The 144179-nt window shown below is 37.2% G+C and overlaps 1 protein-coding gene across 1 annotated transcript; it reads left to right on the top strand.

Moving 5' to 3' along the window:
* Positions 1-24995: 24995 nt before the first annotated feature.
* Positions 24996-130255, top strand: FRK (fyn related Src family tyrosine kinase). The gene is made up of 8 exons (XM_036247755.1): positions 24996-25342; positions 89685-89806; positions 115518-115681; positions 117633-117801; positions 122098-122256; positions 128182-128363; positions 129494-129659; positions 130044-130255. Exons 1-8 carry the CDS (start codon positions 24996-24998, stop codon positions 130253-130255), a joined length of 1521 nt encoding a protein of 506 aa, XP_036103648.1.
* Positions 130256-144179: the final 13924 nt, after the last annotated feature.

The raw sequence follows: 144179 nt of genomic DNA, 5'->3' as shown, positions 1-144179 counted from the left end.
ATGTGTGGCATAAGACTGACAGCCATTTCAGACTGAGTGTCCTGTAGCATCAGGACTTCAGTAGAATCATCACTAATGAAGGGCCTGATTCTGAATAATGCATATTCAGAAACGTTATACAAATCAAATTACCCCATGACGATCAAATTTATAAAATATATTCTAGTTAATCAAATTCATAGAAGAATGTCAAATTATTAATTCTTTTTTGGTACGTGCCCCTAGCGGGAACCAAACCCAGGACTCTCTGGTCCACAGGCCGACGCTCCAACCACTGAGCCAAACTGGCCAGGGCTCAAATTCTTAATTCTTAATAACAGATATACTTGGCAAGCTAGTAAGAAATATTCAGGAATCTAAAACAGAGAAAATTGCTTAGTGAATCCAGAACCTGAAAAAGGTAATTGGGTGTTACTAAGCAGATGATCTCTCCACTCTAATATGTCATAGAATGTGATCCTTTCTCATTCTGACCAAAATTCTCTCATAATAACTGGTAACTAAAATCAGAGCACAACAGAGACACAATGTGCATGTTTTTTGTCCACTCTTCTCTTTCAGTATTTCTTATCATTCATATATACACAAAATACTTCTATACAACATAATAAACTTCCTCATGCCAAATGCATTACATTTCCCAGAGACCATTTCAAAGGGATATTTCCTTTTTTCAGGGAGAGCTCTAACTTTTGCTAAGATTTAAGAAGTGCTGTAATCTTTCCAGGAAGTTTATATTCTCCTAGATCCTATTCCTCCCAACCCCCCGTTACACTTTGTAAAAGATGTCCACATTACCAATCAATATTTTATCTCAGAAATGACCTTTGTTGTTTAGCAGCCCTTAAAATCTGTGAGAACTAAAATAACAAAGGTTATTTCTTGCTTGGGTTACAGGTACCTGTCTGGTCAGTGAGGCTCTGCTGCATGTTTTGCTCAGCCAGAGAAGCAGGCTAATAGATCACCCCTCATCTGGAGCACTGTGGCCATGGTAGGGGAAAGAAATACATTTAATTGCACTCTCCTCTTAAAGGTTTTTTAGCTGGATGTGATACACATCAATTCTAATATTTCATTAGCCAAAGCAAATCATATGGCCACGCTTATCTTCAAAGGGACAGAGAAATACAATTCTGCAGTGTGCTTAGAAGAGGAAAACTGGAAGTGTCCTTGAACAGCAATAATAAATACCATAGTAAGTCATTTTGATTAATATTTTCATTTATGAAGATTGATTTTCTGACCCCGTTTTCAAATTCAGGAATCAATAAATCAACAAATATTTATGTAAGTGTCCATTTTTACAATGTACTTTTCTAAGCAGTGTATGATACAAAGATGAAGTATAAACCTAAAGACTTATGTTTAATAGAGCACAATGGTCCTTCTATAGCATTGGGTACTTCTGCGTCTTAGCTTTTAGAAAATAGTGTTAATTATTTCTGTAACTATTTGTGTAATTCTGTCTCCTCCAGTTTTTTATAAATTGTATGTAAGATACAGGCTATATCTCTCTTTTCATATCTATATTCTCAAGATCAAGCACCATACCTGATACTTAGTAGGTGATGTTCAATGATTATGTGTTTAATAAATTTTAAAAGAAGAAAATGTTGTGGATGTCAGAGATGGAGACATTACTTCCAAACAAATGTATACCTTATTTAGAGCTGTACCTCCCTTTGCACTGACAGTATTTATCTGGTCACACTTTGGTTTGCAATAATGTCCTTACACAGGAGAGACTATGCTTGTTTTATTTAATTTTATATCTCCAAGCCCCAGCCCAGTGCCTAATGCATGGCAGGAGCTCAATAAATATTTGTTGGCTCAGTGAAGCAGAAGAGGTAAGCCCCAAGAACTCTTGAAATAAATAACTCTTAATAGATAGGCCACTGTTTTATAGCAGTCACTAGAGTATGCTTCCTTCAACTGATCCATTAATAACATGATTTAATCTTCTAATGTATGAATATTAAAAGTGCTTCTGATAGAGTAGCAGATGAGTGTTTTGTAATTGGACGAAGTTCTTGTTGCATCTGACACTAACTGGGCAATGGAGCTTTAACAGATGACCTCCAGGGGCTGGAGACAGACCTTCTGCTGGACACCAAAGTAGAGAATGATTAAGAAGGAGGTTTGTCACATTCTACACATTTGGGCCTAGGTTTGCAGAAATTTGTACCACAATTTATTTGTACTTTTTAAAGTTCGATATGCTGAAATGTCTATTAACTGAGGAAATGTAAAAATGTGCACAGTCCACCACATTGGAATGATTACTCCTTTCTGAAGATGATGCTAGCACCCAGATTATAAACTGTTTATGCTAAAGTGAAACAAATACATATATATCATTCTGTATATATGGGACAAGGTGTGACTCGTGGTTTTACTTCAACTGAGGAAAAGCAAGCCACCTTCTAATAGGCTTTTATTATATTGAACATATTTACTTTGGTAATCTTTCAAAGAACATTGAGTCCTTGAGACTTGGTTATATTTCCAAAATGATGACTCCATCTTTCAAGGCCCAGGACACCAATTACACAAATTACAAGTCTGTAAATTGCTGTGCTATACACAATTGTACATATTATATGCTTTATCAAGAGATTTTCTATATAAACATTGCTAAAAACCATTATTATGAGCTTAGTTATTAAAGGCCATCGACTTGAAAAAATATTTAGCCATCATAAAGATTCTTTTATATTTTTGAAAGTTTATTAAAATAACTAGTCTAAAAGTTAATCAAAACATTTCTTTAACCTTGACTTTAAATAGAGGAAATTTATGAGGATAATGGGATTTGATTCTCTTTTAAATCAAGAAACAAAAGAAAAGAAATGCTTGAAAACATGAGAACAGTTAAACAGTAACCATCAATGTGAAATGTAGAAACCTGAATGTGGTTACTTAGAGATAGTACAACATCAAAATAAAGAATGTTAAGTATACTACTTATTTATAAAGAAACAAAAAGAGGCATAGCTGGAAAGGAAATTCTTGATGCTCTGCCCAATTACTTGGCAAGGACAATGGAAAAGTCTAAATCTGGGAGGTTTAGTATAAGAATTTTTCTTTGTTTCTATATAAAATCATGTATGTATAAGTAAGAACCAGTACATTTTTTTTTGTTATTGCTAATGACTAAAATTTTTACAGTTTGACTAACAGAAATAAACCTATTACATATCTATTTTAATTGGATATTGCTGATTGGACACATGACACTACTCCCCCCCCCCCCACACACACACTCCAGGTTAAAAGTTTGTTAATATTATTTGAATTTTGAAAATACTAAGAAATGCTAAATGTGCTAAAAAATACTTTGGCTTTTATTGTACCATAAATGCAGCATTATACAAAAATAAAGCCTGTGGTTTGGGTTATATAATCTGTGGACATCATACTTAGAAAGACACAAAGTAAACTGAGAATTAGAAGTCCAGAGTCCTACCCCGAGTTGAACACAACCTGGTTCTGGGTAGGATCACATCAAAATGATCCTTGCCATATTCTTTTCTTCTTCTACTCCTTGAATCCTCTTCCCTCAACCATGCCAACCAAAGATTGTATAGAATCCTCTTTTGACTGAACTTTTGGAAGAGGAGCAGCTGTGTGGTGAGGAGGAAGGACCTTCCTGGGCAAGAATGCTGGGTATTCTTGATTCTATTAATAATAGCTCTGTGACCTGAAGCTAGTCACTTCACAGTTCTGGGCTGTTTCTTTTATTCTAAAATTGGAGCAGATAGTCTTTAAAATATCTTTCAGGATAAAACATCGAAGAGATTCGATAATATCACTTTCCTAGGTAAGTGATTGTGAGCGGAGGATCTGCTGATGTCGCACTCAGAGAGCAAGCTGTGATTTGAGTCAGTAAACTCTCACTACACAAGCTGTGGTCTTTGGATCAGCAGCCTGGGCATCATCTGTGACCTTATCAGAAATACTCACTCCCATGTCTCACCTCAGAGCTTCTGTATCAGAATCTACATTTTGACATGATCCCCAGATGGTTCACATGAACATTAAAGGTTTAGAAGCAATTGGGCTACATCAAATTTGTGAATGTTGATGCCAACCCAGCTATGCTTTCTTTATGTCTCAGCTGAGAGGGACTGAGGTGGCCCAAAGCTCCATCCAGCAAGTTTCCCTTGACCATCTGCAGGTCTCTCAGCCTGAATCCATTTTTGTTTCATGTGAGCAACTCAGCAGAGCCTGCTTTGTACCCAGATAAGACCTCCTGAAAATAGCAAATTAGGTTGGCCTTTAGTTCTTAAAAACATACCAGCTTATCTGGGTCTTTACACTTGCTTTCCCTCTATAGGAGACACATTCTTTCACTGTTTTTTTCACTTGGGTAACTTATATGGTTTCTTCAAGACTCAGTGTAGATGTCACTTCATTTCTTCTAACTACTTTCTTTTCCCACATGCCTATCTGGGATAGATTTCTCCTTCCATATGTTCCAAAATATCTCACCAACAGAGAAGTTGTGGCACACATAAATGCATGCACACACACCTATAATTTACTTTTAATGAGGCTTTCAATCCACCTGGTTCATATAGACCTTTTCTTAGATTTCTCAGAGGCCCTCCCATTTTGAAAGCAATTGCAAGGAGACTCCTCCACTTCATCCATGGGGCTAAAGCACACCCACTGCTTTGGTGCCAACAGGATTTTCAGAAAAGGGAAACCTGCATTAAGTCTGTGATGCCAGGGTTTGTAACCCTCTTAAAAGGCAGAAACACACTTTTATTTATTTATTTATTTTTTATTATTATTATTTTTTTATCCTCACCCGAGGACATTCTTCCATTTTTTGTACAGATAGAGTGGGAGGGAGAGAGAGGAAGAGAGAGAGAGAGGGAAACATCGACGTGAAAGGGACACATCGAGTGGCTGCCACCCGCACGACCAACCAGGGCCGGGGACAAACTGCAACTGAGGTACATGCCCTTAGCGGGAACCGAACCCGGGTCTCTCCGGACCGCAGGCGGACGCTCTAACCGCTGAGCCAAACCGGCCAGGGCAGAAACACACTTTTAAAAGTGCTTCCCAGGCTCTGGCTGGTTTTTCTCAGTGGTTAGAGCATCGTCCCGTGGACCAATGAGTCCCAAGTTTGATTCTGGCCAAGGGCATGCACTTCAGTTGCGGCTTATTCCCAGTCCTAGTTGGGGTCGTGAGAGAGGAAACCACTCGATGTGTCCCTCTCACGTTGATGTTTATCTCTCTCTCCCTCCCACTCAATCTGAAGATAAATAGAAAAATATCCTTGGGTGAGGATTAATAATAATAATAATAATAATAATAAAGTTAAAGTGTTTCCCAGGCATTAGAGCCCCTTCTCCTTGCCCCGACATGGGGTGATCAGCCCCTGGAGGGTAGTAACTGACCAACCACATACTGTAGTCAATATGGTAACTTGCAATCAGATGAACCTATTGCAATCATCCATTCACTTTGGCATTCTAACGGATATGAACAAAAGCATTCCAGTGTTCCATAAAATTATTTTTATCCTCTAAATTTTTGTAATGCATTTTGGTATTTTGGAATCTTTTGACACCAAATCCTAAAACAAACTATAAGACTGAAACATACTTTAATTGATCTACTGGAGGTGAGGCAGATATAATCTATTTTACTTCACACAAACTTGTAAGTTGGTATTTTCAATTTATAAAAATGTAAAGAAATATGCAAATGAAGAAATAAGGAGAGATGGGGAGAAGGGTACACTGGGGAGGCTGAGGACTAAGAAATGACAGATGGGACAGTAGTTATGGAAAGAAATCCTGGGGGAAAGTAGAGATGTTTAAAATGGATTTTAAAGGATGTTTTCTTGGTCACAGTGCAGTGTAACCATCTCCTTCACATGCTCATGGAACCACAGTTTTAGCTACATATGTGGCAATACTTTTGGAGTTGGATGTATGGTGTACATTCTGCTTTTGTTTGGAGATGGAAAGTGAACTTCGAATATAATAATTTCCTATAACTGTTTTCAGTGGTACAAGGAGAGGGCAGGGGTACCACAGGATGGCCCACTTACATATCTTTCAATAAAAACGAGTATTTATTGGACATACCATGTCCTAGACAGTGAGCTAAAGATTTTAATGCATTTTCTCATTTAATTCTCATAACAACTTTATAAGGTATGTGTAACTGTCAAGGAACTGTGAGCATTTAATAGATAAAGAAACTGAAACTAAGCAGTGAATAATTTATCCAAGACCACAGAGCCAAGGAATGCCAAATGAATGAGAATTCTCACCCACAGGCCATTCCGTCTCCCTGTGACAGTGCACAGCAGACTTGCAACCAAGAGACACCAATTAATAGGCAATGCTATTTGTGTTCACCTCTTTAGCTACTTGTGATTCTATCTAATTTTACTGTTATCTAATATACATTTAAAAAAATCTTTTTCATGGCAATATTGAGTAAAAATTAATCTTTTGAAAGAAGTTAAGCCCCAACAGGGGCATAGCTCTGCTAATCTTACTTTGCACTTGGAGTTCGGAATTAGTCAAGAAACTTACAAGAGTAACAGTAAGAAGCTTTAATATTAAATAATACTTTAATAATATATATGTTGATGCTCAGACTACCACAAATCTTTTTTATCTCAAGCTTATCAAAATATCAGAAGAGAGGGCTTAAGGAAAAAGAAAACAAACAGACTTCTACTGCTTCAGTTTTTTATCATTTTGGGGAATTGTGATCATCTTTAGCAGACTAGAGAGTCTCCTCAGGATTACTAAAATAATTTTGCTGGTAGATAGATGAGAACCTTGATTAGTGACGTATCTGTTTAACAGTCAAGGACAAACCATGTGAATGTAACATGGATACCTATCTCCATTCTAGAAAAGGTTATCAGCTGCTTCTAGGAGACTGTATATAGGAGTCTGTTCAGTCTTTTTGGAAACAACTTCTTCACTTAATCACCTTTGATAATATCTTTAGAATATTTTTTAAGAGTTTTTTTCCCCCCATAGATTCCACAATGGCAATGGAGTGAATGAAAGCTACATATACCATGTCCCAGGACCAAACTTGAATTACAATTAAAATAAAGACAAATCATTGGGGAAAAGCAACAGAAAAGCAGCTGGAGAGGACTCATATACCAGGGACAGGAAAAGGACACTAAATCGAGCCTAGTAGAAACTGCAGAGGCAGGAGAGGGTGGGCTGGGAGTCCGTGGACAGTAGTTGTTTTAGTTGTCAGCAGTTCCCTTGGGGTGAACATCCAAAGTTGGCTCCACAGTGCAGAGGGCCAGGACAGAACACTAAATTAGCTACAGCCACTCACCTTGGGCTCTAGCAGAGGGAAGGCAGACTGGATTGGAACTGTATGGAGACTTGGGAGCTTGGAGAGCTGTGAGGGCATTGGGAGTTTTTTGCTAAATCACTCCTCACAGTATAGTAGTCATTTTACTCATAGAGCCCCTTCCCAGAGCCCGGAGAGAAGCAACAGTCCCTCCTTCAGCCAGGCCAGAAAATGCAAATTGAGGCTTATTAACAGTCAGCAAGCATCTGCCCCACCCTCTGGAAATCCTCTTACCCTGAACACCTGAGGGCTTTTTTCATTCAATTGAAGGCTACAACACAAGGCTCATCAAGTAACTGAGACTAATGATATCCAGGCAAAAAGCTAGAGGATAACTGAACTTTTCCTGGGCTTGCAAATGTACCCAGGAAAGTAAGACTTGACAGTGGTGTTTAACGTGGGTCCTCCATACTCATCCAAACTCAGTAGAGGGAGCCACAATCAGCAGAACACCAACACCCACAGAGAAAATTTGGCAGGTTCAAAAACCCACTGAGGCAGCCAAAATGGTGAAACAAAAAATCAAATCCCAAATGAAAGAACAGAGAGCTCTACTGAAAAAGAGATGAATAAAATGCAGGTAAGCAAGCTATCAGAGATAGAGTTCAGACTGATGATAATGAGGAATCTCAATAGCATGAGTAAAGATATAGAAACATTGAAAAGCAACCAATTGGAAATGAAGAATGACATAGCAAAAAATAAAGAACACCTTGGAAGGAATAACTAGCAGAGTAGAGGAAGCCAAGGACTAGATCAGTGAGTTAGAAGACAGGATAGAAAAAAAATCACCAAATCAGAAAACCGAAAAGAAAAAACAGTTAAAAACACAGCAAGACAGCCTAAGAGAACTGTGGGACAATTCGAAACATACCAACCTCCAAATCACAGGAGTTCCAGAAGAAGAAAATGAACATGAGTTAGAGAATATATTTGAAGAAATGGTAAAAGAAAACTTTCCTAACTTGGTGAAGGGAAAAAGCATTCAAGTTCAAGAAGCACAGCAAATCCCAAGTAAGAAGAACCCAAACAACCACACACCAAAACGCATAATAATTAAAATGCCAAAAATTAAAGACAATGAGAGAATCCTAAAGGCAGCAAGAGATAAGCAACAGGTTACATACATACAAAGGAACCCCCATAAGGCTCTCAGCTGACTTCTCAACAGAAACACTACAGGCCAGAAGGAAATGGCATGAAGTAATCAAGGTAATAAAAAACAAGGATCTGAATCCAAGACTACTCTATCCAGCAAGGCTATCATTCAAAATAGAAGGTGAAATAAAGAGCTTCCCAGACAAAAACAAGGCTAAGGAAATATATAGCACCAAACCAGCACTGCAAGAAATGTTAAATGGACTGCTTTAGTTAGTAGAATAAGAAGAAAAATATAACCACAATAAACAAAAATGGCAATAAATAAGTACATATCAATAATAACCTTAAATTTAAATGGATTGAATGCTCTGATCAAAAAACACAGAGTAGCTGACTGGATAAGAAAACATGACTCATATGTATGTTGTTTACAAGAGACCCACCTCACCACAAAAGATTCATCTAGGTTGAAAGTGAAGGGATGGAAAAAAATCTTCCAAGCAAATGGTAAGGAAGAAAGAGCTGGGGTAGCAATACTCATATCTGATAAAATAGACTTCAAAATGAAGGCCATAACTAGAGACAAAGAAGGCCATTACATAATATTGAAAGGATCTATGCAACAAGAAAATATAACCTTGGTAAACATATATACACCCAAAATAGAAGCATCAAAATATATTTTAAAACTTCTGGAGGACTTCAAAGGAGAAGTTGACAGCAATACAATCATAACAGGGGACTTTAACACCCCACTTACATCACTGGATAGATCCTCTAGACAAAAAATTTACAAGGAAGCAGACTAAATGATCCACAAGATCAAATGGATTTAATGGATATCTACAGAGAATTACACCCTAAAATAATAGAATTCTCATTTTTCTCAAGTGCACATGGTACATTCTCAAAGATAGACAACATGTCAGGACAGACTAAATCTCTACAAGTTCAAGAAGACTGAAATCATATCAAGCATCTTCTCAGATCACAATAGCATAAAACTAGAACTCAATTATAACAAAATCATTCAAACACGTGAAGGCGAAATAGCATGTTATTAAATAATAAATGGGTTACAAAGAAGATCAAAGAAGAAATTAAAACCATCCTGGAAACAAATGAAAATGAACACACAACAACACAAAATCTATGGGACACAGCAAAAGCAGTCCTGAGAGGAAAGTTTATAGCACTACAGGCCTACCTCAAGAAATAAGAAAAATGTCTAATTTTGACTATCTAACCTCACAACTTAAAGAACTAGAATGTAAACAAAAAGAAAAACCCAGAGAAAGTAGAAGGAAAGAAATAGTAGAGATCAGAGCATAAATAAACGACATAGATACTAAAAAAAATTCAAAAGATCAATGAAACAAAGAGCTGGTTCTTTGAAAAGATAAACTAATTGATCGACCCTTAGCTAGTCTCACCAAAAAACAAAGAGGAAAGACCCAAATAAACAAAATCAGAAATGAAAAAGGAGAAGTAACAACTGACACCACAGAATACAAAGGATCGTTAACAAATACTATGAACGATTATATGCCAATAAATTGAACAATCTAGGCAAAATGGAAAAATCTCTAATACACATAGTCTCCAAAAATTAAACCAGGATAAGATAGAAAACTTGGACAGACAAATGACCACTAAGGAAATTGAAGGTGTAATCAAGACTCTCCGAGCAAACAAAAGCCCAGGCCAGACAGCTTCATGGGGGAGTTTTACCGAACATTCAAAGAAGAACTAACACCCAATCTCCTCAAACTATTTCAAAAAATTTAAGAAAAAGGAAGACTTCCAAACTTGTTTTATGAGGCCAGCATAATTCTAATTCCAAAACCAGATACAAATATTACAAAGAAGGAAAATTACAAACCAATATCTCTGATGAACATAGATGCTAAAATCTTTAATAAAATATTAGCAAATTTGATCCAGCAATACACCAAAAAAATTATTCACCATGACCAAGTGGATTCATCCCAGGGATGCAAGGTAAGTACAATATTTGCAAATCAATAAATGTGATACATCATGTAAATAAAATAAAAGATAAAAACCATATGATCATATTAATAGATGCTGAAAAACATTCAACAAAATCCAGCACCCATTTCTGATAAAAGTGTTCAGCAATGTGTAATTAGAGGGATTATATCTCGACATAATAAAGGCCATATATGAAAAACCTACAGCCAACATCATACTCAATGGGCAAAAACTAAAAGCATTTTCCTGAGGAACAGGAACAACACAGGGATGCCCACTTTCACCACTCTTATTTAACATAGTACTGGAAGTCTTAGCCACAGCAATCAGACAGGAAGAAAAAATAAAAGGGATCCAAAATGGAAAGGAGGAAGTGAAACTGTCATTATTTGCAGATGACATAATGCTATACATAGAAAACCCCAAAGACGCCATAAAAAATTTACTAGACTTAATAAATGAATTTGGAAAAGTAGCAGGATGCAAATTAATGTCAAGAAATCGACGGCATTCTTATACACCAATGATGAACTCACAGAAAGAGAAACTAAAAAAACAATCCCATTTACCATCACAGCAAAAAAAATTAAGATACCTAGGAATAAACTTAACCAAAGTAATAAAGGACCTATTCACAGAAAACTACAGGTCATTGAAAAAAAGAAATAGAGGAAGATATAAAAAAGGGGAAGCACATATCTTGTTCATTGATTGGAAGAATTAACATCATTAAAATGTCCGTACTACCCAAAGCAATCTATAGATTCAGTACAATCCCCATCAAAACACCAACAACATATTCACAGAACTAGAAAAAATACTTCTAAAGTTCATATAGAACCAAAAAAGACCCTCCATAGCCACAGCAATCCTGAAAAAGAAGACCAAAGTTGGAAGGATCACATTAACTGATTTCAGTTTATACTCCAAAGCCACTGTAATCAAAACAGCCTGGTACTGGCACAAGAACAAGCAGATAGATCAATGGAACAGAACAGAGAACCCAGAAATTGACCCAAGACATCATGCTCAATTAATATGTGACAAACGTGGCAAGATCATGCAATGGTTAAAGACAGCCTCTTTAATAAGTGATGTTGGAAAAATTGGACAGCTACATGCAAAAAATGAAACTAGACCATCAACTTACACCATACACAAGAATAAACTCAAAATGGATAAATGACTTAAATATGACTCATGAATCCATAAAAATCCTAGAAGAAAATGTAGGCAACAAAATTTCAGACATCATATGCAGCAGAATTTTCACTGATAAAACACCTAAGACAAGAAGAAACAAAGGAAAAAATTAATATATGGGACTACATCAAACTAAAAAGCTTCTACACAGCAAAAGAAACAATCATCAAAATGGAAAGGCAACCCTCTGTATGGGAGAGCATAAACACCAATGATACATCAAATAAGGGGTTAATTTCCAAAATATGTAGAGTACTCATACAACTCAACTAAAGGAAGACAAACAACCCAATTAAAAAATGGGCAAGGGATCTAAATAGACACCTCTACAAACAGGACATACAAATGGTCAAGAGACATATGAAAAAATGCTCAATGTCACTAATCATCAGAGAGATGTAAATTAAAACATCTATGAGGTATCATCACCTCATACCTGCCAGAATGGTTGCCATCAACAAATCATCAAACAACAAATGCTGGTGAGGGTGTGGAGAAAAGGGGACTCCAGTACACTGCTGGTGGGAATGCAGACTGGTGTAGCCACTATGGAAAACACTATTGTGTTACCGCAAAAAATTAAAAATTGAACTGCCATTTGACCCAGTGATCCCACTTCTAGGAATATATCCTAAGAAGTCTTAGAAACACCAATCAACAAGAATATATGTACCCGTATGTTCACATCAGCACTATTTACAACTACTAAGATCTGGAAGCAGCCCAAGTGTCCATCAGTAGATGAGTGGATAAAAAAAGGAGTACTATGCAGCTGTAAGAAAGAAAGATCTCTTATCCTTTGAAACAACATGGAGGGACCTGGAGAGCATTATGCTAAGTGAAATAAGCCAATCAGAGAAAGACAAATACTACATGATCTCATTTATTTGTGGAATATAATAAACAAAATAAGCTGATGAACAAAACAGACCCAGAGACATAGAAAGGAGTACGGTTCAGAGTGACAAACCTCAGAAAACGGGGGTGGGGAAGAGGGATGAAATAATCCAAAGAATTTATAGGCACATATGCATAACTAATGGACATAGACAACAATGCTGGGGGAGGGAAGGTGGGATTGGGAGGAGGGCATCAAGGGTGGAAAAAGAAGAAACATCTGTAACAAAAATAAATTAATAAAAATTGCAAAAAAAATTAAAAAATAATAAAGGAAAAGACTCCCCCTCCCCTCAAACTGAATTGATTTACTTGTAAGCAAGGGAACTCATATCAGTAAAGAAATTCACATATCAGTAAAGAAGTTCACTAAGGGGAGAAGTGTGAGAAATGGAGTTATCTGCTTATGCTCTTCAAGTATTGAAAAAGGGGTTCTGCAGAAAGTAATCTCACAGGGTGATCTGATCATAAATTCCTAACTGGGCAGGTCATGGTGGGCAGTCATGCCCCAGGACAGTAACTTCTTAAAAGGCTTATCTCTACCTTAAGCAAGCCCTGTCCATTGCTTCTGTGTACCTAGGCTAACACACCTTTGAACTTCCTTTTCTCAAACCCCTTCTTCTGAAGAGAGATCAAGGAGAAAATCTTGTGAACTATTCTGTAATTTGATTCCTTCCTTGCTTTCTTCCACCTTCATGTAATATTTCTTATGTTCCCTCCTTAATTCCAAATGCATAAAAGAAGCTGCAAACTGCCATTCTGGGGAGCATTTGAGATCTTGCTTCCTGGCAACTGTTGTCAGTTTGGCTCAAATAAAATCTTGTAAAAATTCTTTACAGGTATGAGTGTTCTTAAATCAAAATACTCTTTGGATAGGACAATGAGCAGAGTGTTCAGTGCTGGCTGATTTTTGAAGTTGCCCATTGTCGTTGGTCAGGAATGCTGTTACGGAGGGTAAGGATCTAGCATGTCTGGGCTCCTCCAAGTCCATGTCATTTAATAGTTTTAGCTGGTTATAAGCAGTTGTGGTGAAACACAGCATCTACCTTTGACATAAGTACTATTGTAAGTGAACATTTTCATGTTTGTAATAACAATTCTATATGAAAAAAGAAATTGATGTTAATTTGGCATTTTTTTCTTTTCTTTTTGTGTTCATGTCGGCTTCTTCTTCTTTTTTTTTTCCCATGTTGGCTTTTAATAATCATAGTTTTCTCTTTATTTTCAAGTCTCAGTCAGAAATCTGGTCTTTGTCTAGTCTGAAAATTATACTCTCTGGTTGATAAAATTGGGATAAATTCAGAGTTAAATTGTGACCATCTGCTTTAAATATTAAGGCTATTCTGCCATCATCATCATCATCATCTTCCTCTCTATATAACTTAAGCTCTCCATAATATATTTCATATTATTTATTTTATTTTATTTTAACAGATTCTTATCATTTCTCCTAGTGTCAGGATAGTGTTTTTACCACTTGAGATGACTCAATGAAGAACTGATAAAGGATAAAATAAAGGTAAAGGATCCTAAGGTATAAGACTATATTAGAGCCAAAGGAAGAATCTAAATCTTGTTGAGAAGATCCTGTTTACAAATAAAGTCAGGTTCTGAGGTTTTGAGGTGGTAAGATTTCAGCATATCTTTTTGAAGGGACACAGGTCAAACTTTAACACATGATAAGAGAGAAGATGCGTTCAGCAGTTTTGTTAGTTTAGACAGGGTGCTTAGGTGTAACCTCTTTAAGGATGTATTACCTAGGCTCAGCACAGAAAGATCCATCTGCAAGGTGTCTGAACAAGAGCATTCTTGCCTGGGAGAATGGTGAGTAAAAAGTCGCTGGTCAGATAAAAGCCTTTGCTGTTGCCTTAGTGACCAGAACTGTGGCCACTGTGGCTAGACCAGAGAAGTAAAGGAAAAAAAAAAAAAGTGAGATGAAGAGGAAGGGGAAAGCTGGAGACAAGCTAGGCAGGGAGTTTAGATTTCAAGTGAATGGGAAGCTGTTGAAAAACAGATCTGATGTATAGTTTTAAAGATTACTTTGTCTGCCATTTGGAGAATAGATTGTGGTGGAGTAAGAGTGAAAGCAAAGTAGATCTCCTACACATAGGATGGCATTCCAGATTCTCCTTGCGATACAAAGAAATATGAGTCAGAAATCTTCAAGGAGAGAGCAATATGCTTGGGGAAAACAACACAGCTACACACAAATATTAAATTGTGTAAGATATTACAAACTATGTTTTAGATTAATAACATTTGTTTTCTGTCAACATTTAATATTTGTTTTCTGTAAAAAGGTTAGAATGAATTGGGTGAGACATATATGAGACAAATGACCGAAATGGGTGTAGGGCATTGTAGGGACATGAATAAAGAAGTCGTTAATTCTATTGAATAAAATGGTTAAGAAAGAATTAATAAAAAGGGAGACACTTTTTCTGACTCTTCAAAGATAAACAGGTACCTACATTTATCTATCAAATAAGTTAGAGGCTGGTAAGTGTAGGAAAAATAGGAGGAATTGGGGAAAATGATATACCAGGCAAAAGGGAAGGCTTAAACAAAGGTCAACATGGTCAGGAAGCAAGACACATTTGGGGACTTTAAGACTTAGGTGGGTTCAGAAAAAGAGTTTTGGAGGAAGGCTAGATGCGGTGGAGATTTTGATTTTCATTTTGTATCGTTTCCTGGGATGTCTCTTCTCAACATGTGGGGCATCTGCTATGTGAGTCGGGGAGGCAGAGTTCCATTGTCCACTATGATAGCTCTCTGAACCTTATCAGCTGGAGTCTGGGTGAGACCCTCTGAAGGGGACAGTGTCATTTAGTATCCATTGGTGGTGCTGCTGGTGGTGGAGCCAGTGGCAGTGCCCAGTGTCCCTTGATGATGTTAGTTCCTCACTAACATGTCTTTGTGGCAAGATTCTGAGCAAATTCTGCCCATCCATCTTGCCTTTTTTCCTGCTGGCTTTTCAGGCTTTGCTCTTTAGTTTTCCTGTTGATTCTGAGAACCTCTGGAATTATTTCAGTGTATGTATTTTTCAGCATAAGTGAGCCCAAATTGGTTTCTTAGTTTGCCCAAGAACTCTGACTGGTATATAGCAGAACAGACTGGAGTTAGGCAGGAGTGAGATGATGGAAGGCCTCGCATGCCATCATAAATATGGCCTTTATCTTCAAGGTAATGAGTAGCCTTCAAGAGTCAATTTTTTTTTAATTAAGCTTTTAATTTTGGAATAATTATAGATTTGTATTTGATAGAAATAACACAGAGACATCTTGTGGACCTTATACCCTGTTTCCCTAATGATGACATCTTCCAAAACTATAGTACTATAGTACAACACAAATATTGATATAGATACATCCAAAGTACATTTCCATCATTCCTCACATTGTCCTTTTACAGTCACACCTACTTCCTTCTTACTTCCACCCCCTCATTCACCTTTGGCAGCCACTAATGGAGTCTCCATTTCTATAATTTAGTCATTTCAAGATGTTTTATATTGTTATATGAATGGAATTATACAATAAGTAACCTTTTGGGATCAGTTTTTTTTTTAATCAACATAATTTCCTGGAGATTATTCAGATTCTTGTGTATATTAATAGTTTGTTCATTTAATTGCTAAATAATATTCTGTAGTAATGTATGTTTAACCATTCATCCATTGACGGACATCTGGGTTCTTTCTAGTTTGGAGCAATTATGAATAAAGCTGCTATAAACATTTATATACAAGTTTCTATATGACCATAAGTTTGCATTCCTCAGGGATAATTGACCAATAGTACAATTGTGGCTGTGTGTGATAATCATGTTTTTTATAAAAAAATTGCCAAACTGCTATCCAGAGTAATTGTACCATTTTGCATCCCCACCAGCAATGTATGAGTGATCTAGTTCTCTATATCCTTACCATCCTCATTCGGTATTGTGCTGGTTTTTATTTCAGCCATTGTGATAGATGTCTCATTATGTTTTGATTTGCCTTTCCTTATGGTTAGTGACATTAAACATCTTTTCATGTGCTTATTTTTCAATTGTATTATCTTCTTCAGTAAAATGTCTGTTCATATCTTTTGCCCATTTCAAATTGTTTGTTTTATTACTGTAGATTTTGGAGAGTTCTTTGTAAATTCTAGATATTAGTTCTTTGTGAGATATGTGATTGGCAAATAGTTTATATTATCTCCCAGTCTATATAGCTTGTATTTTCATCCTCTTAACGAGATCCTTTGCAGAATAAAAATTTTAATTTTGATGAAGTCCAATTTATCAAATTTCTTTTTATGAATAGTGCTTTGTGTGTTAGGTCTAAGAACTCTTAGTCAAACCTGAGATCCTGAGAGTTTCTCTTAGATATTTTTCTAAAAGTTTTATAGTTTACACTTACATTTAAGTCCATGATCCATTTTGAGCTAATTTTTGTTTAAGGAATCTTGACTTAATCAAGATTCTAGTATTATTATTATTATTATTATCATCATCATCATCATTATTGTCTGTGGATGTCCAATTGCTCCAGCACTGTTTGTTGACAAAGTTGTCTTTCCTCAATTGAGTTGCTTTTCCATCTTTGTCCATAATCAGTTGGGCCAATTTGTGTGGGTCTATTTCTGGGTTGTCTATTCTGCTCCATTGATCTATGTGTCTATTCCTGTGATGATACCACACAGCCTTGATTACTATAGCTATGATTTGCTGATATATCTATTTATTATTTTATTAAAACATTTTTTTTCAAATGAGCAGTTTTATACTCTAGTAAGAACACTCTACCTACAGAGGAGAGGATTGTTGGGGGAGCATAGGACTGTTGAGTTTGGAGATTATCAAAGAGTTAGAAAGAGTCAAAGATGTCCTGAGTTAAGACAGGATCAGTGGGATAAAGAGCAAGCAGATAAAGAGAAAAGATACTAAATAGTTTGAATTCAGATAATTTGTTCCTGATCAGCTATAAGGAAAAAAGAGGAGATTAGGATGCTTCTTAAGGACCTTATTTGACATGATTTTGACTGAGGCAGAGAATACATAAAAATGAAAGGTTTAAAGAAAATCATAAAATTTGTATCTGTGAATTGAAATTGCGGTACCTGTAGGACATTCTATATAGGCGATGACTGTGTAGGTTGGGATCTCAGCAGATCAGTCTGGGGACAGGTGGAGGTTTGAGAGTTATCAACAGTTGAAGCCATAGACCAGAGGGCATGGAGACTAGGTAATGTGTGTAGAGGAAGAAAAGAACTCGGCCAGGGTTTCAGCCAAAATTCCTAGTTAACATCAACTCTGAGAGATAGAAAGAGGAAGACCAGTCTGCAATATATTGAGAAGGATTGTCAGCTAAAGAAGAAATGAAAAGGACAGACTTGCAGAAGGCTGAGAAAAACTGTCCTTGTCTCAGGCAGTGGAGAGTGATTGAGTGGAGTGAGGATGAAAGAGGAATAATTTGATTTGGCAAATGGCAAGGTGTTGGTGACATAAGGTGGACCACCTTCAGTGGTGTGGCATAAGACAAGGCCAAACTGAAGACTATGAGTGAAAAAAGAAGAGAAAAATAAGAAGGAGAAAACTATTATTTCACTGAAAAATGTGTCTGAAGAAAGGAGAGAGACAGGGTGGTACCTACAGTGGGATAAACTTATTTAATAATTTTTTTCTTTTTTTAAAAAATTTTCTTTTTAATGCCCGAGAGACTTGAGCTTGACTATAGGCTTTGAGGAAGACATTGAGAAAGGCAAGGGAAGAGTTAACTGATAGAATTACACACAACAGGGAATAATATCAAGAACACAGATATGAGATTTAACCACCTTTTCTATCATTGAAAACATATCCTTAAGATTAGTCTTGAACATGGAAAAAAAAATATTAGTCTTAGGTACATATAATAAAAAGTCAAAATAATTATACCTTACATAGAAAGAAGATAATGTGTCTCCCATATTGTAAACAAATCTGAAGGTATACCTGGAACACAGTTTCTTTTTATTTGTGTTCTTTATATATATATATTTTTTATACTCACCCAAGGACATTTCTCCATTTTTTGTTCAGATAGAGTGGGAAGGAGAGAGAGAGAGAGAAACATCGATGTGAAAGGGACACATTGAATGGCTGCCACTAGCACAACCAACCAGGGCCGGGGACAAACTGCAACCGAGGTACATGCCCTTAGCGGGAACCGAACTTGGGTCTCTCTGGACCACAGGCCGATGTTCTAACCGTGGAACCAAACCAGCTAGGACATTTTTTTATATTTTTAAGGTCACCTTATGATTAGAGATATCTGCTGGAGGTCCAGCCATCTCAACTGAGTTCCAGGCAAAAGGAAAGAGAAAAGAGAGATGGGAAAGAGTAGAACTCCCAGCCGAGTCTGCCTCCTTTAAGGCACTTTCCTGAAATACCACTCAGGGACTTCTGCTTATCTTTTATTGGCCATTAGCTATAAGGAGGGCTAAGAAATGTAGTCTCTATCTTTCTGCTTCTATAAAAGTAAGATTCTGTTACTAAGGAAGAAGAAACTAGACACTGGGTAGGTAGACAAGTAGAAACTTTTGTCCCAGGAGGAAAGATTTGCAAATGTAGATACATTTTCTGATATAAGAAAATTCAGAAAAGGAAATTCAATTGATTAATGTCAAATAGATTTGGAATTTTTGTGAATTTATATAACAAGGTCATTATCAGTATAAGGGCCTATCTGCAGAGATCCTGAGAAAAATGGCAGAGGATTTGGAATAGTGCTATGAGAAAATGAGCAGAAGGCAGATGGCTAGACTAGCATGTAAAAAAAATTGGGAGCAGTGCTAAGAGCTTAGCAGGAGTTGCAGATCATTGATTTGTCCTGGTATAAAATTGAATAACTACTGTGAAATTGTTCTGATATATTTTTCAGTAAATCAGATGTAGAAGCGTCTTTAAATTCAGTGTGTGTGTGTGGTGGGGGGAGGGGGGAGCAGCTGTTGGGTGTGGGAGTTGCAGGAACTAGAAAAATTCAAAAAAGAAAAAAATTATTATTTTGGCAGAAATGGACAAAGGAAGTCTAAAAGAGGTGTGTAGTTTTTATTCAGACCTCGAAACACAGGCAGGAGTCTGTTGGGAGGGGAAGGAATATCAACCAAAAGAATGGCAAAGGAGACAGGATCAGATGTGGAAATAGACAATAAACCAATTTGGCTGAGTGAAAGGGCTAGTGGAAGGCAGGAATGGAAAAAGAGGATGTTGAAAGGTTACTTCTGATAAAGATCAGATAAAGTACACATTCTTTGGCCTTACATTCCAAGCCATATCTACCAGGGAATGAGGATCTGTTAAAGGTTATTGTGCAGAATGATTTAAGAAGATTAAAATGATAGCAGTTTGCTATGAGGATGGTAAGCAGGAAAACTGGTTTAGGAGGCTGGCAAAGGAATTCAATATTAAAAAAAAAAACAAAAGAGAGGAAAGAAGGGGACTGAGAGGCAATAGACAGAAGTCACTCCTTTAGTGCTTTCAGCAGTTTTCACACTGTAGAACTTTTGCCCTCAATTGTGAATTCTTGCATGTGTTTATCTTATCCCAATGACTTTCTTTCTCCTCCCCCTACTCTCTGCCCCAAATAGTTACTGAGTGTTACTTATGTACTGAATATTCATTCTTCCCTAAAAATGCTTAGTAGGAAATGTTGATGTAAGAATGTCCAAACCTGTAGGGAATTTTTGTAAATTTGTTTGAGTCAAATTGATGACATATGGCAGGAAGAAAGATATCAAATGCTCCGAAGAATGGCAGTTCGGCAGTTCGAAGTTTCTTTTTATTTATTTTTTTTCCTTATTGGTTTTAGAGAGAGAGGAAGGGAGAAGGAGAGATGGAAACTGATGAGAGAGAACATCGATTGGCCGCCTCCTGCATGCCCCCCACTGGGCATTGGGCCCACAACCTGGACATGTGCCCTGACCAGAAATTGAACCCACAACCTCTTGGTGCATGGGTCAGTGCTAAACCACTGAGCCACAATGGCGGGGCCAAAGTTTTTTTTATGCATTTGGATTTGAGGGATTACATGAGGGTGGGAGACAGCATGGTGGGGATTGGATTGCAGGTGTCAACTGATGGTTGGTGCCAATTCAATGCCAACAGGAATCCCCAATTTGGGGTGTGGTGAAGAAGGAAACTTTATTCAGTGCAAAACAGATCAATTGTAAGATATAGCATGGCTGTGGGGCAGCTCTGGGGCCAGGCTGCCCTGGGGTCAGGCCCCTTTCTGGCTATTCAGCTCTACTGTGCTAGGTCCATGGTCTGCTCTGTTGTGGTCTGTTTTACCCTGAGCTGGCCTGCTCCATTCTGCTCTGGCAAGACATCTTTGGTGTTTCAACTCTAGCGGGGGGAAACAATCTTCAGAAATCTTTAGTTTTCACTGGAAAGTACACTCCCAAAGCCAGAGTGGAGCTGGCTTATATGGATAGGAGTCTCCACTCCTGGTCCCTGATTGGTCCAATCTCATGCAAATAAGGACTCCATATCCTCACAGTTTGGTCCAAAAGGCACTGTCCTGATTGCTTAGAATAGAGCTGTTCTGATTGGCTGGAGCTGTACAACTCTGATTGGATAGGGAGAGCCTCAGTCCTGTTGGTTGAAATAGGATTCCAGGAACCCCTTTATAAGAGCTGGCTCAGATGGAAGAAACACAGTGCAGGCAGGCAGTTCAGCACAGAGGCAGGTAGTCCAATGCCAGCTTCTCCATGAAGTGCAGTTTGTGTGAGAGGTCCCTTGTGCAAAAATGGTTGCTAGATTCTGTTTTAAAAAATTTGAGCCCAGTGAACCACTAGGAGACCTTCTTAATAGGTGTCTTACTTTCTCAGGGTTCACACAGAACAGCTAACAGATTATGTGCTCTCTTCAGGGTGGTTATGCCTTCAAGGGGTCTGGAAAAAAAGATTACTCTGGCATTTCAAAGATGTGTTAACCTAGATGCACAAGAACAATGGGCAGGGCTTGCTTAAGGTACAGATAAACCTTTTACCAAAAAAATTATACACCTGGAGCTAGACTACCCACCATGACATACCCAGTTAGGAATTTATAATCGGATCACTCTGTGAGGTTACTTTCTACCACTGAACTTGCCAGTCTTGCTACAGAGCTCCTTTTTCATCCCTAGAAATTTTATTTTCCTGGGAAAGTCAAACAAGCAAGAAAACCAAGTGGAATTCAATAGGCAAACAAGTAAAAGTGTGTGTCAGGCTTTAGGGGTGTACAGAGGCTTTAGGGGTGCACAGAGTACAGTGCCTCTAATCTATTATGGCAGAGAAGGTACCACTTGAACCCAGCCTGGGAAAATCACAAGGAAGTCACCTGGGAATAAGGTAGGATGAAACAAAGGTGCAGAGAAAGGAGGGCCTCTGGTCTCAGGAATGGCTGGTTATTTGGTGAACCTGCAACACAGGGCGTGGGTGCAGGAGTAAGGGTTGTGAGGTGAGAGACATTAGCAGGGCCTTGTGTGTCCAGCTAAAGAGTTTCGGTTTTATTCCAAAATTGTTGGAAGTCTCTGAAGAATTTTACTTGGAAGAATAACATTAGCTTTTTTAAAAGAGTCATCATAATTGAAGAGTTACAATCTGAGGCTCCGGAGTCAGACTGAGATCATGGTGTTACTCATGGTTCAGCCACTTGGTGGCTGCATGATCTTGGACAAGTTACTTAACTTCTCTAAGCCCCAATTTCTTCTTTAAGATTTTTTTTCAAAAATGCTACTTTTTTTTTTTTTTATAGGTGCTGTTGCTTTTACATTTTGAGAATTACATGATGTATCATTTGTAACATTCTTAGCCCGGCAAATAGAAAGCCCTCTAAAACTGATAGCTACTCTTTCTGGTATACATATGACCTCCAGCCCTATTGCTATTATAAAAACATAGTGTTGTACAAGATGTGTCAGACATATTAGGATAAACTAGGGGAAGGGAAACTAGTTAGGAGGCTTCTGAGATAATCTAGGGAATAATAACAATGATAATTTTTTTTTTTTGCCCAGTACCCAGCTGTCATCTACAAGAAATAAAAAAAAAAAAGTGGAATAAATAAAAAGAAAGACTGAGCAAAAAGTGATGATTGGTGAGCTCAGAGAAACTAAGGAAAGAATAAAAGATGACTGCAAAGCTTCAAGCTTGGGTGACTGCAGAATTCTGGTACTGTTGACACAGGGAACCCTTTTCTTGTCCCATCCCTTGACTTAGCTTTCTCAGGCCATTGCTCACTTGACACCTTTGGCTGGCTGGCCGCCTTTTCAATTTCTTTCAGTAGCTCAGTGACTGTGCTGTGCAGGTCGGCCACTTCTTTTCCAGAATGCCTTGTCATACTCATCATGGAGGCATATTTGAATTTACAACCTTCAAGTTTTTAAGTCTCAGTTCCACTTATAGATTGGTTTTGACTGCATCTCTTTAATTGCTTCCAAATATTAGTTCATTTTCAGATCATGTAGATATCTCTGGAAAAGCTTTAGCGTCTATGCCTCTGTTCAGGGGCATTGATTGAATCCTACACTTTTACAATTAATATTATGTTTAGAACAAAATATTTGTCTGGCTTCTCAATATTATATACTTTCTATATTCTGTTTCATATATGAAATCGTATTTTAGGTGCCATATGAGAAACAGACCAACAAACCAAACTGGCTCAGCTTTTGGCTTTGCTACTCCTGCCAAAATGGTACTTTTCTGACTCTCGGGACAGTGGGAGAAACCTGGGAGTGTGACATGAGGTCTTGCTGTAACCAAATAATCTGTCTGCCATAAATGCTTGATTTTAGTACAAGGTAATGGCAGAGGTCATGGTTCTCTGGTTTTCTTTCTTTCCTTTTTTTTTTCCCCTTCTGTTCAGTTTTTCTGATTACTAAAAATGCCTTGCTGTTTGACAAAGAACAGTAATTTTGGGATTGTAATGGGGGCCAGGTTAGTCACATTCAAGGCTCCGCCAAAGGTTAGAGAGATTGTTTTTAAGAGAGAAACTTTTAAATAAATGTCTTATACACCAACAAGTGGCACATCATAAGCAAGTTTGCAGTGCTCTCTACCAATGAAATGGCAGTGTGTTGATCCATCCAACCTCATTGCCTGGGTGGGAATCCTTGGGGTCCTGCACACACATGTGAACCAGCTCCAGAGTAGGGAAGTAGAGCAAAACGCGCTGCCTCTGGGGATCGGGTTCTGCTCTCAGCCCCAGTCGGTCGAGCTCCTGCTAACCAAGTTAGTGGGAACAAGTATCCACCTGGAGGTCAGTTAACAGAAAGAGCCTCCACAGCAGCACACACACAGCACAGCTAGTCTTTCTCTCTCCTGGTCACCTAGTTTGTGTGTGTATGTCAGAAATAGTGCCCGAGAGAGGGGAAATGAAATGTCTCCATGGGAAAAAGCAGTTTCTGTTCTCAGCATGTTAGTCATCTGCTTTCATACTTTTCCAGACTGTAAATAGACTTTGAAGCTATTAGAACATGTTCATAGTGATGATACAAAGGTAGGAACTCAGTGGCTCTTTCCCAATTGCCCCTTGTCCAGCAACAAATATCTAAATGCTTTAATTTGCCTTTTTATTTCCCCTAGTGCTGGCAAAACAATCCTACTCATCTTTGGGGGTGGGCAGGGCAGGGGGAAATCTCTGCTCTTGATTTCTGTGCTAGAAACAGAGCAAGACAAAAAGCTCCCTGGGCTAGCCTGTTTGTCCAGAAGTGGGGATTTGGGCAGCTGCTTTAAAAGAATTTCACTCCCTGATGAGGGCGCTGGTCTCTCTTGGGTGTGGGAGAAAGGAGAGGTAAAGAGGACTGGAATTCTCATTTAGATCTCAGACAAAAAGAAACCAGGAAGTAAGGGGAAATTATTAGCTTGTTCATAGCTCAGGATGTTAAAGGCAATAGCGTTGGCTGGTTTGTTATTCATTAGCAAAAAGGAAAGAGCACTGGGAGTCAGGCTGGTCAAACTACAGAGACAGACCTGAAGTAAGCAGAGAGCTCCTGGCAAAGACAAGACGGATGTGGAGATCTTACCTGGAGTTAACACCTTTCTCTTGTTAAATTTTTCTTGGGACAATAGGCAAGGTGACCTTTTCCTGCTCTTAGACATTTGTCTAAATAAAGCCCTCTTAAATTGATTTTTGTTGTGGGATTCCTAAGCAGACAAGAAGAAAAGGTATCTTGCCACTGAGCAGCTGCCCGGCGTCCACTCGGTTTGTTCTGGGACAGCAGCTGCAGCCACAGAAAACAAGCTGGTGAGTCCCTCCAAGAAGCCAGCCAGGTCTGCCCGACTGCTGCAAAACAGAACTCTGCACACTCTCCAAAGCCTGGTGAATTGGTGCGGATTTCCAAGCTGCCTGGTGGAGGAAGAGAAAGTGACTCTGCAGAGTCAAAGGGGAGAGGAGAGGGTGGAGAGGAGCCCCTCTCCCCTCCTCTCCACCAGAGCAGCATGGGCAACATCTGCCTGAGGCTCTGGGAATACTTGAAGCCCTGTCTCCCCTGTGTTGTCCAGGAGGCAGGCAAACAGGTGGACAATGAGAACACAGGGGGCTCCTGCTCCTCTGGTACCCCCTGGCATCAGGGCCACTACTTTGTGGCCCTGTTTGATTACCAGGCTCGGACTGCAGAGGACCTGAGCTTCCACGCAGGCGACAAGCTCCAAGTCCTGGACAATTCCCACGAGGGCTGGTGGTTTGCCAGGCACTTGGGGAAAAGGGGAGTCGGCCCCGGCCAGCAGCTGGAGGGCTATATTCCTTCTAACTACGTGGCTGAGGACAGAAGCCTACAGGCAGAGCCGTGAGTAGTACAAACCCACAGTTTTTCTCAACTCTCTGAGGGTGGGTAATGAGTTTTTTCCCTACCTATCTGCAATTCTCTTTTTTCCAAAGAGCTGCCTAGAAACTATGAGGAAGTACTGGCAAGAACCTTCTAATTGAGCTCCCTGCCCCCATCCCACTCCCAGCTAAATGAGAGTAAACTGGGCAGAGTATTGTTGTTGAAATGACTTCTATTTCAGTATATACACCACAGGCTCTTGGCACATCTTCATCAACATCAGCTAATAGTGCACTTAATACTCTACCTTTTCTTTGGCTGTAAAATAAAGCATGCTTCAATTTAACAACAGCACTGCATTTCTTTAGCAGGTATATCACAGATCTTCCTTAAGCTATACTTTCAAATCTACAGTACTTCTCTCTCTTGTTCTCTCAACATTTAAAGCATCAATTCCAGTGCTAACTTTAATTGTAATCCCTTTTCATTCTGAAAGGCACAGACAAGTCTAACTAACATAGAAAGTAACATTTAGAAGATGCTAATTTTTCATGACTAGACATTTTTCTTTGAGAACTGGATATGAAGTTATGCTACCCAACTTATGATATCTTTCGGTATTTATTATGATTAAAAACTTTCCAGCTACACATATTCAGCAAATTTTAACAAGAAAATAATGACAATACTTCCCTAAAGGAGGAGATAAAATACTTTATTCTGATATTTGAATAAATATTGTTAATTATAGTGGACCCAAAGAGGAAAATTTCATGTATTTATTGACTTATCCATCCATCCATCCATTTAATTTTTCTGGGCACAGTCGTGGTATGTTGAGTTGGGGAAGGGGAAGTTACGGGAGTGGTGGTTGGATATAAAGTAGATAGAACATAGTCTTGACAATGGAAACTTAGGGTGTGATAGGTTAAGAAGCATAAGGGGTCTGTTATTGGTTCTAACCTCATTTCTGCCAGGTTCCAGTGAAACCCAAGACTCCAATGTCTCTCAGGACTCATTTTATAGAATGGATTCTTAGTGGAGGAATCATTGGGGATTCACTCATTTTTCTCATGTTTTTCTTCTTCTTATTCGAACTGCAGTACCCCTCATCAGCCCAAGGAAGAAAATGGTAGGGAGGAGCCATGGAGTGTTGTTGCTGCTTTCCAGACACAAATCCAAATATGAAAGGGTATTTTGTGATTTTTGAAATTCTTTGCAACACTAAAAATCTATAAATGTTGACAAGGGTTTTATTTTAGGCCTAAAGAGAGCTGAATTAAAATGTAGACTTTTGCCCAAGCTGGTGTGGCTTAGTTGTTTAGAGTTTTGTCCCATTCACTAAGAGGTGGTGGGTTTGATTCCCAGTCTGGCTTATACCCAGGTTTCAGGTTTGATCACTTTTGGAGCATGTGTAAGAGGCAACTGATCAATGTTTCTCTCTCTCTCTCCCCCCCTCCCTTTCTCAGAAATCAATAAAAAAAGAGATTTTGATGAGTAGAACTGATCAGTTCTCAAGTGAGAAAATAACATGCATTAATGTTTATTTTCTATGATAATCTATGGAAAATATTATTTATTGAGTGCTTACTTGTGTGCACTTGTATTTTCACTACTATGATTTCCATGTAAGGTATGGTATTATGTATGTTTTATTCTAGTGTAACATAGGTGTACCATTAGAATAAACACTATAATATTAACGCACTAGCCTTGAACCTGTAATCTACTACTTTTAAATATATTCAAGTCATTTAACTGTTTAGGGTCTCCATTTCCTTTATCTGTAAGGTCTCTGGAGTTGCCTAGACCTCTAGATTCCCTAATGTTTCAGATGCAGTGGTTCAGCTACATTTATACTTGATACTTGAAAAAAGCATGTACCAGACAAGCAATTCAAAAATGATTATGTTCTGAGGCTCAAGCACAGTGTCTTTACTTATTTAGATTCTCCTTAATAAACAGAAAGAAATAATAATAAAAAAAAATACCAACTACAACCTGGTTATTTTTGGTTTCTTAGGGACTATCTGTAGCTAAGAATACTTTTTCCCATTGCACATAACTCCTGACCCTTCCTCTTGGAATTAGTTCTCAGCAGTGTTCCCATGTGTCATTATTGTCCTGGATCTCTATAGCAGGCTTCCCTGGGGATCTTCACATCCACTGGAATAAAAACGCTATGCCCATGAGACACTGCTGCTGTGCTTGCTGTTCAGAATGGGCCACTTGTTTTCTTCCAAGTGCACACTATGGTATTCGCCTGTGAACCCAGGTTACTAGTGGGGGTTCTTGCCACCAAATGGCTAAACTGCTTCATTACTTTTAGTGCAGTAGCTGTAGCCATTTCAAGTAGAAGTGATTTGATCTTAACAGTCTTCTGAGTGAGGGTGCCCAAGTGGCCCACACAGTGCCTTAATACCCGGAAACGATACAAAAATGACTTCCTTTAATATCTTTCTTCACTGAGTTGTTCAAACTTTTTCTTCATTTTTTTTTTCTTATGGATACTGTGAAAGTTAATGTGGTTTATTTTACAATGAGCTCAGTATATATATATCATTAGGTAAAGATTATTGATTATATTCACATGTGTGAGATGAGAGGCAATGGGAAAACAATGAAAGTTAAGTCATCTAATTCCTAATTAGACTAGTTCAGTGCAGTGCATATTAGTATTCATGTGTTTATGTCTTTATTCTTGACTTGCATTAATAAGAACACAGTGCAAATACTTCTGCAGTTACTAATGCCAGGACAAACAGTTGAAGATGTTAGTGTTTGGTGTGTTTGTTTTTAATACTAGGAAAGAGATGCTAAACAATGAACTAGACTATTGTTAAAAGATAAACTTATTTTGTAATTATTTTTATTCCATGTATAAATGCTTTACTTTAAAATAATATAACTTGTATTACGCAATACAGGGTGGGGAAAAGTAGGTTTACAATTGTGAGTACATGAAACACAGTTTATTCTTGTACTATTATTTATTAATTATTATATTACTTTCCATACAAACATCTATAAACCTACTTTTGCCCCACCCTGTCTAATAAACATACTCTATGCCTTCTTTTTCCAGGCTCTATTCCCCAGGACCAGAAAGGTTATTATTTATTTTCCTATCTTGTTGAGAAATAATTGATATACATCACTGCATAAATTTAAAGCATATCGCTTGATGGTTTGATTTACATATATTGCAAAATGACTAGAATAGGTTTAGTTATCATCCAACTTCTCATATAGATACAATAAAAAGAAAATAAAGGAAAAAGAAAACAAAATTCTCCTTGTGATGGGAAGTCATAGTATCTACTCTCTTAATAAACCTCCCTGGGTATCATAAAGCAGTGTGAGCTTTGGTCACCCTGTTGTACATTACTTTCCCAATACTTATCTTATAACTGGAAGTTTGTACATTTCAGCCACATTCCTCAGTCTCTGGTAACCACAAAGCTGATTTCTTTTTTCATGAGTTTGGGGTTTTTTGTTTGTTTTGTTTTAGATTCCACTCCACATATAAAAGCACATACAGTGTGTGCTTTTTCTGTCTGACTTACTTCACTTAGCATAATGCCCTCAAGGTTCATTCCTGTTGTCATAAAGGGTAAGATTTCCTCTTTTTTTTGTGGTTGAATAATATTCAGTTGTATATATGTATCACAATTTCTTTATCCAATCATCCATTGATGAACACTTAGGTTGTTTCCATGTCTTGGCTGTTATAAATAATGCTGCTATGAACATGGGATACATATATCTTTTTGAGTTAGTATTTTTATTTCCTTTGGGTAATTTCCAGAAGTGGAATTGCTGGATCATGTGGTACTTCTATTTTTAATTTTTGAGGATCCTCTCTACTGTTTTCTATAGTAGCTGTATCAACATATAATCCTACCAACAGTGCAAAGGATGCCCTTTTCTCCACATCCGTGACAGTATTTGTTATTTCTTCTCTTTTTGTTGATGGCCATTTTAACAGGCGTCAGGTGATATCTCATTGTGGTTTTTGCATTTCCCGAATGGCAAGTGATGCTGAGCATCTTTACATGTACCTATTGGCCTCTTGTATATCTTCTTTTGGTTCTTGGCCCACTTTTTAATTGCATTTTTAATTTTTAAAAAATTGTTATTGAGTTGTATAAGTTCTTTATATAGTTTGGATATTAACCCCTTATCAGATATATAGTTTGAAAATAATTTTCTCATTCCACAGGTTGTCTTTTCACTTTGTTGATGGTTTTTCTTGCTGTGCAGAAACTTTTTAGTTTGATGTAGTCCTATTTGCTTATATTTCATTTTGTTGTTTGTCCTTTAAGTGTCATATCCAAAAAATCATTACGAAGACCCATGTCAAAGAGCTTTATGTCTATATTTTTTTTCTAGGAGTTTCATGTCTTACATTTAAGTCTTTAATCTATTGTTAGTTAATTTTTGTGACTGGTGTAAGATATGGGTCCAGTTTCATTCTTTTACATGTGAATATCCAATTATCCCAAAGCCATTTATTGAAAAGATAGCCTTTTCTCTATTGAGTATTCTTGGCTTCTTGTCATGTATTAGTATACTATATTGTCTTGGGTTTATTTTTGGGCTCTCAATTCTGTTCCACTGCTCTATGTTTTTCTATTTTTACCCCAGTACCATACTGTTTTGATTATTACAGCTTTATAGTATACTTTGAAATCAGGAAATGTGATGCCTTCTGCTTTGTTCTTCAGTCTCAGGATATTTTTTGTCTATTCAGGTTTTTTTGTGGTTCCATATACACTTAACGAGTGTTTTCCCACTTTTGTAAAAATGTCATTGGACACAGGATAACTTTCCATTTATTTGTGTCTTTTTTATTTCATTCATCAATGTCTTGTAAGTCCAAAGTAGAAATCTTTTACCATTTTAGTGAAATTTATAAATTTATTCCAAGGTATTTTATTGTTTTTGATGGCATTTTCTTTTCTTTTTTTTCTTTTTAAACTTACCTTTATTGTTGAATATATTACAGATGTCCCCCCTTTTTTTCCCATTGACCCCCTCTTGCCTTCCCCACACTGTTGTCTGTGTCCATTGGTTATGCACATATACATATAGGTTTTTTGGTTTATCTCTTCCCACTCTCCCTTCCCTCTTCCCTTTGAGGTTTATCAATCAAACAACAATTTGTACTTCTTAATTTCTTCACCTTTTTCACTCATCCCCCAAGCCCCCTCCCATCTAGCAATCAACAAAAAGTTCTCTGTATCTATAAGTCTGTTTCTGTTCTGCTTGTTCATTTTGTTTGTAGATTCAGTTGTTGATAGATATTTATTTATTGCCATTTTATTGTTCATATTTTTGTTTTTCTTCTTCCTCAAGAAGACCCATCAACATTTCATATAATACTGGTTTGGTGGTGATGAACTCCTTTAGCTTTTTCCTGTCTAGGAAACTCTTTTTATGTCCACCAATTCTAAATGATAGCTTTGCCAGATAGAGTAATCTTGGCTGTAGGTTGTTGCTTTTCATCACTTTGAATATCTCTTGCCATTCCTTTCAGGCTTGCAAAGTTTCTTTTGAGAAATCAGCTGACAGTCTTATGGGAGCTCTCTTGTAGGTATCTAACTGCTTTTGTCTTACTGCTTTTAAGATTCACTCTTTGTCTTTAAACTTTTGCATTTCAATGATGATGTGTCTTGGTGTAGACCTCTTTGAGTTCATCTTTTTGGGACTCTCTGTGCTTCCTGGACTTGTATGTCTGTTTCCTTCACCAAGTTAGGGAAGTTTTCTGTCATTGTTGTTTCAAATAAGTTTTGTTTGTTTTTTTTTATCCTCACCCGAGGACACTTTTTACTTTTTACTCAAATGGAGTAGGAGGAAGAGAGAGAGAGAGAAACATCGACGTGAAAGGGACACATCTAGTGGCTGCCTCCCGCACAACCCAACCAGGGCTGGGGACAAATTGCAACTGTGGTACATTCCCTTAGCGGGAACCGAACCCAGGTCTCTCTGGACTGTAGGCTGATGCTCTAACCTCCGAGCCAAACCGGCCAGGGCTCAAATAGGTTTTCAATTTCTTGTTCTCTCTCTTCTCCTGGCACCCCCATGAAGCGAATGTTGGTATGCTTGAAGTTGTCCCAGAGGCTCCTTACACTATCCTCATTTTTTTGGATTCTTTTTTTTTTTTTTTTTTTGCTGTTCTGATTGGGTGTTTTTTGCTTCCTAATATTCCAAACTGATGGTTTGCTTCTTGGCTTCACCTACTCTATTCTTGATTTCCTATAAATTATTCTTTATTTCAGTTAATACAGCCTTTATCTCTGACTGTACATCCTTCATTTCTGACTGGCCCTTTTTTATTCTCTTGAGGTCTTCAGTAAGTTCATTGAGCATCCTTATAAACAGTATTTTGAATTCTGCATCTGTTCGATTGCTTATCTCCATTTCATTTAGTTCTGTTCTGTTCTTTCATTTGGGACATGTTTCTTTGTCTCCTAATTTTGGCTGCTTCTCTGTGTTTGTTTCTATGTATTAGGTAGAGTTGCTATGTCTCCTAGGCTTTGCAAGGCAGCATATTGAAGTAGATGTCCTGTAGGGTCCAGTGGCACAGCCTCCCTGATCACTCCAGTTGTGCCCTCAAAGTGTACCCCTTGTGTGGACTGTACACTCTTCTGTTGCATTTCAGTCTTGATTGCTGTTGGCATGTCAATGGGAGGGATTTACTCAGGCTGATCAGCTGCAAGAACTGGCTGTGCCCACTGACCACTGACCTCTGGCTACCTTAGAGGATCAGCTGTACAGGGGCCCACCACACAAAACAATACTTACTTTAGCAGGGCTCTAGTACCCACTGAGTCTACTCCTTGAGTGTGTCACTTATGGTGGTTGGGTGTTGGTGCTTTGCTGTGGTCTGAAGCTGTCCAGTGGGTGTACTGGCTCTGGAGAAAGGTCAGACACTGCCTGTGTTCTACCAAAGGCTGCCAGGCATAAGCTACAAAGTGATCTGCAGATGGCTATTTCTTGTGATGGTCTTATAGCTGCCGATTCAAAGCCAAGCTGTGAACCAAAGCTGGCTGCTTCTAGTGCCAGGCCAGGGGCCAGTTAGCCAAAAGTATGGGGCTCACTGAAGCCAGGTGCTGCTTGTTTGAGAGAATTTAGGAAAATCTGAAGCAAGAGCCAAGACAGGCCAGTCCTATGGTAAAGCCACTGGAATCAGCTTGAGTGGGCCCGAAAGTTGGGTGGAGCAGGGCCTCAGGGAATCACCAGGGTGGGGCAAACAGTGTGAGCCAGGTTGCTGGAGTCCCAGATATATCGCATGTCTGCAGCCCTGTCGGGGAATGGCTCACCAAAGGAACAATGGCCTCCACCAGCATGGCTATGCGTGGCTGTCTGGGATAAAGCTGCCTCTCCAACTCTTGCCCCAATGCCAAACAACTCAGTTCTTCCCCATATGTCCCTGGTGTCTTTCAAGCTGCTTTTCCCATGCTGGAGCCTGGATGGAGCGGGTCTGTGAGAGGGCACTTTAAGAGGAACTTAAATGGGATCTATTTTTTTATTTCTTTGTGAGAAAATTCATTGTTATTGTATAGAAACTCTACTGAAATGTGTATGCTAATTTTGTATTCTTCAGCTTTACTGAATTCATTGATTGAACCTAACAGGTTTTTGGTTGAGTCTTTAGTTTTTTTCCTATATAAAATAGTGTCATCTGTAAACAGATACAAGTTTTTTCTTTCTAATTCTGATACTATTTATTTATTTATTTATTTATTTTTGCCTAGTTGCTCTAATAATACTTCTAGTACTATGTGAAATAAGAGTGGTGAGAGTGAGCACCCTTGCTTTGTTCTTGATCTTAAAGGAAAAGCTTTCAACCTTTCACCATTGAAAATGATGTTAGTGGTGGGTTGGTCGTATATGGCCTTTATGGTGTTGAGATATATTCCCTCTCTGCCTAATTAGTTAAAAGAGTTTTTATTATAAATGGATGTTGAATTTTGACAAATGCTTTTCTGCATCTATTGAGATGGTCATATGATTCTCTTCCATTCTGTTAATGTGATATGTCATATTGATTGATTTGCATTTGTTGAATCATCCTTGCACCCCTGGGATAAATCTGACTTGATCATGTCTGGTGCATGATTCTTATAATATGCTCCTTATTTTGGCTTGCTAGAATTTTTGCATCTATATTCATCAGGGATATTGGCCTGATATACTAGTTTTTTATTGTTTCTAGTAGTGGTGTTTTTTTCTGGTTTCGGTGTCAGGATAATGCTGGACTTGTGAAATGAGTTTGGAAGTGTTTCCTTCTCTTGACTTTTTTCGGAAGAGTTTAGGTTTTGTGTTAATTCTGCTTTAAGTGTTTGGTAAAGTCACCAGTGAATCTACTCCTAGGCTTTCTTTGTTCAGAGATTTTGGTTATTGATTCAATCTCCTTACTAGTAATTCAGTAAACCCATTCTTAATGATTTCTCTTCTCTGTACAATGAATGCTTGTATTTATCCTTTCTTCAATTCTAATTCCTAGACCCTTTCTTAGATAGGTGTTCTTCTTCTATATCTTCAAAATGGAATTTTTTGAAAGCTTTACTCTTAATGATCGGATTACTCAGAACGCTCTTTATATATTTTTTATTCACAGTGTTTTTAGAGCTATAAAGTTCGCCTGGAAAATAATGGTATACAAATTACATATCAATCTTGGAGCCAAAGGCAATGGCTTTAAATTTCATAAAAAAGTGAAAATATTGCATCATATTGATGAGAATAAAAATAATCAGCAATTATGTCATTTACTCCTAGCATCAATATACAGAGTTTATGAAATTGTTTGCCTAATTGTTTAAGTATGCTTTAAGTGTTGTTCACACAATTTTATGCTATATTGGACTAGGATTAGAAGTATTTTCTAGAAGGATTTTCTCCTTCTCTTATGGCTATGTAAAGGTAGATTATTTCCAATTCCTCTCCTATTCACCATTTTAAGGGCTGCCTTGAAAAAGAAAGTAGAAATATTTATAACTTGTAATTTTGTTGGTAGTTTATGCTTATGGAATAAAAGTGTTAAAGTTTTATAATGTAGAAAGTAATGGGCTTTCTTTCCATCCTACTTAGGGCATATTTTCCTAATCTTGCTCCTCTTTAATGTGTCAGACTGGAGTTCTTTCAAAATTTCATGTAATTTATGGTTGTTACCATTGTCTGTCTTAAAGAAAGTGGCATGGAGAAATAAACTGGTCTATTCTCAAAAAGAAAATTCTCTTGTACAAGCATTTAAAAATATTTTTTATTGGTTTTTATTGATTTTTAAGGTCGTTATGTGAGGAAGGAGGGAGGGAGGGGGAGAGAGAGAGAGAGAGAGAGAGAGAGAGACATCAATGTCAGAGTGAAACATCAATTGGCCGTCACCTGCATGCCCCCTACAGGGGATGGAGCCTGCAACTTGGGTGACTGGGAATTAATCCAGCAACTTTTTGGTGGGTAGGACAACACCCAACCAACTGAGCCACAATTTTAAAGTAGAATTGCAGCTTCACTCTTTGGTGATTTGTATATTGCTGAATTTAATAATTATTTAATACAAGTTGTACACAGTATTCCTAGTTATTTTCAACCCAGATGTCAGTAGATTTCTTTCTTAGCTGGGATATGAAGCCAGCTTTGAATCTTAAATTAAAGGTAGAGGACAGTGGTTTAAAAATTATTCAGAATATTCACAAACTATTCTAACATATCTATCTACTTTGAGTAGTTTAAGTCACTAAAAAGTCACCTGTGGGCAAGCAGTCCCAAAATTATTCTTTATCCAGATCATTTATTTCTTTCCCTCTGTGCTAATTTTCAGGGAAGACTAAAACATATATGTGGAAAATAAAATTAATGAATTTTTAGTTTTTTCCCTCTAGAACTGAAAAATCATTAAAAAAAATTCTGTTGGTTTCTTTCTTTCAAATTCATCTTGTTTTTGTTTAAGTGAACTTATTTAAATGTTTGCTTTGTCTCTGTAGATCTATCCTGGTATTACTTTTTGATAAATAAAAGTGAAGCATCTCATCAAACTGATATGGTCAGAGTAGACACAACATTCTATATGATAAAGCAGGACTAATTTTTGTTAAGCACCAACCATGTCCTGTCCACTAGGTCTTGAGGCTCCTAAAAAAATAAAAATAAAAAATAAATAAAATAAAAAATCAAACAAGACTTTGTCTCAATTAAATCTCTCTGGTTATCAGCTCAGAAAATTCCCTTTGGCCAGTTCCACAGTGAGAAGCTATATGGTAAATAAAAACCAGAGCAATCTTTGGGTTTTTCTGGTGGATATTTTAACTAGGTCTAAATATTAGTAGTATAGATTTTTTATTGAAATATAATGCTGGTTGCCCTTTACAAATCTGGCTTTGTCATTACTTAGCTGTGGTGACTTTGAGCAAATTATTTGACACCTGTGCCTCAGTTTCTTATCTGTAAAATAGGAATAAAAATAACACCTATTTCATAAGGTCGTTATGTGACATAATTAAGATTATATGTACAGAAAGTGTGCACTGTAGAGAAACTGATGTAGTGAGGGCTTAATAAATATTATTCATTATTTAGTTGGGCAGTTCCTCTTGTATTGTCTACATGGATCATATATTCCCACTCTAGGCTCAGCTCACATGCTGAGCATCATTCAGTTTCTCTCATGCGCCCACTCCCCTGTGATCTTAGACTTCACATGGATGGGCTATTCTCAGGCCTGCAAACTTCTCTCCCTTCTCTTCTTTCTATGACTAGCTCCCATGTATCCTTTAGGTCTCACTTTGTTCCTTTCTCCCTTCAGTCTTTTCTGACATTCTAGACTGCTCCATTAGGTGCTTCTGCTGAGAGTCTTTAACCTTCTTTGTTATTATTACTTATTTATTTTCTGCAAAACAATAAGCTCAGGATGTGGCAGGTGGTAAGGGGAGCAGCCATTCATTGCCTTGGGCCCAAGAGTTTACTGTGGTGCCTATGCATAATCAGCATTTATTAATATTGGTTGGGTAAATGAATAATTAAATGTATGATTGCTTATCTACAAATCTCAGATATTTTAAAGAGTAGCTGACAGAGCCATCTCTTTTCTTCAATTGTTCCTCTCTGAGTTGCTTTTTTACCTACCAGGAAAATCTATTGAGTTTCCTCACTAAAGACATAGGCTATTTGCATTCTTTTCTCAGTGAATTGTTCCTGCCTTAATTTTTGGTTAGACTCATAGTCATCATAGCACAGTTTCTAGGCTCCCAGAAATTAGTGGCTCTACTCCACCTCTGGGGAAAAAACTCAGGGGTCACAGAGAGGTTCAAATATTCTATGTAATATAGAATGAATATGAAGACAGAAAAAGATTGTGAATCCCATTAACATGGTATCTAAAATCACATTAATACATATTAAACTATACTGTGGTTATATTTAGAGTAAAGGAATTACTTGTCTGGGCTTTTAAATGGACAGAAAACCCAAACCCAATTTTCAAAATTAATGTTGTGGGCCAGACTTGTAAGTTCAGTTTTTGTGCTTAACATACATAATTTCAAATTATTATACATATAAGATAATTATCAGTTTGCGTTTACTGAAAGTTTGACTATTTTACTAAGTACTATATTAATAGATTTTCACTCTTACAGTCTAAAACACTACCAAACAAAATAATTATATATTCTTTTTATTAGTTTTCTTACTAATTAGCTGCTAATTTTTCTGCAACATCCCCTGATTCCCATTTTTAATGGGGGTTCTTAGCACTTCTTAGCACTGAAAAGATTGGGCCAGTTTTTCTGGGGAAGGTAGTTATGCAGATTAATAGCAGCTTGAATGACCTCCTTACAGCTATTTTCTTGAAGCCTGCAACTTTAGTATTAGTTTATGTGGTTATTTCTCTGAAGATTAATGTAACAGCAGAATTTTGCTAAAATGCATAGATGCAAATGTAGAACATGTGATCTATATTTCCTATGTTCTTGCTTATTTGGCTAATTTCAAATGCTATCATAGACTATCTTTTGTGTAAGATCTTTTTGTCATGATTCCTTTTTTTCCTACAAAGTTTTTCAGTTAGATTTTCTCATATTTAAAAATTGAATTAATTTAATTTTAGATTCTTTAATGTTTTTATTTTTTATTTTTATTCATGTGGCATATTTTATACTGCATTTAAATTCAGACTATGGTTTCCAATCGGAGATTTTAAAAATCAATACTATTCCTTTTTAAGGATAAAAGGAGAATGTAATTCAAGAAGTACTATTATTAAGAGCCTTTGCAATTAAAAAAATGTTACTACTAAGAACTTTGAAATTTATATTAGATATCTAATTTGAAAGGCATTTAGAACCTTATAGCAAAATAAATATTTCCATTAGCACAAATGTTGCCTATCACATTGTCAATGTGCTTTGGATGATTCAGAAGAATCTCATATGGTTCTCATGAAAGGCCAATATTGTTGATAGATTTAAAGTTACTCTAATGCTATTCTGATCCTACTGTATCTTTTTGCCATTTCTAAATATTAATCAATTAAGACATACCAGGATTCCCATTACAGGAGGGATATAATTCTGTAAGCCTGAGAATTATGCCACTTGCAAAGTCACTGCCAGGAAGTCATCTCTGGAGGATGCCTGTGTCATTTCTCTGAAGTAAGACTCAGGCCACTTTCTCCAAAATCTTTTCACTATTTCTAGTCATTGAAGAAGATAGTCTATGTGACTCATGTATGCATTCAATAAACTTTTTGCATACATTTACTTTATTAAAGGCACTAATTTTTGTATAGTGGGAGATACCAAAATGAGTAAGACAGTGGTGCTTCTTCTCTAGAGAATTTCACAACCTCTGGAGGTAAGACTGATATCAAGAATGTATCATAGACTTCAGCCATAGACTATCCAAACACTGTAGTGGTTTATTATTCACTGCAAGGAAGGAAAACATGTACCTTGGACAACAGTGAGCATCAGAGTAAGAGTGTGTTAGGAAGGATGCATTATAGCATTTGCGGGGTATGATTTTGGGGAGGGTTTAAGGAAGAAAGACTTTGCTCTAGATTGATTGCTGTTAGGAAGTAGGGATAAATGTATGACTGGATATATTAGTTTGAGTTTAAAGCTATAATTGGTGAGGAAACAGAAGTTAATCGTGTTAACCAAGATAAGTGAATGTTTGGGCACTTTTGTGGTTGGACAATGTCCATGTTTTTACGGATGTTCAAACATGATTAAGAATGATCTGATCTTGTTTTTTGATCTATCATGGTCACAGAGTGGCCTTGTCTAATGTTGCTGTTTTGTGTGATTATTTATGTTCAACAGGAGAACAGCAAGGCCTTAGTTATAAGTGCCAGGCCAACTCCTGGATGTCAGGGGCTGCTTTTCTCTTTTTCCGCCAACATAAAACAGATGCTGATGAATGCTGTAAGAGTAGCACAAACTGTCTGTCATGAAACATGCAGTAAAATTGTTCAATGGATCAAAGAAAAAGCAAATATGTGGATGAATGTGTGCAAAGGTAGGAAAAGATCAGTCCTGCTTTGCAGAAAATCACACCTTTTTGTTTTTAGAGTTCAGTTCACATGACCCCTCTTCCAAGAAGCTTTTTCTAACCTTCGTAATTTGTTCTCATGATTTTGTATTTTTTGTGAGTAGAGCAACAGTTAATAATGATTGATGTTTATTGAGGGCTTACCATTGTACTACTCACCACACAAATAACTTCACTTGCATTACCTTATATATTACAACCTTATGAAGAAGATACCTTTATTACTTTCATTTATAGATGAGGAGACTCAAGCTAGGAGAGTTGAAGTAAACTTCTCAAAGCTAATAAATGATGGGACTGAGAGTTGCTTGCTCCCAGACTGCCTCCAGAGTTTGCACTTTTATCATATAATGGCTGGCTGTAAAATTTTTGTCTTTAATATAAGACTGTGCAGTTTCCTGTATCATGTCTAGAAAACTATTTAAGACAGTATTTCTGCTCCAGAAAATTTATAATCTCAGGAGGTAAGATCATCAATTTCCTCCTGAAATTGTAAATTCTCTATAGTGGAAACACTATCTTACTCAGTTTTACTCAGTGCTTATTGATGGGACACTTCAGAACAAGTTGTTGAAGATGGAGGAAGAGAAATAAAAGTATATTCCGGGATTGGTAAATTGTATGGTTTAGTTGACACATTCATGGAGAGAGCAATGAGGAATAAATCTGGAAAAAGAGGTGGGGATGAGTATTTGGCAAATACCATGTGTGCCAGGTTGAAGAGTTTGGTTTTTGTCTGGTAGGAAATACATGGAAAGTAGAGCTTTGTAAAGACTATTGATGTGGGAATGAACTGGGGAAGTGAGAAGCTAGGCAGGAGTAGGGAAGTTGTTTCAAAGGTCCTCAGCATGAGATTATAAGTGTTAAATTGTGGCTCTGTTATAAAAAGTAAAAAAAGGAAGAGTAGGGATTGGAACAATCTAGTGAGTAAAAAATCAAGAAGACTTAGGGGAAGGGAAATAATTAATATTTTAAGTTATCTTTGATATGCTAAGCACATAAAAGTATATACATGAGCGAATTTAATTTTTATAGTAGCCCTGCAATGTAACTTTACTTATTACTGATGAAAAATTGAAACTCAAATTTAAATAAATCCAAGAGTATTTTATCTGGTAAATAATAGAAGCTAAACTACAAATCAGATTTAGGAGGAGAGAAAGGGAGAGGGTTAAAAAATATGACCTGAGACATGGTGAAATATTAAGAGCAATATACATTTCATAAGATAATTATTATTGGGGCTTATGGTTGAATAGAAAGAAAGACAGTACATTCATTTTTTCAGCAATGTTGAATTTGAAGTACTGGTAAGTCATCTCAATGAAGATATCAAGGAGAAATTCAGAAATACAAAAAGCGTGGCAAAGAGACAAGTCTATTTTATAAAGATGGATTTTTGAAGGCATTTACCCAGAGATGTTTATAGATGTTATGGGAATATAAAAACTGCAGAGTATTGTAGGCTTCACATGGATTATAAGAACCATAAAGTAAGAGTCTAAGAAACAGGAGACAGGGCCAAAGATCAACTCTTTAGAAATGTCCATAGTTTAGGTGAGTAAGTGGGCTATGTAGATCTAAGTAATGGCCCTGTTTGTTCATACCTCCTTGCATCCATACTCTTTGGTAGTCTCTCACACAAACTCTCAGTTTGGCTAATAGAACAATAGTAAATGTGACAAAAACTGAGATTGAAAATCGCTTGCATGTTGGTGCTAGTTTTCTTATTGCTTTTGAATTTGTGCAACTACCATGAAAAACCCAAGCCAATCTCCTGGAGATTGGGGGACCATGTGATAAGGGGACCTATTTGTCTCAGCTGACTCACCAGTTGACCAGACTCATGATGGAACGCAGCTAAGATCAGCGGAGTCCATCCCAAATTGCTCACCTTTAGATGCATGAATTAGCAAAGTAGTTGTTATGAAGCAAAACCTAATTAATACAGGGAAGGAGCCCTGGCCGGTTTGGCTCAGTGGTTAGAGCATCGGCCTGCAGTCCAGAGAGACCCGGGTTCGGTTCCCGCTAAGGGCGCGCACCTCGGTTGCAGTTTGTCCCCAGCCCTGGTTGGCTGTGTGGGTGGCAGCCACTCGATGTGTCCCTTTCACATGGATGTTTCTCTCTCTATCTCTGTTCCTCTCTCTCCCTCCCACTCTACCTGAACAAAAAATGGAAAAATGTCCTCGGGTGAGGATAAAAAAAAAAAAAAAAAAAATACAGGGAAGGAAAAGAGACACTGAAGAAACAATGAAGAAGAATTCATAAAAGTAGAAAAAAATAAAGAACAACTCTTTCAAAATAAGATAGAATGTCAAGAAAGAGGTTTTGGGTCAAATGCTAAAGAAAAGTCAGAGAATGAGTAAAAAGGGAAAGACCATTAGATTTGCTGAAAGATTACTGGTGACACTATAAAATAGTGTCATAAAACAATTATGGATGATGGCATGCAGTAAAGAGATGGTTATAATGGAGAACTTCATGTTCTGTCTGGGACTCTGCACTGGGAATTTCAGGCTGGGTTGAGCTGTAGAAAGAGTGTTGCATGATAGGGTTCTACACTTGGAACTTGGATCCATCTATGAGCATTGTGAGGTCCAAGGGACTATGTTTATTTGGTTGGGGTTTACATGAAGGTTTTATCTTCTCTAGGGCATATAAGTGGGTAGCTTTTCAACATCTTTTGTTTGGTTTGAATATTTGGTATTTGGAGGTTGGGGCAGAGTAAGAATAGGTTGAAGGTTCATCTTTAGCACAGTTTGGTCTTCCCAAAATTGTTGGAAAAATTAATGTTTTTTTTTCTTGGGTGCTATTCTCCCAAGTCGTGGGATCATTCATATGGGAAGATTGAGATAAATGATAGGTCTTAATGTAGAAACAGCAAATATATATAACTTTTAAAGAAGTTTGTCTATGAAGGAGAAATATAGGGTAGAATAGTAAGGAGCCATCTTGATCACAACTTACTTGGAAATACTGAATCACTTTAAAAGCTCCTACATGGCATTTACATTTTTCATACTTATTTTCTATGGTATAGTAGTGGTACTATTTTGCAAAATAAAAAAGAATGCACTCAGGTCCACCTATTCCAGTAATGTTTTATACTTAAATAGCCAACATGGTCCTATTTGCATTTCCCAGAAGACAGATAGGGAGCTGGTTAGGTAAGCCCAGATTGCCTTCTATTGTATACTATAGTTATAGGATAGTTCTCTGTTTAGTTTCAGACTACTATAATACAGTGAATACAGTGCTGCTGTTCAGATAAAAACAGTACCTAATCGACTCAATACCTTGTATCTGTGTTATGCAATTGTTGATAGGAAAACAGGCAGATACTGGTTTTGATGCTCAATCAGCTTGAACTGTCTGCATTCTCTTATCTGAAGCCTAATTTACAAAAGCTTATAAAAATAGAAAGTCATGCTATTGACTTAGTGGGTCCTGGGAAAATGGTAGAAAGCAAAGTAGTTACATATTAGTGGAGATCAAAGAATCCCAACAGATGATTTCCACTTATGATAATTTTGGTATTTAATGAACCTCCCGGTATCATTTAAAGCATAATTATACACTTCCAAAAAATGAATATTACAAAATATTCTAGTTTATCAATGGCTTCTTTTAACATTATTGCTTTAATAAATATGTTTGATAAATACAAAAATTATCTGCAACTTTAAGGTAAGTTTTAAAGCATGATGATTAAGGAATACTCATATAACCAGCTAGCCCATGATCTCAAGTGTTAATAGTAAAGGGCCTGTAAGTTCCTTCCCTGCCCTATCCCTGGAGTAATATCTTTTACCTAGAAAATGTTAATAGAAACTCAACTTCTAACTGAAATTAGACTGGAGTTGACTGGAATCAATCCAAATGTCCATCAATAAGAGGGATAAATTGTGGTTTATTTATTTATGAAATATTATACAATAGTAAAAATGATTGAGATGCATGCAACAGCACTGATAAATTGGAAGCATAATGTTGCATTAAAAGAAAAATTTAAGAGCTTGCATATAATATGAATCTATTTTATAATGACTACAAATAAGAAAAAAACAAAGAATATATTGGCGTGCATGTTAGTAAAGTATAAAATAAAGTATGGGAATGATAAACAGAGCTATTTGATTTACTCATCTGAGCATTGTAGATTCTGTATTTCTCTAAAATATTTAAGGATATGATTAGAAGTTACTTATGTTATGAAAAATAAATGGTAGCAAATCTGTTGACCAAAAGGTCAAATATAGATATTGTGATTGAACATATGTAGTTCATGACTCTACCTTCCTCACAAAAGTATGTTCACTGAATTATTCTTTAATATTATCCTCTTAACATAAATACAAAAGACACAAAAAGATGTAGCTTTTGCAATATCTGTTGTCATTACCTGCCATGACATTTACGTTACCCTCCTCCCACATTCCAGTGACAAGAATCCTTAACCTGCAGACCATGAACTCCTAGTGGTTCTAGAGGTAGATCTGAAACAGTGCCTATACCCTGCGGAATTGTATATAAAATTTGTGTAATGTATGTTTGTGCATTTCTTTAGGATAAGGAGTTATGGGTTTTATCGTTTTCTAAAAGGAATCATGTTTTTAAAAAGTGTGAGAACCTGTGTTATAAAATTAGCACAGGTAAAGTTTGTTTCTTTTGAAAAAATTAATTTACTTCCTTATAATAGTTAATACAAATTTATTACATATCACTGATTTTTTTTTTTTTTTTCATCCTTAGTTCCCAGGAAGTTCAGAGTCCAGTTAAATGCTAATTCATAATAATCATATTTGACCTTATCTGGCTTATGTTCTTCCTTGTTTTGTTTTTTTTTCTTTCATTTTTGAATCCTCCTTTTTTTATTCCTGTTCTATAGAAGATATATTAAGTTTTGTGGGGGGGGTCTATTATTATAACTTACTTTAATACATACACAATAATTATTAGTTCATATATATTTTATGCTTTAGAAATTTAAATTATAAGAAAAAAGATTTCTATCTTAATTTGTGTACTAATTAAAAAATCAGTTTAAAATTATCTGTTTGAGCTTTGTTGAGAGACTTAATTCTAAGCCAAACATGAAAGACTGAATACACCTTGCTCCCACTTTGCTTTTCTGACTGTAATACTAGTTGGATCTCTCTCCCTTGCCTCTTACCCTTTTGTTTTATTTCTTTTCAGTTTCAACCAGGCATACATTTATTTGTCTGCTGGAGAATTTGACACAACCTCTTCCTCCTTCTCCCTGTTTCTGGGATTGCAGTCAGTGTGTGTTTGTGCACCTGCATGAGGTTCATTCTGGTTATCTCTTGATCTGCAGAGTGAGGCAGGAAAGTGTGCTTAGTAGGGGCTCAACCCTGTTTGAGACCCATGTGCATTAGAGGAGAAACATACAAGGAGATAAGGAAAAATAGACACAAAAGGAAGGAGGGGCCACAATGGTTGAAAATGTGGGTAAAAAATGCAGATAAATTATAATACACATAAAAAAAGATGCAAGGAACAAACAGAAGATCCCATAAGAAAAGAAAACAACTAATGTTTAAGGAAGACGAAATGAGAGTGTATGAAAAAAGAGAGATTAAGAAAGGGGATTGAGGAGCAGATAATAGCATGGCTTGGCTTCTAGTTGAGGGAAGACTAGATAAGGATACTATGCTAAGAATGGAAATAAGACAAATGTGGGCATGATTCTAGGCCTGTATGATTTTAACTGTATTTCAAAAAATATCCCTGGAGCTTTTGCATGTGTGTTACATGAGGATTTATACTAAGGAGACTATGACCAGATGTAACTTTTCAATTCAAGCTTTACTGCTGGGTCCATAGTGAAGAAAATAAAGTGCTAATTTAATTCTTTTCTTCCCTCATTTTACATTCTTTTACCATCCAAATGTATATTACAATTTAGAGTTGATTATCACTCACAATGTAAGAAGAAAAACAACCCCCCGCAAATACACATACCTACTCTACAGAGAGTGAAACCAGGTAAGTGACTTCAGAAACCTAAAAATGAGTTGATCTCCTACACTGTGAGAAAATTGGGTTAAAACAACTTAATGGTGATACAGAAGTCTTTTACGTTTGCTAATAAAAATTGATTGTTTAGGCAAGGTGGTAAAACAAAAGATATCTGTAGGCAGGGGACTAGAGGAAGTTAATAGCCTTTCTTGGCTCCTAGTGATTTAGCAAGTGTCACAAAGTAATGACACATTTGGGTGTGTCTTATATTCTCCATTAGGGCAAACTTAAGGATTTGTTATTTCCTGATTAAATAGTTAAAGGAATGCTATGTTAATAAGAAAAACAGCTTTTATTCTGATAGCATGTTCATATGTAGAATATGAAATCGCTTTTTGAGGAGTTAAAACAACTGAACAAGTATCAAGGAAGGTTTACATAAGCTTCTGCACAGTTATGTTGTTGACTTTTCCTACAGAGCTCACTTATTTCACTCACCTTGTCTGCACATTTCCACTTGCAGTTAAGATGCCTGATATTTATCCTATAAAGCTATGCCATTTATTTAAAGGGAAAAATACTATTTTTTTTCTTTTTCAAAGGAATATTTTCAGTTTATTTGACTTTGAAAGTAACTTTAACAGTGGCTAATCTTCAAATGCAAAGGAAGAACATCTCCCAGAAATCTTTGTTCAACACTTCTGGGAAGATAACATACTTCAAAAAAACATTTTAACATTCTAACTGCATTGTTGCAACTGGCAGAGATCATTGAACACACTTAGTGATTTAGTTTTGTAAAGAGAATATTATGAGAAAAATAAACCTAGCTTGTTTTTTAAACCTATGTTTTTATCCATTTGACAACTTTTGGTTGCTATAATTTTGTCATTGTAAAGAAATAGGAGTGTAAATAATGAATGGTTTAGTCTGATCCAGCAGAAAGTCAGAATATTTGCTGAGGGCAATCCAAGTAATTGGCAAAGTTCACTGCATTCCTGGAGCTTACTTTATCTAATGGATCTCAGCACCCGCTGAAAGAGGAGTGAAATTATCCCTATTACTCAGGGATTTGTGGTGGAAAGAGGCTTTGTCCAAGCAAAGAAGGAAACTTTGTCATTTCTTCTCAAATTGCTGATCTATTTTCAGAAACAAAGTCTGGTCAGACAGACTTACTGAAAAGAGCAGACAGATGAACTCTCTGTTTCTTTTCTGTCCATATACTTTCCTTAGAATGGAAAACTGAAATGAAATCATGTTTAATGGAACTTAGAGGTATGGTCATTGAGGAAGAGAACCAGGGGAAGAGAAAGGACACAGATGGAATGAGGACAAGATGGGGGAGAAAAATGACAGAAGTAAGGGAGGAGAATGCAATACTTAAATTTCTATTCCAAAGAAAAGTAACCACTGCCAGTCACTGTGAATGTTCTTCTCTATTGTAAATAGAAACCATGGAAACAGACATTCACCTGTTCATTCTTTTTCTTGGGGGGGGGGGGGTAGTTGTTGCAACACAAAAACTCTACCTTTTTACTTAGCCACCAATACTGGGGGAAAAAATAGTACAGCAGATAATTAAGAAAAACATTTCATAGTTCTTTTAAGAGATCAACAAGTTAGAAAGTTTGATTTTAAGAAGTAGTTACATGGATTACATGCTGATTTTCTTTGCTTCATCTTTTTTGATTCAGGCATATATCAGCAGATTATAAATTTGAAAGAGAATTTTCAATCAATGTAATGAAGTAGAAGGTTTCTGAAAGTATGTTTTTGATGGATTGGTAGAAGTGAGTAATGGTTGTGGTCATATTGAAAAAGAGTAAGCAAGTTTGAAATGTACCCGATTCTTAAGCATTCTGTGTGTTCAACTGAATTTGAGTATCTGTATAGTGATTTTTTATAAAAATTCTTGCCCTCTCGTAAGTTCATCATGGTGATTTAAACTTTACTTATAAAGAAGTAAATTATTTTTCAGAACCATTTTCTTGGAAAGCCATATATCAGAAAAAAGAAGATACTCTTTTTTTTTCAAAAACAATTTTTCTTTGTTGATTTTAGAGAGAGAGGAATGAAGAGGGAGAGAGAAATAGAAACATTGATGAGAGAGAACATTGAATGGCCGCCTCCTGCATGCCCCCACTGGGGATTGGGCCCATAGTCTGGGCATGTGCCCTGACTGGGAATCAACCTGTGACCTCTTGGTGGATGGGTCAATGCTCAGCTAGTAAGCCACGCTGGCTGGGCAAAATACACATTCTTATAAACAACTCTAGTTTTTCCCAGCACATTAATCTCCTCTCCTGTACAGCAAACCTTTGAAAAAGTTGCCTATACTCGGGGTTCTGTCTTTTCCTCCTCTCTCTCTACCTCTCTTCCTGTCTCTTACTATTATTATTTTTACTATGGAAAATTTCTAACCTTTGCAAACGTATAAAAAACAGTATTCTCATGTACTGTCATTCAGCTTAAACAATTACTAACACGTGGCAATCCCATTTTATCCTTATTTTCCTTCTTCCTATCCCTATCTGTACCCTACCACTGTGTTATTTTGAAGCAAATTCTATCATCATATAATTCTATCTGTAAATTCTTCTGTAGGTATGTTTAAAAGACATGAAGTATCTTAACAAACAATTATAGTGATCACTCCTAACAAATAAAATAAGTCCCTGATATTTCAAATATCCAGTCAGTGTGAAACTTCCCATAGTCTAACAAACCTTTTTTAAGGCTTTGTTTGTTTGAATTCACATTTCTGTGTGGATGTATTTTGTTGTTTGTTTTTGAATATAAATAAGGTGCATACATTATAATTGGTTGATTTGCCTCTTAATCTTTTAAAACATGGATCTCTCCTTTGTGTTTATTTCCTTGATATTTACTTCCTTTGCCTGTAGAGTTTTCCACAATCTGGATTTACTGACTGATTCTCTCTTGAACCCACTGCAATTGGGCTTTTACTCTTACCACTCTGGGAAGCTGCTCTTATCAAAGGTCACTAAGGAAACTCCACATTACACAGTCCATTGGCCAGTTCTTAATCCTCATTTTAGTTATCTTATCAACATTATTTAACACACTTGGTAATTCCACCATCCTTAATATACTTCCTTGAATCGATTGCCAGGACAGCCACTCACCTGTTTTCCTTCTACAATAGTGACCAAGATATTTGTGCTGGTTCCTTCTCTTTTCCTTGACCATTAAATGTCAGAGGACCTAGTCCTCAACCTTGCTCCTCTTTTCTATCTACTCTTACTCTATTGGTCATCTCATTTAACTTGAGACATATATTCATGCATATTCACTGATCTATTTGATATTACTATATCCAAATGGAAGTTTCCAAATTCCAGACACATATCTAACACTTTTATTTTATTTGTTTATTTTTATTTAATTAATTTATTTTTGTTACAGAAGTTTCTCCTTTTTCCCCCACTGACACCCCGCTTCCCCACCCTCCCTGCCCTGTCCTCAGCTTTGTTGTCCATGTCCATTGTTAATGTATACATGCATATAAGTTCTGTGGTTTATCTCTCCCCCCGACCCCCTCTTCTGGGGATTGTTAGTCTGTACCCATGTCTGTGGGACTACCCCGTTCCTCAGACTGTTATATTCATTATATTCCACAAATAAGTGAGATCATGTAATATTTGTCTTTCTCTGCTTGGCTGTTTTGCTTAGGATAATACTTTCCAGGTCCCTCCATGTCATCTCAAAGGATAAGAGATCTTTCTTTCTTACAGCTGCATAGTACTCCATTGTGTATATATGTACCACAGCTTTTTTATCCATTCGTCTACAGATGGACATTTGGGCTGTTTCCAGATCCTAGCTATTGTAAATAGTGCTGCTATAAACATGGGGGTACATATATTCTTTTTGATTGGTGTTTCAGGCTTCTTAGTGTATATTCCTAGAAGTGGGATCACTATGTCAAATGGAAGTTCAATTTTTAATTTTTTGAGGTAACACCATAGTGTTTTCCATAGTGGCTGCACCAGTCTGCATTCCCACCAGCAGTGTACCAGAGTCCCCTTTTCTCCACACCCTTGCCAACACTTATTGTTTGATGATTTGTTGATGGCGGCCATTATGACAGTGTGAGGTGATACCTCATTGTTGTTTTAATTTGCATCTCTCTGATGATTAGTGATGTTGAGCATTTCTTCATATGTCTCTTAGCCATTTGTATGTCCTGTTTGGAGAGGTGTCTATTTAGTTCCTCGGCCCATTTTTTAATTGGGTTCTTTGTCTTCGCTTTGTTGAGCTGTATGAGCACTCTCTATAAATAGGAAATTAACCCCTGATCTGATGTATCATTGGCAATTATGCTGTCCCATAGAGTGGGTTGCCTTTCCATTTTGGTGGTGGTTTATTTTGCAGTACAGGAGCTTTTGAGCTTGATGTAGTCCCATGTGTTCATTTTTTCCTTTGTTTCCTTTGCCTTAGGTGCTGTATCAGTGAAAATTGTGCTGCGTATGATGTCTGAAATTTTGTTGCCTACATTTTTTTCTAGGATTTTTATGGATTCATGAATTACATTTAAGTCTTTTATCTATTTTGAGTTTATTCTTGTGTGTGGTGTAAGTAGATGGTCTAGTTTCATTTTTTTTTACATGTGGCTATCCAATTTTCCCAACACCATTTATTAAAGAGGCTGTCTTTACTCCACTGTATGCTCTTGCCCTCTTTGTCAAACATTAATTGAGCATATTGCTTTGGGCCCATTTCTGGGTTCTCTGTTCTGTTCTATTGATCTATTTGCCTGTTCTTGTGCTAGTACCAGGCTGTTTTGATTACAGTGGCTTTGTAGTATAACCTGAGATCTGGTAATGTGATCCCTTCAACTTTGTTCTTCTTTTTGAAGATTGCTGTGGCCAATCAAGGTCTTTTTTGGTTCCATATGAACTTTTGAAATATTTGTTCTGTGAAGTATGTCATTGGTATTTTGATGGGGATTGCTTTGAATCTATAGATTGTTTTGGGTAGTATGGACATTTTAATGATGTTAATTCTTCCAATTCATGAACAAGGTATGTGCTTCCATTTTTTTATATCTTCTTCGATTTCTTTTTTCAATAACCTATAGTTTTCAGTGAATAGGTCCATTATTTCTTTGGTTAAGTTTATTCCCTAGGTATCTTAATTTTTTTACTGTGATGGTAAATGGAATTTTTTTTTTTTTTAGTTTCTGTTTCTGTGAGTTCATCATTAGAGTATAAGAATGCCGTAGATTTCTTGTTAATTGTGTATCCAGCTCCTTTCCCAAATTCATTTATTTATTTATTTTATTTATTTATTTTTATCCTTACCTGAGGACATTTTTCCATTTTTTGTACAGATAGAGTGGGAGGGAGAGAGAGGAAGAGAGAGAGAGAGAAACATCGATGTGAAAGGGACACATCGAGTGGCTGCCACCCGCACAACCAACCAGGGCCAGGGACAAACTGTAACCGAAGTACGTGCCCTTAGTGGGAACCGAACCCGGGTCTCTCCATACCGCAGGCCGACGCTCTAACCGCTGAACCAAACCGGCCAGGGTGCCAAATTCATTTATTAAGTCTAGTAGATTTTTGATGGAGTCTTTGGGGTTTTCTATGTATAGTATCATGTCATCTGTGAATAATGACAGTTTCACTTCCTCCTTTCCAATTTGGATCCCTATTATTTTTTTCTTCCTGTCTGATTGCTGTGGCTAAGACTTCCAGTACTGTGTTAAATAAGAGTGGCAAAAGTGGGCATGCTTGTCTTGTTCCTGTTCTTAAGGGAAATGCTTTTAGTTTTTGACCATTGAGTATGATGTTGGCTGTAGGTCTTTCATATATGGCCTTTATTGTATCGAGATATGATCCCTCTATTCCCAGATTGCTGAGCATTTTTATTAGAAATGGGTGCTAGATTCTGTCAAATGCTTTTTTAGCATCTATTGATATGATCATATGATTTTTATCTTTCATTTTGTTTATGTGGTGTATCACATTTATTGATTAGCGAATATTGTACCAGCCTTGCATCCCTGGGATGAATCCCACTTGATCATGGTGAATAATTTTTTTCATGTATTTCTGGATTTGATTTGCTAGTATTTTGTTCAGAATTTTGGCATCTATGTTCATCAGGGATATTGGCCTGTAGTTTTCTTTCTTTGTAGTGACTTTTTCTGGTGTTGGAATTAGAATTATGTTGGCCTCATAAAACGAGTTTGGAAGTGTTCCTTCTTCTTGAATTTCTTGAAATACTTTGAGGAGAATGAGTATTAGTTCTTCTTTGAATGTTTGGTAAAATTGCCCCATGAAGCTGTCCGGGCCTGAGCTTTTGTTTGCTGGGAGAGTCTTGATTACATCTTCAATTTCTTTTGTTGTTACTGGTCTGTTCAAGTTTTATATCTCTTCCCGGTTCAGTTTTGGGAGACTATGTGTTTCTAGTAATTTGTCCATTTCGTAGAGATTGTCAAATTTGTTTCCGTATAATTGTTCATAATATTTGTTCACAGTCCTTTGTATTTCTGTGTTGTCAGTTATTATTTCTCCTCTTTCATTTTGTGTATTTGTGTTCTCTCTCTTTGTTTCTTGGTGAGTCTAACTAAGTGTCCATCAATCTTGTATATGTTTTCGAAGAACCAGCTCTTTGTTTTATATCCTTTGCCTTGTTTTTATGGTCCCCATGTCATTTATTTCTGCTCTGATCTTTATTATTTCTTTCCTTCTAGTTGCTCTGGGGTTCTCTTTTTGTTTGCTTTCCAGTTCTTTAAGTTGTGAGGTTATATAGTCTATTAGAAATTTTTGTTTCTTGAGGTAAGCCTGTAGTGCTATGAACTTCCCTCTCAGAACTGCGTTCGCTGCATCCCATAGCTTTTGTGTTGTTGTGTGTTCATTGTCATTGGGTTCCAGAAAGTTTTTAATTTCTTCCTTGATCTCCATGGTAACCCATTCATTGTTCAATAACGTGCTATTTAGCCACCATGTTTTCAAATGTCTTTGCATGTTCTTGTTGCAATTGATTTCTAGTTTCATGCCATTGTGATCTGAGAAGATGCTTGATATGATTTCAATCTTCTTGAACTTGTAGAGACTTAATTTTTTCCCTAACATGTGGTCTTTCCTTGAGAATGTCCCATGTGCACTTGAGAAGAATGTGAATTCTGCAGTTTTGGGGTGTAATTCTCTGTAGATATCTATTAAATTCATTTAGAGTCTGTGTAATGTTGTTAATTTTTTGTCTAGATGATCTATCCAATGATTTCAGCGGGGTGTTGAAGTACCCTGCTATGATTGTATTGCTATCAATTTCTCCTTTGAAGTCCTCCAGAAGATTTTTAATATATGTTGGTGCTCCTATATTGGGTGCATATATGTTTACCAAGGTTATATCTTCCTGTAGGATAGATCCTTTCAATATTATGTAGTGGCCTTCTTTGTCTCTAGTTATGGTCTTCATTTTGAAATGTACTTTTTCAGATATGAGTATTGCTACCCCACCTTTTTTTTTTTCCTTTCTGTTTGCTTGAAAGATTTTTTCCCATCCCTTCACTTTCAACCTATGTGAGTCTTTTGTTGTGAGGTGGGTATCTTGTAAACAGCATATATGTGAGTCATGCTTTCTTATCCCATCAGCTACTGTGTCTTTTTATCAGAGCATTCAAACAATTCACATTTAAGGTGATAATTGATATGTACTTATTTATTGCCAATTTTGTTTATTGTGGTTATATTTTCTTCCTATTTCTTCTACTAATTACAGCAGGGTTTTTTTTTTTAGCATTTCTTGCAGTGCTGGTTTGGTGTTAATATATTCCCTTAGCCTTTTTTCTGGTCTGGTAAGTTGTTTATTTGACCTTCTATTTTGAATGATTGCCTTGCTGGATAGAGTAGTCTTCGATTCAGATTCTTGTTTTTCATGACCTTGATTACTTCATGCCACTCCCTTCTGGCCTGTAGTGTGTCTGTTGAGAAGTCAGCTGAGATCCTTATGGGGTTTCCTTTGTAGGTAACCTGTTGATTATCTCTTGTTGCCTTTAGGTTTCTCTCTTTGTCTTTAATTTTTGGCATTTTAATTACTATGTGTCTTGGTGTGGGCCTGTTTGGGCTGTTCTTACTTGGGCTCTCTGTGCTTCTTGAACTTGAATGCCTTCTTTCCTCACCAAATTAGGAAAGTTTTCTGTCGCTATTTCCTCAAATATATTCTCTAATCCTTGCCCATTTTCTTCCTCTTCGGGGACTCCTATAATGCGAATGTTATTACGTTTGCAGTTGTCCCACAGTTCTCTTAAACTATCTTCCTGTTTTTAAATTGTTTTTTCCTTTTGGTTTTCTGATTGGTTGATTTTGTCTACCCTGTCTTCTAATTCACTGATCTGGTCCTCAGCTTCCTCTACTCTGCTGGTTAGTCCTTCCAATGTGTTCTTTATTTCTGTGATGTCATTCCTCATTTCCACCTGTTTGGTTTTCAATGTTTCTATATCTTTACTCATGGTGCTGATGTCCTTACTCATGCTGTTGAGATTCCTCAAGATCAAGGCTCTCAACTCTACCTCTGATAATTTGCTTAACTACATTTCATTTATCTCATCTTCGAAAGAGTTCTCTTATTCTTTCATTTAGAATTTGTTTCTTTGTTTCATCATTTTGGCCATCGCAGTGGGTTTTGGAATCTGCCACATTTTCCCTATGGGTGTTGGTGTTCTGCTTTTTGTGGCTCCCTCTACTGGGTTTGGATGGTTCTGGGTGGGCCCACGTTAAACATCACTGTCAAGTCTTACTTTCCTGGGTAGATTTGCAAGCCTAGGAAAGGTTTAGTTATCCTCTAACTTTTTCCTGGAGGCTAGTAGTCTCAGTTACTCAATGCCTTGAAATGTAGCCCTGGTGTTCTGCATAAGAGGATTTCCAGAGGGTGGGATAGATGCTGGTTGTTAATGAGCCTCAATTTTCATTTCTTTGCCTCACCTGGGAAAGGCTGAATCTCCAAGGGGTTGGGGGGGGCTGCTGCTTTTGCCCACAGCTCTGGGAAGGAGCACACTGTCCACTGTCCTTTGTGGCCGCAACTCAGCAAAAACTCTGAGTGCCCTCCAAATCTGGGTTGTGCCTTGGCCAGTTTGCTCAGTGGTTAGAGTGTCAGCCTGTGGTCCACAGAGACCCGGGTTCGGTTCCCGCTAAGGGCATGTACCTTGGCTGCAGTTTGTCCCTGGCCCTGGTTGGGTTGTGTGGGTGGCGGCCACTCGATGTGTCCCTTTCACATCGATGTTTCTCTCTCTTCCTCTCTCTTCTTCCTGCTCTGTCTGAATAAAAAATGGAAAAATGTCCTCGGGTGAGGAAAAAAACAACAACAAAAAAACAAATCTGGGTTGTCCTCACAGAGTTTCAGCCCGGTCTGCCCTCCCTCTGCGGTAGCCCCCAGGTGAATGGCTCTGGCTATTTTAGTGCTCTGTACCGGCTCTCTGGACTGTGGAGCGGGTTTGGTTTTTATTCTCCAAGGGCGCTGCTCACAGCTAAGACTGCTGCTGTCTGTGGGCTCCCAGCCCACCACCCTCTTGCACCTCCGCAGATCCTACCAGTGTCCTTGGTTTTATGGTCCTGTCCTGCTGCTTCTCTTTTGCTTTTTTCTGAGGATTTGTCTTTATTTTACTTGTAATTCCCGTTTGATCCTGGGAGATCGTCTGTGTAGCTTCTATTCACTCTGCCTCCATTTCCACATCCTCTATGCATATATTCTGCACAGCTGGGTCACACAGGCCTCTCTGGTGCCCCTGCACCATGCAGGACTCATGGGTAACTGGATGGCACTGTCCCTTTGGGGACCTGGCTCTATGCTTATGTTATGGGCTGTTGTGTTGCACAGGCCTCCCTGGTGTTTCAGCACCCAGCAGGTCCTGCAGGTAACTGGATCGCACAGTCTCTGCTGGGTAGCACAGGCCTCTCTGGTGCCCCCGCACCCTGCAGGTCCCAAGGGCAGGCAGCTGGATCGCACCAGTCTCTCTTGGGCTCTGGCTTCCCACTGCTCTTGTGAGCTGCTGGACTGCACAGGCCTCTGTGGAGCCCCAGGTCCTGCTGCTGGTAGCTGGGGAGTGCTGCTTCCCTGTGGGGCTCAACTGCTGCTCAGCTTTTGCTGTAGTTTTTGGGGATGTGTCTCAGCTGCTGGTCTGTGCTTCTGTTGCCTGGGGATGGATGTCTGCTCCCCAGCCTCTGTTGCTGGGGGCATATCTTGAGTCTGATCGGGCTGCTACTATGGGGGATGGTGCTGGGCTCCCGACTGTCCATAGTTTCTGTGACCGGCACCTGGGGAGCTTCACTACTGTGCACTGGTCTGTGTCGACACAGAATGTCCACTGGTCCGATGGTGCCAGGTGTGCTGGTGGGCTCAGGTTGCTGGGCCCTAGCTGCTCCCACTGCCTCCTCCCAGGGAAGACCAGGGATCTTCCAAAATGGTGGGACCTACCCGAGGCACAGGGAGAAGCGCCCTGAAGGGCTGCTTACTGTGGTAGCCGGCTGCTCCTGTCCACAGCACAGAAACCTTCTGCTCCATGTCTCTGCACTGCAGGAGTTTGGTCCTCCACCTTCATGTCCAGTCACACTCTCTCACACACTAGCTCGCTCTCTCACACACTCACCCTCCCTCTGGTCCTCCCCACGGTCATCTTCCTGAGTTCTCTAACACTTTTACAACTGAGCTCCTAGCCCTGGCTGCTGTGGCTCAGTTGGTTGGGTGTCATCCCAGGCACTGAAAGGTTAATGGTTTGATTCCTGGTCAGGTTACATGTATGGATTTAGGGCTCAGTCTTTGGTAGGGTGCATACAGAAGGCAGTTGATAACCGATTGATGTTTCTCTCTCTGCTTCTCCTTTCCCCTCTCTTTAAAAATAATAATTTTTAAAAATCTTTAAAACGAAGCTGCTACATGCTTCTCACACCTGCCCCACAAAGCCTTACCACCAGCTTTGTGAATAGCAGCTGTGCCTTCGGTTGCTCACTCCAAATATCTTGGAATCACCCTGACTCACTTTTCTTTCATGCCTTACTTCTAGTTGGTCATTTTGTCTTCATCTTCAACATACATGCACATCTCAACCATTTCTCAGCAGCCCTTTCCACCACCTTGTTCTACCCATCTTGATCTTTCAATCTGGCTTATTGTGATAGTCTCCTAACTGGTCTCTTTGATTTGACTATTGTCATAAATATAATCTACACTCAACCTAGCAGGCAGAGAGACTCTTGAAATACTAAAAAAATTAAAGGTACTTTTCTGCTCAAAATTTTCCACCAGCTTCCTCTCTCACTCAGAGTTAACTTCCAAGTTTCCTTGCAGTGACCCCCCACTCTCCACCATTACCTCTCTGACGCTATTCCTCATTTATGTCTCTTTGGCTTCTTCTACTTATGCCACAGAACTTATTTTTTTGAGGGTAGGGTAGGACTGTAGGTCTAGCTAAAAATGACTTTGTAAAACTTGGTGGAATTTGAATTATTATTGCTGAACAAATATGTAAGATATAGGGAGGAAATAACTTGCTCGAATAGAATTAAAAAGCTAAAGAACTTTCCAGGTTGTCCCAGACATATAATACCTTGCTCTACCCTGGACCATTGATCAACAAATACCCATAAATTGTTTATTTTGATATCAAGGGGAAAATGTCTATCTTGGTCCATGTATACATATGTACATTCATTTATCCTAAGAATATTGGAGAACATAGCCACTTTCAGTTTTTAGGTAGTGTGGGAAAGACTATTACTTTCACATAGACTTTGGAATTGAAGAGTGGCCTTTTAATTAGCTCGTGCTGATGTTTTATCTGGGTTTGCCATTTCAAACTGATTCTCATTATTATTATTTTTTTATCCTTACCCAAAAAATTTTTTCCATTGATTTTTAATAGAGTGGGAGGGAGGGAAGGAGGAAGAGAGAGAGAAAGAGAGAGAGAGAGAGAGAGAGAGAGAGAGAGAGAGAGAGAGGAGAGCATTGACATGTGAGAGACACATGAATTGGTTGCCTTTGGCATGACCCTGACCAGTGCTGGGGATCAAACTTGCAACCTGGGTACTTGCCCTTGACTGGGAATCGAACCTGAGACCCTATGGTCCTTGGGCCAATGCTCCAACCACTGAACCAAACCAGCCAGGGTGTGATGCTCATTCTTAAATGTCAATCTATGTTCCATTGTACAGTTGTGAGAACACAGTCTTTCTTGCTCAAGAATTCCGAGTGAAAGAAGGGGAAATCTGGGAGTTGAATACCATAGTCTCCTGTACTTCTAATAATGCCAAGAAGAGGATGTATTATTAATAAACAGGTATTTATACTTCAGTCTTAGGCATTTTAAAATCCTTGACATTGCATCCATTTTTTTTCTGATTTATATTTTTAAACAATATTTTTTCTTAATTTGATGAAATGTGCGTACATTTAAAAATAGCTCTAAACAGACAAAAAATAATTCTAGTCAATTCTGTATTGTCATCATGTAAAATTACTCTCTGTATCTCTAATATATTTCTCCCTCCCCTAAGAAATTAAACAGACACATGAAATACAAATAAATATGTGTTTGCTATAATGCTACTTGACATTTTAGTTGTAATGAAGAGGACTTCTAATATTAACCAACATTAATTAGAAATTTAAAGTGCTTTAAACATGAAGTATAATAACAATGCTGAGTGAATTAGGCACATTCATGCTTATTAAAGATTTCTTTCTGAATGCTGCAATATTAAGCAACTGTAGGATGCCTACCACATGAGTCTTGAGTTTTCTGTATACTTGTTTTGTAGCTGTTACTCCTTCCTTGGATATTGTGGCACTGGTGATAGGTTCCATAGTCTAGGTCAGCAGCATTGAAAGAGGTACCACCTCAGTGTGTGGGATGGATTGAAGGTGTGGTTCTGGGAGAAGCAAAGCAGCCTACTGTTTTTGATTTGGTTATGTTAGTATTTTCTTTTTCAAAATGCACATGTTTACTTTTTTCTGACTATTAGAACTAGTACATGTACATGGCAAAATGTTTCAGACACTGAAAAATGTAAAGAAAAATTTCCTCTTATCTGAACATCCAGAGATAGTAACTGCCCACACTTTTTATGTGTATCTTTTTTAGAAATTCTTCTCTTGTTCCATGTGTCCTCTCTCTTTCTCATCTTCCTCTTCTTTCTTTCTCCCCTCCCTCTCTCTATATGAATTGCCTATATATTATGTAGGAATTATGTATATCATGTGGGAATTATTTATATATTTACACGTGTGTTTGTATAGATTTTATTAAAGAAAAATGAAATCTATTATACTCTGTATACTATGTGAACCTTCAGCCCTTCGCCACATACCTGCACCAGGACTTAGTGTCATTTTTTCCTTTTCACCTTTACATTTCTATTATGTGAAAAATAATTTCATCATACTAGTTTGCATTTTATAAAATTAGTAGAATTGAACATATTTAGTTTACTAATTAGTCATTAAAGATTTTTCTTTTGTAAACTGACATTCAAGTTTTCTCCTATTTTTCTTGCATCTTTTCTTATTCATATATGAGAGAGCATTATAATGAAGCAACCCCTTTTCTCTCATATATATTGCAAATACTGTTTTTCAGTTTGTAGCCTGACTTTTGATGTTGATTATGGTGTTTTTTGAAATATAAAGTTTACAATTTTACATATTATCTACTATTAAACATTTTTTTCTGTATTGATTTTAGTCAGAGAGGGAGAGAGAGAGAGAAATAGAAACATCGATGAGAGAGAACATAAATTGGCCGCCTCCTGCATGGCCCCCACTGGGGATTTGGCCCATAATCTGGGCATGTGCCCTGACCAGGAATCGAACTGGCAACCTTTTGGTGCATGGGTTGATGCTCAACCACTGAGCCACACTGGCTGGGCGATATTATTTATTATTAAAAGTCAATGACTTTATGATTTTTACCTGTGTTGATTTTCTCAGAAAGAAATTTATTTTCTGTCATGTGCTCAACATTGTGGGTAAGTCTGAGGAGTAAGATATAGACCATATAATTCAATAAGGGATTTAAAAGAATTCTCTCTCAAGATTTTTTTATTCTCCCTCCCTAAGTAAGGAAATGTATTTTGGGAATTTCTCTATTATTTTTTCTCATGTCTCAATTTAGTTATAATTTTAGAAGTATAGTGAAGCTCTCTTAGAATAGAATAATGATAAGTCATTTTCTGCTAATCTGTAAATAAGGGAAAGATTGGTAGGTTTTAGAGTGTTCAATTTACTACCTTGTTAGATTGACATCTTTTACTAAATAGTCTATTGGAAGCCACAGTAAACATATTTCAGGAATTTATATCTGGGATTTTCAGACATTTTTTTTTCATGTGAATGATCATGACATTTCTTAGAATAAATTTTATTCCTAGTCTATTGTGTCAGAATTTGCACATAATTGGTTAAAGATAATCATGATGTGCTTTTGTGACAGTTTCGTTTTCCAAGAATCAAATAGAAAGATAGCTAAACTGAATCTCGTACCAGTTGATCATTTTGATGATGAAAATGGAGATCACATGACCCTTTGGAACTCTATGGACCCCAATTCTGATTGGCTTAGATGTTCATAGATCTACTGAGTAGAATCCTTCCTTTTCCAATTTGGGCTGATGTGGAGCTTGGAACATAAATTAAAAGTATTGTTCTGAATGTGCTTTTCTTATTTTTTGGACCTCAAATTAAGGGTCCAATTTAAGTCCACTTGTGCCCAGCTTGTGTGGCTCAGTGGTTGAGCATCGACCAATACACCAATTTAAATCCACTTGCTATATTACATCTCTCCTCAACCACTATGAGTAGATGTGATTTTTTGCTTTGTGAAATTCTCTTAAGTATTTTTGGTACTTAATCATATGTTGTCTTGTGTTGATATTTTATTTAAAGCATTTCCCAAGTGATACACATACACAACAGATATACAAATATAAAAATGTCTTTTTAGTTTTCATATGCATATTATTCTGTATGAAAGTAATCAGTGTACATATTCTGCTTTTTTACATCTATGTATTTCATGGTACTATACAGTCTTTATATTAATTTTTCTAACAGTTTTATCAGTAAATGCATTAGAATTTATTTAACACTTCTCTTAATAGTTAACATTTAGTTTTGTTCCATTTTTAATTTTTATAGTGTTTTGAATAACATAGCAATGAATATATTTCTACATAAAGATTTTTCCATATTTTGTATGATTTCTTTAGGATAGATTCCCAGAATCTGAATTACTGAGCCAAAGGTAATGAACAGTTTTAAGGCTCTTAATGCTCATTGCCAAATTTCTTTCAAAAGAATTCCACTGATACTGTATATAATTATATTCTTTCAAAACCTCTGTCATTGCTGAGTATCATCATTTTTCTAACAATAACACAGTTTTCTTCAACCTTCTGTACTAACAAATTTGGACTTTTTGCATATATTCTTTTACTAATTATATTTTTCTCTAATGAATTTTTAGTCTTTTGACCTTTCAAATATTAGATCTTATCTCCCCCTTAATATTGTGTACAGGCTATGTCAAAAGAAAACATTTATTCAGTGTATTAGTTTCCTAGGGCTGCTATAACAAAGTACCACAAACTGGGATGGCTTAAACAACAGAAATTTATTTCTCATAGTTTTCGAGGCTAGAAGTCTGAGATCAGGATCCTGGCAGATTGGGTCTTTCTGAGAGTTATGAGGGATAATCTGTCTTCAATATCTCACTTCTAGCTTCTGGTGGTTTTCTGGCAATCTTTGGTTTGGTTGTAGATGTATTACCTGGATCTCTGCCATCATATTCACATGACATTCTCCCTGTTTCTGTGTCTGAGTCTACATATTTCTGATTTTTTATAAGGACATTAGTCATATTGGATTAGGAGCCCAACCTACTCCAGTATGATCTCTTAACAAATTATTGAAAGGACCCTATTTGCAAATAAATTCACATTCTTGAGATACAGGCAGTTAGGACTTCAACATATGAATTTTAGGGGGGCATAATTCAACTCATAACATTCAGTAATTCACTTATTAATATGTTTATTGATTATTTATTTAGGCAATGAACATTTATGTAGTGATTCCTACAATGTTAAGCAGAGATGAAACAGACAGTTCCTGCCCTCATGGAACTGAAAGTTTAGATGTGCAACCTACTGCTCCATGTTTCATTCATTCTGCTCTAGCTGCTCGGGTCTCCTTCATGTTCCTGGCACAGTCCTTCTTCAGGGACTTTGTACTTTCTCTTTCCTGTGCCTGGAATAACTTTTCACTAGATGTCTGTGGGGCTTGCGCCTTCTCTTCCCTCAATTCTCTAGTCAAATGTAGATAAGGAAACTGAGAAGTAACAAGTCTCCAGTCTGGAATGAAAATCTAGTCATCCCTTTCTCTCTCTGGGGACTCTTCCATTTGGCATCATTCTCCTAGAAATCAAAATACTCTGTTATATTTCCTTCCTTCCTTCCTTCCTTCCTTCCTTCCTTCCTTCCTTCCTTCCTTCCTTCCTTCCTTCCTTCCTTCCTTCCTTCCTTCCTTCCTTCCTCTTTCTTCTTCCTTCCTTCCTTCCTCTTCTTTCTTTCTTTCTTTCTTTCTTTCTTTCTTTCTTTCTTTCTTTCTTTCTTTCTTTCTTTCTTTCTTTCTTTCTATCTATCTTTCTTTCCTTTTCTTTCTCTCTCTCTGTCTCTCTCTCTCTTTCTTTTTCTTTTTTGTTAATTCTCACCTGAGGATATTTTTCCACTGATATTTTTAGAGACAGTGGAAAAGAGTGAGGGGGAAAAAGAGAAACATCAATGTGAAAAAGACATATCAATTGGTTGCCTCCCACATGACCCCGACCAGGGCTAGGGATTGAACCTGCAACCTAGGTACGTGTCCTTGACTGGGAATCAAACACGGGACCCTTCATTCTGCAGGTTGACGCTCTAACTGCTGAGCCATACTGGCCAGGGCTACTCTATTATATTCTTAATGTATTCTGTAACCTGATTTTTCTTAGGAAAACTTTTTTTTCCAATTATCTTGTATTTTTGCTGCCATTTTTTTTTTTTTTTTTTTTTTTTACAGCTGATTTTATTAATTCCAGATCTTATTTTCCGATAATCTCAAAAGGCACTGTCTAGCCCTGTCCAGTGCAGCTTAGTGGATAGAGCATCAGCCCACGTACTGAAGGCTTATGGGTTCAATTCCCAGTCAAGGGCAAGTACCTGGGTTGTAGGTTCGATCCCTGGCCCTGGTTGAGGCATATGCGGGAGGCAACTAATTGATGTGTCTCTCTCACATCAATGTTTTTCTCTGTCTCTCTCTTTCCCCATTCCTCCCTTCCAGTCCCTCTAAAATTCAATGGAAAAATATCATCAGGTGAGGAATAACAACAATACCAAAATGCACTGTGTAAATTCTGACTCTTAGATTTATTGAATTTCTTGGTGGTGTACCATGATCAGTTTTATTTATGAGTCACAGACCCTTCATAAGAAGGTATAATTCAGATTTGTGTAGTACAGAGTTGATTTTCTCTGCCTTATCATAGTACAGATAGAGAGCAATATTATAATGAGCCAGCCACTCCACAGTTCAGACCCCCTCAAAGAATTTCTCTTATGTCCCAAGATGGTCAACTCTTTAAGGCCCAATCCTATCCCTGTGGAAGCACATCTCTCTGTATAAAGCAAACATTATGGCCAGTATCCAATACTTTTTGAGATTTATTATGAACTTATCATCTCTTTTCTACTCCATACCCTTGTTTCTTATCTCATTTTGACACATCTTACTGCATTTCTCCAGGTCCAAATTATGGGCACCATTCACTTGTACACTGCATTTTCTTTTTTTCTGCTAAATCATTTGGGAGGATAGTCTCTTTAATAACTCTCCTTTTGACCTCTCATGGGAGACTGCTGATTTCTCTTATGGGAAGAGCTGCCAGCTCTAACTTGAATCCCAAAGAACTTGGCTCTTTGAAGCATGCCTTATCCACATTTCTCACACTTTCCATCAGTAAAAACAAACCTAATAGTTGTCTCTCTCTCTCTCTCTCTCTCTCTCTCTCTCTCTCTCTCTCTCTCTCCCTCTCTCTCTCTCTCGCTCTCTCTCAATCATCTGATAAGCTCTTATAGTAGCTGATGTTTGATCTATGTTGGCCCCTCTATTTGTCCCTATTATGCTTTGGCCATGGATATGGGGACAACTTTAACAACAACAACAACACCATCATCAAATTTCTGGGCACTATAACATAACTCAAGAGTTACTTTAGGTTCGTCTCTTACTCAGGCAGTTAAAATGTCCTTACTAATTAGTATGTCTTGTTCATCATCTCACTGACTTCAAACATTTTACTGGAAAACTGGGGCACAGAGGTTGTGCTATACTCTACTGTACTATCAGAGCCAGGATATTGATACTGATTCAGTAAAGGTTCAGAGAATTCCATCACCACAAGACTCCTCTTCTTATTCTTTTACAATCATCACTACCCTGCTTCTTAGCACCCCATCCCTGGCTCCTCCAGCTACTGGCACTGACCATGAACAATGATTAATCTCCATTTCTTTAATTTTATTTCATTAATGTTATACAAACAGAATCATATGTTTTGAGATTGGCTCTCCCCCACCCCCCACTCAGTGTAATTCCTTGGCAATTTGTACAGGTTGCTGCTTTATTGATAGTTTGTTTCTTTTATTGCTGAATAGCATCCCATGGTGTGGATGAATAGTAATCCGTGGTATGATGAATAATATTCCATGGTATGGATGTAAACAGTTTATTTAACCATTCACTCATTTAAGGGCAGCTGATTTCTTTCCATTTTTTTTTGGATATTACACATAAAACCTCTGTAAATATTCTTATACAGGGTTTGTGTGAGTGTAAGTTTTCATTTCTCTGGGATGAATCCCAGGAGTGCAATTGCTGAGCACATGGTAGTTGCATTTTCAGTTTTATACAATCTATCAAATTGTTATCCAGAGTGGCTGCTCCATTTTATAGTCCTACCAGCAATGTATGAGTGATCCAGCATTAAGTATTGTCATTATTTTTTATTTTAGCCATTCTGATAAGAGGTAATGATATCTTGTGATTTTAATTTACATTTCTCTAATGGGTAATGATGTTGAACACTTTTTCATGTGTTTATTTGCCCTTTGTTTATCCTATTCATGACATGTCTCTTTATGTTTATTGTGAATTTTCTTAATAGATTTTTTTCTACTGTTGAGTTTTGGGAATTCTTTGTTTGAGATACTAGTCCTTTGTCAGATATGTAATTTACAAATACTTTATATATTTTCTCTTGGTCTGTAGATTGTCTTTTTATTCTCTTAAAGGGATCTTTCACAAAGCAAAAGTTTTTAATTTTCCTGAGATTCAATTTATCATGTTTTGCTATTATGAATCATACTTTAAGTAAAAAGTTGAAGGTCTCTTTGCCTAGACCCTGAAGATTTTCTCCTTGTTTTTTTTTTTTTTTTTTTGGTACATCAGTGCATTTTAATTAGAGAATTACTTGTTATACTCTTCTGAACTGAAATCAGTAGTCTTGATTCCAAAGTTAAAAACATTGTAAATGAATACTTAGATGAATTAGCCATAGTCTATATATAAAGAAACACAAAGTGCATCTTCTGTAGGTGCTGCCATGAAGAAAGGAAGATAGGACTCTTGTTCTTTGTGTCTTAGAGGGTTACTGGTAGAATAATAGAATGAGGGACATCTAATAGAAGTGTCAAGGAGGAGACTGAGGTCAGAGCTCATGCAACATGTAAAACATACTCATTTACAATGGGTAAAATGGCAGACTTTGAAGTCAAGCATAAACAGAGAACCGTAGCTTGTTCTTCTAAGAGTGTTTACCATCCTGGGTTATGGAACTGTTTGTAGATGACCAATAATGAGAAAGGATTATAACACACATAAGCTTAGTAAAACAGACTATAAAATAGATGGATACAACCACATACCTTGAGTGTTTCAGTCTTCTAGTAAGTCTGTTTTTTTAAAGGTCAAAATTATAAGGGTATGGCTTTAAGCTTTATTATTTCTAGAAAAGGTTTCCTTACTTTGAAAATATGTCTATGGTCCAGAAATAAGTTCATGATGACTTACTTCACCAGTACTAGTAGCAGTTTTCTTTTAGAACTGAAATGTAAAATATTTTTAATAGTTAAATACATGTATATATATATGTGTATATATATATATATACATATATATACACACACACATATATATATGTATTATGTAGTCATTTTCTAATAAAAGCAAACAATACATTTTTATTTATTCCCCATTCTTAATATTTCCTTTCTAAACAAAAGGTGACCAGAAGCATAACTTTGCACAGTATATTGCAGATTAGGTGTTTACTTTTTTGACTCTAGGTTTTGAGCCTCAGCTAGTCCTGTGAAAATTGTGAATATGTCTATACCTGTATAAACAAAGAAACAGTGGCAGTCTATGTGGTATCACTTAGCAGATGTTCTGGGGTGTCGTCAATCCCAATTTCTCCTATTCATGGAGTCTGAAATTTTTGCTGCCCTTTGAGTTAAAGCCCTCTCTTCAGAAGATTTTTAAAACAGCATAAACATCTCACTAGGGAAGCAGCTATTAATATCCTCAAGCGATCACCCTTTCATTCTCCCCCCTCATCAGAGAATAGGACCCTAAAGTAGCGGGGACAGGGCAGTTATATTCACACAGGGCTAAAAGGAGGAGGCGGGGAGGGACATTTTCAGGTGCCCATGGATCCGGAAAGGAGATTTCTGAAGTCAAATTTTTTTTTTATCCTCACCCGAGGATATTTTTTCCATTTTTGGTACAGATAGAATGGGAGGGAGAGAGAGGAAGGGAGAGAGAGTGAGAAACATCGACGTGAAGGGACACATCGAGTGGCTGCCACCCGCCCGACCAACCAGGGCCGGGGACAAACTGCAACCGAGGTACATGCCCTTAGCGGGAACCGAACCCGGGTCTCTCCAGACCGCAGGCTGACGCTCTAACCGCTGAGCCAAACCGGCCAGGGCTGAAGTCAAATTTTTTAATTGTGTCTTTTTTTTTTTTTACAAATGCCAATCTAAGTATTTTCAAGTCTAACTAAAGAAATACTTGAATTATAAAAACCCACCATAGATTTTTAAAAATTAACTTTATGAAGTACAGTTTATACAAAATAAAATGCACAGATCTTAAGCTTACATTTGGATGAAGTGTGATAAATGTATGCACTCATATAAACAACACAACAATTAAGATACATATCAGTTCCACCACCTCAGAAAGGTCCCTTACAATCCCTTTCAGACTCTTCTCCTTCCCCTGCCCTGGACAAACACTGTGATGGTTTCTATCGCCAGAGCTTGGTTTTGTTTTATTCTGGCACTTGATATAAATATAATCATACATTTACTTTTTTGTGTCTTGTTTCTTTGGCTCATCATGATTTTGGGGCTCAGTCATATTGTTTCATGTATCATGAATTTGAAATTTAGTGCCTAATACTAGTTCATTGTATGACTTACAGATTTGAGCTTCTCATTCTCCAGTGGATGGGCACTTGGGCTGTTTCCCAGTACTGCCCATTATGAGTAAAGCTGCTATCAACATTTTTGTGCAAGTCTCTTTGAGGACACTTGTTTTTGTTTTCTTAAGTAAATACCCAAGAGTAGAATTGCTGTGTCATAGTGTAAATGTATGCTTAACTGTATAAAATATTGCCAAATAGTTCTCAAAAGGGCTTGTGCATTTTGTTTACACTCTTACAACAACATATGAGAGCTGCTTTATATCTTACTAATGTTTGATATTCTCAGTCTTTTAAAATTTAGCCATTCTACTGCATATGAAATGTCTCACTGTGGCTTTAATTGGCCTTTCCTTAATGACTAATGGTGTAGAGCATCTTTTTCTGTTCATGTTGGACAATCCTATATCTCCTTTTGTGAAGTGTCTGTTTCAGTCCTTTGTCCATTTTCAAACAATATCTAGGCCTACTTGAAGTTAATTTCTATTGACTATATTTGTTTCTTCCTGAGGATGAGTCATACTTTTTATTTTTTGCAATATTGCTAATTTTTGGTTAAATACAGGACATTGTTGTAGCTATCCTAGATTCTATTACATTCATTTGAGAATTATTGGCTTTCAGTTTTAGACAGTAGTTAAGTCGCCTGAAATCTAACTGCAAACTCAGTCTCCTTAAAGATCTATTACTGCTTGAATCTCCGTTCTGTTCTTATTTCACCATTGAGTATGATGTTAACTGAAGGGTTTGTTGCTGTTGTGGTTGCTCTTTTTCAGATTGAGGAAATTTTCTTTTGTTTCAAATTTGATAAGTGTTTTTGCTTTTAATCATGAATAGGTGTAAATTATTCAAAAGCTTTTTCTGTGTTTATTGAGCTAATTATATAGTCTTTATTTTTTTTAGTTTTTTTCCCCAGTATTCTCATGAGTTTTATAGAATATTTCCCATAACATATATTTGTTGTTTCCTATATATTTGGTAGTGAGTACATTAGTTTAAAAAATATATATATTTTCATTTATTTATTTATTTGTTACATTTTTTAGTTTGATTTTTATTTCTGTTTTTTTTTTTTTAATTTATTTTTGAAAATTTTAGAGATGTCCTCCTTCTTTCCCCATTGACCCCCTCCTTCCTGCTCCCACCCTCCTCCCACTTTTCCCAACTTAATGTCTGTGTCCACTGGTTGTGTGATATGCATATAAGTTCTTTGGTTTATCTTTTCCCACCTCTCCCACCCCCCATCTCTCTGAGGTTTGTTAATCTGTTCCTTACTTCCATGACTCTGGATCTCTTTTGGTCGACAGCTTATTTTGTTCATGATGTTCCATAAATAAGTGAGATCATGTGGTAACTCGTCTTTCCCTGACTGGCTTATTTCACTTAGCATAATGCTCTCCAGGTCCCTCCATTGCATCTTTCTTACAGCTGCAGAGTATTCCATTGTGTAAATGTGCCACAGTTTTTTTATGGGCACTTGGGTTGTTTCCATATCTTAGATATTGTAAATAGCGCTGCTATGTACATAAGGGTGCATATATTTTTCCTGATCAGTGTTTCAGGCATCTTAGGATATATTCCAAAAAGTGAGGTCCCTGGGTCAAATGGCAGTTCCATTGTTGATTTTTTGAGGAAACACAATATTGTTTTCTATAGTGAATGCACCAGTCTGCATTCACACCAACAATGTGCTAGAGTCTCCTTTTCTCCACATCCTTGCCAGCACTTGTTTGAAGATTGGTTGATGGCCTCCATTCTGGCAGGTATGAGGTGATATCTTTCTAATCATCTTTCTGATGATTAGAGATTAGCATTTTTTCATAGATCTCCTGGCCATTTGTATCTCCTGTATGGACAAGTGTCTATTCATGTCCTCTGCCCATTTTTAATTGGATTGTTGATCTTCCTTTTGTTGAATTGTATGAGTACTCTCTGTAGTTTGGATATTAACCCCTTATCTGAAGTATCATTGGCAAATATGTTCTCCCAGAGAGTGGATTCCCTTTTCATTCTGATGCTGGTGTCTTTTGCTGTGCATAAGCTTTTTAGTTTGATGTAGTCCCATTTATTATTATTTTTTCCTTTGTTTTTCTAGACCTAGGTGATATATCAGTGAAAATTCCGCTACTTATGATGTCTGAGATTTTTATGCCTACATTTTCTTCTAGGATTTTTATGGTTTCATGAGTTACATTTAAGTCTTTTATCCATTTTGAGTTTATTCTTGTGTATGGTGTAAGTTGGTAGTCTAGTTAGTTTCATTTCTTTGTATGTACCTGTCCAATTTTCCCAATATCATTTATTGAAGAGATTGTCGTTTCTCTATTGTATGCTCTTGCCTCCTTTGTTGAATATTAATAGTGCATGTTGTCTCGGGTTGATATCTGGGTTCTCTGTTCTGTTCCATTGATCTATATACCTATTCTTGTGCCAGTACCAGGCTGTTTTGATTACCATGGCTGTGTAGCATAACCTGATACCTGGTATTGTGATCCCTCCTACTTTGTTCTTCTTTTTCAAAATTGCTGTGGCTGTTCAGGGTCTTTTATGGTTCCATATAAACTTTTGGAGTATTTGTTCTAGATATGTGAAATATGTCATTGGTACTTTAATAGAGATTGATTGAATTTGTAGATTGCTTTGGGTAGTATGAACATTTAAATGACGTTGATTTTTCCAATCAATGAATATGGTATATGTTTCCCTTTTTTATATCTTCCGCTATTTCTTTTTTCAATATCCTGTAGTTTTCTGAGAGCAGGTCTTTTACCTCCTTGGTTAAGTTTATTGCTAGGTATTTTTTGTTGTTGTTGTTGCAGTGGTAAATAGGATTATTTTGTTTGTTTCCCTTTTTGAGTGTTCATTATTGGTGCATAAAAATGTTATTGATTTCTGGATGTTAATTTTGTATCCTGCTACTTTGCCAAATTCATTTATTAAATCTAGTAGATTTCTGATGGAGTCTTCAGGGTTTTCTATGTACAATATCATGTAATTTGCAAATAATGACAGTTTCACTCCCCTTTTTCTGATATGGATCCCTTTTATTTTTTCTTCATGTTTAATTACTATAGCTAAGAATTCCAGTACTATGTTAAATAAGAGTGGTGAAAGCAGGCATCCCTGTCTTGTTCCTTTTCTTAAAGGAAGTACTTTTAGTTTTTGCCTATTGAGTATGATGTTGGCTGTGGATTTTTCATATATGGCCTTTATTATTTTGAGATATAATCCCTCTATTCCCACATTGCTGAGTATTTTTTCCGGAAATGGGTGCTTGATTTGTCAAATGCTTTTTCAGCATCCATTGATATGATCATATGTTTTTTTTTTAATCCTCACCCGAGGATTTTGCATTTATCTTCAGACAGAGCGGGAGGGAGAGAGGGAGAAAGAGAGAGAGAAACATCGATGTGAGAGACACATTAACTGGTTGCCACCCGCACAAGCCCAATGGGGGCCGGGGACAAACTGCAACCAAGGTATATACCTCTAGCAATAACCGAAGGTTTATGAATATTGTACCAGCCTTGCAGCCCTGGGATGAATCCCACTTGGCCATGGTGAATAACCTTTTTAATGTATTGCTGGATCTGATTTGCTAAGATTTTGTTGAGGATTTTGACATCTATGTTCTTTAAGGATATTGGCTTTAGTTTTCTTTCTTTGTAGTGTCTTTATCTGGTTTTGAAATTAGGATTATGCTGGCTGCAAAGAGAGCTTGGAAATCTTCCTTTTTCTTTAGTTTTTTGGAATAGTTTGAGGAGAATGGATATTAGCTCTTGTTTGAATGTCTGGTAAAACTCCCCTGTGAAGCCATCCAGAACTAGGCTTTTGTTTGCTGGGAGATTCTTGATTATATCTTCAATTTCCTTAGCTATTATTGGTCTGTTCAAGTTTTCTGTCTTTTTCCAGTTCAGTTTTGGGAGACTGTGTGATTCTAGAAATTTGTCCATTTCACCCTGGTTGTCCAATTTGTTGGTATACAGTTGCTTATAGTATTTTTTAACAATCCTTTGTATTTCTGTGGTGTCAGTTGTTATTTCTCCTCTTTCATTTTTTTTTTTTTTATCCTCACCCGAAGATATTTTTTTTATTTTTCTTTCGACAGAGTAGGAGGGAAGGAGAGAGAGAGAGACATCGAGAGAGAGAGAGAGAGAAACATCAATGCAACAGGGACACATTGACTGGTTGCCTCCCGCGCAAACCCCTACCAGGGCTGGGGAGGAATTGCAACTGAGGTACGTGCCTTTGGCCAGAATCGAACCTGGGTCTCATTGGTCCATGGGCCATAGCTCTAACCACTGAGCTAAACAAGCCAGGGCTCTCCTTTTTCATTTCTGATTTTGTTTAGTTGGGTCCTCTCTCTTTGTTTCTCGATGAGTCTGGCTAAAGATTCATTAATGTTGTTTATCTTTTCAAAGAAACAGCTCTTTGTTTCATTGATCTTTTGGATTGATTTTTTTGGCACTATGTCATTTATTTCCACTCTGACCTTTACAAATTTTTTCCTTCTACTTGCTCTGGGTTATTTTTTCAATTTTTAAAAATTTACTCACTCGTTCTTTAAGTTGTAGTGTTAAATAACCTATTAGAATTTGTTTTTTTCCCCTGAGATTGGCCTATAGTGCTATGAACTTCCCTCTCAGGACTGCTTCACTGAGTCTCATAGATTTTGTGTTGTTATGTGTTCATTTTTATTGATTTCCAGAAAGTTTTTTTTTAAATTTCTTCCTTGATCTTCTTGATAACCCATTCATTGTTTAATAACATGCTAATTAGCTTCCATGTGTTTGAATGTTTTTGAGTGTTTTTATTGTAATTAATTTCAAGTTGTATGCCATTGTGATCTGAGACAATGCTTGATATAATTTCAATCTTTTTGAACTTGTAAAGTCTTAGTTTGTCTCCTAACATATGGTCTATCTTTGGGAATGTCCTGTGTGCACTTGAGAAGAATGTGAATTCTGTGGTTTTGGGGTGTAATTCTCTGTAAATATTTATTAAATCTTTTTGATCTAGTGCATTATTTAGAGTCTCTGTTTCCTTGTTAATTTTTTGTCTAGAAGATCTATCCAGTGATGTCAGCAAGGTGTTGGAAGTCCCCAGCTGTGATTGTATTGCTATTAATTTCTTCCTTGAAGTCCTCCAGAAATTTTAAATATATTTTGGTGCTCCTATATTGGGTTCATATATGTTTACCAAAGTTATATCCTCCTGTTTGATAGTTCCTTTCACTATTTTGTAGTGGGTTTCTTTGTCTGTTATTATGGCCTTCCTTTTGAAGTGTGTTTTATCAGATATGGGTATTGCCCAGCTTTTTAAAAAATTTCCATTTGCTTGAACATTTTGTTCATCCCTTCACTTTTAGTCTGTGTGAGTCTTTTGTTTTGAGGTTGGTCTCTTATAAACAACAAATATATGAGTCATGTTTTCTTATCCATTCAGCTACTCTGTGTCTTTTGCTTGGAGCATTCAGTCCATTTACATTTAAGGTTATTATTGATATGTACTTATTTATTGCCCTTTTTGTGTATTGTGATTATATTTTTCTTCCTATTTCTTCTACTAATTATAGCAGTCCTTTTAGCATATCTTGTAGTGCTGGTTTGGTGCTAATATATTCCCTTAGCCTTTTAATTTTATTTTGTCTGGGAAGTTTTTTATTTCACCTTCTATTTTAAATGGTAGCCTTGCTGGACAGAGTAGTCTTGGATTCAGATCTTAGTTTTTCATTACCTTGAATACTTCATGCCATTCCCTTCTGGCCTGTAATCAACTGATAGCCTTATTAGGGCTCCTTTGTAGGTAACCTGTTGCTTTTCTCTTGCTTCCTTTAAGATTCTCTTTTTACCTTTTGGAATTTTAGTTATGCTGTGTCTTTGTCTGGGCCTCTTTGGGTTCTTCTTACTTGGAGCTCTCTGTGCTTCCAGAACTTGTATGCCTTTTTCCTTCATCAAGGTAGGGAAGTTTTCTGCTACTATTTCTTCAAATATCTTCTCTAAGCCTCATGCCTAGTCTTCTTATTCTGGTACTCCTATGTTGTAGATGTTGTTATGTTTCATACTGTCCCACAGTTCTCTTAAACTGTCCTCCTGTTTTTCAATATTTTTTTCTTTTTTGTTCTCTGATTGAGTGATATTTTTGGACCCCATCTTTTAATTTGCTGATCCAGTCCTTGGTTTCCTCTAATCTGCTGGTTATTCCTTCCAATGTGTTCTTCATTTCTGCTATATCATTCTTCATTTCCACTTTATGGTTTTTCAAATCCAGGTGGTTGATTTTCAGTGTTTCTATATCTTTTTTTTTTTTTTTATCCTCACCCGAGGACATTTTTCCATTTTTTGTTCAGGTAGAGTGGGAGGGTGAGAGAGAAACAGAGAGAGAGAGAGAAACATTGATGTGAAAGGAACACATCGAGTGGCTGCCACCCGCACAACCGACCAGGGCTGGGGACAAACTGCAACTGAGGTACGCGCCCTTAGCGGGAACCGAACCCAGGTCTCTCAGGACCGCAGGCCGACGCTCTAACCACTGAACCAAACCGGCTGGGGCTCTATATCTTTACTCATGCTGTTGAGCTTCCTCATAATCATTACTCTGAACTCTACTTCTGATAACTTGCTTAACTTCATTTCATTTATTCCTTTCTCTGTAGAATCCTCTTGTTCTTTCATTTGGGGCTTGTTTCTTTGTTTCACCATTTTGGCTGTCTCAGCAGGTTTTGGAGTCTGCCAAATTATCTGCTGATTGTGGCTCCCTCTGATGGTTTAGATGAGTATGGAAGGGATTATGCTAAACACCAGTGTTTAGTATTACTTTCCTGGGTAGAGTGGCAGGCCAAGCACCAAATTAGTTATCCCAGAGCTTTTGCCTGCAGGCTATTAGTCTTAGTTACTGAATAAACCTCTGGTTGTATCCCTTAGCTGAATGAAATATCTCACATGTGGCCAAGGTAAGAGAATTTCCAACAGGTGGGGCAATTGCTTGCCCTTGGGCTAAAGTTGCTTTGAGAAGAAAATGGTTTCTGCAATCTGGGTTATTGGCTTAGTGCAGGGACCCAGGCCCCAGCCTTCACATCTTAGTCTCTGGAGCCACAGCCCCCAACATTCCACAACCCCCAACATTGAGAGCCAGGTTCAAAGTTCAAAGCTTTCAGAGGCTCTTCTCTGCCTCTGGCTGTTAATGAGCCTCAGGTTGTACTTCCCCAGGCCTGGTGGTGTTATCTTCCTGAGGGAGGGGCTGTTGCTTCTCCCCTGAGAAAAAGGCTCTCTGGGAAGAAGCTTCTTGAGGAAGATGACTACTGTCTTGTGGGGGAGTGATCAGCATAAAGGTCCTGATGGCCTCCTTCCCAGCTCTCTCCCCAGTGCGATTAACTCCCGACTCTCCTCACATTGTTCCAGCCCAGTCACCCTTTCTCTGCTGGAGCCCAAGGTGAATGGCTGTAGCTGTAATTTAGTGCACTGGCCCTTCAGGGAAATGCCAGTGTTCTTGGTACCTATACCTGCCGGACAAAACCTCTGCTCTGGTGATTTTCTCAGCTAGGTGTTATGTGCCTTTCCTTTTTCCACCACTCTGTGTTGGGGAGAAAGCTTGGGGTTTTAACCCCCAACTTTTCAGAGGGAAATGCTCACAGCTAAGACAGCCCTCAGCTATTGCCTGTGGGCATCCATCCAGCCCTCTTGCTCCTTTGTAGTTCCTACCAGTCTCAATTTGGGATCCTCCTTACATCCCTGGTTATAAGAGTTCTCTCCAGCTGCTCTTCAATTGGTTTTTCCAGATGCCTTGTCTTTATTTTAGTTGTAATTCCAGTTTGGTCCTGGGAAACAACCTGTGTAGCTTCCATTCACTCCATCACCATTTCCCTCTCTCTAATTATACAGTTTTTAATTTTAGTCCATTAACATTGTCAATTACATTGATTTTTAAATATAAATCAACTTTCTTCTTGGAAGAAACCCCACCTAATTGTGATGTATTTTTTAATTTTCTGTTTTCTTGAATTTTATTTACTAAAACATTTTCAGAATTTTTGCATATGAGAGATATTTTCTGTAGTTTTCTTTATTTTAAAATGCCTTTTGTTTTGACATCAGGGTATTGTGCCTTCATAAAATAAATTGGAAAACATTCACTGTTCTTCTATTTTCTGACAGAATTTGTGTGTAAGACTGATATTATTTCTTCCTTAAATTTTGGTGGAATTTACCTGTGAAGCCCTGGGGATATGAAGTTTTCTTGTTTTAAAGTTTAAATACAATTTATTTAACAAATGTAAGTTTATTAAGATATTCTACTTGTCCTGATGTTAGTTTGGTTGAGATGTATGTAAAGTGACATAATCACTGCTGTAAATTTAATTTCTATTAATTATAGACAGTAGGCATGAAGATTGTAGGCAGTATAGAGATATCATAAGGCATAAAGTCCTTGTTCTTTATTTATCAAACCAAACTTCTAAAAATAGCACTTTACTTTGAAGGTGGAAGTGTAGTTATATATTTCAGGCAATTGTACTGCATAGGTCTTTTTTGCACAGTCTCTGCCTTCTCAGACGTTATATGTGAAATTTTGCTTGTACCATTGATATATTGACCATATGTCAATTGTGAATCATTTCATTTAAAAAATCTATTTTTCCAATTATTTGACATCAAAATGATGTATGGGATGGTTAGGTAGCTTATATTTTTGACTTTTTTTTCTTTTTATACTGGGGTACATGTGTTTTTCCAATTATAATGTAAACTTGTAAGCAAGCATAGTCTTATCTTTTTTATATTCCTAACTCATAGTAGGTTTCAATAAATATCTATTTCAATATTTTTCATTTTAGATGTTTCTCAGCATTAAAAACACTTAAAAGTTCATTCTTTTAGTTTCTAAAGAACAAGAGTACTTTAATTTTAAAATTTAATTGATCATAAAATATCACTTTAAAAAACTACCATAAAACTATTGATATTTTAGTAGCTCTTTTTGTTCACTCCAATTTTCCATACACATTTTGGAAACCATTTGTATTCAGATTAATTAAACATATACTAGAAGAAATAAGATTTTAAAAATATTGATAATTATTGAAGTTGGTTGTTGGGGAAAAGTGAGTCACTATACTATTCTCTCCACTTAGGAATATGTTTGAAAATTTTTATAATGTAAAGTTTAAAAATGTCCAGTAAGAGTGCATATGTGAAAACTCAAGGAGATGGTAAAACTGTGCCTTGTCATTGAACATTCCTTTCCCAGAAAATATTTCTGAACAAGGGTGGATCTATGTTTTGTTGCCTACAGCTAATATAATTTGGAGGAGGAGATTCTCTTTTACAAAATATGATGTGGACACAATTTAGTAGGAAGAGAAATATTTATCTAGAACAGAAGAAGAAATCACTGCAAGTTATTTAAGGAAGCTGACAAATAATAAACATTTTAACAGTAGTAAATGAACTGCTTGCTTTATACATTTTTCCTCTACAGTTTTTACTTTCTTTGACTATGTGAAAATGATTTTGTAATACCATTTTTTTACAGAAAGAATAAATGATAACTTTGTTTTACTTTTGAAATGTTTAATTAATTTTTTATTGATACTTTAGAAAAGCTTTTTTAAGCTTCATAATTCATATTTGTAATGTCATCTATAATTTTAGGATAGTTTACTATTTAAATAATTATATGAATCTTATTTGTCTTTCCATTTTCAAAATTTGTTTCTTATGCAATCAAGCTTACCCCTAAACAACAAACAGAAATTAGTATTTTACTTCATAAAAGTATATCTGTGGGAACATATATAAAACCAGAAATTTGGCTTTGGATGTTAATAAGTCATAACTATTGAAAGTGACTGATTCTTTCTACTGTACATAATATTTTTCAACAAAAAAAGAAAAAAATGGTATATCTCATGATTTTTTTCTTTCTGGAAAATCAGTGAAGTTGAAGATAAATTTAAGAGGTGGAAATGAAAATATATGACTTGTTACACTAGTTCAAACCAATGATTAACCCCGTTTAACATTTTCTCTGGGGGATGTCATAAAAGATGGTTATCCACTCACAAAGAAATGGATGTGCCTCAAACATCCTAGTTTTCATTAAAGTCACATTGTGGGGCAGTTTTTTATGAATCTAAGTGAAACAATTTTTTTCCTTTCTTTAATCCTCTCCCAATGATATACCTCCAAATATCTTCAAACAGAATGGGGGGGGGGGAGAGACAGCGAGACAGAGAGAGAGAAAGACATCGATGTGAGAGAGACCCATCGACTGGTTATCTTCCGCATGACCTCGACCAAGGCCGAGGACGAACTGCAATCAAGGCACGTGCCCATGGCCAGAATTGAACCCGCAACTCTTAGATCTGTGGGCCAATGCTCCAACCTCTGAGACAAATCAGCCAGGGCTAGATGAAAAAAATCTTGATAACTCTTTATAATGTTTTTAACCTGGCGTTTCTCTTCATGCAATGATGTGTTTTTATTTCTGACCATCTCTGTGAAGTAAAATTACGAGTTGAGAACAAGTCCATATTTCCTACTCCATATTCTGTGCAAATTTAGAGAGGTCCCATGTAGCTGCTTTGCACATCTGCCAACACAGTGGAACTGCTTATTATATGCATGACTGGAGTGAGTCATGCGGTTTCTCTCAGCTCTAATTTCTTCCTCCACAAAATGGGGATATTGAAGCACCTGCTCTAATTACCCCAATATTTGCCATGAGAATAAGTGTCATAATGTAGGTGATGACACTGAATTATAAAGTGGAATCCAAATGACATCCATTTTATGATTGTTATTACTGTCACCTTCCCTTTAAAACTGTGATCACCTGATTGGCCGTGAGGATATTCACAACTGATAAAAATCTGACAATCTTTACCTGTTCCAAACCTTCAGACAATTATCTCTATATTCCTTTCATGGGTTTTGAAGTTATTCTGTCAGCACCAACTTTTAACTGAAAGACTCACATTCTCAAATGATCATTTAATTCATTTATGTATTCATTTAAAGATGTTTAAAACCAGGCTCTGTGCTAAGCTCTGAGAATTGCTGTGATGAGCAAAATTAATGTTTTGTTCTCTTGGAACTTACAAGCACAATGGGGAGGTAGAAATTAATCAGATAATACTGAAAATAGGAAACCACGGAAAGGGGTGTGAAGGAAAGGAACATGGTGCTCCAACTCAGCTGGTATGGAGAAAGGATTTCCCAGCCAAGACCTGAGTTGCAATCCAAAGGTTGAATAGGAGTTAAGTGGGAGGGAAGCACTCATGTAATGTATCTACCTTCACTCACACTTGCAAAAGCCTGTTCCTCAGGTCTATTTGGGGTCCCAATTCCAAGCTTTTAGGATGTTCCTATCTTGTGTTCTCATTCCAACAGCAGGTCTTTTCAAATCTGTAAGATTTAACCAAACTCTTTCTGGATCACAACTGACAGGCCAGAATTTTCTATGCTCTGTGTATCTCACTGAGTTTCTTCTCCAATTAATTCCAGGTAAAGACATTAACTTGGTGTCTTAGTACCTGGAAAAGTCTTTGTGTCACCAAAATTATGAAATGAAATCTTATTTAATTGCAGTTTGCTAATTAGTAAGGTGGCCATCCAGGCAGGGCTCAGTTTCTTAGAACATACTTGTATGCAAATAGCTCACATGCTGTTTATAAATAATACTTGTTGTGTATCATTAGAGTTTATCCTCTTAAGGAGAGACTTTGAAAGAGCAAATATTTGAGAAATTTATACTTTTAATAAAACTGTATTATTTGAAATATAGATATAACTGGACGAAACTCTGCCTCTTCACCCTTATTCCTGGTGTGGACTTGTTCTTGATAGCAACAGTATGCATAATTCTGCTGCTACCCTCTGCTATGGACAATTGTGAGAGGTGCTCGTCCGAAGGATTTCATGTTCTAACGAAAAATCTATTTTCAAAGCTCTGACTGTTTGTGCTGTTGAGAATCAAGATAATGGAGTGAGGGGCCTTTATTGAGCAGAACAATTTTACTTATTTTGGAATTCACAGAAGGAGGCCCAGAATGTAGTCCTGAGTGAAGGTGGGAGAGAGGAGCAAATTGCTTTGCATAGAAAAGCAGTGGGAATTTTGCTGAAAAAACCTGATTGGGAGGCCTGAGGAAGAAAAGAGGAGCCTCAACAACCTGGCAGGGAGCCATGGACATCAGAGAAAAAGATGATTTGGGAAGTTCCCTCTTTGGGGACAGGATATTAGATTTCTGTAAACAGATTTCTGATATGTGTTTAAACATGTTTTCTAGTCTAGATTGTACTTAAATCTTTGGTCTTCAAAAATTTTACACACAATTTGGACTGCACTAATAATGTTTTGGATGGGATGACAATAGGAGAGTAGGGTCCATTGTTAGGCAGAGAGGACCAGAAAGAACAAAGGTTTAGGGTGGGTGATGGTAGAGGTGAGAGAAAGCAGTACCTCAAAAACAGGGATGTGCTTTCAAAAAGCAGTGCCAGGTTCTCTGCTGCTCTTGAGATCTTCATCTTCCTAGGTTCCACCTCTGACCTGGGAGCATTTGCCTGATACACACTCTGCCTGGGCATGCTCAGGCAAACTGGAGTAGAGACGGGGCCATCCAGGATGTTCAGTAGCACAGGGAAGGAGTGGGGATGGAGTGGTGGGGGGAGGGGAGCTTTTCCTTTTCTCACACAGCCTTTCTCATGCCAGTTCCTAGGAGTGAGCCTGTAATATACTTGTGCAACTGCCATGCCCTCTAATTCTAAGCAAAAACAAGCAGAAAACTGACTTTCAGGTTTCAGAAAAATCCACTAGGGCTGGCCAAGCCTTTCTTTTGTTTCCTGACAAATAGCTTGTGGACACTGAAAACAAAAGGTGTATTTTCTGGCACTGCTTCTGGCTTTCCTTTTTACTAGAACAAACTGCTTTGTAGACGTGTTCAGCTTCTCCCATTTCAGGGTCCAGTGGGTGGCATGTCCATGGGTTATAAACAACCTCCAGTTATTAATGCTGGCATTATTGTTATTAATTATTAATTATAGCAATGTTTAGTGGGTAGCTGGATGCACAGGTTCAAATTATTTTTACAAAATAGAAAAGAAAAAGAGAATGGGTGTGTCCGTTCTGACCTTTAATGGACTGTCTCTCCTTGTCTGCCTGGGGGACATCTGCTTTATTCAAACCTCCAAACAGGCAGTGAAACTAGTGTACATCTGAGAAGGTAGCTTTGGACAGATCCACACAGGCACACACACACACACACACACACACACACACACACACACACACACCAATGATCTGCATGTCTACATCCCCGTATAGTATACGTGTATCTCTGTGCCATATGGCTTAAGATTAGACAATAGAGATTCATTCCTCATTGTGTTTTCCAAGCGTGAACAGCAATTTCATTTAAACATTTTGAATTTCCTATAGATTTAAGAGATACCGATGAAAAAAATCTACCTAAACTGTTCTATTACATCCAGAAATATTATTCCTATTCTATGTATAGTTACTTTTCATCAAATGGTATTTTTCCTGTTAAACAGATGGCTCACTTTTCTTTGTCTGAAGAGCCATAGCCCCTTCTTTGGAGGATACTTGTAGTTTCCGGTGTTTTGATTTCCATAAACATCAGTGAAGTTGATGGACATTGTTTATTTCTTAATTAGAAAAAAATGCTAATAGATCTTGGCCAAGCTGCAGTTGAGAAATCTGGATATTGGCTTCAGTCCTAGCGTGGATTATGATTCTCACTTGTGTACTTCTCTCAAAGCTTCTATCCAATTTGTCTCCACAGCTCTATTCGTTCTCCTGATTACTTTGACTTTAGGAACACACAAGAAAACCCTCTGGAATTCCACCTGTCACATATCTCTGACCACTAAGAACGATTTTCAAAATGCGCTCTCCCCCATTCTTACTTTGCTTCATTTTTTTTTCTCCTTTGCACTTATCACCTTTGGACACAGTGTATAATTACTCATTTACTTTGCATATTGTCTGTTTTTCCCCCTTATATGTGAGATCCACAGAGGCAGGACATGTTGCCTCTTCCATTTACTGCTGTATTTCTCCAAATGAGAATGGTGCCTGGCACATAGTAGGTGTTCACTAAGTAACTGTTGAATGAAAAATGAATGAGTGAATTAATGTTATGGTGGTAGGCGGTGGTTATGGCTTTCTCACCAGCTGCTGTGTGAACCTGGAAAAAACTTTCAGCCTCATTGAAGGAGATGAGTATTTTCTGTCACAGGCATCACTGGGAATTTAATGACACACCAGATTATTTTCCAAGAAAAATGCATGTACTCATTAAAATACATTTACAATAAGTTTCAGAGATTTACTGTGGACCTTCATAAAAATTTCTTTCCAGCTCTAAAATTCTGTCTTCCTCCCATAGAAGAATTCTTTCTTGCTTTCACCACACTTTCACCTCTAAAATTTGCTCATTAAACAATTTTTAAAGAACAAGTCAAATTTTTCTGTCATTTTAATTCTTTTGCTGATGAGCCTAAAAATTAAAATTATCCACTTTGTTGAATCTTAAATGAAATATCTTAACATCCTCTTAATGTACTTTTCAACTTTTTCCAAAGAACTACTTCTCCCATGGGGATAGTAGTTTCCACATGAAATTACCTATAAACATTAAATAACTATATTTTCTTGCTTTTCCTTTTTTTTAATCCTCATCTGAGGAGGTTATTATGTTTTTGTTTTTGTTTTTGCATTCAGTTAGAGCGAGAGGGAGAGAGGGAAGAAGAGAGAGAGAGAAACATCGACGTGAGAGACACATTGACTGGTTGCCACCCACAAAACTCACCTGGGGCTGGAGACAAACTGCAGCTGAGGTATGTGCCCTTAGCGGGAACCGAACCCGTGACTTTCTGGTCCGTGGGCCGATGCTCTAACCGCTGAGCCAAACCGGCCAGGGCTGCTTTTCCCTTTAATGGAACCTCCTCCCCACCGTTTCCCACCAAATCAAGCTGCTTACAGAGGCCTTGTGGTTCTTCAGCCTTGTCTTCATTTCTTTGAACTTCTCATCTCTTCCAAATCGTTATTCACATGTACTTTCTATAAGAAGGCTTCCGTCATCGACACACTGCGGGTTGCTCATTTCTCTTACTGCATACCCTTGACAATTAAATGCTCTTCTTGTTTTGGTTTCAGGATTTTCTTTTTGACTTCTTACGTGGTTAAAATGGTCTTCTATTCCTTCTTTAATTCTCTAAGATTCTCAAAGAAAAAGAAATAGACTTTTCTTTTTTATCTTTTCTCCATATAGCTTGTATGAAATAAATGTTACTGCTATATTTCAGCATAGCAAGTGCATTCACTACTATATCAATATTACCAGACAGGGTAATGTGAAGGTTAAGGTATGTTTAATACTATCCTTTATTTTGGGAGAAAGGATTTAATAGAGGTAAGTGAAGAAATAGGGCATCATTTAATGTTAAAATGTAAGTACACTGAAACCTAGACACAAGTCTCTGGCTTTGCTGGGTCTATTCTAATCTATTCTAAGGCTGTGCACACATACTTGTATCAGTTATAAAATATTTTGAATATGACCTCTGGTGTAGGCATAAAGAAACCCAAAAAACAAAACAAAACCAAAGAAACAGGATAGACGCTCCTGTTTTTCTTTTTGTTAGAGAAACCTGGATCTGGGAAATGCAGAATGGGCTGCCAAGTCCAAAGGATGCTATTCTTAACCCTTCTGGAGAGGATACAGACACAGACTACCAGCTGACTGGATTCAGTGTTTGGTCTTGTTTATTTCATGGAGGTAATTCCCAAAGAACAAGTTATTTTGTACATTTTTAAAAGAATAATCAGAGCCTTGCCCTGGCTGGTTTGGCTCAGCGGTCAGAGCGTAGACCTGCGGACCAAAGTATCATGGGTTTAATTCCGATCAAGGACATGTGCCTTGGTTGCAGTTTGACCCTGGCCCTGGTTGGGGTTGTGTGGGAGGCAGCTAATTGATCTCTCTCTACTGCTCCCTCCCACTCTATCTAAAAATAAATGGGAAAATATCTTCGGGCGAGGACTTAAAAAAAAAAGAACACTTGGAGCCTACATACAGTAAGATAAGGTAATATCATTTCTGACCCTGGGAATTAAAGTTCCTTAAAATTAAGTAAATTTAAAAATTTGCTTTTATTTTTTTCTTCTTGGGGCCAGAAAAGAAATGATTGATGAAAAGAGATAAATTTTGGGGGGAATAGGAAGGTAAGTGGTGTGTCACGTCTGAAAATAGTGTCCCAAATGATGACTAAAACTAAATACTACTACTCAAAAGCTTGTTTTAAAAGAATCAGAATGCACCTGTGTGCTGTGTTATGAAGTAAGGCACCTTCCCAGGTTATAATCAGATTCTTTCATAAACATGCAGCACTTTATGGTGGAGGAAAGTACCAGTTAGTTTACCTTTCTTCCCCTCTAAGGAAGTTCCTTCAAAATTCCCCTTGTGATGACTATAAAGGTGAACAACAGCAACAATCAAATCTTTATCAAATGACGCCAGCAAGGAGCTTCCTGGTTTCTACCTGACGGCAAGTCCTAGCTTGTATACTGGACGTGATACCCTCACTTTATCATGTGCTCTTCACGTGTGTGAAGCCTTCATATGCTTGTTTTGGAGGACAGAAAAGTCAGTTTCATTTATGATCTTTACATTCACAGCCAAGTGTTCTCTTCGGGAGAAGAGAGGGGTCAGATTGGAATCTGTGGTCTGAGGTTGGAATCTGTGCTGCGACTGGACAGGAGCAGATAAGGCTTCTCCCTTAAGCACTTTGCACTCCAAGCTGTGGGCAAGCACAAATAAAAGACTGAGTGAGATCACAGGCACTAGCTAGTGTTCAGCACTCAGTAGAAACCAAAAGACTGTGTGAAATGTCCACATTGAGGTACAATGTATTAAGTGTCTCATCAATGAGTATTTATTTAACTGCTCCAAAAGGTATAGGTAACTTTGTCGCAGACCCAATTTTTGTGCTGGGGAGGTCTGCAGCTTCCAGTGCACCACAGGGAATGATCGAAAAATAAAAAAATTTAAAAATGCAGCACAAGCTTTTTTATGCTACATGACCAGACAGAGCAGTAGTCACCAAGGTCTGCAGGCATCCTGGGTAGGCAAGTTTAAATAGTGCTGGAAAGAGTATGAATTTTGGGGGAGCAGAGAGTTGATGCATGGAAGATAATGTTGAAGAAAGGGTTGGTGCCCAGATGGTGGGGGTGCTGAAATTATGTTAATTTCCCTAAATTTTCATCCATATCTATATTCTTTAAGTGGTGATACTAACAGCATAAATTCTGTTTTTTTGTTTTGTTTTGTTTGTTTGTTTTTTAAGACTCATTTTGTCTTTTTTACAAAATAAAAGTTAATCATGCTATTGCTTCAGTCACCTTTTTGGGTTGTAAAATGGACTACTGCCACCTGCTGGTAGCATGTCCTGGCCAAGAAAGGCAGGCGGGTCAGTCCAGAGGAAACTTTCAGTACAAACACAGAGAAGTGAGATCATGTGTGTGTTCTCGTGTCCCAGCATGACCCCAAACCCAACATGTTGAAAACCAGGTATATAATTTCTCCCATAAATCATTTCTCTTCAAATCGGTGCTATCCATTGAGCATGAATGTGACAGTCATTCAGCACATTACTGATTTAATTTTTCTTAACCTCAAAACAAGACTACAGGGTAATTGTTATAATTCCCACTAACATATGAGGAAATACAGGCATAGGGAGGTTAAATAACATTCCCAATAAGATGCCATAGATAGTTCTAAACCATTATTATACTGTCTTCTAACGTGTTGCCAGGTATATGGTCCTTCGGTCACTCAGATTCCATACCCTGGTTGAGCTTGCGTCTGCTTCACTGCTCATTCGTAATCACCTGTCCCATAATCCTTTGAGATTTTTCTTGAGTCTGTCACAAGAAAACTGCCCAAATTTATGGTACAGATCTTTAAAACATAGATTTTTGTAGCATATTTTTGACTAACTTTATTTTTTTTTAATTTAAACAAATTGTAACATGATATAAAACTACACCTTATTGTAAATATCTAAATTATAGAGAATGCAAAGTAAAAAGTGAAAGTCCTTTGTCATAATTTCATCATCTCTCACTAAGCTCCAGAGAAATAAACACATATAATTTTTAGTTTGTTGGTTTTAAAAATATAAATAAAACTATAATATTCCTATTACTCTGCAATTTATCCTTTTTCATCGAACAATAGATCTTGTAGGTATTCCTCTGTCAGTGCTACTGAATTTATACACAATAGATACTGAATGAGTGTTTGCAAAATAAATAGAAGCTTAGACTCCAGTCACATACTCCTTGTTCTGTTTTAATGTAATTTAAACATTTCTTTCTCTAAGGTTATAAGTTATTATGGGTGTTCTCTCTTCTTTTTGGGTTTTTAACCAAGCTATCTTTCATGGCAGGTATGGCATAGCAATAAAGATTATTTTCATTAAATGTCAATAATGTGTGCGTGTGTGTGTGTGGTGTCATTTTACTGGATGATTTTTTACACGTAAGTGCCAAACTGTCATTATTCTCAGCTATCTTGTATAAATTTCTAATATCTTGATTGTTTCTGTACATCTTTAGTTCTTAAACTTTAGTGTGCATCAGATAAATCTGGGGATTCACCAAAACCAAGATTTCAGAGCCTCATCCTCAGAGTTTCTGATTCAGTAGGTATGGAGTGAAGCCTATACGTTTTCATCCCTAACAAGTCTCCGAGTGATGCTGATGCTCCTGGTCTAGGAGTTACACTTATACCTCCTGGGACATCCCGATCGCTTCTTGGCACTCATGTTTGCTGCACACAAGAATGGTAGCTTAACAAGAGCACTGGCAATGGCTGTGGTGGACAGCCAGACCTGGGATGTGCATGCCCTTCCGGAATGGGGACAGCAGGGGCTCCACAAGGCAGAACTGGAGAGAATGACAGGTCTGCCTGCGGCTCAAACTACAGAATAAGAACCATTTTCACATGTGCAGAGGGTGGAAAGAACTATTGTTTGCCCATCAGTCCCCAGCGCAGCACATGCTCTAGTGATTGCAGTCGATGGCAGTCGTGTCATCTTTGAATATGAACGATGGCATTATAATGCCACTACATCCAGATAGAAAACACGTTTTTATTTATGCTCACTTTCTGATGGGAGCTCAGCCAAGTAAATTCCAGGTGTCGAGTGAGCTGATGCATCCAAATATTTACGTGCATTTTATTGTTATTATGCATTCAATACTGGTGTGATTTGCCTTGTAAAGTCCTTGTATCAATCTATTATATAAGAATACAGAATTGGTGAGTCCAAAAGGATTTTAAAAAATTATAGAGTTCCTCTTGACAAATATAGCAAAATGACTATATCTTTAGTCATTTGATTTACAAAAACTGCTTGCTTAAACATAAATTGGGCAGAGAAAATACATCATTTGTAGACTTGATTATTCAAAATACAAATGTAATGTATGTACATAAAACTTATGCACTGAAGTATTTATTCTTGAGAATAATGAGCTATAAGAGATATAATCATACTTTTAAGAGTTTAATCTGCTAGATAAATTGTAATTCTTGTAAAATTTTACATATTTACATTTTGATCAAACATCTTAATGTTTATGCATACTCAATGTACTCAGAATCAGGAAAATGCATGATTAGTATATTTGATCCCTTTTGCTTCTTTGCTTGAAATATTGGTGAAAAGAAATCTTGCCATTTCTGGAAATGGAGTTAAAAAAAAAAAAGCCTGAGTATTTTAGCTAGTCACTTACCCTTCACTAAGCATGCATGCATCCATAAAAGTATATACTATTTTTATATGTTTGCATAAACTTGACATAAATAACATTATAATGAATGTGCCATTCAGCTTCCTTTTGCCTTTCAACAATTTATTTTTAACTGTTGTATAGTATTCCATTTTATCTATAAATAAATTTATCTATTTTTCAATGATGGACATTTAGGTCATTTCAACTTTTTTAATGGTACGATTCTTCAGTGCATGTTCTTGTAACATATTTCCTTTAGCAGATAGTCTAGAAGTGAAATTTAGTATATGAATATTCACTTTTACTAGGTATTGACAGATTGCTCTCTGAATTAGTTATGCCTAATTATATTGCCACTGCTATTGTATTAAGGTTCTTCTTTCACATTTTCCCCAATAACTGCCTGAGAATTTTTCTGAGTGTTTGTTCAGCCTAAAATGTGTAAAATTGTATTTCTTTGTTTTTATACTTAGTATACCTATTATCCTTAATTACCAGCACAGATAGAAGCTGCTTTTTCTCTTTTCTAAAAAAATTAGTTTGAGTTTTTCTTTTCTGTGAACTGTCCAATTATGTCCTATGCCAACTTTTATACTGTATTGATTATAGGTCTTTATATAATCTGCACACTAATCCTAGTATTGGTTATATACTTTGAAAAGATTTATCCAGGTCTGTGGCTTGTGTTTTAATTTTATTTCATGGTAATATTATTGTTGTAGAAGTTTTTAATTGTCGTGTAATAAATATTATCAATCTTTTCCCTTAAGGTTTGTATGTCTTTTTCTTTCTGTCTTTCCTATAAAAACTTTCTTAGTCTAATATCCTTGGAAATTTTAAAATTTGTGTTTTTCATTGGTCTTTAATCTATGTAGAATTATTGTATGCTGTAGGTAGCATGCATTTATTTTTTATATAAATTATTAATAGTACCAGCATCATTTATTGAATAATTTATCCTTTCATCACTAATTTATATGTTTAGGTCGGTTTGAGTTTTTTATGTTCTAATTTTCTGTAGACTTATTTTGCAGTGGTAGAAAACATGCATTTTTATTTTTCCATGAGTTTATTACATGGTCACAGGGGAATGCTTCCATGCCTTTTATAATTTAAGTTGGACAAACAATAGTCTGTGGGCATCAATTTGGCCCCTGATATTAACCAATGAGGTAGCCATTAGTGTAGCACTCCAAATATTTCTAGTTCTCTGACTTACAGAAAATAATGGGGTTGCACTCTCTGTTCCTTTGCATTTAAGCATTACCATAGGACTTACTTGTCAATGAGCTCATTCCTGTATTGCAGCTCTAAATAGAAGCTCCAGGAACTACCTTTGATTTGCCACATATTCCAATCCTGCCTTGGCAATCATGGGAGCATGGAGGTAGAAATTGTCTGGTAGACACAGAGATGGATAGAGAGCTGCACCCCGGATGACCTTCAGTGGACATGTAGCTGAGCATAAAACACATCTTAGTTGTCTTAAACCACTGAGATTTTTGGAGTTGTTTATTACTCCAAAACAAACTGGCGTAGCCTCAGTGATACAGTTAATATATAGTTTACGATTTGGTGATTGGGGAAGTGGTAACCAACCACCTTGCATTTGTTAGAAGGTGATATTTATATTAATGTTCCTTTTTATTTTCAATTCCTTTTCCCTCCTCCTTCCAATGATGTCACTCATATCCCCCATACTCATGACCAGCCAAACCAATTGGAACCAATTTTTGATGGTGTATATTTCCTTGCCCAGCCTGCTATTCCTCACCCAGCTCGTATCTCTTCCCTCAAATCAGCATTTGCTTTGAAGAGCTTACATTTTAAAATATGATCCCTGAAAGGTCAATATTTTACCTAAAATCTTTGCTGATATAGATCAACTTTCTGACCCTGTAATGAGGGGTCATTATTGAAAGGGAGCTCAGCTGCCCCTTATTATCACTTTGGTGCCTACTGACTTGATATACATTTTAGACTGGATCTGACATTAAAATTCAAAATCATTTGTTGGGATTGGTTAATCCCATTCTCAAAGCTGTGTGTTCAGTATCTGATTTTTATATTCCTGCAATGTTTATTTATTGTCTGGGAGGATAAGAAGGTAAAGGTAAGAAGTAGAGGTGGTGCTAAGAAGATTCTACTTCCCTGGCAGAAGTACCTTTTACATAATCTCTCCATAGATGCAGGTTTCTTGTATGTTAGTAAGTTCCCCTTAGCCCTGGCAGGTTTTCTCAGTAGTTAGAGCATTGGCCCATGAACTGAAGTGTCATGGGTGCTATTTCTGGTCAAGGGCATATACCTGGGTTGCAGGTTCAATCCCTAGCCCAGGTTGGGGGTCATGCAGGAGGCAACTAATCAATGTGTCCCTCTCACATTGATGTTTCTCTCTCTCTCCCCCTCCCTCCATTCTATTCTATCTAAACATCAATGAAAAAATATCCTCAGGTGAGGATTAAAAAATAATAAATAAACAAATAAATAAATAGTTCCCCCTAAACATGCAAAATCATCTCATATTAATGGTAAGAGTAGGGAAATAAGAGGGTTGATGTCCAGAGAATTACATAATTTTGTTGTTGTTGTTAATCATCTCCCAAGGATATTTTTTCCATTGGATTTTTTTCAGAGAGAGTGGAAAGGAGGGAGGGGGATGTGGGAGGAGGGAGGGAGGGGGAGAGAGAGTGAGAGAGAGAGAGAGAGAGAGAGAGAGAGAGAGGTGAAAGAGATACATTGATTGGTTGCCTCTCATATACACCCCAACTGGGGCCAAGGATCAAGCCAGCAATCCAGGTACATGCCCTTGACTGGGAATCAAACCCATGACCCTTTGCTGTGTGGGCAGATGCTCTAAACACGGAGCCACATGAGCCAGGGAGAGAACAACATTTTTAATTGTTCACACTTTAAAGTGAAATATGTGAATTGCTTGATTGGAATGTTTGCCTCCTAACATCTAGGAAGTGTTAGGTGAGGCAGAGGACAAGTGGATGGTGGTGCTGAGTAATGAAATAAGGTAGGTTTATGTGGTAGACCTACAAGGATGTGGGAACCTGCAGCAGCCAAATTCCTGGTCTGTAGTTTTTTTTAGAAACTCTGTGAGGGTTACAGACATCCCCAAAACTCATCTGAAGTATCAAAATCATTTATACATATAGTGATATCACTAAAGATTATCCACCCTGGCCAGGTAGCTTATTTGAGTATCACCCCTATATGCCAAGGTTGCAGATTCAATCCCCCATCAGGGCACCTACAGAAATCAACCTGTGAGTGCATAAATAAAGTGAAACAAGAAATCAATGTTTCTCTCTCTCTTTCTCTTTCCCTTCCTCTCTCTCTAAAATCAATTAAAAGAATATCGAACATTTTTGATTTTAGAATACTTTCTTTTCACAGTACACTTTCCTGCTTCTTAAAATATGAATGTTGATTGGAAAATTAAAGTTTACATCTCTCTCTTTCTAGGTGGTTCTTTGGAGCAATCAAGAGAGCAGATGCAGAAAAACAGCTATTATATTCAGAAAATCAGACGGGTGCCTTTCTAATCAGAGAAAGTGAAAGCGATAAAGGAAATTTCGCCCTTTCAGGTATGGGCATTGTTTTGTGTGATTTAAGTATGTGGGTGAGAGGCTGTAGTCATGAACCTACTGTGTAAATAGGGACATGTTAATTTTAAATTTGCCTTATTTCTTATCTTCACAATAGTACCAAAATTATATCTATTGAGCCACTCCAGAGTAATATAAAAATTAGCCAGAAATTTTTGTCTATGGCTAGCAGTCTCTATAAACAGTTTCAAATGCATGCACTCTAGATATGAAATTAAAAAAATGTGTGGATCTGGCTGTGTTTTCTTACTTGCATTATCAAAGAGCCTCTCCTTCTAGGGAAATAATAAGCAAGAGGCAAAGACCATACTTTTGTCAAAACTGATCTTGCTATGATACATTTTTTTTTGCATTTCATTTGTCTTTGTCTGGTAAATAGAAAATGAATTGAAATGCTGAATGCAAATGCATTTAATTAACTCCATGACATGTACATTTTGTCAAATGTAGTTTTCCAGCTAAGAGTCAAGTACATGTTTAATTTACACTGCTCTAGGAAAGAAGTACAGAGGACCTGAGAATTATCATTAAGAGTGACAGGTGCATGTATGTCTCTGCTTTCAAGAATCTGTGCTTCTTGGTGCATGTTTCAGTTCTGCAGAATGTTCTTTTTTTTTGGCACTTGCCCCTGGCGGAAACCAAACCCAGGACTCTATGGTCTGCAGGCCCACGCTCCAACCACTGAACCAAAGCGGCCAGGGCCAGCATGTTCTTTCTTAAGGAATACTCCAGTCCGTCTCTCATGTGAGACTTTCTCCTCATCCTTCTTTGATCTCTATTGCTAATCATTTGTGTTGTTACCCCCTTTAAAGCATGTATTTTCTTTCACCAACTAGATGCAAGCTTTTTGGGAGAAGAGCTTTTGCCTTCCTTTATCTCTGCTGCCCTGCAACAAATATTTATTAACAAGATGCCCATGCGCCTCGCTGTGTCTGCTTGGCTCACTGAGCTGGAAGTCAGCACAGCCTGCGCGGTGCAATGTGGAGCAGACCTGAGCCCACAGGTACTGGGACCTTGACCTGACCCGATCCAAGGCCAGACTGTGTGTGTTTTATACCTATTTTCTTCCTCACACCTGATGGTCCCAAATGTCAGAGTAGATGGATTGGGGCTGAAGTGAATTAAGGGCCATGGTACTGAGGCAGGTTTTTCAGGTTTCGTCCTTCAGCTTCTTCCTACGCTGTCACCTAGTCAGTGTGGTATCACCGGGTCATGTGGGTGCAGCCCCACACCTACCCGGTTAGAAAATGCTGTTCTGATGCCCATTCTTGAAATGTTCCCGAGTATGAGGTCACTAACCTTTCTAATTTTGTTTATACCCAGAGTGATAACATTTTTAATGACTGATAAGTGATAGGCATCAGCTACTTAGAACTGATTCCCAACTAGGCTGGGACTTCACACCAGTCCACACCTGCATGCACCCAAGTGACAAGGGAATATTTTGTTATATATAATAGCTTTTTTCTGACTATGAAACTAATATAAGCATTTTTATAGAGATAGAAGAGCTCAAAGAAGAATAATTTGCAAAATAACTTTCTGAAGATACATTTTAATACTGAAATACAGCTCCGGAAAGCTTTTTTTTATGCTTAACCTTTGAGTAGATTAATTTAAACACACACACACACACACACACACACACACACACACTCAGAAAAACACACACCCAGAAAACAAAATTGAGATCATTTTGAAAATAAAAAAATATATAAATATATGTGTATTTATATATATGTATCTATATATATTTGTGTGTGTGTGTAATGTGGACCTAAGTTTCATTTTACTTTTTTGTGTGTGTGTGTGTGTGTGTTTTTGTTAATCCTCACTGGGGGATGTTTTTTTCCATTGATATTTAGAGAGAGTGGAAGGAAGGGAGGGAGGAGGAGAGAGAGAGAAACATTGATGTGAGAAAGACACATCGATTGGTTGCCTCCCACCCACACCCTGATCTGGGCCAGGGATCCAACCTGCAACCCAGGTAACATGCTCTTGACTGGGAATAGAACCTACAATCCTTTAATGAGAGGGCTGATGCTCCAACCACTGAGTGATACTGGCCAGGGCTAGGTTTCATTTTTCTTGTCTCTCAGTATCCTGCGAACAGCTTTTCATGTTCTTTAATATTTTCTACATTATTATTTTTAGAAGCCATATAATTTTCCATTGTATTGGTGTGCCATAATTTATTTAACCTATTTCATATTTTATACATTTTCATTATTTTCACTTATTTTGCTGTTATAAAATATGATGCAGTGGGCATCCTTGTAGATAACTGTTTGAAGTTTTAAAGATTTTCACAAGAATATTACATTCAGAAAAAGAAAAACAGATTGTTTTAAAATTTCTGTGTCTAATGATAAGAAGAGCTATAAGAGAATGACGTACAGGTGTTAAATGCATCCATGTTTGTTTATTTGCCTTTGCCAATATTTCCATATCAAATTAAGTAGTCATTATCTAGCCAAAAGCTTGACTAAATATTTTAGATTAACATTAAAATATAGACGAGTAATATTTCCATGAGGAAGACAAACTAAAAGTAAAATTAGCTGAGTCATATTTTTGAATAATGCTCAGGCTACAGTTGACTATTCTGAAAACTCTCTAAGTAGAATATTATGGGACAAAACAGCTTTATAGGCTTAGAACAAAATTACAAGGATATTGGCTATTATGTGCTGAGAATACTCTAGCACTTGCTTATGGATTTGCTAAGCTTTGTAGGCCCTACTTGGAGACTAGCATATTATTATAGCTTCTTTTTCAATGAAGTCAAACAATTTAGAGTCTTTCAAATAAATTATCTGATTGCTGTGTATTCACTGGGGGACAAAGTAAATGCAGACCATTATGTTATACTCAAAGGAAAATTCTCTTATTAGCCAGAAGGAGGGCTCTGCAGGAGAAAAATGGAAAGAAAAAGGTCTTCAGTATATCTACATTAAAACAAACAAACAAACAAACAAACAAACAACCCAATTGCTGACTGTTGATTACCACTAAGGCTCTTCTGATAGACCGCTCGAGGATTTATTTCATAGTGCAGTTGTCTCCTTAATCAGTCAGAATTGATGCTCTTCAGTTTTGCTGACTGCTGTGTTGCTAAAGACAAATATCTCTTTTCTATCTCTGTCTGTCTTTTCCACGTGAACTTTCCTTAGATGCATTGTCTTTATTCCGTGGGCAGGCATGGCTTGCAGTTGTCAGAAACAAGCATATGATTTACTGAGGCTGGGGGAGGGGGCATGCCAGAGTAGCAGCCCAAAGTTGGGGTGGACGCTAATTGGCTCCTGTGGTCCTTGAGTGACCATCGGCTCTTGTGAGGTATGAGAAGATCTTGAAAGAGAGTTAGGGCCCTGACACCTCTCATAATGGCAAGACACTAATTAGCTGTGAATTACAGCCTCACTTTTGGATATTACATATTATATGTGGCAGCCAAAGAATCTGTCTTCATTAGATGCATGACAGGTAGTTTTAGTGGCCTTACTGTTATTTATCATTGGTAGTGAATTGTTTTTCTAATGAAAAATATAAAATTCTGACTGCATGTGAAATGGTTTGGCTATTTCTTGACTTCAATCAGTTAGTTTAAAGGAAATTATTATTGTTATTATTAATATTAATTTGATGCTTGGCATCCTATAAGCATTTGCATTATTGTTTAAAGTACATGTTAAGGAAAATGCGCTGTGAGGACTAAACCTGAGCTGCAGGTGAGTTTTTCAGAAGAGATTCCACATTCCACATTGTAAGTGTACCTTAGACAACTGCAGATTCACCTTCAGTGAACCTGCTCAAAAGCAAATGTTAACAGATTGAATATAGTTGAAGAAATGACTACATTGAGGACATGAGGCAGAAACGCTCATCGGCAACATTCAGGGCGATGCAGCAAGGAGTGGAGATCACATTTCTGTATTTGTTTATTTCTTCCACAAACATTCAGAGAGCCTACTAAGCACCAGGCCTCTGCAAGGTCAAGGGCAGCGAAGACAACGAGGCTCAGGCCCTGACCTCAGTCTGCAGGGGAATTGTAACACAGCTGTCTTGCTGTGAGGCAAAAGTGCGTAGGAGCCGTAGGAGCCGAGTCCCCCAGGGGGAGTCAGGAAGGATTCACAGAGGAGAGAACATTAGGATTCTGTACCAATTTGTGTTACAAGGAAGTAGTGTGGGAATCATTAGTCCTGGCAAAGCAAGTGCGCAGAGTTGTGAATATTTCTGGTGTTCTATGGACGATAAAGCAGGTGTGTGTGTGTGTGTGTGTGTGTGTGTGTAGCAGAGACTGAGTAAGGAAGGGAAGGAAGGAAAGGAATGGCAGAAAGTGAGACTGGAAAGGAAAGTTGGAGCTAAATTGTTCAGGGTCTTGCATGTCATGCTGAGGAATGTGGCCCTTATTCTGCAGAGGGAAGTCTCAGTAAGTGACCTGGTCTGACATTTGATAGCATGATGAGAGATTAATAGTCTGAGAAGGAGTGAGAGAGACAAACACAGTGGCAACACTTGTGGCCGTACGAAGTCGCAGGTGCAAGGCAGCAGAGTTGGTCAGCATTCTGCAGAGAGGGCAATGGGATCCAGGCCCTGTGGGCTGCACGAGGGCTCTGCTCCAGCACAGGATGTCCCCAAGGCACCTTAGGCCCCTCTGTTGCTCTCCTTTTTTGTGGAGTAAGTATGGGAGTGGCCCTAGGACATGTATAAAAGTAAGTCTGTGCTTTGGTGCCATGCAGTGTGTTTGGATATCACATATTTGCAGGGTTGTTTGGAAATCCCAGCACCAATCAATTAGTTTAAAGAGTTTGGGTGCTGTGGGAAATTGCAGCTCCTCTTCCATGAAGAAGAAGCCATGGGATCTATGGGGAGTTAAGTTCAGCCCCTCTTGCTGGACATGGGGGGTGATGGTGGGACAGCTCCTGTGGGTTCAGAAAGAGGTCAAGTTTCTTTACTAGACAGTCATGCTCATCTCCTTCGATGATGGCCTGAACCAGGGAAGAGGTATGGAAAATAGACATAGAGAATGGAGGTGAGAAATATGTAGACAATACAAACCAATTGGCATTGGTGGCTGATAAATGGGGCAAAATATCAGAGAATGCAGCATCTAGGCTGACCCTCAGATCTCTGACTTGATTGATTGGGGGAGAGTGGTGACTTTAGCAAGACAAGGTAAATAGGAAGAGATGATGTACAGGGACAGAGGAGAGGAGCAAAGGAAATAAGCTCAGAGGTGTTTAAGGCCATTGCAGGTGGACATACAAGTGGCCATTATCATGTTCTTGACTTGTTCCTGCTGATTTTGAGCAGAGTATTTAATATTATAAATTTCCATTATAGTGAACATGAAGGTCCCATGTAATATGCAGGACTTATATAATACACTATGATTGCTGTGAAGTCCCTTCCAGAGAATATAGAACATGCCTCTGTAGTGACATAATTTAATTTTTAAATACGGATGCTGGAATTTCTAGAACCAAATAAATGTTTTATCCTTCAAAGTAATAGGTTGCCAGTGCTCTGAATATTGCACAAAAGGTAGAAGTGTCTTTATAGAAAAGATACCACTGTATTTTAAGGCCCTTAGCTAGGGTAATTATGTGTTCATTAAGGATAGCTTCAATACTTGAAAATGGCCAGAATTATCTGAAGCAACTTTCTGAAAAATCTGAATGATTAACCTGAGTGATACCATGTACTTCATAACTTTGTAAGTATTTCTTTATGTCTTATAAATTAATTCTGAAAGCAATTAACAAAGTAATGAGCACAGCAGTAGCTTCATTGGGGGAAGATGTATACCTTTTCACATTGACCTTGTGTGTATCCTTCACGTTGAACTTACATATTCAAAGATTCATTTATATTTGTAAGTAACTCTTTCACCATAGGTAAAAATGTACTTCTCAAACTAGATTACAAAGTCCTTGAGCAGAAGAAAGATACTTTTAGAGCTCTGTTTCATGCTTCTTCTCTATCTTCCTAGTTCCCAGTATGGTTTATAAAGATAGGAGATGCCCACTCACCTGTGTACCCAGTGTTCTACCAGGAGCAAAGTTAAGGCCATCATCATTTTCTTAACCTCTTTAGTCTGGACTGTGTAATTCTCCTATTTGTTGTGTCTCAGATTTGCTTTAGAAAGACATTTCTCATCTTGAAAGGTTAGTTGTGTTCAGGTAATAAAGGTTTTGTAGAGGAGGCAACATTGGAAAAGGGTATCAGTTGCAGTGCGGTTCCTTATCTGTCAGCCTGGTACAGGGTTCAGACCCAAACTCGTTTTCCATCAACCACTGAGATGCCATTATTGCTTCCAAACTCTTTGAGATCTGTTGACTCATTCTAACCTGATAGAGGCCAAAGGCCAAAAGCTGTTTGTTTCATTATCAGTGCCCTGAATGATTCATTCATTCCTCCTTTAAAATTAATGTGGATGTAGTGGCCACAGAGTGTGTCAGTAACTCTATTACCATTAACCATGAATGTAAACACAATGATCTATCTTAAGTAGGGGCAAGTATTAAATGGCTGGAAAAAATTGCTGCTTGAATTTATTATGTGGTGAAACTTCTATGGATTCTGGGAGCATTTTTATATCGGTTAAAAATGTTTTGCTTTTTAAAAAGTGCACATGCTGCAAAGAACTTTTTATGTTAATAACTCTAGTATCTCATATAAAATGTATTAAATTTTAAACATGTTGGTGCCATCTTACAAAATGCCTTTTAATTAAAGTCATAATTTAGTTGTGTTCAGTTTAATTGCAAATATCATTGCCCATAATAGCAAGTGGCTTTTTTTCATGAATTATGGTATATCCCGCCTTTTCTTAACATTACTACTGATAAATTATGTTTCATATGTTTTAACTACTCTATAAAGTTAAATTAACATTTTATTATATAGTGCATATATCTGTGTTTATGTCTGTATGCACAAGATGCAGAGGCAAAGAACTTTTTGCTCTAGGGCACTGAGTCATGGTGAACTCATCTGTCTTATTGAAAATCCATGACTAGCATTTCTAGAGTCCATAGTATTTTTTAAGGGGGTTGCTTTCTGATTTTTTTTCTTCTTTTATTTGTATGTGAACATCACAAATCAACTCCTCTAAATTTTCTCTTTTGGCTTTGCTTACCTTGTTTTGTTAAACAATATTTTCTGCATGAGTATTTTGAGCGATTCGGAAAGAAGCACAGCAAATAAATGATACACATTATTGCGCTTTAATGTAACTATATAATAAGCAATTCCAGATATGAAATACATAAGGGGGTGCTGATTAGTCATGTGGAGGTTGGTGAAATTGCCGCCTTTTTGTAATTCATGGCATATTCCATTTTGTTATTTTTTCCATTTTATTAGCTGCCAAATTAAATTGATCCTTTATTTATGTTTTGTTCCATGTTCTACTTCTCTAGATGAAGATACTGTGAGCTAATAATCATTTGAGTTAGCATCCCCCTACTTTCCATTCAAGAACCCACATAAGAGATACTGAAGCAGAGTGGCCCTGTAAATGGAGTCTATCAATCGATGCTTTTCAAAAACTCTGGGTAGATGCTCTCCTAACTTCAGGGCAAATGTAGGTGAACTGACCAAGTGGCTGAGTGGACTTTAACTTTCACATCAGACCAGGGCTAGTCATGAAGAGGGTGGGAGGCTGCTTGGATTCGGGATCAGAGTATCCTTCTGTCTTAGAGAGATGGGACATGCAGCTACTAGGAAGAAGCCAGGCCTCCACTGCACTCCTGTGTGGAACCCACTCAGTGACTTGGGCCTTCCCTAGGCATCCATGTGTAGTCCCCTCCTGTTCTACATCCAAGTGGGATAGCAGCTTGGGGCCCAGTAAATGTTTTCATGGGAAAGACTTCAGGCGATGATAGTGTGTTGCAAACTGGGTGAAGTTAACATTTTAGAAAGAAGGAAACAAGAACTCTCTTCTCTAGTGATGTGCTTTTCACACATTCTTCTGGTTAAACAAACAAATCAGTGTTACTGACTTTGTCAGTTTGCACTGCTATAACATAATACCAGAACCTGGGCTGCTTAAAACAGCAAACATTTATTTCTCACTGTTCTGGAGGCTGGGAAGTCCAAGATCAAGGTACCAAGAGAGGTGCGGACTCTTCCTGGTTTGCAGATGGCTGCTTTCTTGCTCTGTTTGAGATTACATATGTATTTATGTGTGTGTGTGTATGTGTATATATATATATATGTACACACACAAATATATATATATACATATACATTATCGAACCATTTTGTTAAAAAGAGAGAGCGAGAGTGCGAGAGAGAGCGGGAGAGAGAGTGTGTTCTGGCTCTGGTCTCTTCTTATAAGAGCACTAACCGCATTATGAGAATTCCACACTCATGACCTCCCCTACACCCAATTACCTCCTAATATCATCACATTAGGGATTTGGGCTTCAATAAATGAGTTTGAGGGGGAAACAAATATTCAGCCCATAGCAGTTACAAAGGACTGAATGCTGTTTCTTACTGTGAGCAGGCATGTCAGCAGATTAGAACATCCACCCTCCCTCCAGCAAAGCTGTGGGCTGAACATCTGCCAGACATGGGCAGTGTGACTAGAGGCATGGTGCACCAGCAGCCCTGCTGTGTGTGCTGCAGGGCAGATGTATATACAGCCAAGTGGGAGGACAGGACAGGACATATGTGCTTTTCCTAAATGTCAAGTTTTTTTTTCCCCCCTCATATAATGATGAGTATGGTGAAAAAAGAGAAGTCATGAAATTCTGGATACTCAGTAGCAAAATTTCCCAACTTATGTTCTAGAACAATTCTTTGATAAGCAGAAGTGTTTCATAGAACAGAGGGGTCAGGAATTAAATGCATTTGAAGAACACCTCACATTACATCTTCTCTACCCTGACTTGAGAAAGCACATTAAAATCTTAGAAGTCTCACAGCAACAAAATTTAAATTTCAACCCAGAGTTTTCTAAACTATTTGATTATCGAACCATTTTGTTCCTTTAAAACATTGTTTGGAGAAAAAGTAATAATATAAGGTATAATAAACAATCATCTGAAGATACAGAGAAAATTCATTACTTTTGAAACATATTCACTAAAAGAAACAGAAGAAAAATATTGAAAGCATTTAATTGAAATTGTAAAATACAAGAAAACACAAATTCCGTGGAATTAGGCATAAAAACAGCATGAAAAGGCAACATATGGGAAAGAACAAACAACAAAATTGTTACTTTCTGGATGTAAAAAGCAAGCTTGAGATGATCTCTGGAGAGTAAAGAAAAGTAGATGAAAATCTGTGAGGGTCGATAATGCACAAACAGGAAACATTTTTTGAAATTTATTAAAATAATTAAATGCAACCAACAGTAAATGTGTAGTGGAAGAAAACTTTCCTGAGTCAAAAAAAAAGAAACCTATGCTTATTGTGAAAAGGAATCAAAATTGTTCCAAGCAAAAATAAATGAAAAGATGCATACCTAAGCCATCTTTTCAAAATACTTTAATATCAAGAATAAGTAAAAAATTCTGTGAGCATCCAGTAAAAAATAATTACACAAGAATAAGAATTGAGTTGGTCTCTAAATTCTTCTCCACATCACTAAATAAAACTCAATATAAACATTTAGTCAATCTTTCTTCTTTTCTCTCCTAACTTCGTTGATAAAGTTGAAAAGTTAGCTGTGTGCCTTCACTTAAATTCACCAATTGATAACACTCTGTGACATTTACTTTCTCTCTCCATCATTCATAATTCTGTATATGTCTCTCTATATAGATGTACATATATGTAGTTGCAGATATCATGTTGCCTCACCTTTAAACACTTTTTATTAGTATGTAGGTCCCAGGAATAAGGACACTCTCCTACATTACCAAAGTATTATTATTACCCCCCAAAATTTCACACTGATACAATAATATGTCTGCTATGCAGTACAAACTCAAATCTCTCCAAATGTCCTTGGTAGCTCTTTATTTGCTTTTTTTTGGTTAATCCTTACCTGAGGATTTTTGCATTTATCTTCAGATAGAGATAGAGAGAGAGAGGGAGGGAGAGAGAGAGAGAAACATCAATGCGAGAGAGACACATCGACTGGTTGCCACCCACACAACCCCAACTGGGGTCAGGGACAAACTGCAACTGAGGTACGTGCCCTTAGTGGGAACCAAACCCGGGACTCTCTGGTCTGCAGGCTGGCGCTCTAACCGCTGAGCCAAACCGGCCAGGGCTATTTATTTGTTTTTTTGATACAATAAAGGATTCTGCATTGCTTTTGGTTATTGTTTTTCATTATTCTCTTTTATCTAGAAGAGTCAAAAGTCTTTAATAACTTTCCTTTGTAAACCACCTAAATTCCTACCTACTTTGACATTTCAGCCTGTCATAGTCGGGCTGAAACCCGTTTAGCAGCCTAATCATTCCTTCTCCCTGACGTCAAACTATGCTTCCTGCGAGATGAACACCAGCTATCACAATATCATGCCTTGTACCTCCTTTCTTGTAACCTTTGTTTTTACTTTTGTTGAGCAAGGTACTTAGGACTTAGCATAGTGTCTTGCATATAGAAAAAAATTTGGGGATAAATATTTGTTTATTGAAGGTTAAATTGTTTTAATAGTATGCTACTGATTTTTTTCTTTGCCTCGCCTTGTCTTTTTTTTTTTTTTAAATTTATTTTCCTTTATTGCTTTTTAGAGAGAGAGGAAGAAAGCAGGAGAGAGACAGAAACATCGATGAGAGAGAATATCGATTGGCTGCCTCCTGCATGCCCCCCACTGGGGATTTGGCCCACAACCTGGGCATGTGCCCTGACCAGGAATCCTCTTGGTGCATGGGTCAATGCTCAACCACTGAGCCACACTGGCCGGGCCTCGACTTGTCTTTATATAGAAAAGCAATTTTCAAAAATATTGGGAGGAACATTTTGAACTATTTTTTAACCATTCATTTGTTCATTGATTCATTCATTCACCCGTTCATCATAGAACTTTCATTTGTGTTTGTTATGGGACAAAATCGTATTAACAAGTAACTGGTTCACACTATAACAAACATTTGATTATTATGCAGACAAAGCACTTAGATGCAAAGTGCTTTAAGAACCCAGAAAAGAACAGGTATTTTCTGAGAGATTAATAAGGAAGGCATCATAGAGAAGTGAGAAAACAGTCAAACTCTCTACCTAATAGTGGGTAGAAGTAAATGGAACATAGTGTGCGTGAAATGTATTTTTCTTTTCATATGGAGCCTCTTCTTAAGAACCGTTTTCACTTTGAAAAAGCAGATGATGCTCCTTAGATTAAAAATGCAGCATTATTTTCTTTGATGCACTTCTGAACCCTTTAGCAAGTAAGACAGAGATCTGTACATTGTTCATCCATTACCACTGATATGCTTGAATAAGTAACAGGGTACTAGATCGTAAATATTATCAATGTGATCATGATAAATTCAATATGGGTTGCATTTTTGAACAGAAAGACAGTGACAGAGCTGAGATTTGAACCCAGGTCTCTCTGGACTTTGGGCCCAGATAACGTATACATTTAATAATTTCAAACTGGAAAGAAGGAAAGAATTACAAGGAGAGCTGAGCAGTGGAAGACGGAGGGAGGCAGAGTGAAGAAGGAAGAACATCTGAGAAGGCACGGGACAGAGTTTTGGATTGAACAGGAAATTAAAACTTGTTTACTCCTGAAATGAAAGGTTGTGACCCACAGGCCTTCCAATTTCTCCTCCTTTTCACTGGCCTTGCACAATTTAGTCCAGTTTATACTTCAGGGAAATAATAACTAAATACGTGTTTTCATCCCAGGGCGGCCTCGTTCTTAAATAAATTACCTAAGCGATTTCTTTTTGTTACTCTAAGTGGCAAATATATGATTGAGAAAATTTTGTAAAATGAATCCTAACCAGCATATTTCATATGGTGTTTGTCCAGAGATGTTGCCTATAATGCTGAGTACTGTATGTGTACTTTTATTCTAAAACCAAAACACCTGCTGACTTCCACTTTCTGCTCCACACTCTTTACAGCTTCTGACCACTGGAGGGCTTTCAATCAAGCTTGCTCTCTCTTGTGGCATGTCAGGAAACAACATGCCATTCGGGAAACTGGAGAGAAGTCTTTGTTTTGTTTTCCGTTTTCATGTTCCATTCATTTATAGAAAGGAGAAGAATATCATATTTGAGTTGAAAACAAATTTATAATTTTAAATATCTCTAGCAACTTGTTGTACAGATGAAAACACACCCAACTGGCAGTAATTTTACTTTATTAATAGAAAAAAAAAATTGACCAAGCCTTAAATTTTCTTAAATGATTTAGGTATAGAGTTTCTATGTGGTGATAGTTACACAAAATATGTTCATTCTGTAGAAAGTGAATGAAATGAATACAGTTCAATTTAGTAAATTAGTAGCTCTAATTTTAGACAGTGTATTTAAAACGATGTATGTGTATTAGCCACTTTAGGACTATCAGCCTAGCATCAATCATGAAGTCATTTCTAATGGACTTCAGAAACGTGCTCTGCGTTCAGTTACTAGACATTCAGGCACAAGAACTGCTATCCGAGGAAGTATTTTGTTGTCTGTTGTCTTAAAAGCTTATGAGTGGCAGGGACTAAATTTATTTTCTTATTCATTTCAGCAGGGTAGAGACTTCTTTAAATTTCCTCATCACCTTTAGATGCATTTATTTATTTATTCATTTATTTATTTATTTTCGTGATACGTGCCCTTAGCGGGAACCGAACCCAGGACTCTCTGGTCTGCAGGCCAATGCTCAAGCACTGAGCCAAACTGGCCAGGGCACCTTTAGATGCTTTAAAACGTGTTTTGCTAGAAGTGAAATATGGAGGAGAGAAAAGCATAAAAAAGAAAAGGAAAAAAGCAAAAATTATATTTCTATTTTGATGTAATTTTAGTGAGCATAATTTTCTTTTTATTTTTTATGTATATGATCCTGAACAAAATAATGATCGAGGCCTTAAAGAACTTATGATTCATTAGTTTTCTTGTTCATTCATTCATTGATCAAATGCTTATTTAGTGCCTGCAATGTACAGTTAGTATGGAGAAGACCCGGGTACAACGGCAAACGAGTCTCTGACCTCATGAAATATACACTCTTGGTGTCAGTAGCGGGGCTGAAGGAAGCTGCGGAGTTACCCCACAGTCATTGCAGTCCTCGGAAGCTGGATGCCTGCAATGCAACCAGTAATAGTTTTGAGAGATCATACGATTCCCTAGGTCAGAACCAGTGTGGAAGGAGCAGATGGAGGTAGAGCAGCCTGAGAAGGTAAGAAGAAAAGTAGAATCATGCTGTTAGGTGGAGTCAAATGTTTCAAGAAGAGAATATTCAACTTGTTTCTCTTCAAAAGGTGTCAGTTGCAGGTGTCTTCTATTGATCATCATTTTATTTTGAAATAGTAGCCATAAGTTGATTTGCTTCCAGAGCTATGATCAGTGCCTTGTGAGAGCTACCTAAAACTACTTGCTGTTTGGCAATAGAGGCAGCCATTGGGAGAGGGATTTTGAGCGTGGGATTCTGAGTCTCCTTGCCTGGTTTTGAATCATAGCACTAATATTTACCTGCTTTGTATCAGGAACAAATCACTTACTCTCTCTACACACATTAGTTTCTCCTCTGTGAAAATGATGGGAATAATATCCATATCTGATAGGTTGTAATGATGATTAAAGAAAATATTACATAAAAAAGCACTTAGTACAGTGCTTGCTTAAGGCAAGGACTCAATAAAAATCCAATTGCTTTTATTATTATTACATAAAGAACAGTTACCTTTTGCACAGAAAGTTAGAGATGTTGGCCCATCTTGCATTGGAATCTGTGCTTTGAACTGTTTTCCTGGGAGTAGTGATGGATCATGCTGAGTATTCACAGATGTTCACCTGATTCACCCCTGAACTAGTAAGAGTCATTCGGAAGATGGGTGGCAGCCTTTGAAGTATAGGCTGGGCCTAGGCAATGGTTTGTCTTTATGTGTTTACCTGAACATGACCTGAACTCTACTTGTGCTCAGTGATAACAAACAAAACCAATTCTAAACAGACAGAGCCTGCCTTGCATAACCTTCACCTAATACTTGTCTGAAATAAAAAGCAGGAACATAACTTACAGCATGGGTCCTCATTCAGTGTGAAGAACTTTCCCAGAGTAAGAGCTGTCTGCTTTTGGAAATGCAAAATGAATGATGAACACATTAGTAATAGTTATCTTGCCTATGTAAAAAACAATGAAAAAACAAAACAAAACAAAAACAAAAACAGAAGGAGACAATATCAGGTAGGAAAATAAGTGACCTAATACACAAAAAGTTCTTTGTATTTTTATATGAAGATAAAGATTGATTTCAAGGTATTTTAATTATCACACATTACATTTCTTTCTTTTTTTTTTTATTCTCACCCGAGGACATTTTTCCATTTTTTTTTTGTTCAGATAGAGCGGGAGGGAGAGAGAGGAAGAGAGAGAGAGAGAAACATCGATGTGAAGGGACACATTGAGTGGCTGCCACCCTCACGACCAACCAGGGCCGGGGACAAACTGCAACCGAGGTACGTGCCCTTAGCGGGAACCGAACCTGGGTCTCTCTGTACCACAGGCTGACGCTCCAACCGCTGAGCCAAACCGGCCAGGGCCACATTACATTTCTTAATGACTTTCATGTTCACTCTGTTTAACATATCTACTAATGACTAAAACTGGGCAGGGCGAAGGAGAGACATGTAGGGAAGCTTTCCTGAGTGTTTGGGGATAATTTTTAGAGGGAGAGGGAACATGACATTCAGAAAGCTTTGAGATCTAAGACATCTACTAAAATATTAGTAAATTTCTTAAGAAAACAGAAAATAAGTGGTTAAAGGTTTCTGCTGTTCCTTCTGCCATTTGTATGATGCCCTAGATGTCTCGACAGGGGTTCCAACCCTGCAAACAACCAGCAGTTTACTTCAGACTGTTAGGCTTTATACTTTTCTCATCAGTAAAAGAAGGGTTCTCAACCTTCCTAATGCTGCGACCCTTTAATAAAGTTCCTCATGTTGTGGTGACCCTCAACCATAAAATTATTTATATTGCTACTTCATAACTGTAATTTTGCTACTGTTATATCTTATGTGACCCCTGTGAAAGGGTTGTTTGACCCCCAAAGGGGTCGCGACCCACAGGTTGAAAACCACTGGTTTAGACTAAATGATCTTTAAGCTTTCTGGTTGTTCACATTTCATTTTCTCTGTTCTCTGTCTTTTTCTTGACAAAACTGCAGAATTTTCAAAGACTATTTAGTCTAATATTGCTCTTTCTGAGGAATCTTTTAAACTCTGAAGCTCCTAAGAAGAGTGTCAGACCTTCCGTGGACAGAAACCCCATTCCATTGTCAGGTAGTTCATTCATTAGAAATTCTTTTTATGTTTAGTAGATGTCATTTCACTTGATTATTTATTTCATTTGTGCATGTGTTTATTTGCTTCTACAAAAGGTTTCATGTTGACTTACATTGCAGAAACAGTGTAAAATAAAGGTAAACACAAAGCAAGACAAAACCAATGAAAAAGAACAGAGAAATAGATTTTGCTGAGCCTGTAAGGGGAGAAAATTATATTTAGAAGTCAGGTTAGCTGGGGGTTCTCTGGCAGATAAGGTGAAAAGGGAAACAGTTCTCACTGGCTTATATAAGAAGAGATACACTATGATTTTAAGCATGCATTTCAAAGAGAAATGAGTTCATGCGGTCTTTATATAAAAACTACCAAGTATCACCCGGCTGGAGTGGCTCAGTGGTTGAGTGTTGACCCATGCACCAAGAGGTTGCTGGTTCGATTCCTCGTCAGGGCACATGCCCAGGTTGTGGGCCTGATCCACAGTGGGGGGCATAGAAGGCGGCCAATTGATGTTCTCTCTCATCGATGTTTCTGTCTCTCTTTTTTCTCTTCCCTTCCTCTCTCTCTAAAAATCAATATAGAAAAACAGGTAAAAAAAAAAGAGTACCAAGTATCATAATAGTGTTGATGTTGTCTCAAGTGGTTAATTCTTATATTGCCTCTCTCAAAAAGCTGGAACATTATGTATATGTTTTTATTTTAAAGTCATTATACTTTTGCCCTGGCCAGTTTGGCCCAGTGGTTAGAGCGTTGGCCTGCGGTCTGGAGAGACCCGGGTTCGGTTCCTGCTAAGGGCATGTACCTCGGTTGCAGTTTGTCCCCGGCCCTAGTTGGTCGTGCGGGTGGCAGCCACTTGATGTGTCCCCTTCACATCGATGTTTCTCTCTCTCTCTCTCTTCCTCTCTCTCCCTCCCACTCTATCTGTACAAAAAATGGAAAAATGTCCTCGGGTGAGGATAAAAAAAAAAAAAAATAATAATAATAATAAAGTCATTATACTTTTATCATAGTTGCTTTGGAAAACAGAATAAAATACTCACAAATCTGCCAATCTAATACAACTATTTTCAAGTTGGCAAATTTAATCATTTTTGTCCTTACACAGTTAGGTTTTTATAGTCAATCTCGGCTGGGTTCCTTTAGCAGTAAAGGACCCCAGGACATGTGAGCTGCCAGATGTATCCTCATGTTTGCAATTATATTATTCTCTTAAATCTGTGTAGCACTTATTTTACTTAACACATTTTATGTTTTTTCTTGTTACTCCGTAATTTTTATGATTATATTTTTAACTCTTAGTTTTCAGATTTATTATACTTTAACAGTCATTTAATGCTATAAAAACACCACAGAGAGCATTTTTATACATGTAGCTTTTCCTGTTTTGGATGATGAACTCTGTTTAGTTTCCCATACAAATGCTTTAATTGAATTTTATGTTGGAAATTAGGCTACATTAATGGATGTTCGAAGGACCAGCCCTTTGCAGTGTGTTGGTGTAGTTACTACTAAGAATGTTGATAATATTGCTCATTGCATTTTTTATTTTCTTTATAAGGACCTACATGAGAAAATTTTTTCTCATTTCAATACCAGGAATAGTGGGTGTGTTTTTTTGAGTAAGAGTTTGCTAATATTTTTCTTCAGGGAATCAAGTAACTGAATGTGTTTCCTTCATGGTTATAGTTCCAGAAATGCAGAAAGCCAAATCTTTGTCCCACCTCTAGCAAACATGGATTAGAATCTAAAGAATACCTTATGTAAAGCATACCAGCCTTGTTCCTGGAGTCATCATTCTCTCCTGTTCTTTTTGTCCTGTTTCCCTCATCTACTGATTGAAATTTTTAAATATTTTGGTAATTTATACAAGTGTCTGGATCTTTCTGGAACAAAGCAGGAATATGACTAAATAAATGCATGTAAATATTTGGAATATTTCCTTAGGGTAAGTTTTGAAAAGTAAAAGCACTGGCTCTCATGTCTCATTAAATCTTAACTGAGTGAAAGATTTTCTGTAGGAAACTGAGCTAATATAATCCAAGTGTGTAAATTCCTGGTGATTTATTGCAGATTTAACACTGAATGAGAAGTTAGAATCCTGGGAGGAATAAAGAGTCAATTTGTTTCTCAGGGACTTTCTCTGCAATATCAGATGCTGCAAAGGCAATTTTCATGTGATACTATGGTAGACTTTTCAATTATATTATCTGACAAAATACTGATGTACAATTATGTATTGTAATGAAAGAGATCCTCATCTTCTTAAGATAGCATATATAAACAATAAAGTTGAAATTCTGTTCTGAAAATTTAAGAGTCGGCTTTCCTATGTGGTTGGTCTATTTTCATAATGATGTAGACCATAGGTGTCTTGAGGATAAGAACATTTTTCTCAAAACTATTATTACTATTTGGATAGATATATGGTTACGACTCATGATTTCTATGCCATATAATATATAAAAGAGGCAGTCTATTTTTGTGTGTAAGAGTTTGATTATGTCATCTTTGACTGTGACAGTACCTCAGCTGTTCTCCTAGATCTGTACTAATCCTGGAAGACCTCAGGACATGGGAGCTATCAGATGCTTCCTCAAAGAGCTTTTTTAGTAAGCTTTTGAGTCACCTAACATAGACATTCTCTTAATAGGTCTTCACTTAACTCAACCTACCAGTTTAATAGCCACTTACTGACTAATGTCCACAGCATGCTGAATACGACTGGCGGGGAGGCAGGAGCCCTAGGGAACCCACCAGTTCAGTTGTATGTATAGAAAGAGTTAGTCCTGTTTGTTCCCTTTGGTTTTAGTGGATTTCTTTTTTCTAAGGAAAGGAGAGAACAACTCTTCTACCTGATACACTTTAATTTTTAAGACAGATGTACTTTTTTTCTTTCAAAACTACTTATACTGGCATCCTGCTCGATTTGCTGTAGAACAAAATACAGTGTGAAATGTGTGTGTCTTGAGTTCTGTTTTAAGGAAGACGCAAAATAATAACTCAATTAAATGTTATTTACCAATTGGTGTAGACCTACCTTAGCATGATTTCTGAAGCAATGGTATAGGAGGAGTTGTCATAATTATTTTGTAATAGTTTTAAAAAGTACAAACAAATCTTCTACAGTTAAACCAAACAAACAGGAGTTAACAAGTACAGGAGTTCTCTCACCCAGAATTAATAGTAACTTCTTCACTTCATATGTTCGGTGGCCACTATGTTATGTAGCCATGATTGTTCATCAGAATGGGGAATTTTACTTTGAAAATGGCTCTCTCTTTTGCTGACAATGCTATTTGATACTACTGATATTCTAATGTAGTACTTACACATTGGACATTTAGCTCTATCTATCATCCTTTGTGAATAATGACATTCAAACTATCCCTGTGGGGCTATATAGATAAGATCATTATTCTCATTCTCTAGATAAAGAAAATGAAATGAAATTCCTTGCCTAAGGTCAAAGAACAAATCAGTGGCAGAACAAGATTAGGGCAGTAAGTTCTTGATTTTTCAATTCTTTGCTCAATCATCTAAGTCATATTGTTTTACTCAGTATGAGAATAGGTTATTATCAGTCAGTAGGAATAAGGGTATGCCCAAATGATGCTATAGACCAGCTGAAAAAATAAAAATTGGCTCAACCAAACATTTGTTTATCTATAAAATGCCAAACTCCTTGTTATACTGATATTTTTCACTGAATGTACTAGGTTGTCTTTGAATGTTTCAGACATAGACTCTAACTTTATACATATTGTATTCAAAATTTAATTTCTGGAAGTTGTATCTTAAAAAAACATAGCTTTGGAATATCTTGGATTTCATAATGATTTAATATGCTCTGCACAATATGTTAGTGGTGTGACAGAGTGGGGGCAGGACTCTTTGACATTGCTCTTTGATGAAATATCACAGCACTCCTTCGTGTGTGGTAGACACATCCATGTTTGCCATGAGAGATGTAAAATAAGATCTTACCCCTAGGAGTAAGCTGGGCTTCTATAGCCTCTGACTACTTGAAGAGCATTTGTGCCTGTAAATAGGACTGAAATCATAAGACTCCATCAATATCACATGAATCCTCGCATAATCAGTGACTGTGGATGTGACGGTGGCAACATACTCAGGTGACTTATATCAGAGTCTTTATAGAAGTTCATGGGCAGAAGTAGTTGAATTTTTTCAACATTCAACAAACCTTTATTGTACATCTCTGTAATATATCCTAATTCTTGGACATGTTTTGGTAGATTAATCAGTTGACAGGTGAAACCTTTTCCCCTAGGTCAAATAGCATACATGAGACTCAAGATGTAAACTCACGATGCCTGGCCTTTTAGCTCGGTTCATTCAATCATGATGCTACTGAGTTTTTGATGGATGATTCCATTATATTTTATAGTTAGCCTTATATATATTTTTTGTAGTTGAACTCCTAAAATGCTTATCTAATTTGAACTCACAATAATTCACAGTAAGAATGACACAAGTATTATCATTCACTTCTGGTCTATAGAACATGGAGTGGGTTTGGTTCAATAATAAAGATTACAGTGAACCAGAAAAGGAATAGAAAATTTATTTCTTCCTAGTTCTGAGACCCCCTGAATTCAATCTTTATTCAGAATGTCAATGCAAATGTGCGGACACACTCCTAACAAATTAAAACCACTTTTAAAAAACAATAATATATTTTGGATTTGATTACTCAGAAATACAATATTAAAAGTGCCTCCATCCTGACAACACTGTATTGCATTTCCTTGATGTAGTTTCTGTGGTCTAATCTTTAAATTACATGTATCTTTCAGTCTTGTTTAGAGTGAAAACTTGAGTAAACCACATAGAAATACCCTTGATGTCAGTAAGAGATGGAGCAATTATTTCTGTGTTATATTGCAAAAAAGTGAAAAAAATGGATATAATCATGAAGGACTGTACTCTAACAATATTTATATCCTGCGGCTAAGTTTGTTTTTCTTCCGTTAAAAATAAAATTCTAGGAAAGCTTGTCCTGAAAGTATTTGTATAATTACCTGTTTAATTTTGCAGCCAACATTTCAGAAGCTTATATTCTACTTCAAATCCAAGATTCAGTCACATCATTCATTCACCTAGCAGATGTTTATGTTAGTTGTTACTCGGAACCAAGCTTTCTAGGGGCTGGATTAAGACAGCAGAGCCTCTGCCCTTCATGGAACCATTTCTACTAAAGATAAATACCATCACAGGGTATTGTAAATATATAAATGCCATTAAACAGGACCTGGGGGTGGGGGGTGGGGGCGGTATATTCCATAAGGTGGTGGGAAAGGCTGGTTCTGAGGATTTAAATTGAGACCTGAAGGAAGGGTCGGTTACTAGATCCATAGGAGAAGATTTCAAGTGGCGTTCAAGGCTCTGAGATGAGAATAAAGTATTGTGAAAAGGCTAAGAAAAAGAAATGGGGGTTCCGAGACAGCAAACAACAGTCATTGGAAATGCTGTAACACTAAGGTGGAAACATTTGGAAATGAGGAGGTTTCCTAAAGCCTGTTCTTTTTAATGACGAAGAAGCTGAGGCCCAGTGAGATTGACAATGTTGTGGTCATATCCAGTTAAACTGTAATCTGGGTCTCACATCTCCCAGTCTGTGGTCTTTTCTATTAAACACAATGACATGTATTGTGCTTGACAACTGGATGTATTGTACAGTATTGGTTTTTACAACTGAGTTTAAACCTTTATCTGCAAATAGTTGGCAAACATTCATTAGGCTTTCTTTATAATCAATATCAATCATTGTGATTTGTATCCCTTATTAAGAAAATCACAAGGAGTACTCTAACCCTTCAGTCATCTATTAACTTTAGTCTCAAGCTTGAAAATCATTAGGTCTTTAGTGGTGCACTAAAAAGAAATTCCTAAGTTTATGTTAATTTCCATGTAGTCAATTTGGACCCAGATATTGTTCATCTTGTTTAAATATGGGAAAAATTTTTTTTATTGCTCTTCGTCATTTCCAATTATAGACCTATTGGCTAGCTAGACATCTCAGCTATAATTTGTGCACTTTTCTTTTTGATGAATGGCAAAGACTGAATTTTCAGGGCAATAATTTATGTGAACTGCAGATGTACTTTATATTTAGCTACCTTTCTACTTTTAATATTTTTATTACTTTGAGGAGAAATGAATTACAGCTAATATTGTTTACAGCTCTCTTTGATATATTGTTAGGCTTTTAATCCATCTATAGGAATCTGCTATGAACTTAGCTCTGGAGCTTAATAAAACCCTTTTATTTGGTGATGATTATGCAGGCCAGTGAACATTGCCCCAAAGTCATAGTCAGTGGGAATGGTAAAAGGTCTGAGCCGGCAGGAGGTCACATTCACAATGCAAGGCCAATGCAGAGCAAAATGGCTTTATTGTATGTGCCTGGGTGCAGGCGGGCTGAGCTGAAAAGGGTTCAGAATCAAATAATAGTTGGGGTGTAGGTTATATACTCTACTTTTAGCTTCTGGCAATTCCTGCTGATGTACTCTGCCTGGCCAATTGTCCACTTTGCAGTTGGAATGGTCTAGTATCTCATCCTGCATCTGCTGGGAGATTCATTGTCTTGCGTATAATCCATATTCGTACTCAACAGAAGGCTGAGCAAAGGTCATGCAAGCAACACAGTTTCTGCCTTTTGCATGCTTTTACCTTTACACTTTAAAACATTACTAACTCTTTCAAATAGTAACTTAACAAATCAGAGAGTACAAAGATGTGTTCTAGTTATCTAAAAAGTTGTAATTTAAGAAGCTTATATTGCTTTTGGAGGAAATAAATACACCCTTGCTCTCTGTATTTTAATATAAAGAATTGAAAGTAAAATATTTGTTTATGTGGATGATTTGATACATGTATACATTGCAAAAGGATTCCCCCAGTGAGTTAATTAACATATCTATTACATTACATATTTATCTTTTTTTTGTGTAAGATCATTTAAGTTCTACTTTCGAAGCAAATTTCTATTATACAATACAGTGTTATCAACTCTAGTCACCATTTTATACATTAGCTCCTCAGACCTTATTCATTTCATAGCTGAAAGTTGGTACCCTTTTACCAACCTCTCCCTATTTTTAGCATTTCTCAGCCCCTGGCAACTGCTTTTTTACTCACTGTTTCTACAAGTTAAATTAAAAAAAAAAAGATTACTCATGTAAGTGATACCATGAAATATTTGTCTTCCTCTGTCTGGCTTATTTCACTTTGCACAATGCCCTCCAGTTTAATTCATGTTTTTTCAAATGATAGGATTTTCTTCTTTTTAAAAGGCTGAATTATATTCCATTATACAAATATATACCATTTACCTTAACTTTGTAGACTGAAATAATTCACATGCACTATTATGTATCATTATGAGAACGGATCTTCCATTTTTCCATGAACTGGTGTAAGCAACCACATTTTTCATATTTTAAAAAGTTTGATTTATGACACACATAATAAAAGTGTACAATTTATAAGAATTTAGTCTGGCCCTGGCCAGTTTGGCTCAGCAGTTAAAGCGTCGGCCTGCGGTCCGGAGAGACCCGGGTTCGGTTCCCGCTAAGGGCACGTACCTCGGTTGCAGATTGTCCCCGGCCCTGGTTGGTCATGCGGGTGGCAGCCACTCGATGTGTCCCTTTCACATCGATGTTTCTCTCACTCTCTCCCTTCCTCTCTCTCCCTCCCACTCTATCTGTACAAAAAATGGAAAAATATCCTCAGGTGAGGATAAGAAAATAAAAAAAAAAAAAAAAAAAGAATTTAGTCTGATATACATTCACAAAGTGAATATACTCATGGAACCAGCACTTGGTCAAGAAATGGAATATCATCACCCCCCCCAGTCTGACTTTTAATATGAACAGTTTTGCTTCTTTTTACATGTTTAAATAATGGAACCATAATTTTGTGTTTGTGAGATTCATTCATGTTATTGTGTATATTTATAGTTTTTTATTTAAAAATCTTTATATTATTCCATTGAACAAATATACAACAATTTACTAGTCCATTCTAGAGTTGATGGACATTTAGGTTGTTTCCCACTTTAAGTTCTTAAAAAAAAAAAAAAAATGCCATCAACAAATAATCAAACAACAAGTGTTGGCGAGGGTGTGGAGAAAAGTGGACTCTAGTACACTGCTGGTGGGAATGCAGACTGGTGCAGCCACTATGGAAAACACTATGGTGTTACCTCAAAAAATTAAAAATTGAACTTCCATTTGACCCAGTGATCCCACTTCTAGGAATATACCCTAAGAAGCCTGAAACACCAATCAAAAAGAATATATGTACCCCAATGTTCATAGCAGCACTATTTACAATAGCTAGGATCTGGAAACAGCCCAAATGTCCATCAGTAGACGAATGGATAAAAAAGCAGTGGTACATATACACAATGGTGTACTATGCAGCTGTAAGAAAGAAAGATCACTTATCCTTTGAGATGACATGGAGGGACCTGGAAAGTATTATCCTAAGCAAAACAGCCAAGCAGAGAAAGACAAATATTACATGATCTCACTTATTTGTGGAATATAATGAATATAACAGTCTGAGGAACGGGGTAGTCCCATAGATATGGGTACAGACTGACAATCCCCAATTACTATTTGAGGAAAATGTTGTCCTAGCCATTGGCATGCCCTCAGTAAACTTCTGTGCTGGGTTGAGAGGTCTTTTTCTCAGTCTACTTTCCTTCCATGGGAGCATTGCTCCAACTTGACTGATTACTGAAGCATATGTTTCTGTATTTAGCAAGAAATTCAGCATATCTGTATTTCTGGTAAATGCTGCTCAGTACTTATCTATACTTTTGCTAAATGAAAGAGTAAATATGAAGAGCTTCATTAACTATTTTGAATGCAAGTGCAGAAAACCAGATTCAAACTAGTTTAAGGAAAAAATTGGGTTAATTAACTAACTCTTGTAGCTGATGAGCCAGGCTTGGCTGGCTTCAGAACTTAAGCTTCACTTTTCCTATCAAGACTGTTTTTCCACTGAGCAGCCTATCTTCTTAGGCATCTTATCTCTTTCCCAGGCATGGGGAGTGGGGTGGCAAGAATTTTTCTGGTAGCTCCAAACTCCCAGCAGTTAAACAGAAACAAGAATAAAACAACAACAATAACAAATTTATTCCTGTATTACTAGAGCTCTCTAACACAAGTCCTGGAATTCAGTCTTTACGGCTCTGACCGCCTTCCTCGGCTCAGTTGGCACCAGGTCCTTCTCGACCACATTCTCTTAGAGAAGCAATGATTCTTCAAATAATATTGGAGTGCCATTACCAGAAGAGAGGGCAATGATTAGTGGCAAACAATAGCAACAAAATAGCCACTACAAGTTAGGTGACTTAAAGAGCAAATGGTTTATTCCTCTAGATCAGTGGTTCTCAACCTTCCTAATGCTGTGACCCTTTAATACAGTTCCTCATATTGTGGTGACCCCCAACCATAAAATTATTTTTGTTGCTACTTCATAACTGTCACTGTGCTACTGTTATGTGTTAGGTGACCCCTGTGAAAGGGTAGTTCGATCCCCCAAAGGGGTGACGACCCACAGGTTGAGAACTGCTGCTCTAGATGCTATAGGACTTACCCTTGGATTAAGCAAAACGCTGGAAAATTGTATACATAGATTGTGTCATTTTAGGCCCCGTGGAATTGCTTTTATAGAAGTCTGCTAGGGTATTTTGTTATCAGCCTGCATTGAAAGACAGTATAATGAACGTCCCTGCAGAATTTGTATATTATTGTAGGATAGTACTGGGGACACTGTTTAGTCTAGTTCGGTGCCCATGTTATAGGATTTCATGGGAGAACATTCTTCCTGGTTTTTGTATCAATGGTCGAACTGTTTCTAAACACCTTTTGCGATTTTATCTTATAAATGCTGCAATTTCTGAAACTGATAGTATTTCCTTTTTTGCATTGCTAGAATGATAGAGTCAATTTTATGGCTTGTTTTAGTCAAACAATACACCTCAGTACATTGGTTTTTTGTTTTTTTTTTAACGCAAGCCTCACTCTTTTCTTTTTATCTTATGTTTCCGTTAAATTATGATTTCACGACTCCTTTTTCTTTTGAGTCTGCCATATGTCTTTTGTAAATTTCCTGAAGTCTTTTCTGAAACAAATAAGTAGAATCTGTGAATATTTTATTCCATGAATTGAAACTATCACCACAAAATATGTAAATCTGCTTGGCTTTGTCAAGAAGATGATTAACAGAGCTTTTTTGGTTCCAGTTTTAGTTGACAGGGCTGTGAAGCACTACAAAATCAGAAGACTGGATGAAGGGGGCTTTTTCCTCACGCGGAAAAGAACCTTTACAACACTGAATGAATTTGTGGACTATTACACCCAAACAAGTGGCGGCCTGTGCGTCAAGCTGGGAAAACCATGCTTAAAGGTGAAATGCTTTCAAGGTCTATTCACTTATTTTTGGAGTTTCCCCTTGAGATATGGAATAATTTTCATGTGCTACGTCAGTTCAGAAAAAAAAAAAAAAAAAAGGTAATTTGATTACCTAAGGCGTGGATAGGCAGACGATGGCCCAGGTGCCAATATGGTCCCACACTTACTTTTGTTAGTAAGTTTTATAGGTACATAGACATGCCCATTTATTCACAAATTATCTTTGCTTTTTCACTGCAGTAGCAGAGTTTAGTCATTGCAATGGAGACTGGCCCACAAAGCCTAAAATATTTACCGTATCATTCTTTTCAGAACAAGTCTGCTAAACCTTGACTTGAGACAATCACTGAAGACAAAATATTCATCCTTTGCACTAAGAAATTAATGTGGTATCCTGCCATCGAAGCACTTAATGATAGGGCTGGAGGGCAAAAGAGTGACAGAATATAATTCCTACTTAGATCTGTATTCAAGAATATTAATATGAAATTACTAGGTTTATTATCCGGTTGAGTTGTCTGCATATAGATATCGTTTAACTAAGTGTTCTAACAGTTTGGTTATTTGACCTGGCCTGTTTGGTGGAAGGAGATTACATTTCTAGACTATGTCTACATCTATCATTATTTAGTTTTTCCCTAAATGTATTTAAAGTTACATAGTGGTCACATACTGTAGTGGGGCAAGCCCTCAGCTCCTCCTCAGAGTCCAGGTCTCACCTACTGCCAGTAGGACAGCCAGCACTGTGGTTTATACCCGGATGACAGATGAAAGCTTCCTGGTGACACCTGACCAGAACATTATGGACAAGTAGAAGCTGAAAAATTTTATGCAGTATATATAGACTATATTGAGTTAAATTCTTCCAAGTTAATATGCAATTTTGGGGTAAGTATGTATATCTTAGATAGTACAGGAATAATCCCACAATAGAATCTAAGTTCATGCTAACAAAGAGCTTACAAAGATATAGCTTATATACAAAACCTACATACAAAGATATAGCTTACAAAATGCTCAAAATATAGCTTATATACAAAGCTTATATACAAAGTTATAACTTAGAGCCCTGGCTGGTTTGGCTCAGTGGTAGAGCATTGGCCAATGAGTCTTGGGTTTGAATTGGTACCTCAGTTTTGGTTCATCCCTGGCCCTGGTTGGGTTCATGCGGGAGGCAACCAGTCCATGTGTCTCTCTCACGTCAATGTTTCTCTCTCTCCCTCACTCTCCCTCCCACTCTATCTGAAGATAAATAGAAAAATATCCTCAGGTGAGGATTAAAAAAAACCCACAAAGTTATGGCTCACAAAATATTTAGTTTAACTAATATTGGTAAATCCAGTGGGGAACAGGGTTCACGAAGAAGCATAGGATAGTAGATGGTGAACTGGACTCTGAGCTCTAGGAGAGCAGTGGCCCTTGCCCTCTTGGTTACAGAAAGGAACCTGGTTGGTGCTTGAAAATACTTATTTATTAAATGGACAAGGAAATGAATGAGTGAACAAATGAATTTCAAAAAAGATGGGAATTTTAATTATGCAAAAATATAGGATACATATATTTGATAAATGATATAGACCAAAGAGTTTGGGAAGCAGTTGTGGATGAGGTGGAAACTTCAATTTGGCCTTAAAATTGGGAGGATTTAGTTAGGCAAAGAAGCAGAGAGAGATCATGCCAGACCCGTGTGAGGGCGTGTTTGGGCATCGGCTGGGACAGATGGACATCAGGTGCCTGAGTTAGCAGGACATGGGGGGAGATCAGCTTGAAGAAGTAATTATACAGATTCTGCCACAACTGCTTTTCATTGTAAAATAATTAGAATAAAATATTCAATATTTTGTTTAAAAATGATGTATTTTAAAAAAAATACATAGACTATTATTTTCATTCAAATATTGTTAACTCTTTTTTCTGACCAGTATTCTTATTATTCTGTGACACAGATACAAATCCCAGCTCCTTTTGATTTGTCATATAAAACTGCGGATCAGTGGGAGATAGACCGCAACTCTGTACAACTTCTGAAGCGATTAGGATCTGGCCAGTTTGGCGAAGTGTGGGAAGGCCTATGGAACAACACTACTCCAGTAGCAGTAAAAACGTTAAAGCCAGGTATGAAGATGAGAACGTCAAAGATTCAATGGCATATGTTGATTTTTATAAGTTCAACTTGCCACTGTACATGTACAGGAGCCCACAGGACAGCCAACGCAGACACCAAGCAAATGTTGTGATCACTCTCTCTGGCCCAGGGGATCACAGCCTGTGGCCAGGACTTCAGACTGTAAGGGCAAGAGCACGTTCCCTGGATCAGCTAAATGTTAATATATCCTCAGTGTGAGATTTCAACGAGGAAGATCCAACCCTCCAGTGCCCTTCTTCCCCCTTTCTCCTAGATTTAGTTATAAAACACTCACTTATTGAAAATACTTTTAAAAAGATCAGTGGAACCTTGGAGTTATTTTTAAACTACTTCAGGCCTCAGTTTTATCATTTGCAAAGTAGAGTTAATAGAGTTAAGGCCAACCTAGCAGGGTTGCTATGAAGATTAAATTAGGTCATTAGTGGAAATGCTTTACATAATGTCTGGTTTATAGTACGTGACCAATAAAACTATCAGAATCAGAATAATAATATAATATTATATTATATAAATATTATATATATAATAATAATAAATACAAAGTCAGTAAAAGGCAGAGGTAGAATTTGAACTCACATCTACTACTGTTGCATCACACCTCAGGGAAGTGACATTTTATTAAAGTGAAATGTTACTGTAGTAGCCCCATACTTACTTCTAATAACATAGGACAGAATAGTAACCAAAAGCTAGAATATAATTCTCTGGGGGACCTCCATTATTTACCCTGTACAGAATTCTTAGAAGTTTCGAAAACCACCAGGTGGCAGCACCGGAGCACCTGGGTACTGTTGGTTAGCAGTCTTGTATAATACTATGATTCCCAAACTATGTGCTAAGGCACACTGGGGCACTCCATTGGAATCACAGGGTGTTGCAGAATATTTAACAGTTATGAGGTAAACACCTTAAATACTGTGCAAACTGCTATACCATAAAATAATTTTCAGTTTTAGCATTAGATCATGTTATATTCCTTTTGCTGACATCATATTTTTGTGAACCAGGTTTTTGGTGGTTGCTATTGTCAAATGCAGCATGTCACAAAAAAATCACTGTGGACCAGGAAATGTAGGTAGCAGTGTTCTATCTGCTTCCAAGGCCTGAGAAATTGTGCAGTGCCCAGTAGTTGCATACATCCCTTTAGAATTATTTTTGTTAGGACACAACTACTTCTTAAGTTGTTTGATTTAACCAAGTAATTAATAGGAATGTTAGGTATTTTTTTGGCTTAGGGACATCATGAAAAAATTTGCTGAGGCAGTGACTGTACCATGAACTAAGTTTGGGAGCCTCTGGTATAATAGTTACTGGCATAATGTTTGGTACAGGATACACCTGAGTCCTAACTTGGCTCTGCCCTCTATGACTTTAGACAGTTTATTAAACCTTTTGAGTCTTCTTGTCTGAAAGTAAAAATTCTATTAATTTCTGTTTCATAGACTTTTATAAGGACAAAATGAGTAACTTTACATCAACTATGTGCAGTGAGTTCTTAATAAATATTAGCTTCAATTGGCTGCTGACAGATGTCCACTGATGTACAAATTCACTAGAGCAGGGGTCCAGCCTCGACATTTACACCTGCCACACGACACAGTGGAGAAGCACCTGTAAGTGGCCAGGTGCCATGTGCATACTCCAGGTGAGGACAATCTGTTCCAGCATCTGAGATTTTCATAGTCACGGTGTGCTTATGATTTTGAATCCTAAATTTGTTGACAATTGAGACTAAACTTAAATGTCTAATCTAATGTTTTCCAAAAAGAAGTAGCTAACTATCCATCCTAACATTGCTCTCCAAGGAAGACCTTTTGGAGGTCAAAAAAGAACAAAAAAAATCAGATTTCTTACATCAAAAAATGTGCCGTAATAGTTTTCTCTCCAACAGGAATAATTATTATTGATTTACAGTGTAATAGCAGCAAACAGCTTTGGTGACTGGTTAAATGTCTTCACTTCACTGGGGCCATTAATCAATCTCAGCAGCTATTTATTGCTTAGCAGACTACCAAGCAATAAAGACGAGCCTGAAATCAACTCCCACAGTAGCTTTGACAGGCAGAAATTAATATTTAATGTTGCATTACAAGCGAAGTTGAGATGGGATCTCCTTTGCCGGGCAGCTGGTCAGCTATAACCAGTGTAGCCAGCCTTCACCTGACACACTGTGGTTTCAGCTATTGTGGATTGTTTGATTTGGCAATGATTTGAGTGTCCTGCATTCCATGAATCTGATGCCCACACAAAGCATCCACACAGAAGCATATTATATATATATAAGTTGTGGGAATGGTGATCATAATTTCTGCTATCACTGGAAGCTTCATGAATCAGATTATTTTTTCAGGGTGGGAAGGATCCCACTGTATCCATGTCTGATCACAAGCCAATCTAGTTGTCACAACCAAGAACAAAGTCCTTTGTTGTAGTTTAAGTGTCTCTTTTATATTCAGCCTCATTTTGCCACTATGATTCAAGATTTTAATACTCCTTGATTATATGGGCAAAACCAATGGTAGGGATGAAATTGAGGAAGCTCAGCAAAATGTGATAGAAAATAAAATAGACCATTTCCTTTATCTTCCTTCTTTTGTAAAAAAATTTTTCTGTGTTTTTAGTGATTTTTTTTTTAAGAGAGAGAGAGAGGAAGGAAGGGAGAGATAGAAACATTGATTTGTGAGAGAAACATTGATAAGCTGCTTCCTGCACATCCCCACTGGGGATTGAGCCCTTTCTGGACATGTGCCCTGAGTGGGAATTGAACCAGGACCTCTCAGCCCTGGGGTGATGCTCAATCCACTGAGCCACACTGGCCAGGCCCCTTATCTTCCTTCTTTAAGTCCTTCCCCCTGCCCCTCCTCAGCCTGTGAAAAAATACATACAGTTGATTTGGTTGTTTTACCCCAGAATATGCATATTAATAATAATACAAATAATAATCAAGAGTCATTGAATATATATATATATATCAGGCATTGTTATTATCCTGATAATCATTTTATGATGTCAGTGAGATTATTAACCATGTTTTACAGGTGGAGAAACTGAAGTTGAGAGACATTTGATAACTTGGTAAAGATCACACAGGGAGCCAGGATTTGTTCAGAATCTGTTGGCTTGAACCTGGGTTCTGAACTTCTGGACTCTCAAAGGGCATATCAGAGATAGACTGCCTAAATGCTTTACGAGAAATGATCCTCAGGTCACATGTAACTCTTCTTAACTTCACATTGGTACACAAGTCAGAGTGTTACCTTAGAATGTCAATGATTATCCTCACGCCTCTGTTCAAATATCAGTTGTGATGTCTTCAGGATGAGAGAATGATGAATGGAACAGTCTTTCTGTGCATCAGTGGCAATATTTGCAGTATCCATAGTGAATATTGAGGTGTGAAATTATAGTATTTCTTCAATTATAGTACTACCTCTGCAACATCATAGCCTACAAGAAGTTAAAGATTTAAAAATTGCTGATGAAATGTAAACTCCAAGTATTCTTCCTCCTCTCAGATTTTATTTGATGGTAACTACTTGGCACTTTGCATGGTGAGTCAGAGTTGAGCCATTTAAATGCAATTAAATTGTTCATGAGCCTTCAGAATAGGTCTCAATACAATCTCCCTTATCATTTGATCAAGCTATTAAGACTCTGACTGTGGAAATATTAATACAGGAGAAAATGTTGAATATTGGTTTCAAGTTAGACATAAAATACTAGTGGAAAAAACACTAAGTTTTAGGGGTGTCTTTTGAATATATTCTACTTGGTCTATACCATATGTCCCTTACAGAACTGAAGACATAAATATGACTGAACGTCATTGCATTACGATTGTTATCCAGTTCTTCCCACAGTGGGTACCAAGGTCAGGGCAGCTATCAGTCTTCCCTGGATTCCAGCCCAAAAGCTCTGGCTGCAGTCATTAAACAGTTAGTGTTCTCCAGTACTCATGTTACTAGAATGTCTTCTTTTTGTGTCTTCAGACGCCTGCCTTGTTTTATCAATTAGACTATCAATATCTCTTTTTTTCTTTATTTTTATATGGACCTGAATGAACAGGTCATAACACATAAACTGCACAACAATTATTAGGTTGCCTGGCTGAACTGATTCTCTTCTTTGATAAATCCGAAGATTTGTGACACCAATGCTTTTACTTTACTGAGAGGCAGGAAGCACCTGTGTGATTCCTACCAGGCTGCTATGAGGATAGGAATGCCTCAATAACATAAAGTGATTTCCCTCTCTTCTTGTTTCAGGTTCAATGGATCCAAATGACTTCCTGAGGGAGGCACAGATAATGAAGAACCTAAGACATCCAAAGCTTATCCAGCTTTATGCTGTTTGCACATTAGAAGATCCAATTTATATTATTACGGAGTTGATGAGACATGGAAGTCTGCAAGAATATCTCCAAAGTAAGCTAAAGACTTAATAAAAGGGGAGAAAAAAAGAGTAATTTAGTTATAGCAAGTCCTATAAATGTCAATTTAGCAAGCTTTCTATAACCCAAAGGATATTTATTGTGTATATCTGTGAGAATAGTGTCTTCACATTGAATTGCTCAACTATTCTTTAATAGGATATATACTGTGTTCTCAGAGGAAGGAAAAATATTTATGTAGTGGGAGAATAAATTGTTCACTGTAGACACATAGAAATACTTAAATGTAATGTGGAAAATTGCAGAATAGATGTTTTGCATGATGCCTTGTTTCCTGCAGTAACTAATTGAACATTATCAGTCATGGACCAAGACTTTCTATGGCACAGAATTAGGGGACAAAAACTATGTTTGGAAAAAGAAAGGGAGAGGTACCCTCACATTTTTTTTTCTTTGCCAGTGCTTCACTACGTTGTACTTGTTGGTATTTAAAATGCTTCCACTGTTAGGCAACATTAGAAGGTGTGGATATGTAAGAAGCAGAAATATACTATTGCTTTATTTCTACATCTGTTTCTTATAGTTAGAGAAGACTTAAGGGCATTGTAAAATTTGGATGTTTATTAATGAATAATTTCATAAGCAACAATATAAAAAGCCTTAAAATGAGATGCTCAAAGTAGTTGGGATCAAGTACTGAGAGAACACAGTTGACTCTTGAACAATGTGGGGTTATGGGTGCTGACCCGCCTCCCCGCACAGTTGAAAATCTGAGTTTATCTTCTGATCCACCCCAAACTTAACTATTACAGTTTTTCCTCAGTATCCATAGGAGATTGGTTCCAGGAATCCCCACAGGTACCAAATTTGCAGATTCTTAAGTCTCTCATATAAAATAGTATAGACCAAGACATCCAGTAGGCCCTCTGTATCAGCAGACTCCCAACTGAGGATCAAAAACAGTATAGGTATTTTTTGAACAAATATCCTGTGGACCTATGAAGTTCAAACCTGTGTTATTCTGGGGTTGACTGTAATTAATGTTTAAATATGATATTTTTCTATGTTTTTTGAAATGTCAGAGTGGGATTGATGTATAGAGAGGTAAAGGGAGATAAGAATAATGTAATGAAGGTATCAGACAAATCCAAATATTCTCTTATTTCAGAGTGACTGGTGAAGGTGGTAATATTAAATTGCAAAGTTAGATTAGAAGAACCAAGAACATAAGACCTCTTATGTGCTGTTAAAAATAAAAATATACTTAGCTCCCTTGCACGAGGATGTAAAATTTAACAACATCAGAATATGTTACTCACCATAGAAAGACTAACCTCAACTATTGATCCCTTTGTCCTTATTCCCAGGGACAAATGTTCAGGAGCCGTCTTGGGTCATCACTAACAAGGTCACTTCCAACATTCACAGTGTTAAATCTAATAGTCATTTTTAATCCTCAGCCCAGTCAATAGTATTTTATTTGATGGACACCATCTTCTTCTGGAAACACTTCCTTCATTTGGTTCCAGGACACTTCACTCGGTGGCTTTTCCTGCTATGTTTCTTGCTGGGTTGTTTCAATTTATGTGATTTTTCTCATGTACTAGTCCTCTCAATATCTTGGAATTTTCCAGGACTATCTTGCTAATCTCAACCAGATGAATTATTTAGTAACATTTATGTATTAACAATTCCCCAATTTATATCCCTCCATTACTTCAGAATCATAGATCCAACTGCCTCCTTAGTTTCTCTACTTAAATGTTGTGTCAGTCTAGGAAATGTAGATATGATGCAGTAAGGAACAGCCTGCAAGTCCCAGAGACTTAACAGAACAAGTGTTTATTTTGCTCATAATATATGAGCAAAATAGATCGACTGGTACCTCAGCTCTTTTGATCACCTTGGCAAGGGCAGGGGATATAATTAGTCTTATTCTGGCTCTTAAAGCTTCTGACCCTGAGTGACAGAGGTGACTTTTGTGTCTTCTTCATTTGGCTTAATCAAGTCAAAGAGAGTAGGGGAGTATGATCATCTAAAGTGCTTGAAAGGAGACAAAAATAAATTTATGAACAGCCCTACTGCTTGTGCCTATTAGATGTTTTAAAACAACATGTCCCAAACTGACTTTTCTGCATTATTCTCAGTAATCGTACACTCTTCTGGTTTTTCTTTCTTCGACAATGTCAACAATCAGGCCTAATATCTTGGAGTCATTTATGCTTCTTCTCACATCTCATGTCTAATCAACCATTATATTCTATTGTCTTGCTTTCCAAATATATCCAGAATATTATCACTTCTGAGCACTCCCACTCTGGTCCAAGCCATTCTTAGTTCTCTCCTGGATTCGGCAATAGCTTCCTAACTGGTCTCTCGCTTATGGATCTTGTCCCCTTCATTCTCTTCTCAATATAGTAGCTTGTGCAATCCTGTTAAAGTGTCAGTCAGATCATGTTCTTCCTCAGCTCAAAATCTTCAATGACTCCCATGGGTTCTACTCCCTGTATAACCCATAAAGTCCTGTGTGACGTGGCTCTCCATGGCCTCTGACCACATCTCCCACAACTTGACCCTTGTTTACTCTGTGTCAGTGACACCACCCTTCTTGGCTACTCTTCATATCTACCAGATGTGCTTTCCTTTAGGCCCTTCACCCTGGTGTTCCAGATCTGAAAGAGTTTCCTGTTACTTATTTACAGTGTGCACTTCTTTACTTCCTGAAAGTTATCCTGCAATGTCCTCAGACATCTCGATTATGATGAGGCCTTCACTGATCACCCTCTAAATTCTAAAATTTAATCTCCCTCTATTTTTGTTTTTTCTTTTAGCTGCTAATTATCTTATACTGCATGACATTTGTGTAGCTCATTTTTAGTATCTTCTAAAATACAACGCCATGAGGGCAAAGGTTTTTCTTTGTTTTAGTGCCAGAACAGTGTCTGGCATATAGACAGTGTGCACTAATTATGTATTGGCTAACTGAATGAATAAATTAGTGGACAGATTGAGTTGGAGCTATTCTGAACCCAGTAAGATTGACTCGGGGTCAAGCTTGTTTTGGAGCTCTTGGTATCAGCTTGAAAACACCTACTTATTACCCTGCAAACTCCTTTGGCATTGAGACTTTCTATGGCTTATTGATGTGTTTTACTTGGGGCTAAGCATGAACCTCTGTCATCTTCTGGGTTGGGACATGAGGGTCAAGTTTACCAAGGCTGCCATTTACTAGGATACTTAGCAGCAAGGAGGAGTAGTGAAGATATGTTTATTATAGATAATCCCTTCCCAAGGGCTTATATTCAACAAAGTGATCTTATAATAATGAATTTGCCATTCTTAAGCAGCCTATCATGATAAATATTAAGCTGAGAGACTTGAGTAATGGAACATAATTGAAAATATTTTCTTGCTGCAGATGTGAATTGTCATAGGTCTGTGAACCTTTCTATCATTTTGACATCTGGCCATTTTATTTGAAATGTGCTCTAAGGGTGAGTCAGGCAGTTCCTAGGCCGCTGCACTTTTTTGTGATAGGAAATTTGTTATTACTCAGTTTCCTTCTCTATTGTGCCTGTCAGTGAAAACCTTTTGATGTCCACTGTAATAGGATTAGATGTTGTATTTGATAGTTGAAATAACATACATATTTTCCTATAGAACCGTCTTTATAATCCCTAAGCTTGGCTGAATGATTTTTGCAATAAATTTCTTCAAGATGGGGGAAGCTTGTCAAAAAACTTCAGCATTGAGGATAATTGATGGAGGTATTTCTTACTGAAATTTTAAAGAAGATAAATATATACATTTATTATTGTTTTTTGTTTAGTTGGGCTTGTTTTCTTTTCAATAAAAACTTATAGATCTGACATAGGTTAGGATGTTTTCTCTTTTTAAAATATTAATCAAATCCTAGCATGCTGCTCATTATTCTCATTGACAGTTCACTTAAGTGGACTGAAGGAGGCTGGCGTGTTTTCATTGAGATACCCTTTAACTGAATACAACTATTTAACTTGTTGCTGTTTGTGTGAATGGAAGTTTTTCCATAGCCTCTGACTTTAAGGTGCTCAGGAGTGATGTCACCATGTCCTCAGCTCCCATCCAGCCCTCAACCCCTTATACTCCATCTCCAGTGAAACAGCTTTTCCTGCCACCAAATCACCAGGGACTCCCTAGTTATTGTATTTTGCAAATGATGTTTAGTCCTTATCTTGCTGGACTTATTTGTGGAATTTGGCAGTAGTGGTGACTTTCTTTTTCTCACCCTAAATGTTGGTGTTATCATGATTCTGTTGTTTTCTAGCAATCTCATCCATATTTAATGTTTAACTCCCACTCATAAACTGTGACTGTTAAATCGATATTGCTAGCTGCATGCTCTCCCCAGAACTCCAGACTGATACGCTTGCTTTCTTTGAGGCATTTCCATCTGGGTGATCCACATGCATCTCTTTCTAGCTTAACAGATGCTAGACTGTTTTATTCTGACTAGGTAGCAACACTGATAACAAGATCAGGTAGGGTTTACTGCATTCTTTCTAGGTGACAGGCACTGTTTTAGGTGCTTTACATGTGTTAACTCATTTTAATTCTCATTTTAACAACTAATCCCATAAGGTAAGTACAGTTATCATTATGTAGATGAGGAAACTGAGGCATAGGAGTGTTAAGCAGCCTATCCATGGTCAGGAGAGGAATGTGAGGCAGAGCCCTGATCCAGATTCTGGCACTCTGGTTTCACACCAGTCTTTCTAGCCCCTGTGCTAGAGTTGCCTCTCAAGTCAAGAGTTGTGCCTAAGACTCTGGACCATGAGTCCTGCATAGTACTTGGCTTATTCAGTCAGGGATAATGATAGTTTAGATTTACAGGAGATTTTGTAGATTATTCAGAAATCTTGAGCACATCTACTAAGAGTGTAGTGGCTAAACACTATTCAGGGATGGCTGGGCCCATTTCACAAAGTCATCACAAAATAACACTAAGTTCTCCACTACTGCTCAAACTGACCCTGTTACATAAACTTTCTGTACTTAGTTGTGCAGACTTTGAACAGTAGGAGAAACTATGTCTATTAAAGTTATATCCAATAGAAGGCTACAAAAGGGAAATGAAAAAAATGTGCTAAGCTAAATGGAATACAAGTGTAATATACACATATTATAACTACTGACACACCCTTTATTTCTGTTTAGTGAGCTAGTTTTTTTTTTTTTTATCCTCACCCGAGGACATTTTTTCCATTTTTTGTTCAGATAGAGCGGGAGGGAGAGAGAGGAAGAGAGAGAGAGAGAAACATCGATGTGAAGGGACACATCGAGTGGCTGCCACCCGCACGACCAACCAGGGCCGGGGACAAACTGCAACCGAGGTACGTGCCCTTAGCGGGAACCGAACCCTGGTCTCTCTGTACCGCAGGCCGACGCTCCAACCGCTGAGCCAAACCGGCCAGGGCTAGTGAGCTAGTTTTTAAGAACAACAGTATGGTGGAAGAGTGAGAACTTTTTATCAGCTCAGCCATGCAAATTAGAATTGTTTTATAGGTTCAAAGACTAAAACAAACTCTGTAATGTTTGAAAGAAATCCTGAGGTGACCAAGTAACAATTTCTATGAAGAGATGAGACAGTGATGTAAGGTATGGAAAATGTTAATACTTGGCTCCTTCAGATATTTATAATTATTTGGATCATGTGATACTATTGTTTCTTTCTCTGTGTAACATTCATTCAGGGAAGAGCAGACTGCAGCCCTGGATTGTGTTTGGACTCAGAAAAGTATTGCCTTATTAACCCTTTACATAAAATAAAACCTTTTCTCTGGTACATATTTTCTTCTCAACAGATCAGGGCCATGGCACTTAATCCCACCGATAGGTCATTTCATCGAAATTCTTAGAATTCACTTCAATACTTTAAATGTTTCCCAAAGTAAATCTTTTATTTTCTCTTATTGTCTAGATGATGCTGGATTAAAAATCCAACTAACGCAACAGGTAGACATGGCAGCGCAGGTTGCCTCTGGAATGGCCTATCTGGAGTCACAGAACTACATCCATCGAGATCTGGCTGCCAGAAATGTCCTTGTTGGCGAACATAATATCTACAAAGTGGCAGATTTTGGACTTGCAAGAGTTTTTAAGGTGGATTTGCTTTTGTTTTAATTAGTTTCTTTTGTGTAATGGATCAAAATCTTAACAGACCAGTAGACGGATCGGTTTAGTGTTACTCTTTAAAACAACGTCCCTCCAAGTTCTGTGGTCCGTCGAACACTTTGGTAGCCCAAGGTCTTACATACAAACTGCTTCCTGTTTCCACTGCCTCACTAAGGAGAAAGAAATAGAGAAAATTATGATCAGCCAGATGGGAGAGTATGTAATTAAGTTGGAGGTTGAATTAATGATCCATTTTCAGTACCAGTAGCCTCTGTTGTCTGCTTCTATTTCCCCTAAGAGCAGCACACTCTGTACAGTTACCTGACTCCCCTCTGCTGACTTTATAGCAGCCTAACATTCATGCTACCAGAAGTTTTGATCAATCATGGACCTTTTAACTCCTGCCCCCACTCCCCACTTCATGACATTAGGCCAAAAGACATTGATATAGGAGCTATAATATTAGGCATTTTTCTCTGAATTTAATTTGAATATCTACATTGGACCCTAAAATTATGGGTGTGGGTGTGAAACATAATAAACAAATGATTCTCTTTTGATCTTCATGAAAGTCATCATTTCTTTTTGTAGATTAATTAGAACCACATTGAGTTGATATATTAATTTAAATCATTTGGATCCTACTTTTCAGTATTAGAAAGTGGTTACATAGTAATTATCAAAGTCAATTGCTCTTCAGTACCAGCAGTAAATCGGAAAACAGATAGGCTTTGTTTTCATTTTTGTTTTTTATTTTATTTTATTTATTTATTTTGTTAGCTAAAGACCAGATGTAAAGCCAGCATCATTATACACAAATTCTCCCATAGGCAGTAGAATGCTCCTTTCAGTTCTATTTTTAGCACACAGTAGGCTTTCAAGCAAGATTTTATTAATAACTTCTCACAGATTTTTTTAGTCTTGTATCCTAGCTTTGGAATTTGCTACAGCAGTTATCAATTGAACTATGCTCATTTTGAATCTTTTCCCTGTAATTTTAATGTGAAGCAGGTTATAGATGAATGAGGGTGGCATATATATATATATATATATATATATATATATATATATATATATAAAACACTTTAACTTGGCTTGCTTTCTTAATGCATTAACAGGTAGATAATGAAGACATTTATGAATCTAGACACGAAATAAAGCTGCCAGTGAAGTGGACTGCACCTGAAGCCATTCGTGCTAATAAATTCAGCATTAAGTCCGATGTGTGGTCATTTGGAATCCTTCTTTATGAAATCATCACTTATGGCAAAATACCTTATAGTGGTGAGTAATTAATTCTGAAGTGGGTCTTTCTGCCGCAGGTCACTTACTTAGGTGTGACTTTAACTGCTTCACCCAGACATAGAGGGCAGAGTTATGAGGATGACCATACCACATGCCTTTGGGAGCATAAAAGAGAAAATCTGATGATGATTTTCATTAATGAGGTGGTTTATTGCCTCCTCTTTTGCTCTTGAATTGCAGTCTTATAGACATTCTTTGCTACAGGAATTGGTTTAATTTCTGCAGCTGGAGAAGGAGATGGTAGACCTCATATGTTCACCAGGAAATCAATTTGCTTTGTAATGTACAGTATAAGTATTGATAAATTTAATAATCTCTGACTTGTTTTTTTTATTGTTGTTGATTTCATTATATATTTTTTAGGTATGACAGGTGCTCAGGTAATCCAGATGTTGAGTCAAAACTATAGACTACCTCAGCCATCTAACTGTCCACAGCAATTCTACAATATCATGTTGGAGTGCTGGAATGCAGAGCCTAAGGAACGCCCAAAATTTGAGACATTGTACTGGAAACTTGAAGGCTATTTTGAAACAGATTCTTTCTATTCAGATGCAGATGACTTCATAGGATGAACAGTGAAGAAGAGACTCAAATAATGAAGTAGAAATGAAGTTCAATAATCATCCAGAAATACAACCTTATTAACCAGCTGTAAAATGAGTTTATTTTGACATATTCAAGTGATAGGGTCAAATTGGCCATGTATTATAAGAAAATTATATTCATATTTTATTGACTGGGCAACATTGCAGGACAGTCTAAGATAGCCCATCATTTTCGGGCAAATTCAAACACACTAAACAGAGTTATTTTTCTTTCTAAAAGATACTTACATTTCTATTTATTGTTTGAAATGCCGATCAAGAGTATCAACAAATGATAGTCACTTTTTACTCAGTGACTGTTGTAGCATTTTCCTGTTTACTGATTAAAGTGGTTATTCATTATTCCTTGGATTGCTGAATCCCATCAGACTGTTATGAAGGAATTTGATTGCTTTGCTGCACAGCAGGACCTGTGCTTTGAGATTTTTTTTTCTCTTTTAAAATATCATGCAACTACAATGATGGTAAAGCCATGTTAAATGACTTGATTGTACTTGGAGTAATTGCACATATTTTTTTCCTGTGCATAAAAAATGAAGCAGCTGTTGAGAAAAAGAATTAAAATTTCTCTCATTTTGTAGAAGGAAATGATGAAATTTTCTATACCTCAGTATGTGTCATCTGAGAATCATCTACATTAGTTTTAATCTCTTAATGTTGAGAATCAGATTGCAAAGCTGATGAGTTATTATCTATGGAAAAATATGAGAAACATCTAATAGCCTACAAGAGCTAAAAAAATAAGTATCAAAATAGTTTAGGAAAACAAGAGAGCAGTAGGATTGCTATGGCCTACAATTTCTGAATAATTAAAAAAATGTACTGTTGGCATATAGGCCAGAATTTAAAATGGACTACAACACAGGTCAAGCTCTATTTCCGAGCTTGAGGCTATGAATAATGTCTGACCTTGGCTATGAAGCTGTACTTTTTGTCTGGTAGGACAAGAGGGTTTTTACTTATCTTAAATATACATTAACTTTTGTAAAAACACTGCTATCTTCTTAAGCAATGGGTGTATCAACTTTTGTGCCTCATTAGTTGGTTAGGAAGAATTCTCAAAGGTAGTTACAAAATCAAAAACATCTTTAAAGATCTTCTGATGTAAAGCAATATGAATGAGACAAGCCATGAGAAAACAGAAGTATATGCTGTCATCTTTTTTTAAAGGGGAAGAAGAGCATATATAAACAGTTGCAGAAACCCCAATTCAAAGTAATTAAGCACTAAGTAAATGTGTAAACTTTCTAACTGGAAGAAAGGCGGTAGGGAGGACTCCAGGTAGAATGCCATTAGCAGTTCAGTGATGTCAACCAGGAACCGAGTCCTTCCCACCCTTCCTTCTGCCAGCAGCAATGTCCTCGTTCTCGTGGTCGCCAGTGGCTGCCAGGAGCAGCTGGTGCTCCCTGTTCTCTTCTCATTTGGTAAGAGAAAATGGGAAACTACTCTCTCTGCATTTTCATCTTGCATAAAAATCATTCTTTTGCTCTCCTGACACAATGGGGTCATATGCCCAGCCCGGGACCAATAATGGGCTTAATGTGAATGTTAAGTGCCAGTTGGCTTAGAATAAGTATTGCCACTGAAGCTGGAAATGTGGTCATCTTTCCTGGAGACAAATTGGGAGGGAGGTTGGCTTAGCTGAATAAAATTAGAGAAGATTAGATGTTGGACAGACGTTGATTAAGAGAAAATCCCCTGAGATGAAGTAGTGGTACTATATGTATAGTAAGTATTTGTGTGTATATTCACTCAAATTTCTCTGGCACTGAAATGGATCATGTGGAGCTAACAAGTATGTGGCCCCTTGACTCCTTTATGAGTAGAAAATACTCATGAAATAAGGTAACATGGATCTTTTGAATCAGTTGACTATGTATAGAAGTTCAATTATTTAAAGTCATCAAGTGTAATTGTGAAAATCCAAATACTATATAACTAGTCTTTTTGTAGCAGCTAATAATGAGAATCATTCTTCTTAGTAAGATCTGATTTTTGAAATGTATGAAGATGATCCTTTCTTATTTTAATACTACCTGAAACCCATTTAACTTTCTACATTTGATTCCTGGAGATGTTTATGTTCAGGGTTCTGTCAAAGCAATCTATTATTTCTGTTTTTACCTGATTGATCATGGAGAAAAATAATGGATTCAGTTATGAGAAGCAGTAATAGATTTTTTTTTAAACTGACATAAATTTCTTTTTTCTGTATAAAATAAAAGGATCAGGAAAAGATAAGTTGAATTTTCCTACAATGAGCCAGCTCTTGTTAAATTTACCACCCATAAATTGTAGCAAAGCACTTTCTATGTAATGTTTTATTTATGTGACTCAGTTATTTGGAGGTGGTGGTGAGGGATGTGAGCTTGTGATTTCATATGGTATTTCAAATCTCTTTTGACAAAAACCTAAGAGTTTTTGTAATAGGAAAAATTCAAAATTCCATTAAGCCTCTTTTAAGAATGTTAGAAAGGAAATAGATTTACCTTACCTAAGGTCAAAAGAGGCACAAAGTGGACTCCCAATAGTTGTGGAACCTGAATATTGTGTCATTTAAAAAAAAGGTAAAGTCAAAGAGATCAGCTGTCTCCAAACTGGGTGGTGAGAACGGCGGTACTGAAGGACACCAAAGCACATACCTCGGGGGAATGTCAGGCTTGGCCCATTCACAGCATCTACTTACAACATGTGTCTGCATGGAGAACACATGGACTGACTGAACCACAGGGGGTCCATACTCTTTTGTTTCTCTGATGGCCCAAAGGGAACCACTGCCCTTGGAAAGATGCCATTCTGTCACCCAGCCGGAGCTTCCTGGAAGAGGCAGGGCCCAGATGGTGATCCATGGCTTTGCCAAGCATATGCTCTACCTGCAATAATGTTTTTCATGGTCTAGTTGAACATCTGGTTTCTAGACCAGACTGCCTGGTGGGTTATGTGCCTGTGGTGACTTTTCAGAACTCTTTGAAAAGATATATATGCGAACCAGAATGGTGGTAATTTGGGCACTTCAATTGTGTCATTGTGTTCTTCCACTGAGGAAAGCCATTCTTAAAAAAGGTAGATGAGGTTTGTATACTTGAGTATTGGAATTGCCTGTGGCTCCCGGTTCTTACATTTCCCAGCATTATTACTGAGATGTTTTGGTCTAAAATCTTCAAAATGATTAAAATGAAAAAATAAAATCTTCAATATGATTTTAAAATTCAGTGTTGTAGGATAATAAAAAAAGCTGGGAAGTTTGGTGGAGAATACTTACAAATCTTTTAAATCCATGCCCCCAACAATAGTTTACTTTTCACAGCATTATTCTTTCACTGCCTATATTGCCCCATTAAATTCCTTCAGGTTTTTCTTTTTTTATATTAAGAAAGTGATAGTAAATCTTTTACATTATTTAATGCATTTAGAAATAAACTGGAGAATAAAAGTAGTATGCAAACTCTGAATTTCAGAATCTTCAATCTGTACTCAGATGGTACTATTTACATAGGAGTTATAAGACTAAGTTATAAGGCAGTGGATCTCAACCTTCCTAATGCCGCGACCCTTTAATACAGTTCCTCATGTTGTGGTGACCCCCAACCATCAAATTATTTTTGTCCTACTTCATAACTGTAATTTTGCTACTTTTATGTCTTAGGCAACCCCTGTGAAAGGGTTGTTCGACCCCCAAAGGGAAAGGGACACCCAATTATTTCCATTTACTCATCTTTCCTGGGTTTATCCATTGGTCATCTAAAGAAACAGACTTCAATGTAACATCTTTTTTATCTTCATGAAAAATAACCCACTCTTTCAGAAAAGGACAGCAAACACCAAACATGCCTTAAGTATCTAGTATGTGTATTGTTGTTGTGCAGGAGACTCAAGTCATATAACATAATAACCATGAAATCCTATGTTAGGGAAAAATGGTTAAAAGCAACTAACATTAATTGTTTTAAAAGAAGCTAAACATTTCTGGTAATAATTTCCTGAAATTTTAAAGTAGAGCCTTTGGTCCGGCTGGTGTGACTCAGTGGTTGAGCGTTGACCCATGCACCAAGAGTTTTCCCGTTTGATTGCCGGTCAGGACACATGCCCAGGTTGTGGGCCCTATCCCCAATGGGGGGCTGCCTCTCTCATTGATGTTCCTATCTCTCTCTCCCTTTCACTTCTCTAAAATCAATAAAGGAAAAAACAACAACATTTAAAATAGAGTCTTTGTTCTATTTGTGAAACATAAAGTAGCTTGTTATTAACCAAATTATATTTAATTTTTTATGGTCCATTTTCCAGGGTAAAAGACATCATAGCTTTTAATCATTTTAAAAAATCTATATTTAATTATAAGTTCAGAAAGTGAGAAACAAAACCAATTAACCAGATTAGTATATTTCAAAGGTACCACAGTGAAATTTTTGTCTCTAAAACATGTGTATTTCTATATTCTTTAATGATATTTATTGTATTATTATAAACAATAATTGTATAATTACATGTGAATATATATTACATATGATTAATTATATGTAGCTAATATATATGGTAAAAAAGATTAAAAAATACCTCTTTTAATTATGTCTCTTGTTATAATGCTATTACTTACCCTGGTTCAAATGCAACTTTAATTTTCAAAAACTTTTCTATTTCTGGTTTCTTTAAAATACTCAGAAAAAAGGCTTTTCTTGACAATATATTTTACCCCATGTTCTATGGGATTTGTTTGTTATGCTAGTTATCTCAAACTGATTATTTTAAACTTGACTTTTAAAAGTTGATTTCACTGTTTCAGAGGTCAAGTTGATTGTGGACCCACAACATAAAGTAGTGTATTTCATAGCAAGCAAAATGTCTTCTCAGTTGACGACACTGAAAGAGTTTGCATTTGGATGATAAGAAAAGCAAGTCTGTGAATCCAGGGATTATGGTCTTGCCTAGGCCACATATCACTGCAGGTCAGCTGCCTCATGTCACTTCTCTCAGGGACCAATCTGATGGAGAAAGCACCAGCCCTTAGAGTGTGAGTTGCTCAGGCAGTGGGAATGAGAGCTTTGGTGGGCACATGTTGGCAACTGAATCCTTGAGCCCAGAGAATACATATGTTGCTTCTACTTACAACTTATTGTGTAAAATCACATGGCTTTACCCAGACACAAGGAGTGCTGTATATGCCTTCCAACCATGTAACCAGAGGTAAAGTACCAGAATTACTCAGCAAACAGCACCAGTACCATTACACCACATTAGAACCTCAGGTGAATTATAAGTAAAGCTAAGTGGGGAAAGGTCATATATACTCCTTCCTTCCTCCCTTCCTTCCTTCCTTCCTTCCTTCCTTCCTTCCTTCCTTCCTTCCTTCCTTCCGCAAATATATATTGATTGCTTATGAATAGCAGACATTGTGTTAGATGCTTGGATAAAATTGTGAACAAGAGACAAATAGACTCTCCTTTCTCTTAATTTACAATCTTTCAAGGGAGGCATAGTGGGGTATGTGAATCTCAGCTCATAAACCTGTAAGCACAACTTTACCTTGTTTTCTCCCTAAGAATTAAATTATTGTCTACAAGCTGCTATCAGTCTCCATTCTCTCCTTGCTCTTTATTAGCAGAATCCATTTCAATGAAGCCCAGATAAAATAGTACATTTCTTAGGCTCCTTTCTTGCTAGGGGTTACCAAAGAGATGAAAGAGAGAGTTGTTGGCAGGACTTCCAGGAGGACTCCATACAAGGTAGACAAAGAACTGGCATGAACCCTTCTTGTCTTTTCCCCTTTCGTTCAGTTTCAGGCCTGGAACTCAGTAGCTATCTTAGAACATGAAGAAATCTTATAGATACAAGTCACTACTCAGTAGGGTCTGGTCCCTGATGACAGGGAAGCTGCCATACTTGCCTTAGATGTCTGACCTCAGAAATTCTATGGTAGGAGAGGAAGAAACATTAGGCTATTGAAACAACTGTTATCAATCTCTTATCTCTAGAGATTGGAACACCCAATTTCTGAATAGTACATTGTCTATTTAAAGCCTCCATTCCACCAGGTATTGAAAAACAAGCCTCAGTTATTTCTGGTATTTTTTCCCTAAGTACTGGGTGCTCATGGTGTTAAGGCTTTGGGGAAGGGAAATTGTCTGGTGCTGGTATTGGGTTCACATGGCCCTCCACTGAGATATTGTCTCTCCCATCTAAAGTGAACTCTTGGTCTCAGCTCTTTCTCACTTATTTCCACACTCTTCTTGGGTCCAAAGAAGCATTGACCCCTCTGCCTAGATGATTTCTCAGCCAGGAGCTACTCTCCCCTGCACCATGGTATGTATCAGGAAGTAATCTGAAACTTCTTCCTTTCTGGACTCTACATGTCAATACTGCTCTCAGATTCCCCAAACCATCTAGAAAGCCTCCCATTCTCTCTCCTCACATCTGAGAACAGGGCCCTACCAACATCTGGTGCACCCCATTGGTTCCATTCTTTCCCTGTCCTTGGAATCATTAGTCTTCTGGGGTGGGGTGAACCATAAGACTGATGACTACATGGAAAAGCTTTGGATTTTAAAATTCTAAAGACAAACCCTGGCTGGTTGGGCTCAGCGGTTAGAGCCTTGGCCTGTGGTCCAGTGAGACCTGGGTTCAGTTACTGCTAAGGGCGCGTACCTTGGTTGCAGGTTGTCCCCGGGCCTGGTTGGTTGTGCATGTGGTAGCCACTCAATGTGTCCCTTTCACGTTGATGTTTTTTTCTCTCTTTCTCCCTCCTACTCTACCTGAACAAAAAATGGAAAAATGTCCTCGGGTGACGATAAAAAAAAAATTTTTTTTCTAAAGACAAGAATTTGACTTTTGTTTTTCTATTTTCTACTGTAATAATTAATCCCCACTTTAAATAGTAAATGCCTCATGGTCTGGCAGCCTGATGTGGAAGGACCAAAGCATAACAGAAAATCTCTGGGAAAAACATCAGTTACTATCTTAAAATATTCTGTCACGCATGGAAATTAAACAAAAATCACACAAATAATTACTTAACTGTGTTTATGCTAAGTATTATGAAGGACAAATGTGGGATGCTATGGAAGTGCACAATGAGTACCTATCACCAGGTCTGAGGAGTTGGGAGAAATGAAGAGGGTGATATTTAACTGGTCTGAAGGATGAGAAAGTGTTCAGTAGCTCTAGGGAGAAGGTAGGCACAGCAAAGACAAAGACTCTGCATCGACAAAGAGCAGGGCACCACTGAAGAATGAAAGAAGTTCAGTTTTCCTGGAGTGTATGGAGTAAGGAGGAAAGGTACAAGTTGGAGTTGGCCAGCTCTGTCCCGTCATGGGAGTAGTGTTGTCCAGGTTAGTAACCTTATTCTTAATCCTAATGAGCAGACATCAAAAGCTTTTACATTGGTAGCATGACCTAATTTGAATTTTTGAAATATTATTTTCACTAATGTATGAAGAATGGATATGGGGAGACAATTTAGAAAAACCAGTTGTCAAGGGAAGAGATGATAGTGGGTCAGATGAGTGGATGGCGGGAGATAGCTGAAACAGTAAACACGTGAGGCTCTGGGAGGTGGAAGGAGCAGCACCTGATAACTGTTTGGCCCTGTGGGTAAGGTATAATTAGTACCGAGGATGACCGCGTGTGCCTTCTAGGAGGAACTAAATATGAAACAACGAACGGAAAAGAAGCAGGTAAAGGAAAGGATGATCATATGTGTTAGTCAGCTGTTTAGTTGTTATCAAACATCCAAATTAAAATGTTAATCAAGGAGTTGAATATTTGTACCTGGAGCTCAGAAATGAAGTATGAAGCCAACTGTAAATTAAGGGGCAGTTGGCATAAGGAAACCACACAAAAGAAGGAGACCACTGAGGGAGAGAATGGAGCATGAGAAACATTCATCTCTGGAGATGGAGCATGTAAAGGTAGGTGGAGAAGAAGCCAGAGAAGTGGAATCAGGGGAGCAAAGGTTTTCTACTAGCTTCTAGCAACACGGCAGTCCTTACGAAGTGCATTTTCACTGGAGAGGTGGGATCAGACGTTGAACTGAGGTGGACTGAGGCACAAGCAAGAGATGAGTGGGTGCGACATCTACGGTCCTGGCGGCTTTTCTCACATGTGGTTGTGACTAGAAGAGGAGACAGGCAGCAACTAACAGTGAATGTGCAGTTTAAAGGGGAGTGTGTGTGTTCCTAAAAATCCGAGAGACTAGATCTTGTTTGTATGCTGTTAGTATGGTTGCTGGAAGTTATTTCAGCAGGAGTACATCATGTAGGAACGTTTTGCGACTCTAATAAATCTGAAAGAATAACTGCTGTCTTGCTTATTGAATTTGTATGGATTTTATAATATGAATATTTAGTTGTTAAACTAAATATCTTTGTTTTAGGGGAATTAAATCCGGGAATGTAGCAAAAACTTAGTATGGACCAATACATCTCTTATTTCAGGACCATTTACTTTGTTTATGGTTTATTTTCTTACCTATTTCCCTGGGATTGATCTAATTTGCTAATGTTCTGTGAGTAGATAGGGAGCTTTTCTTTAGAAATGTACGTTTGCCTTGGCCTGTGTGGCTCAGTTGGTTGAGCATTGTCCTATGCACTGATCCCCAGTAGGGGGCGTGCAAGAGGCAGATGATCCATGTTTCTAGTTCCTCTTTTCCTCTCTAAAATCAATAAAACACACACACACACACACACACACTTTTTAATTTTAATTTTTTAATGTAAGTCTTATCTAGATTATGGAAACAGGGATCAAAAGAAAAAAATTCAAGTAATTCCAAGTACAATATCCATTCATTCTCCTTGAATATGGGTATCAGGTCTAATTGTTTAAAATAAAACAATATAGCTCATTGTAGATTAATAATAAAATCCTTTTAAGAGCATGTTAAAATAGTGTCAAGGAGGTGATAAGAAGATGCAGTTTTAATATTTCAGAGGGAAAACATTTAAACCATCCCAAAGAATAAAAGAAAAAATGAAAGGGAAAAAAAAGGAAAACAAAACCAAAAGAAAATCTATTTAAAGAAAACATATTTTCGCCCTCGCCGTTTTTGCTCGGTGATTAGAGCGTCAGCCTGTGGTCCAGAGAGACCCGGGTTCAGTTCCCACTAAGGGCATGTACCTCGGTTGCAGTTTGTCCCTGGCCCTAGTTGGGTGGTGCCAGTGGCAACCACTTGATATGTCCCTTTCACGTTGATGTTTCTCTCCCTCTCTCTCCCTCCTACTCTATCTGAACAAAAAATAGAAAAATGTCCTCGGGTGAGGATAAAAAAAAAAAAAAAAAAAAAGAAGAAGAGAAAACATATTTTCAAACCCTTAGGAGAAATGTTTCTTCCTTTATCTGGTTAATCAACTTATGGATAATGCAGAAACATTCTTGTCTTTAAAACATCCTTAGTTCAAACCCTAAGTTTTAAGACCTGAGTCAGATGGAAATGATTTTGCAATAGAATCTTTCTTGGACATTATCTTCATCAAACTATTTTTATAGAAGCACAGAATTTTAGAGCTGGTAGGAACCTTGGAGATCATCTAGTCGCTCTCTCCTCCCCTTCTTTTGGAACAAAACTCAGAAGCAAAAATAATCAAAAGCAAGGGATTTTTAGTCATTTGAGAGATTTTCTTTTCAAATAAAACTGCTTCATAGACTCTTTAAATCCTTGCAGAATTATTTGCAAATCTTCAAGAAAAGACTTAGCATAAATAAGATTGTCTCGAGTTGTCTTTTCCTTGTATTTTAGAGAAACTCTGGCACTTAATTTAGAGGATGGTAAAGATAAAATTCAAGATTTGATTCTGTGCCTGTACATTAACAATATTTTAGAGCATGCATGATGTGCAGTATTGTCCAGTTAGGAATGGGTGCCAACGTCACGTCCAGTAGTCCGCCTTATCCACAGGGCATATGTTCCAAGATCCCCAGTGGCCACCTGAAAATTTGGATAGTACTGAAGCCTATATATACTATGTTTTCTCCCATACCTGTGATAAAGCTTAATTTAAAAATTAGGCACAGTAAGAGATGAACAATAATAACTAATAATAAAATGGAAGTTATAACAATATACTGTAGTAAAAGTTATGTGAATGTAGTATTAGTAAGTAAAATAAGGTTTACTTGAACACAAGTACTGTGATACTGAAGCAGTTGGTGACCCCGACAGCTAAGTGACTAACAGGCAGGAGGTGTATGCAGTGTGGATTTGCTGGATGAAGGGATGGTTCACAAACGGGGCAAGGTGGAACAGGATGGCTTGAGATTTCATCACACTACTCAGAAATATTTTAAAATTATGAGTTGTTTATTTCTGAAAATTTCCATTTAATATTTTAGGACCAAGGTTGACCATGGGTATCTGAAATAGCAGAAAATGAAACTGCAGATCATGGGGGCTACTGTAATAGCAAAGATCAAAAAAACAATAATTAATTTCATGAGTTCTCAAGCTGACTGAAAGATGGGAGCCCAGATTGCTTCCAAAGAACTTACGGTTAGAAAAAAAAAAAAAAAGAGAAGAACCTTAAAAATTATCTAAAATTCTCATATAATATTTAGTTTGTATAAAAAGAAATACTAAAAGTAAGCTTACTTGACTCTAAGTACCTATGCTCAGCCTGCAATGAAGACATTGATTGCATTACCATATAAAACTCTAGTTTTAGAGAAATACAAAATTACATAGTTCAGCCCGGGCTGGTTTGGCTCTGTGGTTAGAGCATCAGCCTGCGGACCGGAGAGTCCCAGGTTCGATTCCCACTAGGGGCATGCACCCCACCCCCCAAAATAAATAAAAAATAAAACAAAAACAAAATTACATAGTTCAATTCTCACCGAACCCTAATTATCTAAGTAATTTTGAGTACTCCCTACCAAAGTACAGTTAAGGGCACATAGCTCTCATGAATGTTTCTTTTTTAGATATATAGATTATAATATTCTAATATTAGCTCTTATTTGTATATGTATTTTTATAATGCACACTGAATATCTTCCCATATGCCCAATTATATTTCAAAAGCATTGAAACACTTTTTTGTATATCTTTGCTGGCTTTATTGGTTATTCGCTCTTTTAACAAAGACCTATGAATAGACTTCTGTATAATTAATTTTTAAAAATTATAGGGATTTGGATTGTTATTAATAGAAAAAGCAAAATATTTGCAATACAAACTCATAAAACTGACAACTAATCATAGTTCATTTTTTCAATCACAGGAGAGTTAATTTGCAATTTTTTTTCGACCATGCTTTAGAATGTTTAGTTCAGAAATCAGTGAAACTAATGTGTTGTTTGTGGCATTATCTCTACTTAACTTGGAACCTTAGAATAATTTTATTTTCTCTCTTTAAGTCTTTAATGCATTTTCAGGATAAAATTTAAATATATGAATATGTCAAATATTGATTTTCTGTTAACATTTTAAGGCTATCTAAATCACATTGGTACTGTTTAGTGGATATGAAAACCAGTTGATTTGTACTTTATTACCCGTTCAATATTATGATTTAAAGTTAATTTGTTGACTAAAGAAGAAGTATGTCCTTCAGGTTCATGCTATATGATAATTCGGTTTCTAATACTGTGAAGAAGATTTGGAAAGATTCATGAAATGATACTATTACATTTTCTTTTTCATTTGTGGCATTACTTGGTTATATTCAGGCAGTCTCTTGCGTAGTGAGAAGGTCTGGATAAAGGAAAGCAGTGCTTGGTTAATATCGGAAAAACGCCAATGGAAGATTGTACATCTTGGTCTTACTGTTTTAGGGATAAGATGGATGAGAAAATATAGAATGTTGGAACCAGTACAGTTCTGACAGACTGCTGTGCTAAGAAAATTTTGCCTTTGGGCCCGTTTAAGAGAATGCTTGATTTGCCTACAGAGTAAGCTTTTAGTAACACAGTTATACCTACTAAGTAGTTTCAGGAAAAGGATGGATGTTCTCTGAGGGATTTAGGAATTTTCTTCTTTATGCATTCTATAGGGGTTGTCCTATTCTTCCTACTTTGTACTCCCTATGTTTGGCAGAAGGTGTGAATGAGATCACAGGAAAAATATAGAAAGGCAACTAGGAAGAAGAAAACTGTAGTTAAGCAGCAAGATGGTGAGCTAGTGGGAGAAAACGAGTTCTTCCCTCTTGAGACTATATGGTTAGATTTATGGCCTCTATCTCAGCCTTAGCCAGAGATTTACTGACAGATCTTTGCCAACTCAAATCATTTAATTCTATAAGCCTTTTTTTTTGCTCTTGGTAAAATATTATTGTTAGTATTTATGAATTGCAATGAGGGTTTCATAAACATAAAGCCATGAATATTTCATGAAGATCTTGAGATATTTGGATCTAAGTATGTGTTAGCACAGACAGCCGACTCTCAAATAGCACTCAGTGGGTTATGTGTAGAGAACTTAGTTCTGGACTGCTATCCCCTTGCCACATAATATATTTTTGAGCTGTCTCCCTTCACAAGTTAGTCAGGGTGTAGTTAAGGAAAGCAATCTAATTTAATTTTAGTCTTGGCAGTAAATCTCCTGCTCTGAAGGTTGAGATATCAGGCGGTGGGGGAGTGGTAGAGGAGGAACTGCTTTGAGCTTTTATTCAATCATCAGTCCAACACTTACTTAGCATCTGCTCCTCGTAGGGACTGGCTTAGGGCTTGGGAATAAGAATATGAATAATAGAGGAAGCCCTGTGTGCTTACATGGCAAGACTTTGGAGCTAGCCTTATTGGATTTGTATTCTAGATTTGAGTTACTAGTTGTCAGCCTTGAGCATGTTACTTAATCTCTTACTTGTTCCCTGTTTTCTTATCTGAAAAATAAGAGGTCACAGACTTGTTTTTAGAATTAAGTGAGAAAACAATTTAAGCAGCATCTAGCACATGGCTCTATGCCCTCAATATATATTAACTGTGAGGATCCAGACTTTGTCCTGCAAGACAGTCAGTCATCTATGGGGAATATGAATAAGTAGTCAATGATTATAACATAGTATAGCAAGAATTGTTATCCAGACATATATAGGCTATTACGACAGCTCAAGAGACACACTGAAATCAGAATGGCGTGTTGGTCCAAGTAGGAAGAGGATGTCAACACCTCTGGTGTTGAAGGGAATTACATGCTAAACCAAGGATCCTATATTCTAGTCTGAAAAATATTGGTATACAATGTATAGGCCTCTAGTCTAAGTTTCAGGCTCAAGAAATCTTTGTGCCAGAAGTTCTAGTTAGGGTTTTCAACTGGTGATCCCTCTCTTAAGACATGAAAGAACTTTGTTTTACATTTTCAGCTTTTAACTTTTTCAGTCTATCAAAGATTTGGTTTAGTTCATAGGGATCCCTTTATCTCATCAAAAGTTTAAAAGTTAGTTTTATGTCTGACCTGTTTTTATCTAACTTCCTTAGCTATATCTCTCAAATTATTATACTCTCTGAAATTTATTCCTATTTTAAAATGTAATTGATGTCTTTAGAGAATTTTAGAATTTCTTGGCCCCTATAAAATATGTTTATTTGCCTCACATTTTCCTTCAAGTCTGACATATAATGTGGAACAGAAAGTGCTGATTTAGGGGAGCTGGTTCTAAGGTAGTAAATGCAACAGAATGGGGTTTGGTAGCAAGAACTTAGTGTGTGGAGGAAGAGGAGGCCTGTTTTCTAACTCTGTTATCTGGAGCTGACTAATCACTCTAATCTCATTTTAAAGTTTTTCTAAAATAGGAGTAGCACATGGAATAGTAAATACAGAAGTGGCCAGCACACAGAGGTTCTGAACAATATAAGTTGAATCTCATTCATGCTCATGAACAGAGCCCCCTTGCAGTTTGCAGTGGTTTCCTTGTTCCAGAGAGAGCTGATCTTACATCATAGATGATCAACTTTTAGCATAGTGTGGGCA

Source organism: Molossus molossus, unplaced genomic scaffold (genome assembly GCF_014108415.1).
Source record: "Molossus molossus isolate mMolMol1 unplaced genomic scaffold, mMolMol1.p scaffold_m16_p_8, whole genome shotgun sequence".
Classification (NCBI taxonomy): Eukaryota; Metazoa; Chordata; class Mammalia; order Chiroptera; family Molossidae; genus Molossus; species Molossus molossus.
The sequence above is the reverse complement of the archived record's forward strand: the minus strand, read 5'-3'. Positions and strand labels throughout refer to the sequence as shown.

What these genes read in the sequence shown, in the direction of transcription:
- FRK (XM_036247755.1), top strand. Translation starts at nt 24,996, where the DNA reads ATGGGCAACATCTGCCTGAGGCTCTGGGAATACTTGAAGCCCTGTCTC. An exon ending in TGGGAAAACCATGCTTAAAG is followed by an intron (nt 115,682 to 117,632) that starts GTGAAATGCTTT and finishes TCTGTGACACAG; the next exon opens with ATACAAATCCCAGCTCCTTT. An exon ending in GACTTGCAAGAGTTTTTAAG is followed by an intron (nt 128,364 to 129,493) that starts GTGGATTTGCTT and finishes ATGCATTAACAG; the next exon opens with GTAGATAATGAAGACATTTA.